This window comes from Amblyomma maculatum, chromosome 1, assembly GCF_055883805.1.
Source record: "Amblyomma maculatum isolate TAMU_Amacu chromosome 1, ASM5588380v1, whole genome shotgun sequence".
NCBI classification, from domain to species: Eukaryota; Metazoa; Arthropoda; class Arachnida; order Ixodida; family Ixodidae; genus Amblyomma; species Amblyomma maculatum.
Window position 1 is genome coordinate 429,181,960 of NC_139344.1, and position 128,254 is coordinate 429,310,213.

At 48.3% G+C, this 128,254-nt stretch overlaps 1 pseudogene; it reads left to right on the forward strand.

The window, feature by feature from the left end:
• Positions 1 to 45,260: 45,260 nt before the first annotated feature.
• On the forward strand, positions 45,261 to 107,476 carry LOC146209343 (uncharacterized; annotated as a pseudogene).
• Positions 107,477 to 128,254: the final 20,778 nt, after the last annotated feature.

Consider the following 128,254-nt stretch of genomic DNA (forward strand, 5'->3'; position numbering starts at 1 on the left):
TATGATCGAGGGTCCCCCTCGCTTCGCAGGCTTTACATTTATCGTTTTTTCTCTCCTCTATCTTGGTGTGAAACAACCAGACAGGGTTCGGGAAATTTCCGGCTTGTAATCGCCGCCAGGCTATGGCCTCTTTTTATTTAAGCTAGAATCCGGTGGCGGCATCAGACGTCTTCCTAATCTATAATTTTCGATTATTTCTTTATAGGTTTGCAAACGTTCGTCCATCGCCTGGCAGTCGGGCGGCTCCGCATTTGCCCGGAAGTAGAGATCTCGGGCTAAATCATGGGCCGCCTCGTTGCCGGGGACGGACGTGTGTGCTGGGACCTAAATTAGGGTGATTTTGCGATCGATTTTAGTTGCAGCTTTTAGAATTCGGGCGGCTTCTTGTGAGACCCTGCCTTTTCCGATATTCCAGAGAGCAGTTTTACTGTCGCTAAAGATCAATCTAGCCTTCGTTCCGACGCAAGCGAGCACTATTGCGACCTCTTAAGCCGTGTCTATGTTTCTACTTCGGATGGTGGCGGAGACGACTGGTGCGCCGCTACCATCGACTACCGCGGCGACTGCCTCCCCTGATAGGCCGCTTGCAGCGTCTACGTAGGCAACTTCTTTTACTCTGAATTCGTTTGCACTTTTAACCAGTGCTTCTGCTCTCTTCTCCCGTCTCTCCTTGTGGTATTCTGGGTACATGTTGCGAGGGAGAGTACGGACAATGATGTTCTCGCGACATTGTGGTGGTAGGGCAACCTTGTCGGCTGTGCCCCTATCTATTTTTCGACCCACCCATTCTAAGATGGTTCGACCCGTGCTCGACCTACTTAATCTTTCATGTTGGGCGATTCTCACCGCTTCAGCAAGTTCCGTCCAGCTATTATGCACTCCCATTTCTATCAGGCGTTCCGTTGAAGAGGAGATGGGTAGACCCAGCGCCCTCTTGACGCAACGCCTGATGAGTGCGTCTATCTTATCTTTTTCATTGGTCCTGATGTTGAGGAACGGTGTGGCATAGCATATTCGACTTATTATGTACGCCTGCATCAGTCTCAAGAGGCTTCTCTCTTTGAGGCCTCTGCCTTTGAATGCAATCCTCCTAAATATTCCTGTTACTTGCGTCGCGTAGGTAGTGAGTTTTTTTATCGTTCCGTCATTATACCCATCCTCTTGAATAAAAAGTCCGAGGATTCTGATTTGCTGGACTCTTGGTTCGGTTTTGCCGTCGACCCTAATTTCTACGTTAAAGTCGCCCTTGCACCTCATTGATTTTGGATTATATATGAAAAGTTCGGATTTTTGCGGAGAGCACGAAAGACCCCTTTCGGCCGCGTAGGACACAATGGTGTCCGCCGCCGCCTGTAGGCGTTCCTCTATGCTACCATCGCTGCCATTGTTCATCCAGAGATTAACGTCGTCCGCGTAAATGCTGAACTTCAGGTCTTTTATGACTTTAAGAGCGGCAGGAAGGCCTCTCATCACCACGTTAAAAAGGAAGGGGGAGAGCACCGAGCCTTGCGGAGTTCCTTTACTTCCCAGGTGGACAGTGGGGGATTCTAGGTCCTGAAACTTTAGTTTCAACGTCCTGTTTGTCAGGAAATCCATTACGTAATTATATGTCCTCTCGCCGACTCCTAATTCCTGTAGTCCCGTGAGAATTGCCTGGTGTTTTACGTTGTCAAATGCTTTTGTTAGATCTAGTGCTAGAATACCTTCGCGTCTCTGGATTTCGAGTCAATTATGTCATGTTGTAATCGGAGAATTACATCCTGTGTGCACAGGCCCGGTCGGAACCCGACCATCTTGTGCGGCCACAGGTCGTTTTTCTCCATGAAATTAGTTAGCCTTGTTTGGATTACGCGTTCAATAAGCTTTCCAATGCATGAGGTTAGAGAAATAGGTCTGAGGTTTTCCAATTTCGGGGGCTTGCCAGGTTTTGGAATTAGCACAACGTTTGCAGTTTTCCACTGCTGGGGAAGACGACCGCTACTCCATACTTCTTGCATGTAGTTGGTGAGTGCCGTTATGGAAGCGTCGTCTAGGTTTCGTAGCATTTTATTTGTTATTCCATCGGGGCCGGGAGCTGATCGCGTCTTTAAGCTAAGGATTTCGGCTCTAACTTCCGCTTCTGAGATGGGCGCGTCGAGGGCCTCGTTCGGTGGGCCCGCGTATTGCTTAAGAGGGAGGGATGTTGTATCGCCGACATATGTGTCTACGAGTTTAGTTATTAGCTCCACGTCAGTCCCCTCGAACGCGTGTCTTGCCTTTGCTATTGTTGTGTTTGACTGTGTTTTCGAACTGTCGGGATTAAGAAGATATCGTAACAGGCTCCACGTCTTTGAAAGGCTCATGTTGCCCTCCATTTCATCGCACCTGTTACACCAGTTTTGCTCGCAGAGTTTAATTGCATAATCCTCAATTTCCTTATTATGCCTGGCTATTTTTCGCCTTAGGTTTCGGTTCCATCTCTGACACCGGAGGCGTCTTTCCATACCTTTTTTTGCTTCCCACATATGTAGGAGTTTCCTGTCGGCTGTTTTCGGTGCATCGTCCCCCTCTAGGGTAATGGTACCGGATTTAACGTGGTGCATGAGGGTTTCTGCCCAATCGTCTATATTTTCAATATTTTCGTCCAGGTTTGCAGATTCCCTAATTTGTTTGAATTTCTCCCATTCGATTGCGCTGATGATCTTTTCTCGTCTTACTTTGACTCCCCGTTTAAGCGGTTTTTCGAGGACGTAATGATCGCTTCCAAAGTTGAGCTCTGTGTTCTTCCACCTAAGCTCCTCTATGTTTTTGGTAAATGTTAAGTCTGGGGTTGTGTCTTTGCTCACACTGTTTCCCACCCTCGTCGGGCAGCCAGAGTCTGTCTGCAGGGTGAGGTTTAATTCGTGAAAATTTTCCCATAACTGCCTGCCCTTCGGATCTTGCCCATTATATCCCCACTCTTGGTGGCAGGCGTTGAAGTCTCCTACAATTAGCAGGGGGTTAGCTCCGGCTGCCTTCATTGCTTTGCTAAATAATGTCTTGAACCTAACTTTGCGCTGCTGAGGAGAGCTATATATGTTTAGGACGAAAATACTGGGTTCCTTCTTCCTGCCCGTGATGATTTCAACGAAAACCGCCTCAATGTCGCGAGAACTAATTTCATGTTCGATCACCGCTACGTTCCTTTTGACGAATTTAGTGACCCGGGATTTTTCTCCCCGGCCACTAGCAAACGCTTGATATCCTGATAATTTAATTACTCCTTTGCCAGTTTCCTGTAGGGCTAAGGCTAGAGGTTTTTCAACTATTTGCTCGAGATGTTGTTGCACTAACGCTCGCTTGCGCGGGAATCCTCGGCAGTTCAACTGCCATACCGTCGAATTAATCTTTGGTTGCGTTTTGCCCATGTTGGAATTGGTCAAGTATCCCTTCTCTCACTGTTTGCCTTTCTGCCATAGCAGCAAGAGCCGCGTTTGTTTGTTTAGATTGTTCCTGAATTCGGTTTAGGGCGCCTATGATGTTGGTCATGCCTGTCTCGAGCCGGTCGAGTCTCTCCCCGTATTTGGCGTCTAGTCTACGCTCTATTGCCGCCAGCGGATCCGTTTCCCCGCCTCTTCGTTTCTGCGAGGGAGGTGGCCTGCACTGTTCAGTGATCATTGCGTCCTCCTCCGTGTCTGACGCCGCGGGCGGTGTTAGCACCTTTGGCGTCGCAGGTGGAGGTGTCGGTTTGGCTACTGGTTTTGCGGGGGGAGCCTGTGGAGGCGGGGGAGCCCCGGAATTTGGCTGTGATTTGGATTGGTATTGGTCCTGGGTGACTTTCTTAATTATCTCCCTCAGTTCCTCAACTTCCTTTCTTAACTTTTCTATTTCTTTATCTTTTTCTTTGTTTTCCTCATCTTTAGTCTGGGGAACCCCACTGCTGAAACTCACGGTTTTACTGTCCCCGCTCGGGCTTCGCTTTTGGATGGCCGACGGGTTCCTTGGGTCCCTGGAGTTAGCCGTGACTCTGGATTTGGACCCCGACCTGGACTTGGATCCGGACCGCTCCCTGCTGCTGCGGGAGCTTGAACGGTGACGTCGGTTGGCGTCCTCCAACTGCGGGAAGTCCCCGCTCTGCGCCCGGAATTCCGTCCCTGTCTTGAGAATATCCGCGTTGGTCACGGTGGTCTCTTCTGAATTTCGAGCGTCCTCTGCGGCCGCTCTCAGTGTGTGGTGTTGGGATATTGGTGCTGCTCGTTGTGCTGCTGCTGCTGTTGCTGCTCGGCAATTTTCTGCTCCCATTGACGTTCTTTGGTCTGGTAGGGAGTCCTGTTGAGTTCTCTGCACTTCTTGTCGCCAAGCGGATGGTCTTTACCGCACAGCTGACATTTTATTTCGCAGGTGTGTCCCTGATCTGGGCGCTCTTCTCCGCATCCTCTGCACTTAGCGTTATTCGGATCTGGGCAGACATCTTCGCGGTGCCCTAGGCGCCCGCATGCGTTGCAAACCTCGTATTTCTTTCTATATAATACACATCTTTGCCATGTAAGTGAGAGTTTCACCCACCTCGGAACCTCTGGTTTTTCAAACAGTATGAGCACGCTGGTTGAGCTCCTGCCCAGGCGCCTGGCTCCTAGCACGGGGGGGGGGGGGGGGTCACAGAGGTCACGCGAACGATCAATGGTGGCACCGCCACGGTACGGCAAAGGCATGAAAGTGCAAGTAGTATTGCTTTCGCAATAAAACAGACGCGCGTTACGAACGCGCACAGACATGGGCGGAGAAAAGCGCAGACCTGCCCCGCGAAAGCTGCTTACGCTTTGCGAGATTGTCGACAGGTCGCGCAGCCAATGACATGAACGCTGCGTATTAGAGCGAAAGCCTTTAATGGCTCATACTGTCGTGGACAAAGTGTGTCCCACTTTTGCGGCGCTGTCGCGTGGCGTTCCTTGGCGCACGTTCAAGGGTGGGATTGCAGATGGCAGGAACGCTAGACAATATTAAACTTCTCAGGCTTTCTCCTTTCATTACTTTAGTCGTTAAAGTCGCTCGTAACTTTTAAACTCCCGCTGTGCTGGCTAGTACTGTAGTATAGACCTGATGCAATATTAAGGTGAATAGTTCCGTATTGGCGTAACATACCAGAGCATCAGATGCGAAATTTCTGGGGGCACTATATTGTGCGGAGCAAGCTGGCGCGTTTCGGCTCCGTAGCTTCCATCACACTGCCACAGAAAGTTGTTCCAGAGTACACCTCTTTGCACAACTAGCGGAGAGAGTGATGCCCAGTTAGCGCTAGTTGTGGTTATGACGTCACTTCTCCGGCACTGGCAGAGCGCGCAGCGAAGCACGGCCGCAACGGCAGCTCCGATGCCAGCTGCTTCCTCTGGCGTCACGCGGCTCCTCGCGCATGCGCAACTTGGCCCACGCCGTGCCACGCGAAATGGCTCGATGATAGCGTATAGCAACAAAATGTTTGAGGACTACTGTGTCTGAGTGACTAGGTTCGATCCCGACCGCCAGCGGTTGTGTTCCGATGGAAGCGAAACAGAGGTGTCCATGTGCTGGGCGATGTCAGTGCCCCTTAAAAATCACCATGTCGGCGAAATTATCAGCAGCCCTCCACTAAGGCTACTCTTTCTCCCTTTCCAATTTCATTCAGTCTCACCTTTCCTTTTTCTTACGGTGCGGGACAGGTGTCCACGCCAAGTGTGACAGATACTGCACCTCCCTTCCTGTAAACCGATAAATATAAAGGCGAAAGCCTTTAGTGAGTCATACTGTGGTGGACAATGTGTGTCCCGTTTGGCTGTCGCGTGGCGTTACTTGGCGCGCGTTCAAGTGTGGGATTGCAGATGGCAGGAATGCTAGACAAGATAAGACTTCTGGAGGAAAGGCGCGGTATCTGTCACACTTTCTCCGACAAGTGTGCGTTTGGATGGTACGCCATCGCTCCTGTCGCGTGGCATTCCTTGGCCCGCGTTAAAAGATGGCCGGAATGCTAGACAATATGAGACTTCTGAGGCTTTCGCCTTTCAATACTTTAGTCGGTAAAGCCCCTCATAATTTTTATTATTTGGACAACTAAGTACGGTGGAGCGCAACTCATTCGCGGGAAGCTGAAGCGGTTTTCAAATTGCATGAAATGCCGTGGTTGGAAAGAAAAGACCTCGAAAATCATATGTGTAAATTTTTTCTTGATTCTGTCCGTTAGAACAGCCGCAATCGCCTTTTAAAAACCCGCCGCGGACACGCCCCGTCGCCTACGGAAGCGCCGGGTTGGGGGATGGCAAAATTGGAGAGCTCGCGGAAGTGACGCCATTCACGGGGAGCCGGCCAGCCGTCCTGCCCGTCCCGCATTGCTTGCTCCGCTGAGTCTCGCGCTTTGGCGTGGCGAACGACGATTCAACGTAATCCTTTGCTAGTGCCGTTTGGTTTTTCTAGTTCGAGCGTTCTGTGTGGAGTGGGTGTAGCGACAAGTGGCCATCATGCCGTCGTTCTGCACAGCATTCGGCTGCGCGAACACTGACGGCCGGGGCGATGTGGTGTTTCACACGTTTCCAAAGGACAAGAAACTTTCAGCGCGGTGGGTCTCTGCCGTGAAGAGGAAAAATTTCGTACCTACGAAATCAACTGTGTTGTGCTCGAACCATTTTCGTGACAGTGACTATTATCGGAGCTTGGGAACGATGTGGGCACTCGGAATTCCAATTAAATCAGCGCAACTGAAGCCCGGAGTCGTTCCGTCAGTGTTCCCGCGCAACAATAACGCCTCGCTACCTCCACGAGCGGCCTCCTGGCAGCACAAGCAGTCCTCTTCATTATTCATCAGCGCGCAGCACATGCAGCTGCACCTAATTGAACAAAATCCGATTATTTGAACTTATAAATATTTGAGCAATGCAAACAATTTGCATTCGTGAACGCTTGACAAGGCTGATGATCGACAATAGTATAGCGTTCGTGCAAATTTTTCCTCGAGTAAAAATGGCAAACTCGTCGAGCCGCGGTATGCATATATCTGTTGTACGTCATTCTGCTGGCTATCTCATTGCGCAACATCACCAACTACATCCTGCCGAAACACGACCAACGGAAAGCCGCAGACAAAAAGAGGGGCACAGGACGACGCGGCAAAGATCTGCCTCGTTTTCTAGCTGGCTTTACTTGTTTAAAATGTGCCAATTCACCTAGCTCTCCACTCTACTACATCTCGTAGGACGACAGAAGAAAAAAAAATACAGGGGCGCACTTAATAGCACACACGAATAGCTTCCTCTGTCATCTCGTTACACTTCAGTCCAGCAGTGAACTCACTAAACAGGTTTGGCGCTTTTTCGTAGTAATAAAAGGCCTTCGGATGTAAGTAGGCACCGTGCTCTAAATCAATGAAAAATAAATGCTTTACCTCGCGTGACTCGTGTAAGCATGCCGGCGTTTTGAATTCGATATTACAGGTGTCTGGTGTTCAGGCTGTTATGCAGCAGCCAGTAAGCAACAGCGTTTCGACGTGATTTACTTTATTACCACTTGCACATCTACATCGCAAAGATATGTAAAAACAAGCACCTACGCAAAACATACGTACCAAAGGAGATTTCAAACCCGTGAAAATGTCGCGGCGTCACTTTCTCCATCGGCGCACTCCGCGGCGTCGTTGGTTCCGCCGTTTTCTGCAGCCGCTGATGGCTCGAATAGTGTTCCTGTATATGCTCCCTAGGGAGCATATACAGGAACACTAGGCTCGAACATATATTGCGAGAGTCCAAACTGTTCACTACTGTCCGCACTATCCATAATTTTCAAGACTAGGCCTTCCAGCCAACTGAAGCAACGCGCTAGCAACGCACTACGCAGCAACGCCGTCGGTGCAGGCCGGAGACCCGCGGGACGCCCGTAGATGACGTCACGACCGTCCCGACCACTCACAGGCGACAGTGGCGTTCGCTCGGCGCCCTGAAGCGCTGGCTTGCGTTTTCTTCTAAAAAACAGCTGTTTGCTTTTATTTGAGCCCTTTTTTCATGCGATATTCTTGTTCAGTGGACCAAAAATAACTAAATGCTGCCGAAAACTCAATTTTTTCGAAAAGTGCTTCAGCTTCCCTTTAACTCTCGCCTATCTCACTTTCATCAGGGCTCGGTTATCGTTTTCGCGCAGAATTGCGACAGACACTGGGCCTTTTTATTGCGAAAGCAATACTACTTTCACATTTCAGCCCTTCGCGTAGCGAGGCGGTAGCTACCATTGACCTTTAGCGTGACCTTTGGCGCGCCGCCAAGCACAGCTACGCAAAAGCAGGGGCCCCAACTCGCGCCGTCAACTTGCGAGGCGGTAGCTGCCAAACGCGGCCTAACATCCGCTCCCTCCGTGAGGGAGCGCTACAGCCGGAGTGACGTCATCCCATCTGCCGCAAAAAACAGGGGCGCCAACTCGCGCCGTCAACTTGCGAGGCGGTAGCTACCAACCGCGGCCTAACACCCGCTCCCTCCGTGAGGGAGCGCTACAGCCGGAGTGCCGTCATCCCATCTGCCGCAAAATCAGGGCTCCCAACTCGCGCCGTCAACTAGCGAGGCGGTAGCTACCAACCGCGGCCTAATTCCCGCTCCTAGCGCAGCTACCGCCGGGGGCGCAACGTTGGATACTATAGGAGGTGGCCTAGCGGAAGGTAGAACCAACGCAGTCTGCAGGGATGCTTTCATTTCTGCTATCGTAAAGAATGCCGTTACAGCCGGTGCCGGAGCGGCAGTTGTACATTCTGCCTTAACCTCACTCACAACCAAGTATATCGTTGCAGCCACGGCACTCCTAGCCTCGCTAATAGTTATACATAGAATAACCAGTTAGCACCCCGCAGTAAACAATAGTTGAACCATATGCCGTGGCCAGAGTGAATCACTGCATAACCATAAGCATAACCACAAGCACCACAACCAGCTACTCCACCAGCTGAACCTAGGCGTAACCATAGCTATTGCTTTCGCAATCACCAGGCTTAACCAAGCTAATTCACTGCCAATTTCTTTCCTGTAAACCAATCTGAAACGCCGCTGATACCCGCTGTACTGTCTGCTTTTGAATGCTGTGGTGCGACGTTCGAGAAACGTTCGAGAAAGCTGCAAATGAAACGCGCCGCAGAGCCGCCTGTGTCGGACGCACTGTGGGGTCAGCTTCACATATGCTTGAATCGCCTGGTGACGTCATGGCCAGTCGTAACATCATGATGGATATGACGTCAGTTCCGGACTGTGACTGACATCATCAGTTGACATCATAGTCAGTTATCTCTGTCATCTTCATGTCACTATCACTAACTACTACTATCATTATCGGTCACAACTGCCACTAACTAGCGGCGGCTGTCTCCACGGCAACCTCGCTGGAATGACGCTAGACCAGAACTGTCACGTAATCTGGGGCTGGGGCAGGTAGGTCACCGCCGCTTGCGGCGGGGGCTAGCCTGTCACCGAATTGTTATCTGTTGTAGGCCGTCATTGCACCCACCACCGCTTCGGTGGTGGACGACGGCTGTTGTTGCGGCGCGCGTCTTTCTCTCCCTCTTCCTTTTCTTTATTCTCTATTCTCTCTTCTGTCTACATGAGGCAGCGAAGGTGGCTCAGCAACAGAGCCAGTAGCAGGCCCGTGCATTTTCTTTTCCTTCTTCCTACAGCCGCAACAACAACAACGGCGTAGCTGTCAAGCTGATTAGCAGTTATAGTGCGACCGAACACCGACAGTATGGGCCAGTAAAGGCTCGCCTTAAAAAGCTAGACAGTTCCTGTGCGTCGCCTCCAATTCAGGCGCTCCCGCATGTGTAAGAATGGCACGTGGCTATAAGAATCCGCTAAAGCCCCTCTGAATGCCACGCGATAGGAGCGACGCCGTACCGCCAATCCCACACTTGAATGAGAACTGCAACGAGCGCGCGCGCCAAGGAACGCCACGCTACAGAGCAACTGTGTACCCCCCAATCTGAGAGTTGCAAGAGAAACCGCGACAAGTACTGCGACTTTCCATTCCTGTAAACCAATTATAATTATATATAGCACTAGAACGAACGCGCACCATGTAAAGGAAATCCCCCCCCCCCCCTTCCTAGGGGCGAGCGATGTACTACATAAAAATTAGAGAATCTCTTAGATGTCTCTTAGGAGAAGAGTGGCGAAAGCCTACCCTTGCTCTCCTATAATTTGCCTCCCATCGTTACACTTGTCGGCGTTCGGTGCAGTGCTACATATTGGTTTACAGGAAACGAATGACGCAGTACCTATCACACTTTCTCCGGCAAAGGTGAGTTTGGAAGGTACACCATCGCTCCTGTCGCGAGGCGTTTCTTGGCGCACGTTCAAGTTTGGCATTACAGATGGCAGGGACGCATCTCGCCTCGGTCAATTACAATGCCGCAAAAGCGGGACGCACTTTCTCCACGACAGCATGAGCCATTAAAGGCTTTCCCCTTGAAAGCTCAGGCTGTGAACTGATTAATTGATTTACAGGAAGGCAAAGGCGCGATAACTGTCTCACTTGTTTACTGTGGACACCTCAACCGCGCCGTAAGGGAAGGGAGAAAGGTGGGAGTGAAAGTGGAAAGAAAGAAAGAGGAGCCGTAGTGGAGGGCTGCAGAGTAATTTCGACCACCTGGGAATCTTTAACGCGCGCTGACATCGCACAGCACACGGACGTCTCTTCGTTTCGCCTCCATCGAAACGCAGCCGCTGAGGTCGGGTTCGAACCCGGGTACTCCGGCACAGTAGTCGGGCGTCTTACCACTGCACCACCCCGGCGGGACACAGGCTGTGGACTGATTTAACTGATTTTTTTTATAGGAAGGAAAAGGCGAGGTAACTGTCTCACTTGTTTTTATGTGGACACCGCAACCGCGCCGTAAGGGAAGGGAGGAAGATGGCAATGAAAGTGGATAGAGAGAAAGGAGAGCCGTAGTGGAGGACTACGGAGTAATTTCCACCACCTGGGGATCTTTAACGTGCGCTGACATCGCACAGCACACGACGCCTCTTCGTTTCGCCTCCATCGAAACGCAGCCGCCGAGGTCGGGTTCGAACAGGCTGTGCACATCTTTTCGAACCCGACATCTTACCCGCGCCGTAAAGGAAGCGAGGAAGGCGGAAGTAAAAGTGGAAAGAGAGAATGAGGAGCCGTAGTGGATGGCGGCACAGTAATTTCGACTACCTGGGAATCCAAATTGCACTGACGTCACACAGACGCCTATTCTTATCGCCCCATCGAGACGCAGCAGCTGGCGGTCGGGATCGAACCCGCAGGAGGATAAACATTTATTTGACGAGGAAGAAGTCAGGCAGCAGGGGCTACCGCTCTAGGTGGCCAGGAGTCATTGGGCTCTGGCGACCTGGGTTGCACGCTCGATGGCCCGGAGTTGGATTTGCGGGTCTGAGCTGAGCATAGCGGCCTCCCACTGCTCGCGTGTGGAGAGCTGCAGATCCCGCGGAGGGCTATCTCGTGGACAGGCCCACAGTATGTGGCCTAGGTTGGCCCTCTGTTGGCATAATTTACCATAATGGGGTGTATAATGCAGGATATGCATGGGCGTAGGTGACAGGATTTGGGAAGGTATGTGTCTAATTTTCGCCAGGTGACCTCTTGCGCCTTCGAGAGCGATTTTTGTCCCGGAGGGTATAAGCTACGTGTTTGTCGAAAGTATTGGGTAATTTCTTGATATGAAGCCATACGGTCTCTCGCCGACCTCATGAGGGGTTGGCCCACCGCCCGGCTGACGAGTCCTCGGGCGAAATTGTGGGCAGCCTCATTTCCCGGAAGGCAGGAATGTGCTGATGTCTAGATCAGCTGAATGGGACGGTTTGTCATCTGAGAGGCAAGCAGAAATTTTAGTGATAGAGGGGATATTCTGCCTTTGCTGTAGTTCCTTATTGCGGTTTTCGAGTCGCTAATAATATGTAGGGCTGAGGTCGAGCTTACCGCAAGGGCGATTGCCGCTTCCTCCGCTTCCTCCGGGTCATTTGTAACGACCGAGCCGGCCGTGAGCAGTTGACCTTGGAAGTTTACAGCCACAATCGTGAAGGCACTGCGGTCCGCATGTTCGGCTGCATCGACATAGACAATGTCTTGTTTGGAGTGGTATTGCTTGTGTAGGTTTTCGGCTCTCTGTACTCGCCTGTCTGAATGAAAATGAGGGTGCATATTCTTCGGGAGAGGTGGAATCTTCAATTGAGCTAGCAGGTTCTTGGGCAGGGATATTTTGTCCTGCCTTGCTGCGGGGTAACCAATTGAGAGGGTGTTAAGAATAAAGCGTCCTGACGGCGTGTGGGTTAGCCGTTCGTACTGAGAAGTGAGGTAGGCCTCTACTAGCTCACTGAGATTGTTGTGTACTCCCAGCGCGTTGAAGCGCTCCGTTGGGATATCTATGGCGAGGCCGAGTCCGGACTTGTACGCCTGTCTGATTAGGAAATCGACACGTTGTGTTTCTGCTGCACTAAGTTTAAGGTAGGGTAGTATGTAAGTAATTCTACTAATGATGAATGCCTGGACCAGACGGAGGAGATCTGTTTCTTTCATGTCCGAGTATCGGTTGGCGACTCGGCGTATAAGGCGCACTGTCTGAGAGACAGTGCCCTTCCGGCGATTGAGGGACTCTGTGTTTCGGCCGTTGTTCTGGATGTTAATTCCAAGAATTCCCGTATAGAAGATACCTCTGGTATAGGTTGTCCCTTAGCGCACACCCGGATTTGGGGATAACCCCCAGCGCCTGGTTTGCCACGCTTAGGAAGAAGTTCAGATTTTGTGGGTAGCAGGAGAGGCCCGCTCTCTCTACGCATTCCGTAACAGTGTCCACAGCTAATTGTAAAGTTTCTTCAATTTCTCCGTCATTACCGGATGACACCCAGAGTGTTATATCATCGGCGTATAACGTATGGGACAGATTTGGTATACGGTTGAGTTTGTTTGGGAGTGGTAAGAGTGACAAGTTAAAGAGAAAGGAAGACAGCACGGACCCCTTTGGGGTGCCGCGGCTGCCAAGTGTTATAGTGTGAGATTTGATGGCTCCAAACTTTAGTTCGGCCGTTCGGCCCATAAGAAAATCCCGAATGTAGTTGAAGGTCCTAGGACCGGGATTTATTGAGCGGAGGTTGGTAACTATAGCCTCATGTGCTACATTGTCAAACGACTTGGCTAAGTCTAGACCTAGAATAGCCTTGGTACCTGAGCCAATTGGGGGTTGTATAACATGATGGGAAAGTTGCAGCATCACATCTTGCGCTCAGAGTCGAGAACGGAAGCCAAGCATAGTGGGTGGCATGATGTGGTTATCCTCGACATAGTCGTGGAGTCGGTTGACGACAACATGCTCCATTAATTTTCCCATGCATGATGTTAAAGAAATGGGCCTTAGGTTTTCAATGGATAGCCGTTTACCCGGTTTAGGCATGAATGTGACCTTCGCATGCTTCCATGCTTCCGGGATTCGGCCTTCCGCCCAACATTCATTCATAAAAGCTGTAAGTGCTGTGATGGATATATCGTCTAAGTTTCGGAGAGATTTGTTGGTGACACCATCTGCTCTATGGGCGGAGTCTACGCGAAGCTGTGTCATGGATAGTCGTACTTCGGCCTCCGTGATGTTGCCATCAAGTTCAGGATTCGCAGGCCCAGCATACGTCGGAAGGGCGGTCGAGGAATGGGAGCTGATATATAACGTTTGTAAATCTCGTAGGAGGTCTGCGTCGATTCCCGGGTATTTGCCAGACTATCAAATTGGGTAGCTTTGCAGTTGGCTGGGTCTAGGAGGTACCGCAGGAAATTGAGAAATTAAAGCAAATGATCGAAAACTTAACGGGGATAGTCGAATCGCAGCGGTCCGAGATTCTAAACTTAAAGAAATCACAGAGGCAGGCAACACCTCCTCCGCAACAACCCATTGGACAAACGACCTCCCCAGCGGTACGTCAACAGCCGCAGGGACAGGATAAGATGGTCACAGAGGCGTCCCTCCCACCACCGGTGAAACGCAAAATTCAAGGCACCGACCCTATTCAGGCTATGGAGAAAAGGATGGAAAATTTGGAAAGGTAAGATGCCAAGATGAGTGAATTTATGAACCATATCAACATCCAAATTTAAGCTGTCCTCGGGGCAGTTCAGAAACAGGCCGAGGAATGCCAAAGGTTAAGGAATGAGATGGCCGCCATAAACGGGTGGCAACAAAATATAGAACAGGTCGTCTCGCAACTGCAAAATGGCCAGGCGCGCAAATGAAAATCAAATCTGGCAGTGGAACTGTCGCGGCTTCCGGCGCAAGCGGCCGATTCTGCAACAGTACCTTCTGCTATTAGATGAGACTCTATTGGCAATTGCTCTCCAAGAAACCGGGGGGCCCGCAAAATTGTCGGGATATCAGGCATTTCATAGTGGCAGGGGAGAGAAATCCTCGGTCACAACACTCGTGAAAAGAAACATTGCAGCCATTGAACACGATCTAGTGTCGAGAGAGATCGAGAACGTGTTTGCAGAAGTTTTAACCGGAAAACAGAGACCCTAGTCTATTCATTCTAAATTTATACAGCTCACCCAGGCAAATGAAGGTGAGGTTCAGAGCTCTGCTTCGCAAGGCCCTCAAAATTTCAAGCAACCAGCCACTGTTGATAGTGCGGGACTTCAATGCACATCACCAGGAATGGGGGTACCCGCACCAGTGCCCAAAAGGTAGACAGCTGTGGGAGGATACGCATGACCTATGGCTCACTCTGCACACGGACCCCGAGAGCCCAACTAGGGTGGGCAATAGCGTCAGTAAGGATACATCCCCAGACCTGACATTCTCGAAAAACGTAAAAGGTCTAGAATGGCATAATTCGAATCAAAATTTTGACAGCGATCACCACATAATTGTCTCCACACTGAGGAAAGGCGTTAAAACACGCCGGGCTCGCGCGCCGGCCGTCGTTGAGTGGGATGAATTTAGAGATATCAGGAGGGCTCAGGAACTAGAGCCCATCAGAAGCATCGAGGAATGGGCGACGGCGCTCAAATCGGACGTTAGAGAGGCAACAAAATTGCTCGAAGGTGATAACGCTCCGGAGATTGCGGACAGCCGTCTTCTGCATATGTGGGAAGCTAAGCAGAGCATGGAGCGTCGTCTCAAAAAGCAGAAATGGAACCGCAACCTCAGAAGAAGGATTGCGCGACATAATGAGGAAATCGAAGACTATACTTTCAAATTATGCGAACAAAATTGGGACAACAAGTGTGACGAAATGGAGGGGAGCATGAACCTCCAAGACGTGGAGCTTCCTCCGGCACTTGTTAGACCCAGACAACTCGAAGACGCAATCTGGTATAAGATTGGCAAAAGCGAGGCACGCTTTCGAAGGGAACGATGATGATTTCATGAGCAAATTGATTGAGACGTATGGGGGGGAAACTTTACGAACCCCACTTCCTGACTATGGTTGAGCGCCTAACGAGGCGCTGGACGCCCCCATCACAGAAGCGGAAGTGAGGGCGGAGATTGTAAGACTTAAAACGAAGTCGGCTCCAGGCCCTGACGGAGTAACGAACAAAATGCTCAGGAACCTAGATGATGACTCCATTAGGTATCTAACGGAGTATATGCAGGAATGTTGCGAAAAAGGCGAGCTCCCACAACAGTGGAAGATGGCAAGCATTATTTTAATACCGAAACCAGGGAAGCCTCCTCAACTGGCAAATTTACGACAAATTTCCTTAACTTCATGCGTGGGGAAATTGATGGAGCACGTCGTCCAGACCAGAATGATGAGTTTCATGGAGCAGGGTGATCTGTGGCCACATGAGATGGTCGGGTTCCGTCCTCACTTGTGTACGCAGGACGTCATGCTCCAAATCAAACATGACATAATAGACTCAAAGTCTAGAGATGCGAAAGCAATTTTGGGGCTCGACCTCACGAAGGCTTTCGACAACGTAAAACATGAGGCGGTCCTGGAAGGGCTAACAAGATTAATGTAGGTACCAGGACATATCGGTACATCAGGGACTTTCTGACGGGTAGAACGGCCTGCATGAAGTTCCAGACGCTGGAATCCCCCGCAATAGAGCTAGGGAGTAAGGGTACGCCCCAGGGATCAGTGCTGTCCCCCCTACTCTTCAACGTGGCTATGAGGGAACTCCCCGAGCAATTGGCAAAGCTCGAAGGATTAAAATTTAGTGTATATGCGGATGATATCACCCTTTAGGTCAACCGGGGAAGTGATTCGTGCGTCGAAAACCTGCTCCAAGCCGCCACCGACATTATAGTCGATTACGCGGCAGAGAGAGGCATAGCGTGCTCGCCGCAGAAATCAGAATTGTTTATATACAATCCGAAGCACTTAAGGTACAAGGCACCGTCGGAGATCAAAATTAAAGTGGCGGGTAACGAGGTACCAATAGTCGAGCAAATCAGAATCTTGGGCTTGATTCTCCAGTCACACGGACTTAATGGAGAGACCATCAAGAGGCTGGAGAATCCCGCGATGCAGACCCTGAGCCTAATTAGGCGGGTGGCCAACAGAGGCCGAGGGTTAAAGGAAAAAAATTTGATGAAACTGATACAGGTCTACATCTTCAGCCGAGTGAGCTACGCAACGCCGTATCTAGATTTGAAAGCGGTGGAAAAAGAAAAAATTGAGTCTCTAATGAGAAAATGCGTAAAAAGAGCGCTGGGACTGCCCATATGCACATCCACAGAGATAGTGATGGATGTAGGGGTACACAACACATGGGCAGAACTGGTGGAAGCGGTGCGAAACTCTCAAATTAAGAGACTTAGCACCACGAAGACAGGAAGAGTCATTTTGACGAAAGTTGGAATAAATCCGAATAGGGGTCCCACGGTCAAGGTGGAGGTAGCTAGAGAAGTCTGACAAAATTTGGTGATTCCCCCGCTGCCAAAAAACATGCACCCGGAATATAACAAAGACAGGAGGAAAAAACGAGCCGAAGCATTAGAAATTAGATTCAGCGAAATTTCGGAACATGAAGTGGCCTATGTAGACGCGGCGGGAGGTGGTGGCAGTTTCACGGTAACAACGGTCGACAGCGGCCGGGGCAATCCCGTGACAGCTGCCACTTTGCGCGGGCGGAGCATAGAAATAGCCGAGGAAACTGCGATCGCGTTAGCTTACGTCGGAACGGAAGCGAAGTTTGTCATCAGTGACAGCAAAACTGCCATACAAAATATTAGCAAGGGCAGGATCTCGCCCTTAGCAGCCAGAATCCTAGGCCAGAAAAAGTTGGATAGGAAAATTCAAATAATTTGGACTCCTGCGCACGAAGCCGTCCCCGGCAACGAGGCGGCCCACAAGCTGGCTCGAGATCTCTACCGCCGAGCCGCTACAGGGCCACTTGATGACCGAGGAAGCGGAGAGCGCTTGCTAAAATATGGGGAGATCACGCAGCACTACAGATTGGATCGTAGACTGGTACCCCGACCAGACCTGAAATGAAACAGCAGACAATCAGTGGCGTGGAGGCGACTGCAAACTTATATATATCCGCACCCGGTTATGGCGAACCACATGTTCCCTGAGGCTAGGAGTGACAAGTGCAATCTTTGTGGGGCGAGAGGGAACCCTCGACCACATAATATGGGAATGCCCGTATTCTCCCAGGAGACGAACAATATAGGCTGTAGAGACACCTGGGAGACCCTGCTGCGCAGCTCGGACCCTGAGCTCCAGCTCCTACTCGTCCAACTGGCTGAAGAGGCTGCTGGGACCCAAGACCTCCCGGCCTGCCTCTGAGGCGGCGGCACCCGCCCCTTGACCTGCGTGTCGGGGGGTGGGTAGATCACCTTGTCTGTTGGACATTAAAGTTTAGTCCATCCATTCATCCAAGTGCGGAAAGACCTAATTGTCCTTGCATGTTATCGCACACCTGTCCCCATTGCTGGTGAGCTGGTTTTAGGGTGTAATCCTCAATGCGTTGATCAAGCTGCGCAACTTTCAGTTTCAGCGCGCGGTTATGCCTTTGTGATTTCCAACGTGTTTGGATTGACTTTCGGGCCTGCCATAGATGCAGGAGGTGTTTGTCTGGCGTTGTGTGGTTTATTTCTTCTGGGGTCTCCTCAGTGTGGTGGCCAATATCCTCACGAAGGGCGGAAACCCACTCATCGAGATTTTCGATTTTCGGTGGGGCTGTTTGGCCACGGAAAGTGCGGAATTTATCCCATTCAGTCAGAAAAGTTCGTTTACCTTTCCTTCGATACAATCAAAAGGTGAAGATAATAGATATGAGGAAATGATCACTACCCAGGTTTTCCCCTGTATTGCTCCATTCCTGTACGTCTACATGCCTGCAGAGAGTTAAGTCTGGGGTTGTATCTACTGAGACACTGTTACCTAGTCGGGTTGGTGTATTGGGGTCAGTAACGAGTGTGAGGCCTAGTTGTTGCGAATGTAGCCATAAATCTCTTCCTTTGGGGCTGTCTTTGTAATAGGCCCAGGCTATGTGGGGCGCGTTAAAATCTCCTATTATAATTAGGCCGTTGTGCTGTGCGAGGTTAAGGGTTCTTGAAAAGAAGGTGCCAAATCTGCGTTGTTCTCGTGGGAGGCTATATAAGTTTAGGATAAAACTGCTTTGGTGGTCACGTTTTTGTGGTAATAGCTGTATGAGAACATGGTCTATGCCGATGCCTTCGATTGTATGTTGGGTCACCGTAAGATTACGTTGAATTAGGAGGGTAGTGCTGAAATTTATAGCGCCCGATGGTGCATAGGCCTTGTACCCAGGACGTTTTGTTGCGCCATGCGTCTCCTGTAGGGCTATTACATCCGGATGAGCGGAGGATTTTTCAATGAACTGCTGGAGGTTCCCCCGTTTCCGGCGATATCCCCTGCAGTTCCATTGCCAGGTTTATACGTTTGGCGGGGAGCCATAGTGAAGTGTAGCGGGGTTCAACAGCTGTTTCGCTGGTGTTGAGGTCGGTGGTCGGTCGTATGGCTTCGCTCTAGTCTCCTGCACGAGAGTAAGTGTTGAACCTCTTTTCTCGAGAGTAGTGACCTTAGTTTTGGCCATCTAACCGCGAGCACAGTTGTTGTATTTGCTGTGAAATTGGCTGTACTAATTGATGCAACTGGTGTAGGAACTGCTGGGTTTGTTGCTGTGTTTCCTGCTGTATTTGCTGCATCTGAAGTTGTGTTTGCTGTGTCAGGTTCGCGAATGCGGTTTTGAGGGTTCCTACTTCGGTGGGAGTAGGCGTAGTAATAGAGGTCGGCAGCGCACCCTCCCCCTCCACAAAGGATGAAGTACCGGGTGATCCCTCACCCCCCAAACGCTGCCGAACCCGGGTATTTCGGCACAGTAGTCGGGCATCTTAACAATTGTACCACCGCGGCGGGGCGGGTGCAGCAACGTAGCTCAGGCTTTCGCATTTCCCCGGCCCCTATTATGCAACGCTCTAGGAATATTTAGCTGTGAGAACGGGCCATACAAAAGTTTGGTTTGGTTTCGTTTGCGGGGTTTACGTCCGAAAGCAACTCAGGCTATGAGAGACGCCGTAGTGGAGGCCTCCGGAAATTTCGACCACCTCTGGTTCTTTAACGTGCACTGACATCGCACAGCACACGGGCGCCTTGCTTTTCGCATCCACCGAAAAGCTGCCGCCGAGACCGGGATTCGATCCCGCGGCCTTGGGAACAGTAGTCGAGCGCCGTAACCACTGCGCCATCCCGACGGGGTCATACGAAAGTATTAAACCGACAGTATTAGAGACCCTAATTTCCCAAATAAGGTGTCTGCACTGCTGACAGAGATTAGGGCAGCTTGTGTAAGTTGTGATCCAAGCGTGCCAGAAGTCCACTCCGATCTCTCGCTCATCTAATGGCGAAGCTCGAGCTGACAGCGGCTTGCGAACTCGGCCATGTCAGGTGTTCTCTTCAGGTCACACACAACAACGAACAATGACCGCGTATACCGAACTTACCAACTTCCACGCATCAGTGTGATGCAGGTCTGGCCAGAGTGCAGCACCTCCCCCTCAGAGACGCCAGCGCCTCCACTCGGCAGCGTCGCAGCTGTAGCTGCGGTGGTGGTACAAACTTTATACAATGAAGGCCAAAAAAAATAAATAAAATTATGTTGCCGCCGTTCCGTGGGTGGCCTTCCGGCTGCTGGTCGTGGCCTCCAGGTCACGCCTGGCGGCGACTTCCGCTGCCCAGGTCGAAAGCCGCTGTTGAATATGCGGCTACGAGCTGGCCAAAGCAGCCTCCCACAGCTGCGAGCTTTTTATTTGCCAGGAGACGGGGAAAAGTGCGCCGCAGAAGAGCAAACAATGTGAGCATAGTATGCTCGGGGAGAGCTACAAAGCCTGCATTCGGGCGAGAAGGCACCGGGGTGAATAAGGGCAAGGCGTGCAGGGGAGAGGAAAGTGTTGGCCTGTAAATGGCGCCACGTATTCTGTTCGATTTTAGATAGGGACTTGTGAGGAGGAGAGAGGGATAATCGGGAGATGCGGTAGTGGAGGGTGATGTCATGGAAGGTGAGGAGGGAGTCAGGCGTGTCCATCCCGGGGTGGAGGAGGCCAGCTCGGTCGGTCATTTCGCAAGCGATAGAATTTGCCGCCTCATTTCCAAGGTGTCCCGCGTGAGCCGGAACCCAAAAGATTTGGATAGATCAGGAAGGGGGGGAGGAGTGCTTAAGGATATTGAGGTCAGAGGAAGAGATTCTACCCTTTGCAAAGTTAAGGACTGCGGTCTTAGAGTCGCTAAATATGAAAAGGGCTGGTGTGCTGGCAATGGCGAGGGCGATGGCTGCTTCCTCTGCGACAGTGGAAGTGAGAGCATGGATAGTGGCGACGGAGAGGGGGGTTCGTGTATTAGAAACAGTGGCCAAGGCACAGGCGGGATGCGAGAGGTAGGGTGCCGCATCAACATGCACGGCGTCAGACCGTGTACCGTACTGGCACCAGATGGTGGAGGCGCGGGCAGATTGGCGAGCGGCATGATGCTCAGGGTGCATGTTCTTGGGAAGGGGCTTGACAGTGAGCATGGAGAAGAGGGAGCTGGGCAAGGGATGGGTGACACAGATAGGGGAGACAGGGATCAAGCGAAGGGAAGTAAGAAGGGCTCTGCCAAGGGTGGTGCGAGATAAACGATCGAGCTGTGCCACGCGATGGGCCTCCACAAGTTCTGAAAGAGTATTGTGGACGCCCATCGCCAGTAGACGAGAAGTGGGGGTGGAAGTGGGAAGCCAAAGAGCCGACTTATAGGTTTGGCGGATGAGTCAGTTGACCTTGTCTTCCTCGGTACGAGACAGAAAGCGGTAGGGGAGGGAGTAAACAAGGCGGCTTAGCACAAAGGCCTGAACAAGACGACGGAGGTCGTGCTCGCGCATGCCGTAGTGTCGGTTAGCGACCCGTTGGATCAGCCGTACCGTCTGCTGGACGGTGGTAGTAAGGCGGGAAAGGACAGTAGTGTGTTTGCCATTGGATTGGGGATTGGAGAAAGAGACCGAGAATGCGGATTCAAGAGACAGAAGGGATGGGATGCGGCGTGACTACCGACCGGATTTCCCTCCCCTGATGGGGCTGGGGCAGGTAGGTACCGCCGTTTGCGGCGGGGCCCAGCCTGCCACCGAATTGTTATCTGTTGTAGGCCGTCATTGCATCCGCGACCGCTTCGGTAGTGGACGACGGCTATTGTTGCTGCGCGCGTCTTTCTTTCCCCTCTTTATTTTCTTCTATATTTTCTCTTCTGTCTGCACGAGGCAGCGGAGGTGCCTCAGCTACAGAGCCCAGTATCAGGCCCGGGCATTCTTTTTTTTCCTTCTTCCTACAGCCACAACAACAACCAGGTTTACCTGACGGCTTGATGAGGTTCCCTGAGGTGGCTCTTGCTGCTATGGGTACCAGCTTGTGGGCTAACATTACCTGCATCACACAGAGGCGTGGAAGTTGGTAAGTGCGGTATACGTGAAGTCATTGTCCGTCGTGCTGTGACCTGAAGAGAACACCTGACATGGCCGAGTTCGCAAGCAGCTACCAGTTCGAGCTTCGCCTTTAGATGGGCGAGAGATTGGAGTGAAGACTTCCGGCACGCTTGAATCACAACTTACACAACCTGCCCTAATCCCAGGCAGGAAGATTTGTACTGCTTTGTTAAAGCAGAACGTTATATAGAGGTCGGGTGGTGTTTTAACAAGATAGCGTTAAATGCCGCGTGCATCGAACATCCGTCATCGGCAACCGTCCGCCGGCGATGTTGGCCGGCCTCCAAAAGTTTTCTTGGATCTTATATAGTGTGGGACAATAAGTTCCAAGAAAGTTTTTAGAGGCGCTTACAAGCAAGGACGTTTCCCAACCCAGCTACCCCAAATCAGCTGTAATCGGGACAACTTCAGGTAGACGCAAACCTTTTTTGGATAAGGAGGATCTGGTACATATGATATGGACGTGTCCAGAAATAAAAAATATAAATGAAGAGTCAAAAACGGAAGAATTTCGGGAGAGAATACTGTTGAGCTCACACCCTGAGACTCAGCTAGTTGTAATCCGAGTGGCCGAACAGGCCGTCATATAGGCGGATAGGTTGACACCTATCCTGTATCTGTTGGAGATTAAAGTTTTACCACCACCACTGCCAGCGAAAAAGCGAAAAAGAACGAGCTTTGGCACTGGCAGGCGATAGGTGGCAACTCTGGCAGTGCCGAGGCCGAGCAGTAACTGTACAGAGTTCCCTGACGTCATGACCAGTCGTGACATCATGACGGATGTGACGTCATTATGATGATAGTTCCAGACTACATCATCAGTTGATGATTTCAGAGTCATTTTCATATCTGTCATTATCACTGTCACCCCTCCTTTCATGTGGGAGGGCGATATCAGACCCAGCTAGCCTGTACTGTTGCTTTCACGTTACCACTAGGCCAAGCAGACACGTTCATACAGCGGGGCTTTATAAATGGCATGGTAGTCTGCGTATCACGTCATAGCCCTGGTGGTGGCGCTTAAGTACCTCCATAATTTAGTATTATAGCTCCATGGACTAATCAGTGTGTATAGGATAATAGTTGCAAAAGAATGCACGGGAACCAGGATCTGCAAAATGATATGACAGTCAGGAGTCAAGAAAGCCTTCTCCTAGCATACCTACAGGTGAAGGCTAAGTGTATTTACAGTTTAATAATAATTTATAATTGGTTCACAGGAAGGGAAAGGCGCAGTATCTGTCATACTTTTTTCTGTGGACACCTGGGCCCGTATTCCAAGTTTGCGTCGTTATCGAAAGTGTCGCTATCTTCCCGACCTCGAGGAATCTGATTGGTGGAAACCCCGGATTATGATATAGCCACCTCTTCCGGTTCCGTACTGGCAACACCCAGTTCCGGCGTTTCGACCAATCAGATGACTCGAGGTCACGTGTGATAGCGACACTTCGATAACGACGCAAACTCAGAATACGGGCCCTGAAACGCGCCGTACGGGAAGGGAGGAAGGTGGGAGTGAAAGCGGAAAGATAGAAAGGGGAGCCGTAGTGGAGGGCTTCGGAATAATTTCGACCACCTGGGGATCTTTAACGTGCGCTGACGTTGTTGTTGTCGCTGTAGGAAGAAGGAAAAGAAAATGCACGGGTCTGCTACTGGCTCTGTAGCTGAGCCACCTCCACTGACTCGTGCAGACAGAAGAGAAAATAAAGAAGAAAGAAAAGAATAGAGAAGAAAGAAAAGTGTGCCCGCCCACCACCGAAGCGGTGGCGGGCGCAATGACGGCCCACAACAGATAAGAATTTGGTGGCAGGCCAGCCGAATCCCTTAAGGCTCCGCGTCAAACCTCTAAATATACAATAAACGTTTTCACCGCCCCCACCACCACCCGCCGCAAGCGGCGGTTACCTACCTGCCCTAGCCCCATCAGGGGAGTACCAGGACGTCGCACAGCACACGGACGCCTCTTCGTTTCATCTCCATCGAAAAGCAGCCACTGAGGTCGGGTTCGAACCCGGGCACTCCGGCACAGTAGTCGGGCGTAGTCGGGTGCAGTGGTCACTGCACCACCCCGGCGGGGCTCTTTCAAGTTTCGTAAATTCATTTCGCTCCTAACTTCTCCCATCCCTTACTGCGCAGTTCACCTAGAACAAGCGTGACAGATATGCGCCTCTCCTATCCTATGCACCAATACTTATCAGAGACCTCAATGGTTTCATGCATAACAAAAGACGTATCCGCCGGGTTTTTAAGCAAATGAAATATTAGAAGATCGCATATGTGCAGCAAATGACAAGCACTGTGCGGAGTACACTTACCTTTCTTCCTGTGGTGCGATGCGCCTACAATAAATAATCTGGCCACTTGCAGTGAGGCACCGGAAAAATTGTTTTCAGGCAAACAGCGAAGACTCCCTTCCTTCGCTTCTTCTTCCTTGGCTCATAGCACATTGCTGTTGTTCTATTCTAAATTGATGGCACATACCCACACATGGGGATCGGTCCAGAATTGGGGTGCAGATATATTTGTTTCTGAGATGTATAATTTCATCGTTATATAGAATAATTGCCAGTGAAGAGAGAAGGAAAAATATGAAAAACCGAAATATAGAGGAAAATTCAAAACGCACACAGGAGGTGAACTGAGATTTGTATTTACATATTTAAAAATTCAAATGATATTAGCAAGGCAGACGTTTCGGTTCTATTAACTAGTTTTGAATGGCGCTAAAAACAAATCTGTGGCTGTACCCAAGCATGGTGCCACCGAATGATAAAACAGTTAGCTGGGGTTTAGATTTAGTTAAACCCGGTAGGTTGCGTAAGCAATACTGCATTAAATCCAGAGTCGAACAATGAGGTAGTTGGTCACACATCTCTTGGAAGAAGGCAGCAGAGCAGGTAACACCAGCACAAGAGGCACACACACGCACACAAGGACAACGCTGCACTGACAACTATATTAACTGGAAAGTGAAGGAAGAAGATTTGCGGTTTCCAGTTAATATAGTTGTCAGTGCAACGTTGTCCTTGTGTACGTGTGTGTGGCTCTTGTGTTGGTGTTACCTGCTCTGTTGACTTCTTCCAAGAGATAAATCCATTATTAATTGGCGTTCTTCATCCGTCTCTTGAGCCAGGTGTTGCTTCCTGGCTGCAGCAAGCCGACGTAACTTCTCTGTTTATCAGACAGCATGTCGAATGGCCGGGCAAAGCGTTGTTGTTGCGACTGTAGGAAGAAGGAAAAGCAAATGCGCGGCCTGCTACTGACTCTGTAGCTGAGCCGCCTCCGCTGCCTCGTGCGGACAGAAGAAAAATAGTCAAGAAAGAAAAGGAAGAGGAATATAGGAAGATGCGCGTCGAACAGCCGCCGTCCACCACCGAAGCGGTGGCGAGTGCAATGACGGCCTACAACAGATAAATATTCGGTGGCAGGCTAGCTGCCGCCGCAAGCGGCGTTCACCTCTTGTTGTGCTAGGAAGAAGGCAAAGAAAATGCACGGGCCTGCTACTGGCTCTGTAGCTGAGTCACCCCCGCTGCCTCGTGCGGACAGATGGGAAAACAGAGAAGAAAGGAAGAAGAAGAGGGAGAGAAAGACGCGCGCCGCAACAACAGCCGTCGTCCACCACCGAAGCAGTGGCGGGTGCAATGACGGTCTCCAACAGATAAAAAATTAGCTGTGGCTTAGCTCTGGCTAAGCCTGAGTGATTGCGAAAGCAATACCTCCCTGGCTGCGCTTGGCTCTGCTGGTGGTTTGGCATATGGCTTCGCCTTTTGTGCAACTAAAGGATTTACTCTGGACACAACATGGTTTCTACTGTTCGTTTGTTCCAATAAACATGCTTTGGTGGTCCGTAAAGTAGTGACTCTTGGTCTGAACACTGGCTCGCTCACTGAACTTGTAGAACGCCGCCGGCCTCGCCATTCTGCAGCATAAGCGCGTTGCTTAGCCAACTGCTGTTGCCTTTCTTCATCTACTTCTCGGCCTAGCGCCGGCGTTTACGCGCAGCACGTCACTCCAGCGACGCCTTGTACAACTCCTCAGACATGACCATGGTGTAAGATAGGGACATGACTAAGCGGAGCGCGCCTGCGGCGCCCCGTTTATCCTCTAAAACCCCTTGATACTTTGAAAGTTACGCCAACGATTGAACTTTGCCGCCGCCGCGCTACCTCCTCGCCTCCTCCTCGCCCCCTCCTCGCCCCTTGCGCGCCCCTTTGCTGATGGCCGGCTCTCCGCCCGATTTCCTGAGCGACGATTGGTCTCCCTGCCGTTGCCCTTGGAAACCAACGCGCGTCCGGCGTTTTCCTTGTGTTTTCTTTTTCCTTCGCGCCATTTTTCTCCTAGTCTCGGCGAGCGAATATTCCGCGCTGTGCTTTTATTGCAGCGTGCAAGCTCTATGCCGTGCTGTTGCGCGTACAACTGCAGCAAGCGGCCTGAAGATGGTTATGCGGTATTCATGATACCTCAAGGCAAGCGTGACGGCTTGCGCAAGAGTCATGGATTCACAAGATTATTCGAAAGAAGTTTATTCCTAGAATAATAGGGTTATTTGCGACGTAATGCGCCTTTCTCACTCCCCGTAATAACGCGTCACCTGACACTGCGTTTTCAATTCCTGCTTGCTCCTCAATATTTTTGCGGCGGCAACATGTTCATTGTATAAAAATAAGGTTGTCCTCTGCAGCATGCTGAACATTCTGCGAGGCTCCAAGGCTCCGTCATTTCACACGCTGTCGACTTCTGTAGTCAGAAATACGGCACTTTAATCTGCTTTTTGCTGTCAGTGATAACTGGAAAAGTGCAGTCTCTCGATTGCATTTGTCGCGATTATGCTAGGATCCCTGGCCTCATTCACTAAAAATCAAAATTGGGGCTTGTAGAGGAGCTATTCCTTCCAGCTTGCACTTGTAGTCTGCGTCGGTTACTCAGGAGCAATGAATGCTGGCCCTGAAAAACTCTTAGGCAAGTAAACCCGAGGTATTGCGGGTAATCTGCACTAATTAGGTCGTATGGGATTTTTTTTTTTCAATTCTTGAATGTGTCTTGCCATGCTTCGACGCACGCGTGGGTTAAACAGTATGCGTTCGTTTTATCAGGGATACGGCCAATGTGCAGGAGGTGTTCACATGATTACACACGCTTCACTTTGACCTGACTACTAGGCGTTGGCAGGATACCTTCGCTTTGAAAGCTGGAGCTCTAAAACCGCGATTCCGCGTATTCATTTACTGCGAGAAACATTTTCCCATCGATGTCAAATCAGCCGGAATTATTGCATCAATTTTCTGTATTTACGAAACTTAAAGAATCAATAATGATTATAGTTATGATGTAAAAATAGGGGAACATTTTGCGAGCAACAATTCTTAGCACTTCCTCGAGCCAACCTTTTCGTTTTCCTCTTCTTCTTTCTCCAAACGTGGTTTTCTTTCTTCGTCTTTGATCAAATTGTCACATGTTCTTCACAAATATGCCCCCCCCCCCCCTTTGAGAAGTTTTTTTTTCGGGAAAAAAAACTTGGGGCCATGACACTGATGCACTCTTTCGGAGGACGACCGCACACCATAACACTGCTGCACCCATCATTGCACACCCCACAGAGTGGCCACACCATTGCTATTGTCTGCTGAGAGTCTGAGTCACTCGCGCACACAAAGTAAAAAAGCATTCGTACTAATACAAGTAACATTAACACTCAACACTTGTCAGAAGAAATAAACTCTTAGAAACATACTATGAACAACACGACGACACCTCCAGAAGCTTTGTAAGAAATGTGCTCTAAGACGATATATCTCCAACGGCGTTGGAAGACAGCACAGAGATTAACATTGTCTCCCGTATCATTCTCGATTCAACAGTTCACTATCCTGTATAGAGTCTCGGTTCCCCAGTCCACTCTGGGACCAAGGTTCTACACTGAACGTTGACAACGGAGTTTTCGACTCGACGTTATCAAGAACTACGAAGGATGAAGTTTGTAGGGCGTTCACTGGCTAGCGCTCTTCGTAGCTTTTTGTGTTAACGGACATGCGTCCTAATGGAGCGTTTCTCAGGTTTCCTTTCGGGACAGTCCTCTGACATGCATCGCACGACCTCACACATCGCTTAATGTCAGCTTGCACCCCTGGCCAGTAAAAGTCATCAAGCACTCTTGCGGTAGTTATTCTGACACCCTGGTGGCCGACAAGTGCACTCCCATGTGCCTGCACGAGGACCTGACGGCGCAAAACCTTCGGAACGACCGCTCTTTAATTGTTTTTCCTGGACAAAATTGATAGGTCCGGTACAAAAAGCCGTCACTTAGATGGAAGGTGTAGGCCGTCTGCCCTTTCCGTGATAGGTTTTCTTAAGCTTGCGACGACACACGTCTAAGCTGGCGTCCTCTTCTTGTTTCTTGCGAAAAACAGACCGAGATAAGTGGAGTACGGTTTGAGTGGCATGCAAACCAATCCCTGAAACTCTCGCCGCCAGAACCTGGAAAGAAGCACTGGACCCATCATCACTGGCAGGTATGCTTCTCTGGCCCGTCAAGACTGTTGGAGCGTCGGCGAATGGGACACTTGCACCCGGAACGTTGCCGATAATTACGTCATATGATGGCGTCGGCAGGCACCTAGCAATAGCTTTGCCTGTGAAGTATGGCGACTTGATAATAACCTCCGCCTCAGGCGCTTCGATGTCAGAGCCATCCGCTAAACGTAAAGATGCTCGCTCACCGGTATATGCAGCCTCGGGCACCAAAGCCTGACGCACCACGATGCTATTAGAACCAGTGTCGCGCAACACCGACACTGCTTGTCCGAACACTTCTCCATGCTCCACTGGCATGTTGTTAATAATCTGACATCGACTAAGAGCCGAATGGTCCCTTCGAACATCTAGGCATGTTCTTCCCAGCTGACGACCAGGGCGGGAATCTCGAGGGGACGTGCAGCAAGCAGACGTCTCCCGGTCATTTGAATTTTCTTATCGACACAACTGGGTTTTATGCCCATATTTGTGACGTAATGTGCAATATGGGGCTGCGTCCTGCGGTTTCGCAGAATTCTGCTCAGCTCTATATTTAAAAATCGCGAGGTTATTCTGTCGCTGAGCCTCAAGGAACTGATCGGCGGCCTCAGCATTCTCGTCCACCGTTTTACAATCACGTTCTCGCAAGAAGAGAACTAAACGATTGTGACAGCTGTTTAAAAACTGCTCAGCCACTATCATGTCCCGAACCACTTCAAACATGCGACCTTGTCCTCGCATCTCAACCCAGCGGTGAAAAAAACTTAACAGCCTTGTGGTGTACTGGGAAGCTGTCTCACCATCTTGCGGCTTGCTTCCACGAAACTTCTCTCTGTAGCCCTCGGCCGTGAACCGAAACCTCCGAAGTAAGGCAAGTTTCGCTACATCGTAATTGACCGAGTCCTCAGGAAAGAGTCGTCCAAAGACTCTGAGAGCTTCTCCGCCGAGGCACAGACTCAAAGCCGTGGCCCACTTCTCTTTCGGCCAGCCTTGGCCAATGGCGACGTGTTCAAAACGCTTCAAATACGCGTCCAAATAGTCCCTTTCCTCATTAAACAGTGGAATCAATCCTTGAGGACTAATGGGGAAAGACGGAGCTGGTACGGTACCGTGCTCAGCGCTTCCAGAACTAGGGGCGTTTTCTCCCAATTCCGCAAGTCGTACTCGTAGCTGCAAATTCTGGTTTTCTTGCTCCAAGCGCTGCTTCGCCGCTTCACGTTCTGCAGCTCTCTCTTCGCGTTCTGCAGCTTTGTCTTCCCTTGCCTTTTGCAATTCTTTCTCTACCCACTCGCGCAACTCGACTCTCTGCAAACCTATACGTTCCCCTACCGCTAGCAACTCTGGTGCACTCATTTTTCTCCAATCTCTAGCCGCGGGAAAATGCTGCTTGGCCGGCCTGGTCCTGCCGTGGACGCCAAAATTGTGAGGTTCATTCCTTTAAATCTTCTGGCCACCTTATTCTGTGGCTTATTCAGAGACAGCTATCTAAATAGACGACCAGACTGACCAAGCTAACAACGAATAATTTATGTGCACATATGGACGGGACGAGAGTAGGACAAGCAAGTAGGTCAAAGACTAAACACTAAGTTATCTACAGTCACCAGTTCGTTGGGTGGAGAAGCCGGTGCAGACGCTCCGGGTGGTCAGAGTTTTGCAGGGTCGGTGCAGTAAGGCCTCAGTAAGCCTAGCGGAAGGCTAGGCCACCGGACGGGGGCCAGTAGAGGCAAGAGGCCTCGGGTTGCCTTTCCCCGGCCGATGCGTCAGGCCTCCCCGACGTGCCTGGGCTCAGCACGGCGCCGAACGCTCGTGCCAGTGAAGAGCTGGCGCTGTGGCACTCCCGGGCCCGACCACCGTTCCGAGTTTCGTGGACGACAGGAGAACAGGACAGGATACGGCCGGCAGGCCCCAAGTCTGGATCCCCGGGTCAGGCCTGGCAGAAGACGCACCGCTCCGAGCTCCTTGGACAGCCGATCGGCTCCGCTGCTCGCCTGTTCTCTCCTTGTTGTTGTTCTCCTCTAATGTGATGGCACATACCCACACAGGGGGATCGGCCAAGAATTGGGGTGCAGAGATATTAGATTTTGAGATGTATAACTACATCGGAAAAAAAAAATAAATGCTAGGGAATATAAAAGGAAATGTAAATATGATAAACCAAAATAAAAAAGAGTAAATACTAACGCACGCAGTTAGAGAATAGTAAGATTTATATGTACAGATTAAAACTTCAAAGCATATTAGCCAGGTAGACGTTTTGTTTCTATTAAGAAGTTTTGAATGGCGTTGAAAACATACCTGTGGCTGTACCCAAGCATGGTGGCACCGAACAATAATAAAATTTGGCTTCTCAAATTAAGACCCAGCTGTTGTAACGGCTTCTTAAGTACCGCTTTCTCATCATGGTAAACGGCGGCAAAATATCAAGAAATGGTCTATTGTTTCCGGTTCCCCGCAAAATGTGCAGGCAGGAGAAAGCGCCAAACCAGACCTGTGCATATAGAAATTTAGGGGCGGAATACGACAGCGTAGCCTGGTTAGAGAGACCTCAGTCTGCCTTGATTGACATGATTTCCTATTCCAGGAATATTTGAGGTGCATGTAGTCATCCGAGGATAAAATAGATCCAGACTGCGTGCTTAATAAGGCACGCCGCCGAAATCGTGCTGCTGTTATGTACGCTGTTGCCGGGAGGAAGGGCAATACAGGGCCGTTCAGAGAATCTTTGGCTAGTCTGTCTGCAATCTCATTGGCTGTCACATTGCTGTGTCCTGGTACCCACACTATATGTATGAGCCTCAAATGTGAGGGGAGCAATGAAAGAAAGGTGTTTAAAATTTGCGAGTCCATATTCGAAGAAAGCGACAAGCACAAAGAATAAGAGTCTGTAATTACAGCCACTGTTGAGTATGTTGGGTCTAGTTTGCGCAGAGCAAGCACCACCGCCAGCAACTCCGCCTGGAAAATTGGAGTAAAATCCGGAAGACGGACTGAAAAAGCCCAGTCTAAAAGCGGACATTATATTCCAACGCCGGCTTTTTCATTAAATTGAGAAGCATCCGTTGCTATCGTTATGCTAACGGGAAGACTTTGTAAATGATCTTCTAATAATCCATTTAAAATGTGAGGTGCTAAGTGTTTCGCATTATTTGGGAAAATGTCATCATAGATAATTTGAACCGACGGTGCACTTACTTTTGCTGGAAGGATGTTAGAAAGGACTACGTGCAAAGGTTGTAACAGATTTTGCACTAGAATTACCTGCGGGGTATGAAACCGAGGCCATACGACTCCAAAAAAGCAGTCTGGCTCGCAACAAAAAATTGATATGGAGCGGTGGAATTGTGATTCATATATTTTCAGATACGTCTGGACAGTCAAGAATTGTAATCTAGTTAATAACGGTGGTATTCGGGCTTCAAGGTATAATACATTATTAGCCACGAATTTGGGGAGCCCAAGGCATAATCTAAGCGCTTCCCGCTCTAAAAGAACATGTGGACGAATTTTGTAAGCAGGTGAACCAGAAAATAACACAGATCCAAATTCTATAATTGGGCGGACATACATAACATAAATCATTAAAAGTGCGTCTCGCCGCATCCCAGACCTTGGACTGCTTAACCTGCGCAACATACCCACAGCACGTGCCCCCTTCGCTGCAACATGTTCAATGTGATCCCTCCATGCCAGATGGTCATCGTAAATCACTCCTAGATATTTCAAAGACTTAACTTGAGGAATAATTTCCTGCTTAAATGTTAGAGCAAGAGTTACCGGATCCTGAATTTGGAAAACAAGGAACGCGCACTTTTTAACATTTAATTTAAATTTAAGTCATCTAACCAATTTTGAAGGGAGCTTAGGTACGATTGAAGGCACCTGTTGAGGGATTGAATGTCAGGTGCAGCCGTAAAGAATGCGATGTCACCCGCATAGACATACGTGCGGATCTCCTGATGAGTGGGAATTGAACTCATTAAAATGTTAAAGAGCACGGGCGAGAGAACTGCCCCTTGAGGGACACCTCTGGTTTGTTGATATTTGCTAGAATGTACTCCATTCAATGAACAGTAAAATTGTCTGTTTTGTAGGAATGTAGATATCCAATCAATTAAGTATTGTGGAAAACATAGCGATTCTAATCTGTGCAATAAAATTCGGGGCTCTACACTATCATAAGCCTTCTCTATATCTAGAGTCACCAATGCAGCATGCATTTTTTTGCGCCGCGCAAGAAGAATTCGACTCTCAAGGTCGGTATGTGCCTGGCTCGTGCCTCGCGTTCCTCGAGCCAACCTTTTCGTTTTCCTCTTCTCCTTTCTCCAAACGTGGTTTTCTTTCTTCGTCTTTGATCAAATTATCACATGTTCTTCACAAACATATTACTCATTTCAATTGTATGCAAGAAGATTTTTTTTTTCACCTAGCCTGAGTGAATAACTTATCGCTCAATGTTCTAGCTACGTTTCACTGAAGACCGGTTTGAGCCGCCAATATTACACGAACTCGAAAAAAAAAAAACTGAGGCCCAATGCAGTTCCATCAATTTTCTCTCTGTCCTGAAGCAAAGGAAGCCTCCTCGACAGAGACATGAACCTCGCGCTGATAGTAGTCAGTTATTTCGGTGGCTTGCTCTTTTCCCACCTCCATTTATGAGAAAATAAGAAAGTATAAGAATTAAAAGTCAATGTATAGTCTCATCAGATATTATGAGGTAATAGAGATATGACTGACAACGTAAGTCAATGAAAATTGGAGTATATCAATGGGTCATGGGACGGCATCAGATTAAATAGTGATGGTTATGAATAGTGATAGCTAATGATGGTGACTGTTACGAATATTAATAGTAAATTATAGTAATAGGCCCAGATAGTGAGGTGATAGTGGTCGTTTCGAATAGTGACAGTTATGATAGGTCACTTGACGGCATTAATAGATATAGTGATAGATAGGATAGCGATAGTTAATTAATTGGTAGTTACATGCTTTCTCATTTCCGCACGTTGAAGACCTATGTGCCCCCTGTTTTTTATTTGATTGTTGCGTTCAATGAAATTACGCTCTTTTACATAGCGCATGAGGCCACAGCATGCTTGCCCCAGAACTTCAGTGTGTCGGCAATAGGGCCCACCACTTCTCCCAGTGTACCCTGCTGTCTTTTAACCACACGCGAAGTCAGTGAGTGGCCGCGTACTCATAAAATTATTTAATTCCTCCATCATATCAAGACAGCCGTGGCAAACCTGTTCCTTGGCTCAAAGTTTTGTTTTATACAAAATTAACTACTTAACGCAGATTATTGCGGATCGCTAACTACCACAGTGCCATTACACTTGGCCTAAGCTTTTCAATAGTATACGGTTCGATGTTGCAGCTAAAATTAGGATTTTAATTGCAATTTAATAAATATCAATTATTTGGCCCAGTAATTGATCAAAATACATGTAGAATTAACCAATAATCCAATCTCATGGTTGATCACGTGACATATACTATGCTTAGACAGATAGCTTGACAGTAGCGAAATAGACTAAATCCTGCTTTGACCTTCTCTGATTTTGAAGTTCAAAGCACCAGCCTGGATCGTTTTCCGAAGTTTTACCGCAGTGACAGATTTCACACTCTAAAAAAACCAACACAAAGTCAGAGGCAGTACTAGATTAGGTGCACAAAGTAAAACACTTTATCATGTTACTTAAATAGTGTCTGCAGTACAGAGCTCGCCTGAAAGCTTTATCAGTATTCCCCATACAAATAGTTCTAAGAAGAAACCAATCAATTCATGAACGTTACTTTTGGCATTCTCAATGCTTTTCTCGCAATTTTTCAAAAACTTTGTGCACTCTTGGAGCGCAGACCTGGCCCAAAAGCTCGCGCTTCACTCACTACTGCGGCCTGCCAGCGGGCGCCAAGGAGAAAAAGTGTGTCGTGTGCAGCGCTTGCCGCCGCCGCGCGAGGAGAATAGAGGAGGAAAGCGCGGCGCGGAGGAGAGTGTCGCTACTTTCAAATTATCAAGGGATTTTAGCGGCGGACACCGTGGTGTCCTACACGGCCGAAAGGAGCCTCTCGTGCTCTCCACGAAAACCGGAACTGTTTATCTACAACCCGAAGGCGCTCAGGTGCAAACACCAGATACACATCAGCGTAACACTAGACGGCCAAACAGTGCCAAAAGTCGAACAAATTAGGATCCTGGGGCTGTTTCTACCAGCAGATGAGTACAACGATACAACGGTAAAGAAACTGAACACGTACGCCACGCAATTCATGGGTCTGTTCATGAAAATCGCACTCAAGGGTCGAGGCCTTAAGAAACGCAGCCTCCTAAAACTAATGCATGCTTACATCACTGGCCGCATATGTTACGCCACACCATTCTTAAACATCAGATCAGACGAAAAGCAGAGAATAGACGCACTCATCAGACGCTGCGCGAAGAGGGCTCTGGGACTACCCATCTCGACCTCGACTGAACGCCTCATCGAAATGGGGGTGCACGAGGGTTTACAAAAGTACGTCTGGCAACCGTGAGCGGCACGCTGATCCCGCGCTGGCCGCCATATTTTGTTCGCTCCATCCGTTCGCTTCGTGTCCGTCTGTCAGCTATAGCCGTTCTGTTCGCGCTTTTCACGTTTTAACCTAGTGTGTTGTGCTTGGATCTCTGTTCGGTCCCTGGCGGTTTCTGTTAGCGACGCCTAGAAGCGTATTTTGATAGCCGAGACGTGGCGGGGCCCACCGGCCGCGCTGCCGAGCGCAGTTACAAATTGCTCTACGAGTCGTGCATGGGCCCACCCTCGGCAATCCGCAGCGTCATCCCTATCCAGGTACAGTATCCAGAGTTCTGTAATGTGGATTTTTTTTTGTCTGTGCGCCCTTGCTGTTTACTTAAATGCCTATGAGAGATCATCGCGAGTTTGTTTGCTTGGTTTTCGCAATCACCGTCGCTCATCCTACTGGAAGATACTTGGTTGGTGAAATGAAAGAGAATGCATTTTATTTTATGATAAAAGGATCGTGCGTAATTTGACGTAAATTGGACTGGCGCTTAGCACTTTCCTTCCCATGCCGTCGACGCAGTAGTTGGCATTAGTCTCGGAAATAATCGGGGGCTGCGTAAAAAAAAGTGCCATGGTAATTTTTTCTTCCAGTGATTGAACATTGATTGGTGTGCGATAGGCGATGACGAGTTAATAAAATCTTTGTAATTAATCGATAAATTGATGAAATAAAGAAACGAAATAAAGGAAAAATTGGAAAGTAAAGGTTTAAAGGTGTCAGAATGAAAAACCAGTGCTTGGTGATGCTAAGGAACAAAATTTAGAATGTGTAATTGATTAATTGAAATAATTGAAGAATGTGTTCAAAAGTGTCAAATTGCTCAGAATGGAAAGCCGATTGTTGCTGACGCATGCGTATTGGTGTATAAAAATATAAAATGTCAAATAAAATAAAAATAAATAAATAAATGATAGAGATATAACATAACATATATAACATAGAAATATAACATACATAACAACATATTGCCACGTGCCTAGCGCCGCGCGACAGCCGTGTTTGGTGCCGACGACAACGAAGCGGTGGTTGGCACGAGCGGCGCGCTGGGGCTGGACGCTGTGACTCTGTGTTCGAAACGACAAGCCGACCTCATTCTCGGGTCCTTGGCTACGTGGTACTTTCACGGATCCCTCTGACTTCAGTCGTGACACTGGTGGAGGTGCGATCGATGATCCCTTCTCCTGCGGACGACCCTACGCGGCCGCCTCTCGTGACCACTCCGGTTCATCGTACCAGCCGACGGCTCCGAGGCTTGTCCCCCGAGGCCTTCCCTCTTGACGAAGAGACTCTCGCTGTGGCAACGACACCGCCCGCCCGTACCATGACTGTCCCTTCCACCCCTTCGTCCTGTCTCATCCTTCAGACCCCACGTACCCCTAAACCATTTCACGGTGAGCAGTTTGAAGACGCCGAGGACTGGCTAGCTCACTATGAAATGGTCGCGACGTTTAACGGCTGGGACGACGCTGCGAAAATGCGGAACGTCTACTTCAGCCTTGAAGACGCTGCTCGGACATGGTTCGAGAACCGCGAGGCCACATTCTCTACGTGGCCGGCCTTCCGAAGTCAGCTCCTTGGTACGTACGCCAACAGTGACCGCCGAGAGAATGCCGAGCGTGCCCTGACCTCTCGAGTTCAGCGTCAAAACGAGGGGGTCGCAATGTACGTTGAAGACGTCATGCGCGTTTGCCATCGCGCCGACCCGTCCATGAGTGAGGAGAAGAAGGTTCGGCACCTGATGCACGGCGTCAAAGAACAGCTTTTTTCCGGCCTCGTGCGGAACCCACCCACCACCGTCGCGGCGTTTCTGGCTGAAGCTGTGACCATGGAGAAACTGTTACAGCAGCGATGCAGCCAGTACGGTCGGCCGCTGAATTCCATATCCACACTGCCGCCGTCTGACCGAACCGACTACAATCCCGGGGCAGATATGAGCTCCCTTCGCGACCTCATTCGCACCGTGGTTCGCGAGGAGCTCCAGAAAGTTTATGGAGCTCCTGGCGCAGCTTCCCTGGCCAGCATCATCCGTGAAGAGGTCCAGAATGCACTCACGCCACCAACAAGTACAGTCGTTCCACCACCACCCCCGGGCCCCACCGAGCGGATGACTTATGCTGATGTCACACGCCGCCCAGCCCTGCTACCCACCCCTTCGCCTTACACGCAACCTCAGGTCGCTGTGCACGCTGCGGCACCGCTGCCCCTTTGGGAAGATCGGCGCCAGGCGCCCCGGAAAACTGATCTCTGGCGCGCTCCAGATAACCGCCCTCTCTGCTACCACTGTGGCGAGGCAGGTCACCTGTACCGGCAGTGCCCTTATCGTATAATGGGCCTTAGGGGATTTTCCCCCGACAGCCCTCGTCCACGGCCTGGTCAGCGGCCTCAGGACATCGCCGAGTACGTAACCCGCCAGCGTACGTCACCCGCCAGTCTGCCACATTCTCCTCGTCGCGAGTCGCGCTCGCCTTCGCCTCGTCGCTCTTCACCCTCTGGGTCACGGTATACCGCTGGACGCCATGGTTCCTCGAGTCCTCATCGGGAAAACTAGCTCCGGCGACCTTTGGGGGCGAGGCCGCCGCACACCGATTCGCCGTAAAGCTTCCACCGCCGCACCGCTCGATTCGCCCTGACGTTGAACGCCGAATTCCTGTCCAGTTTTCGCCGCACAGACCAGATCGCCCCGACGTCGTCCGCATCGCCGACCAGTTATCACCGCCGTGTCGCTTAAATTGCCCCGACGCAGACCACACAACTGCCGCCCAGCTTCCGTCGCCGCACCGCTTGCTTCACTCCGACCTGCCGTCGACATTGAATTGTCCCGACGCCGACCACCCAACCGCCGTCCAGCTTCCGCCACCACACCGCTCACTTCACTCCGAACCGTCGTCAACAGGCCCTGGTCTTGGCCGGGTCTCCCTGGACATCCCTATTATCGTCGACACGAAGGAGGTCAGCGCTTTAGTTGATACGGGAGCCGATTATTCCATCCTTAGCGGGCGGCTTACAAGGACACTGAAAAAGGTGATGACGCCATGGAACGGACCAGACATACGTACGGCAGGCGGACATGTGGTTGCACCACTGCGTATGTGTACAGCCCGGGTTACGGTGCGAGGCTGCACATTTGTTGCGACTTTTCTCGTTCTACGCGAATGCTCTCGTGATGTTATTCTTGGCATCGACTTCCTTCGTGAGCACGGTGCCACTATAGATCTACCGAACCGCTTGGTGACGTTTTCCGCCAAACTGGCCACTGAAAAGCATGAGTACCGCGGGTCCCACTCCACGCTGCGAGTCGCCGATGATAGCCTCACAGTGCCACCACGCGCCAGCATCCTCGCCAGAGTTACTTGTGACGAGCCACCGGCCTCCGGGTTGTTGAGCCTAATGTCTCCCTCTCACTCGCCTTGGGAGTTTCTGTGGCAAGAGGTCTTTGTTTCCTTCGTGGAAGAGAGACGGAGGTACTTGTCACCAATTTCTCCAATGAACATCGACATCTGTTCCGTGGCACTGTCATTGCTTACGTCGACCATCTGCACGAAGTCGCCGAATGTTTTGCTTCAGAGGAAGCTACGCCTAGCACTGAACCGGATGATGCCGTACACGCTGTCGACATCAATTCTAGCCTTTCCTCCGTTGAAAAGAGGCAACTTCAAGATCTATTGCTGGAGTTTCGTGTGTGCTTCACGTCTTCATCTAAGGTGCAGCAAACGTCGGTCATTAAACACCGGATTATCACGCATGAAGGCACTCGACCCATCCATCAGCAGCCCTATCGTGTGTCTCCTCGGGAGAGAGACGCTATCCAACAGCAAGTCAAGGAGATGCTCGCCGATGGCGTCATTCAACCTTCAAGCAGCCCATGGTCCTCGCCTGTAGTCCTCGTTAAAAAGAAAGACGGAACACTTCGTTTCTGCGTTGACTATCGGAAACTGAACAGTATGACAAAGAAGGACGTCTATCCGCTGCCACGGATTGATGACTCTCTCGACCGACTTCGCCGAGCCAAGTACTTCTCCTCCATTGACCTCAGGAGTGGTTATTGGCAAATTGAAGTTGATGAGAGGGACCGTGAAAAAACTGCCTTCGTAACACCAGATGGGCTCTATGAATTCCGCCTCCTCCCATTCGGGCTCTGCTGTGCTCCTGCCACCTTCCAGCGGATGATGGACACTGTGCTCACAGGTCTTAAGTGGCAGACATGCCTTGTTTATCTCGACGACGTAATAATTTTTTCACCGACGTTCACAGAACACCTACGCCGCCTGAGAACTGTTCTCGAAGCTGTCCGGTCTGCCAACCTTTCTCTCAAGCCTCAAAAGTGCCACTTCGGGTTCACCGAATTGAAGTTTCTTGGGCACATCGTGAGTGCTGATGGCATCCGAGCTGACCCTGAGAAACTTGCTGCCGTTGCTGCCTTTCCCGTCCCCGCCCACAAAAAAGCAGTCCGACGGTTTTTGGGGCTGTGCTCCTATTATCGTCGCTTTATCAAAAACTTTGCACAGATGGCCAGCCCTCTGACTCTCCTGACTCGAGATGACGCATCATTTTCCTGGGGCGCCGAGCAGCAGATGGCTTTCGACGAGTTACGACGCCGGCTCCAGTCACCCCCGATCCTGGCACATTTCGACGATGATGCCGACACAGAATTACACACGGATGCGAGCAACGTCGGCCTTGGTGCCGTTCTAGTTCAGCACCAAGACGGGGTCGAGAAAGTAATTGCCTACGCCAGCCGTGCACTTTCCCGTGCTGAGTGTAACGATTCCACCACTGAAAAAGAATGTTTGGCGGTAGTATGGGCCGCTGCCAAGTTCCGCCCGTACCTTTATGGCCGACCGTTTCGCGTCATCACTGACCATCACTCGTTGTGTTGGCTGAAAAACTTAAAGGATCCTTGTGGCCGCTTAGCACGTTGGGCATTGCGCCTACAGGAGTTCGATTTCGATGTTATTTATAAGTCTGGCCGGAAGCACACCGATGCCGATAGCCTGTCCCGCGCGCCCGTCGGCCCTCCTTCGTCAGATGCCACCGACGACGATAGCTTCCTCGGAGCAGTCACTACGTCCGATCTCGCCTCCAAACAGCGTGCCGACGACGAGCTGAGACTGATTATTGACCATCTTGAAGGTGGGCATCCTACAATACCCCGGTACCTTGCTCGGGGGTTGTCGTCGTATTGCCTCCGCAATGGGGTGCTTTATAAGAAGAATTCTACGTCGAGTGCGAAAACATACCTGCTAGTTATACCGGCTGATCTAAGGCACGAAATCCTCCTGGCCTGCCACAACGAACCAACTTCAGGGCATCTTGGCTTTACACGCACCCTAAACCGAGTCCGGCAGAACTACTACTGGCCACATCTTTCTCCGAGCGTTAGACGTTACGTACAGACTTGTCGACAATGCCAGCGGCGAAAAAAACCCACGCTCAAGCCATCCGGTATGTTACAATCTATTGAACCACCCCTCACACCCTTCGAGCAAGTGGGCATGGACCTTTTAGGCCCATTTCCTTTATCCTCGAACGGACACAAGTGGATCGTAGTCGCCACAGACTACTTAACACGCTACGCTGAAACGAAGGCCCTTGCCCGAGGTACTGCCGGCGAAGTTGCTCGATTCTTTATGAACGACATTGTGCTCAGACACGGTGCACCGTCTACCATCATTACTGACCGAGGAAAGGCGTTTACAGCTCGGCTACTGCGGGACACCTTAACTCTCAGCCATACCGAGCATCGCACAACAGCGTATCACCCCCAGACAAATGGATTAACGGAACGACTAAACAAAACTTTGGCCGACATGATCTCAATGTACATCGACGTTGAGCATAAAATGTGGGACGAGATCCTGCCGTATGTCACCTTCGCCTACAATACGGCGCCGCAGGAAACCACGAAGTTTACGCCGTTCCGTCTCGTATATGGCAGAGAGGCCCGCACGATGTTGGACGCGATGCTCTCGTGCGGGGAAGAAGCGGTCGAACCCGACGCCGCCCATTTCGCAGAACAGGCCGAGCAAGCCCGTCAGCTGGCCCGCTTGCAAATCAAGGAGCAGCATGCCACCGACGCTCGACACTATAACCTTCGGCACAGGGAGGCCCACTACGAACCAGGGGACCAAGTGTGGGTGTGGACCCCCGTGCGTCACAAAGGCTTGAGCGAGAAACTACTCCACCGCTATTTCGGACCCTATAAAGTCCTGCGCCGCTTAAACAACGTTAATTACGAAGTCATTCCAGATGGAACTGTGACCGTCAGTGTTCGACGCCAGCGGCCTGAAATTGTGCATGTGGTGCGCTTAAAGCCGTACTTTTCGCGTGACTGAGCGTTCCCTGCAAGTGAAACCTTGCGTCATTGTACAGTCCACCTCACGCCTAATCTTTTTTTTTTCTTTCTTTTCTCCTCTCACCTTGTCATCGGGACGATGTTTTCTTTCACGGGGGGGGGGGGGGGGGGGGGGGGAATATTGCCACGTGCCTAGCGCCGCGCGACAGCCGTGTTTGGTGCCGACGACAACGAAGCGGTGGTTGGCACGAGCGGCGCGCTGGGGCTGGACGCTGTGACTCTGTGTTCGAAACGACAAGCCGACCTCATTCTCGGGTCCTTGGCTACGTGGTACTTTCACGGCTCCCTCTGACTTCAGTCGTGACAATATAACATACTACACTTGTGTGTAGTATGTTACTTTTGATGAATTCATATTTCACTGCACTTTATTCTTTTCGCCCGTCCTGCTAGGGCCCAGTTAGGGCTTGCAGTATTTGGTAAATAAAATAAATAATTAAATAAATAAAAGAGCTAAAATATATAACACGCGAAGAAAGAAAACATCGTGCGTGTGTGTGTATGAGAGAGAGACATTATCGCGTTATACCTTTAACGGCGGAGCTTAAGTGACCCCCTAATTTTTCTATAACGATATGATATAATATTGTCACATTAGGCGGTGCATACGCATAAGGAAAGAAGAAGAAAACTCTCGTGAGTTGGAGAGAAGACGACGTTCAACAGCGTCGGCTGGTGCCTACCGAGAACGTCTGTTTGAAAGCCTTGTCTTCGGTGTACACCCTCTGCTACAAGCTGAACTACCACGTAACACCTTGGTGGAGGTGCGGCCCCACCACCCCCTGCACCACAGCCAATCCCAGTGGTTGCTGCTGCTGCCACAACCCCGCCCTACACACCGCGCTACCCTACCCGCAATCCTGCGGAGTGGCGCACATCTGACGATAGGCCTATTTGCTTCGTCTGCTGTCGAGCTGGCCATACGTCCCGCTATTGCCGCAGCCGTCCGGCTCCCCCCTCTCAACCCTATTACAGCCCTGTCCGCCATAACTATTATGCACCACGACGCGTTTCTGTCACCCCAGCACATCTTCGTACTGAGAACACGGAGCAAGACCGGCGTCCTAGCCGTTCTCCATCGCCTCAAGCCCACCATTCCCGATCACCTACTCGTCGCCGCAGCTTGTCCCCAACGTACCAAGGCACCTACTCGGGAAACTAGGCAACGCAGTGCCCGGACGTGACGCTGCGTTACCAACCCGGACAGCCAACTGTGTTTCGACCCGCCAAGCCAACCTGAATGTGACAATGACGCTTGCGTGCTCTCTATTTCTGATTTCTCCAACATTTTACGACAAGTGACACCAGTGACATACGAAATTGCGCCCTTGCATCCCGTCCGCCATGCATCTACACCACGCACCGAGACGGTCCATGTTGCACGCCTAAAACCGTACTACATGGACCCTGGTTTGGACGCTAGTACGCACCGGGACGGTGCTTTTCAGCCGGCGGGGTAGTGTCACATTAGACGGTGCATACGCATAAGGAAAGAAGAAGAAGACTCTCGTGAGTTGGAGAGAAGACGACGTTCAACAGCGTCGGCTGGTGCCTACAGAGAACGTCTGTTTGAAGGACTTGTCTTCGGTGTCCGCCCTCTGCACAAGCTGAACTATCCCGTAACAATATAAATCTGATTTTATGAACACAGCCAGTTGCTCAAAGCACAATCACTTCGCAGTAATGTGAGTTGACTTTTCACATTTCTTTTCGTTTCAGCCGAGTTCCTCCTTCTCCGAGTTCCTCGAAGCTTCCAATGTCAGTCTCATATGAGATTACGGCTTCAAATGTTTACTTTCTGACAAAGGGAATAAATAAGAAATCGACATATTTAAAAATTCCAGTGAATTTCAGGTAGCTGTGAATTAGCGAACCATCGGGTGACTCGAAAAAACACACAAAAGTGAAGCGCACGCTTCGTTATTTTATCGGCCGCGCTGGCAGGTATAAAACCTGAGCTGCGCGCTCTGGACGGGGACCAGTCGAAACGGGCTGTACGTGAGCATGTTACAACACACTAGTGGGATGTCATCTTTTCCTGCTTTTCTTTTCTAGACGCCGCGGGTTTGGCAGCCGCTTGCTTTTGCAGCGTGAAACAGGCACCTCGGGCGCACTAGACAACAGTATTGCTCTCTGCACCAAGCACTACCATTTTTTACGACTGTAAAACGTAGTTTCGGCAATCATGCCCGTGTCTTAAATCAAATACACAATGGTAAATGGAACCTATATACAAAATGTTTCAAAGAACGTATTTGCACAATAGCGTTCGTTATACATACATTGCTCCTTCTCCCGTGTCTTCCATCGCAGCATAAGTTTATCCTCCAAGTTCACAAGGCTCCATAGCGCGCAAAACAACCTTGCTGTTTTAGGTGATAGCACATTCTGTGAGCTAGCTCCCAGTCAGAGGAACGTGCAGTAATGCTTTAAATGATGCAAGTGACCCTTGTAAAGCGATTAGGAATTCAAACGAACGGTCCCATGCACGCCGCGTATACCTTGATTCCGAGCGCGTCTATGACGGTGTGCTGGCTGCAGAAGGGCACGCAACAACATGCTGGCATTATTCCGAATAGAGCTTGAAGCTAACAGCGACTGCTGTGATGTTACAAAATGAAACAATCACTTGTGAGCATTCCAATGCACCTTTCGGTACATGCACGGGTTCTCCGAAGGCGCACGTTGACAGCGTACTCGATGGGAGGCGCGGGCGGACTGAACAAAACATGGCCGCCGCGCACAGTTTCTGTTTCTTTCACTAGATGGCGGTAACTTTTGCAAAGCCTCTATTCGGAGGCTGTGCGCATGGCGCAACTAGAAAGATTGAACAGAACCACCACGGGCAGAACCATCCTCGGCTCTGTGGGACTGCAGTCAGATAGAGGAAGAAGCCACAAAGTGGACATTCCACGAAAGTGTCGCAAATATATAATAGTGCCTCCCTACCTAAAAACATGCACCGTACGTACAACAAGGAGAGGAGACAAAAGAGGGCCGAGACGCTCGCAAAGAAAGCGGGGAAAATTAAGCCGGGGGAGGTCACCTACGTGGACGCGGCTAGCGGGAAGTCGGGGGCGGCGGTGGCTGCGGTCGTCACCGGCGGCGGCGTACCCGCCGCGTCCTTTAGAAGCCGAAATGTAGACACGGCTGAAGAAGTTGCAATTGCGCTCGCTTGCGTTGGAACGGAAGCCAGCATAGTTATTAGTGACAGCAAAACAGCTGTCTGGAACTTTGGAAAAGGGAGGGTCTCGAAGGAGGCAGCCAAAATTTTAGAGAAAAGAAAACTTGAAAGAAGGATTCGAATTATTTGGACCCCCGCGCACGAGTCCGTCTAAGCAACGAGGCGGCGCACGAGCTAGTCCGAGCTTTCTACTTCCGGGCAGCCGCTTTCTTTCCCGCCTGATTGCGATGGGATGGACGAGAGGCTGCAAACTTATAAGGAAATTTTAGAACACTACACACTTAGCAGAAGGTCCCTGCCACCATCGGACCGAACGCTAACAAGGAGGCCGTCGCTTGGTGGCGCCTGCAAGCTGAGAATTTCCCAAGTCCCGTCTGGCTTTTCCACACGCAAGTGGAGGAAAAGGCGGACGATAAATGCGAAACCTGCGGAGAAAGGGGTACTCTGGATCATATAATCTGACAATGCCTTGATTCCCCTGGTGCCTACATAAATAGTAGAGAAGCCTGGGAACTGCTACTGCGAAGCGAGTCCCCCGCCAACCAGCAGCAAGCTATCCGCCTGGCGGCTGAAGCCGCGAAGAAACACTTGCTTCGCCTGTCTAGTCGCGGAGGCCCCGGCCTCCGTCCCATAGGCCTGCGTGTTGGGGGCGGGGAGTAGGGGGCCTCCTACATCGGTGGAAAAATAAAGTTCATAACAACAACAAATCGGGCCCTAGCCCACGCCGTTAGCCATACGAAGCGGTGTGCATCAACGATGCCGCCTACCGCTAAGGCAGCTCGCCGAAATGAACGGATGAAGCAACGGCGAGCTACGGAGACGGAAGAAGAACGTGAAGAAAGACTTTCTAAGCGGCGTGCCCAGTATGCAGTTCGGCGACCAACGTACAACCTCATCTGCGGAAACAACGGAAGAATGGAATATGGTTTTTATGAGTTCGCTCAACACCATGGATAGCGATACCGAAGACAGTAGCGTATATCTCTCCAGTGTAGAACGTTGGAACAGGACCAAACGGCAGCGACGTGGCCAAGAAACCCCGGAACCGCGACAGCAGTGGCTCGAGAAGGAACGTGCGTTTCGGGTCAAGGAAAAGGAAAGCGGAAGGAAACGACGTGCCGAAGAAACAGCCGAACAGCGAGAAGAGCGTTTGAAAAAGAGACGGGAGAAGTGTCTCGCCAAGGCTGGCCTGACTCAACCCGAGGGAGACGTTGCCGAACAGCGTCGCGAAGACTACGAGAGAAGAGTCGGGGAGTTTGAGTCGGCCACGCGTGAATTTCACAGACGTTTTACCAACAACCCGTTCGGCTATGCGTGTTCGGCACCATCACCAGCCACACCACCAGCTGAACCAGGGCGTAGTTACAGGGTATTGCTTTCGCAACTACCAGGCTTAACCAAGCTAAGCCCCAGTTATTTTTTTTTTCTTTAAACGACTTGTAATACCTTTCATTTCACCTCCTTTTGCCGCAGCTATACTGCCCGACACTGCACACAAACCAAACATGCATTTTAAGCATCGTGATTTTACATGCTCTAAAGAAGCGGCTACACAGCTAGGCTGTAAGCGCCACTTTCAAAATCATAGACGTACTCGCTTAGATCCTTTGGCTCTTCGCTGCTCTGTGCAACAACTTATGACTGCATAGCGGCGTAACTAAGTTGCAAGGCGCTAAATAGACCTTCGACCACCTTGACCAAGAAAACCTCGACACCACATTTGAGATCGACGGCTTGTTTTGCGCTCAGTACACTTCATCATCATTATCATCAGCCTGACTATACCTACTGCAGGGCGAAGGCCTCTCCCATATTTCTCCACTTAACCCGGTTCTGTGCTAGCTGCATCCACTTGACCCCGGCGAACTACTTAACCTCATCCGCCCACCTAATTTTCTGCCGCCCCCCGGCTATGCTTTCCTTCCATTGGAATCCAGTTTGTTATCGGTTATCCTCTCTTCGCACTGCATGTCCTGCCTATGCCCATTTCTTCTTAATTTCCACTAGAATGTCGGTAACTTGACTTATTTCTCTGACCCACTCTGCACGCTTCCTATCTCTTAATGTTACCCCTACCATTTTTCGTTCCATAGCCCTCTGAGTTGTCCTCAACTTAAGCAGAACTCTCTTGGTTAGCCTCCACGTTTCAGCCCCATAGGTGAGTACAGGTAAGATGCAACTGGTGTATACTCTCCTCTTGAGCGATACCGGTAAGCTGCTAGTCATAATCTGCGAGTGCTTGCCAAATGCGCTCCATCCCGATCTTATTCTTTTTATTATTTCCTGTTCATGGTCTGGATCTGCGGTTACTACCTGTCCTAAGTATACATATTCGCCTACTACCTCCACTACTTCGCTACCTAATGTAAACTGCTGTTCCTTCCCGAGGCTGTTGAACATTACCTTAGTCTTCTACATACTGATTTTCAAGCCTACCTTTCTACTTTTCCTGTCTAGGTCATCAATCATTATTTGCAGTTCATCCCCCGAGTTGCTTAGCAAGGCAATGTCATCAGCAAATCGCAGATTACTGAGGTATTCTCCGTCTGCCCTTATCCCTCACAGCTCCCATTCCAAATCTCTGAATACTTCCTCTAAGCAAGCTGTGAACAGTACTGGGGAGATTGCGCCTCCTTGCCTAACACCTTTCTTTATGGAAATTTTGTTACTTTCTTTATGCAGAACTATGGTTGCTGTGCAGCCACTATATATCTTCCAGCACTTTCACGTACGGCTCGTCTACCCCCTGATTTCGCAATGCCTGCATCACCGCCGAGGTTTCAACTGAGTCAAATGCTTTTTTCGTAATCAATGAATGCAATGTATAAGGGCTGGTTATATTTCGAGCATTTTTCCATCACCTGATTGATAGTATGGATATGATCAATAGTAGAGTACCGTTTCCGAAAACCTGCTTGATCCTTTGCTTGATTGCAGTCTAAGGTTGTCCTGATTCTATTAGCGATTACCTTAGTAAATACCTTATACGTAACAGACAGTAAGCTGATTGGTCTGTAATTTTTAAGGCCCTTAGAGTCCCCTTTCTTATGAATGAAGATAATGTTTGCATTCTTCCATGGTTCCGGTACCGTCGATGACGCCAGGCACTGCGTATACAGGGTGGCCAGTTTTTCCCTTCAGGGCAAGGTATATTCAGGGCATCAGGGCAAGGTGTTCAGGGTGCCTCGATGCTACAAAGTATATGTATTATGGTAGCGAAGGCTCCATAGACACCCATACGTACAAAACATGGTGGCTCATGGGCTCCAGCGACCAATGAAAGCTGGGGGGCCATGTCGTCGAATGACGTCACGCATACGCTCTATTTGGCGCGAATTATAAAGAAGTTTAAAAAAAAACCGCCGCGTTGCATTGACGAGCCTGCATCTTTTGAAGGTTGTTGCCTGAGCGCGCGCCAACCTTTGCCATCTAAAAGAACTCGAGTTTCTGTTGTTTACGCCCTTGTTTATAAGCAATTGCTTCAGCAAAATGAAAGTGGTTGGCAAAGGTGGCGGCATAGAAAGGCAGCAACACTTCCAAACATAGACCAAGCATGCAAATTCATAATGCAAATACTGCTGAATATGCTTAAAACCATCCCTAAACAATTCTGGTGCTCAGTTAATCCCAAACCCAACCAGACTGCGCCTATCCTAACGGACGAGAATGGTTGAGCCATTTCCTCTCCATTTATCGTTGAAACGTTTAGTGAACTCTTTCGTCAAGTGTTCACAGACGAGATGCCACTTACCAGTTCCCATGTACTCACTCCTTCGTGTACACAGTTTAAGTTCCCCCCAATTGTAATATCTGAAAACGGTGTAGCGAAGGCGATTGACAAACTTCCGCTTTCCACCCGTCCTGGCCCCGATGGCATCACCTCCAAACTTCTCAAACTAACGTGCCATAAATCAGCATTTCTTTTGTCGCTGCTATTTCAGCAGTCACTTGACTCAGGATGCGTCCCGGATGACTGGAAAATCGCTCACATCATTCCTGTACATAAGGCGGGAGCTTTTTCTGATCCTACTAACTACAGACCCATTTCCCTGACATCGATATGCTCCAAACTATTAGAACACATCTTGTTTTCTCACATTATGAACCATTTAAACTTAAATAATCTGCTTCTAGAAAACCAGCATGGTTTCCGGTACAAAAGATCATGTCAAACGCAGTTATTTGAATTAGTTACTGACCTACATCATGCGCTCCATATGTCCCTTGACACAGACACAATTTTTGTCGATTTTTCAAAAGCCTTTGATCGTGTTCCTCACAAACGTTTACTGTTAAAAACTAAAAATCTGCAGCTTGATGATAACACGGCCAGATGGATCGCTGAATTCTTGACTAATCGTTTCCAATCAGTTAAGATAAATGATTGCATCCCTAAACCCTGCACGTGTAAAATCAGGTGTCCCACAAGGGACAGTTCTCGCGCCTTTGCTCTTTTTAATTTACATAAATGACATAGCAAGTAACATCAACTCATCAATTCGCCTTTTTGCAGACGACTGTGTAATCTATAAAACAATATCTAGCGCGGAAGATGCACATACGCTCCAGTCCGATCTAAACAGGCTAACTGAATGGTGCCGTACTTGGCAAATGGAAATTAATGAAGAAAAAACAAAACATATAAGATTTTCGTCTGTTCCAGGACCGTTACTTAGCGTGTACACAATCAACGGTAAAGCTGTTGAATCTGTTTCTTCTATAAAATATCTGGGTGTTCATTTGCATTTTAATCTCTCTTGGAATGCTAATATAGACCTAATCACCGGCAAAGCTTTCAGAAAACTTGGCATGCTAAGGCGCCGTTTAAACCTCGCAAATTCTAATACAAGACATCAAGCTTACACTACACTGATAAGGCCAACCTTAGAATATGCTTCCATCATATGGCATCCTCACCAGGACTCCCTTTCGAATCTTTCTTGAATCCGTTCAAAATAAAGAAGCAAGATTCATTACATCATCCTACTCAAGATTTCAGAGCGTATCATCAATTAAAGAAGTTTTAAACCTACCATCGCTCGCTTTCAGAAGGAAGTTTGCGAGATTATCATTTCTTCACACATTATACTACAGCAATTCTAAATTTGCTCGCTCCCATCTTCTTCCTGCTCCTCACGTCTCATCCCGGCTTGACCATGCGAACAAAATCCTCCCACTGTTCGCACGAACAAAAAAATACCAATATTCACCACTCTCTTTAGCAATAAATGAATGGAATGAGTTGGCGTCAGATATCGCTGTTTTGACTGATTTATCAGAGTTTCAAGCAGCATTGCTAGCTTCTTCAGACGCATCGTAGTCAATTTGCGCGGTTTTGTCGTTCCCTGTGTAGAGCTTCCTTTCCTTGATTCTTTCGGTGCAATCTGTGTTTCTGAGTCAGTGAGATCTCAAATGTTTCATTTATTATCTTTTTTTTTGTTTTAGTTTCAGCTTTGTAGTGTCTGTCATGGGCGATCTGCATGTTTTTCCCTTTTGCTGTAATCGCTGCACATTTTTATCTTTGTACAGTTCTCTTATTATGTTGAAATATTGCTTGCCCGACTATTTTTTTCTAGTTTTGTATAAAGATTACTATGACTAGTTATATACTTCCCTCACATACCACCATAACATCATCTGTTAATCTGTTTTTGTTCTACCCTGATTTGCTTCCACATCCCCCCCTATGTAATGCCCTATTGGGCCTTTAGGGTATTTCAAATAAATAAATAAACACCTCGAACGCCTTCGCGCAGTATTAGATGCCCTCCGGTCAGCTGATTTGACGCTCAAGCCCGAGAAGTGCCACTTTGGCTACAAAGAGTTGAAGTTTCTCGGTAATCTTGTGAGTGCCGCAGGCGTTAGGCCAGACCCCGACAAATCTGCCGCTGTCGCTAAATTTCCCGTTCCTGCCACGAAGAGGAGTTTAAAACGTTTCCTGGGTTTGTGTGCTTACTACCGCCGCTTCATCGCCGACTTTTCCAAGATAGCCGCACCCCTCACCCGCCTCACGCGGGATGATACACAGTTCGTGTGGGCCGCCGAGCAACAGGAAGTTTTTGCGGAGCTGTGCAGACGACTGCAAACTACCCCCGTTTTTCGCATTTTGATGAAGACGCTGCCACCGAAGTCCACACCGACGCCAGCAACATCGGCCCTGGCGCTGTACTCGTTCAACACCAAGCTGGCGTGGAAAGGGTCATTGCGTATGGCAGCCGCACGCTCTCCCGCGCTGAAACAAATTATTCCACTGCGGAAAAGGAATGCCTCTCGGTTGTGTGGGCAACTATGAAATTTAGGCCTTACCTCTATGGCCGCGCGTTTAAAGTCGTTACTGACCACCATTCTTTGTGCTGGCTGGCCAATCTCCGTGATCCATCCGTGGCCTAGCACGATGGAGCCTTCGCCTTCAAGAATTTGATTTCTCCATTGTGTACAAATCTGGTCAGAAGCACGAAGATGCTGACGCGCTCTCGCGGGCACCCGTCGGATTTGTCGATAACGTCACGGATGACAGAGGTTTTCTTGGACTAGTGAATGCCTCAGACATAATGACCCGAAAGCAAGCTGATCCAGACCTTCGACCTGTCATTGACCACTTGGAGGGTCGCGCTGCTGATGTCCCCCGCCAGTTTGGAAGACACCTGTCTGCATTCTGTCTTCGAAATGGCGTTTTAATCAAGAGAAACTCCAGCACTGTTGATTGAGCGTACCTCCTTGTCGTGCCGGCCGACCTTCGCGATGATATCCTTTTTGCTTGCCACGATGAGCCCACCTCCGGCCACTTGGGCTTTGCACGCACACTCGCTCGAGTTCGTCAAGCCTATTATTGGCCTAAACTTTCTGACGCCATCCATCGCTACGTCAGAGGCTGCCGCGAGTGTCAACGTCGAAAAGTGCCTCCTCTCAACCACGGGTTTGCTCCAACCTATTATTCCGCCTCGGACACCGTTTGACCAAGTCGGCATCGACCTACTGGGCCCATTTCCGCTGCCATCGATGGGTAACAAATGGATCATAGTTGCGACCGACTATCTCACACGTTATGGGGAAACCAAGGCAGTGTAGCGGGGCAAATCAATTGGGATCGCTCAATTCTTTATGCAGCAAATCGTGTTGCGTCATGGCGCACCGTCCCTAGTCGTAACCGATCGAGGCACCGCGTTTACGGCACAACTCATGCACGACGTGCTCGAGCTTAGTCATACCAGCCACTGAAAAACTATTGCACATCACCCACAGACGAACGGCCTCACGGAGAGACTCAACAAAACCATCGCCGACATGATCGCAATGTACATAGACTCTCAGCACAAAAACTGGGATGGAATTCTCCCCTACATCACATATGCCTACAACACAGCCACCCAAGAGACCATTTCGCCTAGTCTACGGACGTGACGTTCAGACGATGTTGGATGCTATGCTTCCGAGCTGCACAGATGATCATCCACTCACTCCAGACGCCGAGCAGTTTGCTCAGCGCGCTGAGGAAGCACGTCAGCTTGCCCGCATTCACATTCAGCAACAGCAGGGCACGGATGCATGCCGCTACAACCTCCGTCATCGACACGTCGCATACCATCCTGGAGAGAAAGTTTGGGTGTGGACCCCGGTGCGTCGGCCCGGCTTGTATGATAAACTGATTTCCCGTTACTTCGGACCTTACGAAGTTCTGCGCCGAGTCACGGAAGTGACATACGAAGTTCTTCCAGTGGGTACTGTGCAGCCCTCGCGTCGGCAACCACGCTCCGAGGTCGTGCACGTTGTCCGCATGAAGCCCTATTTCACCCGGTAGTGCGCTATGCGCTCGTTTCGTTATCGCGTAGGACACCTTACCCCGCCTCCGTTATCTGTGCTGTCCATGTGCCGATGTTTGTTTTCGCTTACATTGGCCATCGCTCGCTCTCCGTCCCTTATTTCTTTTTTTAAGAGGGGGAGTAATGCCACCTGGTGTCGCCATGTTCTTGCTGCGCCTGGAAGAAGAGGACACTGAAGTTGACTCACGTGCTGTGCGCCGAACTTTGCCTGCTGGTACAGCTTCGTCCCGTCGTTTTAGTCACGTCTAGCCCTGTTGTCCGTGACAATATATATATATATATACCTTTTTTATTTTTCATTTCACTCGACGTTTCGATGGTTTGGTTTTTGAAAGATCTTGAGAAAGATCGGTCTCCGATCGAAACGTTGAGTGAAATGAAAAATAAAAAATGTTTCCTTTAATCAAGCGTATACTTCGCTATATACTCTTTTAGCAGTCTAGTACGTTATGTTCTCGCAACCTATATATATATATATATATATATATATATATATATATCCATTTTACTCTCGATCTTAATTTATTTCATTTTATACATATGTATGTACTGTCCTACTTATATTACCTCTTGTCCGTTCTTATGCTGTGCTCATCGTATTTTTTTCTAGCTGCAGCTCAGGTGTTTCATGCAGTCTTCAATACCATATCCTGGGGCGAGAAAAATGTTTTGCTTCCACTTAATTAACAATGATAATTAAACCGTTAAGAAAAAGAAATAAAGAACATAAGCTAATTATAACAGTAATGTTTACCATGTCTCTCACAGCAGCATTCATCAAAGCTGCATTTTTATTATGCCTGCCCTCATTCGATCATACCGTTCTAATTTAAACAATTAATTTTTTTTAACTGGACAAAAATCAACAGCTAGTTAAGCTCGTGGGGCTATTCTGGACGTAACTGGCTCTAGCTGGAACCAACTGACGATTTTTCCATAAACTATACCCTAAATGGTGAAGATTTCTGCTTGATATAGTTAAAAAAAAAAATCTCAGAACTGAAAGCATAGCCCCATGCTCTTCATAAATTTAGCAGAACATACAGTACCTGTAGCTTTCACACCATGCATCAACTTTTCTATGCAAGTAAAAGCAATCGATAGATTCATTTTCTCGAAGAAGGCATGATATGCAGGGAAGACTTCGAATGTCATTGAAAATTCAATTAAGTTTATTTATTATGTACATTATTTACATTGGAATGAACGCAAGTTCATTACAAAGAAGAACAAAAAAAAATGAAGCCATGTGCAGGAATTAAAAGACAAACAGAGATTAACTATGCATGCAATAAAAAATAGATGAGAAACATACTCTAATTTCCAGATATATAGTCTGCACTGTCTGTAAAAATCAGCTAAAGGAAGGATAATCCGCACATGGCATACAGTGCGTGTTACTCAGGTGTATGCATAGCAATAATGGCATAACATGGTAAACACTTTTTTTTTTGAAGTATTATGAGTGCTTTTCAATGCACACCATTACCATCAGTTGTGCAGGGCAAAACTATATAACCGTTTCTTGTGCCAGCTGCACCCGCCTAGTCCTCACAAACTTCCTGATCTCATCCGCCCACCTTTCTGCCTCCCTCTGTGACGTTTGCCTTCTCATGAAATGCAGTGCAGTTACCTTATAGCAACCATCGGCTAGCTTGCCTGAATATGGAATGTCCTGCCATGTCCATTTCTCCTTGGTTTCAACTAGAATGTTAATAACTCACGTTTATTCCTGACCACTCTCTCTGCTCACTTACTGTCTCTTAGTGTTAAATCTATCGTTTTCTATATAAAAACTGTCTGTATTGTCTAAAAGTTATGTTGAAACCTTTTTATTAGCCTTCTCATTGCTGCCCAATAGGCAGTACTGAAAAGATACAGCTGTCACATATACTATTTACTTTTTGAGGTATACTACTGGGCAGCTACCATTCATGATCTGAGAGCTAGTACCTGCCAAATGTACTTCAAGTCAATTTTATTCTTCTAGTTATTTGACTGCCATCTAAGAGACAGGCGGTTGCTATACCTGTATTTATAAGACATATTTCCTAACCACTCCGAGGTCCTTGCTACCTATTGTAAACTCCTATTTGCTATCCTAGCCTGTTAAATGTTACTTTCATTTTCTTCATATAAAATTTTAGTCCTATTGTTCTACCTTGCCTGTCTAAATTCTTCCCCTGAGTTATTTTGCACCATTATCAATGAATCACAGGTTACTGAGGCATCGTCCTATATCATTCAGTTAAAAAAAAAAACTGCTGAATTATTTGGCGAAATGAGAGATAGGGCAAAACTGTGCCTATCTAAGCCAATGATTGTAATGGTGTCATTTGTCGTGCAGGTGCCTTCGTTTAGGGAGAGGCTTCAGAGATGAACATTCCTTTACTGGTGAACTTCGTACATGCAAGCCAGAACTCTCTGGCACAGAACTGGCTAGCCTTCTGAAAGCATAGTAAAAAAAATAATTCATTTCGGAGAGAACTTCCTCGTCATGACAATGATAAAAAATTGAACTGCACTTTTCCCAGCCTTGCACAATTTTTCTTTGCATTTCTGAAGGCCCTGTAGGAACTGCTGCTCAGACACTGCAGCCTCAGAGGTTTCTGTTGAGTCATTCTCAACTGTTTATGGTCATGGAATGTTGACGCCATCAATGCCCTCGCATCAAGCTCTGTTCGTTGTATTAACGGGGGCGAAACTTTTCAATGCGCGTCATGGAATCGAAGACGAAAGCATATAACTGGTTCAAACTCATAAAAGTTGAACCCGCATATATGTCACAGCATATATGCGGCACTTTACAGAAAACAAAATATTTTCTCGTGTCCTGCAAATTTTTGCCGCCGATGAATATATGCATAATACCGACGTCGGAGCGCTGAACAACAAGACGATAGGGTCTGGAGCTCAGCTGGTCAACGGCAGCGCATCCGGCACGAGAGTCTTTTTCCAACGTCTTCCTTCTTCACTTGTGATCTAAACTTCATCTTCTTCTGTACTGTTACATTTTCCCTCTGGGCAGACGAAGCCCCCCGGGCGGCGTATTAGCAAACCATATCCCGTAGGAGCACTCGAGCAGACGACGCTCTGGCGCGTGATTCCTCTGAGCAGCGACACCAGGCGACAAATAGTGGATATATTGTCTAAATGAATAAGAACACATTTAAAGGCAACCGCTCCCGTTGTTTCGGTGGCGCAATGGATTAACACCACGCATCTCTTCACTAATGCTACTTAAACATGCGTTCGACTATTGTGTTGTTGCCTTCACTGTAATTATATCCTGCCTTCAGTGAGTGTATGTTACCTTTAGGTTGCGTTTACAGACACCTTTAAGTAACAATCGCTATGACAACAGTTACACTAAGCAATTACCTTCTCCATAATCATTTCCTGCCTCGGTGAGTGTATGTTACCTTTAGGTTGCGTTCAGAGACATCTTTCAGCAACAATCTCCGTTTACAGTGAGTGTATGTTACCTGTAGGTTGCGTTCAGAGAGATCTTTCAGCAACAATCGCCGTTTTACTCGCTGAAGGCGTCGTCTGCTCCAGTGCGCCTACGGGATATGGTTTGGCAATACGCCCCCGGGCGAGGTAGTTATTCGTTTCCACGAGAGTGACACGGCTTCATCCGGGCGACATGGGCAACTTCAGTTCTGACTGAACGACGACCACTTGCTGTCATACGTGCTATTTGGTAGTTCACATCAATGACGCGTTCAAGCACAACGTAAGGGCCAGCGTAATGCGCCAACATTTTCTGGGCTAAACCACGCTTTCGGAGAGGTCGCCAAAGCCACACTAAATCTCCAGGGGCGTAAGACACATGGTTATGCCTGCTGTCGTACCGAGCTTTTGAACGCTCTTGCGAAGCGAGAATTCGCAAGCGGGCGAGACGGCGAACTTCTTCGGCTCGACAAAGAGTTTCCGCGATGCACGGTTCATCATGGACAGAGTAAGGAAGAATGGTGTCTAGACAATACCGAGGAGGACGGGCATATAGCAGGAAGAACGGGCTGCAGCCAGTAGTCTCATGGGTTGCAGTGTTGAATGCAAACGTTATAAATGGCAGTATAGTATCCCAATTCTTGTGGTCAGATGCGATGTACATAGATAGCATGTTTGTGAGTGTGCGGTTTGTGTGCTCCGTCAAGCCGTTGGTTTGAGGGTGATATGGTGTGGAATGCCTAAAATGCGACGCACACAAACGAAGAAGCTCTTCCACAACATCTGCCATAAACTGGCGACCTCGGTCACTGATGATCACTCGCGGAGGTCCATGGCGGAGGATCACAGAACGGAGCAAGAACAGGGACACGTGGTGAGCGGTGGCTGAAGGAAGAGCTGCCGTTTCGCAGTACCGGGTGAGGTAGTCGGCACAAACCACGACCCAACGATTTCCGTCGGATGACTTCGGGAAGGAACCCATAAGGCCGATTCCGATTTTCTCAAATGCGCCACGTGGTGGAGTCACAGGATGCAGCAGGCCCTGTGGCGTGTACGTTTGTGTCATTGGCACTCAGTGCAGCTCGCCACATATCGCTCAGTCGTCTGGCGCATCTTTAGCCAATAAAACCGGTCGCGGGCACGATGGAGCGTTCTTGCAGAGCCCAGGTGACTGGAAGTGGGGTCGTCGTGCATGGCGCGTAAGATGCACGAGCGGTAGCTCTCGGGAACCACAAGCAGAAAATTCGTACCGGTGCTTGAGTAAGCCTTTTTGTACAAAAGGGCATCACGGAGACAAAATGGGCTGGAAGCAGTGGAATCCCGGGCCTCCGCAAGCAGGGGCTCGAGGGTCGTATCAGTTTCTTGCGCAGTCCGCAGAGCCGAGGCGTCGGGAAACTCGGGCACGACGGAGGCGATGTAATGATCGAAATCACCAGAGTCACATACGGTCGTAGGAAGAGGAAGACGTGAAAGACAGTCTGCATCGGCGTGTTTGCGGCCACTCTTGTACGAAACAGTGAAGTCGTACTCTTGCAGACGAAGGGCCCAGCGTGCCAGACGACCAGATGGATCACGAAGGTTGACAAGCCAACACAGGGCATGATGGTCCGTCACAACCGTGAAATGGCGTCCATATAGGTAGCACCGAAACCGCTGAACAGCGAAAACTACAGCGAGACATTCCTGCTCCGTAACAGTGTAGTTACGCTCAGGTTTGCTGAGGGAACGGCTTGCATACGCAATTACATGCTCGCCTGTTGTCGAACGTTGCACAAGCACAGCGCCAACACCAATCCCACTTGCATCAGTGTGGACTTCAGTCGGAGCGGAGGGGTTGAAGTGCCGTAGTATGGGATGTGACGTAAGCAGAACCTTTAGTTGGCGGAAAGACGCGTCGCAATCTGAGGTCCAGTCGAAAGGGACGTCCTTTTGTAGAAAGGATGTCAGAGGGTAGACGACGTCGGCAAACCTTGGGATGAATCGTCGAAAGTAGGAACACAGGCCCAGAAAACTGTGGAGCTCCTTTTGAGTCTGTGGTCGTTGGAATGCTGCAACTGCCGCAGTCTTCTGTGAATCTGGCCGAACTCCATTGCGGTCGACGAGATGCCCGAGTACCAGCGCTTGACGTTCACCAAAACGGCACTTTTTGGAATTCAGGGCAAGGCCAGCCTTCTGTAGGCAATCTAAAACAACAGCGAGTCGCGTGTTATGTTCAGTAAAAGTCCGGCCAAAAATAACAACATCATCTAAATAGCACATGCAGATTTTCCACTTTAGGCCACGGAGTATTGTGTCCATAAATCTTTCAAACGTGGCCGGCGTATTACATAGGCCGAAGGGCATCACGTTAAATTCAAATAGGCCGTCCGGCGTAACAAATGCAGTTTTTTCCTTGTCAGCAGGGTCCATCGGAATCTGCCAATAACCCGATCGCAAATCAACTGAAGAGAAATAAGACGCGGAGAAAAGGCAATCTATGGCATCGTCGATGCGTGGGAGAGGATACACATCCTTTTTAGTGATGGAGTTGAGGCGACGATAGTCAATGCAGAACCTCCATGTTCCGTCTTTTTTCTTCACCAATATCACGGGAGCAGCCCAAGGACTTGAGGATTCCTGTATTACGCCCCTGTTCAACATGTCTTGGACTTGCTCGGTGATGATCTTACGCTCTGATGGTAACACACGGTACGGCTTTTGACGGATCGGATGGGCAGATCCCGTGTCAATCCTGTGGCGTGCGCGCGACAGCGGAAAACGTTGCGAGCCGTCGGACTGAGTGAAATTAAAGACGGATAGGTGCTGGGACAAGAAGTTCTTCAATATCTGTCGTTGTGAGGTGTTCAACGATGCGCTGATCATCGGAAGAAGATTTTCGTCAGCAGGTGAGTTAGTATCGGTGTTGTCTAGAGAAGGAGTAACGACAGCTACACAATTCGGGAGAGTTGCGCGGAGCCCGCTGGAAAAACAACTGGTTCCGATGAGCAATTTATAGTCCACAGTTCGGTACGGCCCTCTTTCACGCGAACCAAGCAATGAGGCACTAACGCATTTTTCTTTACGCACTGTAAATTAAGAGGCGCCACAGTTGCCTCAAAAGAGTCGTTAATAGCACGGGAGCAGGACGCCTGGACACACACTGCTGAATGTGGCGGTATGACGACTTCATCACACACACACACACACACACACACACACACACACACACACACACACACACACACACACACACACACACACACACACACACACACACACACACACACACACACACACACACACACACACACACACACACAAAACGTCTTCATTGTTACGTAGGGGGTAAGACGTCGGAGCGCTGAACAACAAGACGATAGGGTCGGGAGCTCAGCTGGTCAACGGCAGCGCGTCCGGCACGAGAGTCTTTTTCCAATGTCTTCCTCCTTCACTTGTGTTCTAAACTTCATCTTCTTCTGTGCTGTTACATTGATATTTTAACAGTAAATTCAATTAACATCACTAAGCTGCCGTCAACACGATTTTTAATATTCTCTCCGCGCGTGCTTCAACAAAGAAATACCGAGTACTTCCGAAATACCGCGAAATACCGAGTGTATATGCATATGCACACACACACACACACACACACACACACACACACACACACACACACACACACACACACACACACACACACACACACACACACACACACACACACACACACACACACACACACACACACACACACACACACACACACACACACACACACACACACACACACACACACACACACACACACACAAATAGGGCCCCTGATATCATTCTTGAATCTATATATGCATGTGCATGCAGATTTGTATATGCAGTTACAGGCGGTTACAGGTGAAATACTGAATTCCTAACGCTAGTTGAATGAAAAAAAAAAGAAAGAAAAGCAGCTAGGTATAACCATCATCAATTTAAGTGTTGCACATACCGTGTTGGCACTCTTCCAGTATTCTTTGCCGAAGATGCAGATTTTTACTTCTTTCTCTACCCGGAAAGGCACGTCCATAAGGATTTTTCGGTCATATGATGAATCATGGAGAACATGTAAAGAGGCACTCATTTATCAGGTTCGTATAATTGACTCCCGCGCGCACATACACACGCACGCACGCGTACGCACGCACGCGCACGCACGCACACATATGCACGCCCGCACATACTCTCTCTCTCTCTCTTGCGCGCACGCAAATAAATTTTGCGCTATCCTTGCTACAAACGAAAACCGAAATTATTGCTCTTAGTTAATGTATAACGTTCACATTACAGCATTGCACAGTTCGCCTTAATGCTGCCGTGCTGCAGCTAAATGGCACAACAAAAATCGATCGTGATACCTGCATGCGTATACACATACATATTGCCGCGAAACCTTCAAACAGTATTTGTTGTTTTTCAACAGCTGCCGGCATACAGGCTTATCACTCTGGACCGCGTATCGGTTCCGTAATCTTTGTTTGTTAATGCTCGATGTCGCAAGTCACACTTTTATCAGTTTTGTTTGTAGCGAAAGATGCACCGAGATCTGTCTCGAAGGTTCCGGCCACTCGGGTGTCTTTCCACAATGTTCCAGCCCGTGCTGGTAGCTGTTTGCGACGTTATCTAGATTGTTCTGTGCAGCCTTTAAATTGAGCGTTGCCGAGTGTGACGGGCATTCTTTGTTCGACGATCGACGAGCACGTTTGTTTCTATCGCCGCCGCCGAGTTGCTTAGTTCTTTTGCGGGCGCAAGTCAGCCCAAATAAACAGTTCATTTAGTGCAATCATCGACCCTTCAATTGTGTCGTCGACCTCGTCACCACTACGTGACATCTGGTGGAGGTGCCTCCTTTGATCCTACAAGCGAAGACCCAAGCCGTGTTCCTGTCGCCCTGGAAGACCAGCCTACAGGTCACCGAGCCAGCCGCCAACTTCAAGGCCTACAACCCGAACACGGTCCGCTGCTTGACACCATTCGATCTCGGAAGGCATCGACGCTGACAATGGCCCACCCTACAGCACCGGTTATTTTCGTCCAACCCCGGGAGCCCCCCCGCTTCCATGGACTACCGGATGAAGATGCGGGAGATTGGATGGACCTTTTCGACCGTGTGGCAGATTTCAACGGCTCGAATGACGCCGCGAAACTTAGGCAAGTCTACTTTGTTCTTCAAGGACATGCCCGAGTTTGGTTCGAAAATCATGAGGCAACTGTGAAGGATTGGGAGACTTTCAAGGAAGCGTTTCTGACTGCCTTTTCAAGCATCGTCCGAAAGGAAAAAGCCCAGGCCCTTCTTCAGTCAAGACTGCAACTTCCTAACGAGTCTGTCCTGGCGTACGTTGAGGAGATGAAGCGCCTCTTTCGCCGCGCCGACCGTAACATGACTGAAGGTGAGAGAGTCAAACTTTTAATGCGAGGCGTCAAAGAATCGCTTTTTGGAAATCTTGTCCGAAATCCGCCAAAAACAGTGGCGGAATTCGAAACGGAAGCGTCTGCCATCGAGAAGACGTTGTACACCCGGATGCGCCACTACGAGCGGCCACATCAGCCAGACTACTCAACCCACTACCCCAGCGCATCTGCAAGTGGAGAGTACCTTCGTGACCTCATCCGGGAGATCGTGCGAGAGGATCTCCGCCGAATGCAGCCATCATCGCAACAACCCCAGGTGGCGACGATCGCGGACGTCGTCCGTGAAGAAGTCCAGCAGGCGCTGGGCGTTCCTGAAGCGACGGCTGCGACTGTTCCAGCACAAGAGGCAACAGCGATGAACTACGCTGGTGCATTACGTCGCCCTCAGCCCCGACGTGATACCTTTCCGAGCCCTCGCCGCTACCGGCCTGTTCCTGAAAACCGCCCCTTGGCTCCCGCCCGCCAAGCCTACCAACGACCAACAAGCCCCAGGAAGTGCGACGCATGGAGGACAGCGAACAACCGGCCATTATGCTTTCACTGTGGTGAGGCTGGCCACATTCTGCGGCACGGCCCGTACCGACGAATCGGTCTCCGCGGATTTGCAGTCGACGCTCCACGACCACGCCCAGGTGAACGACCGCAAGAAATCGACAACTATCTGCGTAGCGGTGAGATCGCGCCACCAAGCCGTCAATTCAGGTCTCCATCGCCGTACAGGGCCCGCTTTGCGTCGCCAGGACGTAACTATGATGATAGTGTGCGCGGAAGGTCCCCAAGCCCCCGTAGGGGAAACTAAAGGCAGCAACCTTTGGAGGTGAGGTTGCTCAACGGCGAAAAGACGAAGATCCTCCGCCGCCGACGACCACTAACGACGACGCAGCCGTTTCACCGCCGCTCCACACGACGTCATCGACGACAACACGACCAAAGTGCAAGCAGACACCGCCGCCCAGCGAAGTAACAACGGTATGCCCCGGCCATGACCTGAAGAAACGACGCAGCCGGGATCGGACACTAAGGCCCACGTGCAATGCAAGGTACTTCTCATCGATGGACCTGAAGAGCAGATATTGGCAAATTGAGGTCGACGAAAGAGATCGCGAGAAGACCGCATTCATCACATCGGACGGCCTTTATGAGTTCAAGGTGATGCCATTTGGCCTCTGCTCCGCACCAGCCACGTTTCAACGAGTAATGGACACAGTCCTGGCAGGGTTGAAGTGGCAAATTTGTTTGGTATATTTGGACGACGTTGTTGTCTTCTCGTCAAACTTTGAAGACCACCTAAAACGACTACAGACAGTGTTGGAAGCCATCAAGTCATCGGGACTAACGCTAAAAGCAGAGAAGTGTCACTTCGCCTACGAAGAACTCCGGTTCCTAGGTCACATCGTTAGCAAGGACGGTATTCGCCCAGACCCGGAGAAAACAGCTGCAATCGCACAATTCCCACCACCTGCCGACAAGAAAGCTGTGCGCCGATTCCTTGGGCTGTGCGCTTATTATCGACGATTTGTCAGAAACTTTTCGCGGATCTCCGAACCGTTGACGCAGCTTATAAAGGCTGACGTACCTTTTAAATGGGAAGGGCCGCAAGGAGAAGCCTTCGACGAACTCAAGCGCCGCCTGCAATGCCCTCCTGTACTTGGCCACTTTGATGAAAACGCCGAGACCGAAATTCACACCGACGCGAGCAGTGTGGGCCTAGGAGCCGTTCTCGTCCAGAAGAGTGCCGGACAGGAGAAAGTAATCGCCTACGCTAGCAGGTCACTCACAAAAGCCGAAGTCAATTACTCGACGACCGAGAATGAGTGCCTTGCAATCATCTGGGCCACTTCTAAGTTTCGTCCATACCTATACGGCCGACCATTCAAGGTGGTAAGCGACCATCACGCGCTCTGCTGGCTGGCTAATTTGAAAGATCCTTCCGGCCGCCTTGCCAGATGGAGCCTACGACTTCAAGAATTTGACATGACTGTAGTCTATAAGTCGGGCCGAAAGCATTCCGACGCAGACTGCTTATCCCGCGCTCCCGTCGATGCTCCCCCGAAGGACGATGACGACGACGCCTTTTTGGGACCGGTAAGCGCCAGCAGTTTCGCAGAACAACAGCGATCAGACCCTGAGCTGAAAGCGCTAGCCGATTACTTGGAAGGAAAGACCGCTTCCCCTCCTGGTGTGTTCAGGCGACATTTATCATCCTTCACGTTAAGCAATGGCCTCCTCATGAAGAAGAACTTCGCACCCAACAAGACCACGCAGCTTCTCGTAGTGCCTAAAACCCTTCGGCAAGAAATTCTGCAGGCGTTGCACGATGAGCCCACAGCAGGCCACCTCGGATTTGAGCGCACGTTGCGTCGAATCCAAGAGAAGTATTACTGGCCGCGACTGCCTGCCGAAGTTGCCCACTACGTGAAGACGTGTCGTGAGTGCCAACGACGCAAGACGCCACCGATCAGACCAGCAGGACTACTAAATCCAATTCCGCCCCCAATCCTGCCCTTTCAGCAAATTGGGATGGATCTCCTCGGCCCCTTTCCATCTTCGTCTGTGGGTAACAAGTGGATCATCGTAGCCACTGACTACCTTACCCGTTACGCCGAAGCAAGAGCACTACCAAATGGTACCGCGGCAGAAGTCGCCAAATTTTTTGTCGAACAAATTATCTTGCGACACGGCGCCCCAGAAGTGCTCATCACGGACAGGGAAACCGCGTTTACGGCAGAGTTGACGCAAGCCATCCTGGAATACAGTCACACAAGCCATCGACGAACAACTGCGTACCATCCCCAGACCAATGGCCTCACGGAGCGCCTGAACAAAACGATCGCGGACATGATCGCTATGTACGTCGACGCTGAACACAAGACCTGGGACACCATCTTGCCGTACGTGATCTTCGCGTATAACACGGCAGTCCAGGAGACGACCAGAGCGACCCCGTTTAAGCTTGTGTACGGCAGGGAGCCCACGACGACGCTCGACGCAATGCTGCCGCACGTAACCAGCGAAGACAACCTTGACATCGCCGCCTACCTGCAGCGTGCAGAGGAAGCCCGACGACTTGCACGGCTGCGTATTAAAGACCAACAGCGCACCGACAGTCGACGATACAATTTACGACGACGCCATGCAGAGTACAATCCAGGAGACCAAGTGTGGGTTTGGACACCAATTCGCCGTCGCGGATTAAGTGAAAAGTTGTTGCATCGATACTTTGGGCCATACAAAATCCTTCGCCGCGTCGGACCACTGGACTATGAAGTCATTCCCGACGGAACGTCAGCATCACAACGGCGACGCGCACGCCCAGAAATTGTACATGTTGTACGACTGAAGCCATATTACGCGCGTTAAAGAATCTGTGGTGTTTAAACTTTGCAGTGTTTATGTTTAAGTTTCTTTGTTTTGGAACATCGAGGCGATGTTTTTTAAAGGGGGGAGTAATGCCGCGAAACCTTCAAACAGTATTTGTTGTTTTTCAACAGCTGCCGGCATACAGGCTTATCACTCTGGACCGCGTATCGGTTCCGTAATCTTTGTTTGTTAATGCTCGATGTCGCAAGTCACACTTTTATCAGTTTTGTTTGTAGCGAAAGATGCACCGAGATCTGTCTCGAAGGTTCCGGCCACTCGGGTGTCTTTCCACAATGTTCCAGCCCGTGCTGGTAGCTGTTTGCGACGTTATCTAGATTGTTCTGTGCAGCCTTTAAATTGAGCGTTGCCGAGTGTGACGGGCATTCTTTGTTCGACGATCGACGAGCACGTTTGTTTCTATCGCCGCCGCCGAGTTGCTTAGTTCTTTTGCGGGCGCAAGTCAGCCCAAATAAACAGTTCATTTAGTGCAATCATCGACCCTTCAATTGTGTCGTCGACCTCGTCACCACTACGTGACAATATATTACTGGCTAGAAGCGCCGACACTGTGAAAGGAACTTGCCTTTGGGTGACGCATCAAACTGTCGTGAAATCCGCGCAGCTACTTTACGTTGTCAGCCGAGATCTCTCCAACTTTTTACAATCTTCGCATTTCAAGTATCAATGTCAGTAGCACGGCCGCTCTATAGAAGCGCACTGGGTGCAGCCTGCTGCGTCGCGCCGCCGTCAATGGGCAAGCGCGTCTTTGGGAAGTTTACAGTTGCGCCCGCTATTTCTGCGGAGGGCGCCACTGTTCGGGGACACGTCGCTGCACCCGCTATTTCTGCTGAGGGCGCCACTGTTCGGGGACACGTCGCCGCCGGGGTCGCCGGCACTGAGCGCGCGGTTTGCTTCCTTTCTGGACGCGTTCGCCTCGTGTCTGCGTGGTAAATGCAAATTTTTTTTCTGTGCGCGTGTGCAAGCAGGTTAACGTTGAGGCGGGATGCGTTTGTTTTTTAAGGCGAAAGCCGTTCTAAGCTCATGGAGCGAAAGTCTGTGCGCAGAAGCTGTGCCTGTAATCTGTGCGTCGCATCTGTGTACAGGTTTGTCAGTCGCAAAAGCGGACGTGCAAGGAGGGAGATGAAGAATAAAAATGATTGATGGTGATAGGTAGTCAATAAAAGTTATAAATAGACATTGATAGAGGTAATGACTAATGCTAATGGCTAATAATGGTTAATAATGACTAAACTGGTTTGTAATGACCAGTATATCAAACTACGGCATGTAATGACCGCAATTGATTAGAAATGAGTAAAAGTGCTTAGCGATGTGTGGTAATAACTGCTGCTAATTACTACGAAATGACCAATATGGGAAACGACGACATGTGATGCCCACTGCTGATTCTAAAGAAGTAACCTGCTTAGTTATGAGTGGTAAGGGCTACAATGACTACGCAGGCAGACTCATCATGACTGGGAAACGACCCATATATCAAACGACGACTTGAAATGATGAACTGTGGCAAACGATGAGAGGCAAATGATAGGAGAAGGGTAGGCTTTCGCCGTCCTCCGCTTAAGAGACATCTAAGAGTAAAACAGTAAAACACGTTGTTGGGCTAGTTGGTGCATTGCATGAAGTAAGTTGGTAGTCCAGCCTCTTTCTTTCTGTGTCGATTTTTCCTGTGTGCGTCTTCTTGGCCGGTTAGTCTTACTTCATACATCTAAGAGACCCTCTAATTTTATCTGCTGAGCTCGCTTCAGGCAAAGACAGCAGCGAGGAGTGGAAATGCACTCGCTTCCTCTGAAGTGGAAGCGGCGTTGCGGTTAAAAAGTCCAGATGCTGAAGCATTATGCCCTATCAGCTGCCATTGAATTTGCTACAAGGGACAGCAGATTGGACTTGTTGGTGATTAATTATAGGTTAACCGTGCAAACAACGCGACGGGAACACAGGAGAAGAGGACGGCCGAACCGCGCTAGTTGTGTCGTCCTCTTTTCCTGTGTTCCCGTCACGTTGTTTAACCTATTTAGTTACCAGGGAGCTGGCCAGTGAACTAGGTTTTTTAACGATGTGTTGTGAGACAGATAAACACGATGAGGTAGCACCAGAAGCTTTTCTCGCAGGTTATGTTGCGAGGACATATCAGAAAAAGGTACGAAAGGTTTTTTTTATATAAGCATACAATTGGTTCTAAATTTTGCCGCGCTAGTCTGAGTGGCTTTGCAAGCAAAGGAGCCTGTGCATACAACATTTGTTTATACTCTTGAGACTGTCTGAGCCGATGCGATAAACTGAAAAGCCACGCTCCACAGAAAATCCGGCGCCCGCTCTGTCGGCGGAAAGTCGGAAAAATACCTCTTTGGTAAGAGGCCCTTTAGTTGGTGATATGGCCAGACACCTTTGGCGCAATGAGAACACGTGACATATTAAATGTGGCAGGAGCTGCCAAACCAGATAGAGTCAATAAGATGTAAGGATGAAATGGGAATTATTGAAAGTGGGACCCTTGGATCCCAAGTCAGGCACACTATACTCCTATAGGGCATGTTCGTACGGCTTCGGTAAAAAGGGGCTTTATATAGCTATGTGTAGGGTGCTGTTTCATATAATGCGGTGGCTTAAGGCTGCATCTTAATTATATGCGACAGAGGCAGCAATTACGGGATACGGTGAATAAGCAGGTAGCAAAGTGCGGTTACTCCAACGAGGCTCTGCAAGGAGATTTAAGAACCACAAGTTTTGTTTATCACTACCAGGTTGTTGCTTAATTTATGCGATATTTGTAATGATTTTGAGGCGACATGTCCGTCGTGCAAGAGCCTACTGCAGGAAATATGAGTCAACTGGACCAGTTACAGGCTAATGAAAACCAAGGACAATTGAGGCTTGATGTACCTCGCAAAGGAAGTAGTCAAGCTTTGTCAGCTTACGAGCACTTTCATTAACAGGATGATGAAGCCTGAAAAGGTCCGGCGCAGTAGCAAGCTGTGTAAACTTTTGATTTCATCATTTTTCTCACTGTACACAGTACCTGCACCTCATCTATGAAAACAATGATCGTGCCCATGCTGAGGCGCTATGCAAGATATCGTTAAGTTGCTGCACCCACTGATAGCGAGCTGGACTGGAAATGTGAACTCAACAGTAGAGCGACGTTTACGGCTATGGCATAAACCTCTCTCAAGAAAGGTTTTCCATCTGCGATTGCTAATTTTCTTCCTTTTTTGTGTGGCCATTTAATAAGCGTACTCTGGTGCTCGCTGAATCTCGGCTGCAGTTGCGAACTAAAGCGTGAACATTCTTGTGATCGCAGCTAAGAGTTTCACAACAGGAACACTCGATGCGCGTTCTTCCATTGAAAATTAAAAACCAGAAAAATTGTATGGGTTTACGAGCAGCCAATAAAAATAGTAATAAAAACGTTCGGCGCATATACGTAGCACCTTGAGGCTGACCGGCTCTATGAAGCGCGCTTAGTTCAGTCATGCAAAATGCGGGAAGCCACGACGGATAGCGTTCTGGCGTACAAAGTTTAAGGTCTCCAACTGAGTCGAAGACCCCAGGTTATCATCTAGATTTAACCTAATAAACATCTTCATATTTCCACAGTAACATTTGTCAGAATGAGATAGAAAAGTTGGTTACATGTCGCATTTTGACAGACGTTGCTCATAGTAGCACATTTTTTTATTGGATAGCGCTGTCAACTTAGAACAGGTTGACATCAATTTGTGTATAAAAGCTGTATGCAGGAATGAGTAAATGGTATAAAAATGACACACGGGATTCACGACATAGTTAATTAAGTGGTTATGCATTAGGCTACCATGGCAGCTGAACAGCTTCGAATTGTTCACAGCCGGGAGACTTTTTGATGTGACAAACAATTTGATCCGAATGCAGCATCATGGTAATGCGAGCTCTCCAATCCAGTGGCCTTAAACTACCGTCACATTTTTTTCGGGGTACACTCCAGTATAGATCCTTGCCGAGCAAGCGCTAAGTGTTGACATGGTCACACTAGACGTGACAGTATATACTAATTCGTGTTGCCAAATTGTGTGAAGCAGAGCTCTTATAACCTTAAAATAAAAGGCTTCTACCTCGCCGACACCTTCCTGAAAGCGCAGCCAGGCGCAGCTCTCCGCGCGCGGCTGTCCCCGAACGGTGGCGCCACGGCGGGAGCGACGGGAAGTAGGCGCCTCCCGCCGGTTTCGGGCGACGTAGCAGGCCTTCTTTTTTTATAGTGCGCTTCTATCGAGCGGCCGTGTCAGTAGCCTCCTTCCTCATGTATGTTGCTGAGGTAGCGTCGCAAAATGAGTTCCTGACGTTCAGAAGCGCCACTCATGGTCGCTAGAAAACAGTGGAATGGATAGAGAAGATCTAGAAGCGCGCGCGCGGACCGACAGCCGAAAAGAACACGCGGAGCGCGCTTTTTTATTGTATGTATTTTTTGCCGATGCCATAACGTCATTGATCACGTGAAAAGCGGAGGCCCCGTTCCTAGACCGATTTGGTGTGAATACTTCCGCTAGTACTTCCGCCAAGGATGCTATTCCGCTACTAGTGTAGGCTTCCTACTTCAAGATAGGGAGCCTACAGGTACCGCTACTTCAAGATGGATTGCACTGCTATCTAGAGCATTGAGAAAATTACTCGTTTTCTTTTTATTTTTTACCTCTTACCTAACTATACACTTATTACGTCTAAAAAATGTTTGCCACTGCATCATTTGAAAGGGTTTTCTGCTTCTCCTAATATACCATGCATTGGCCGTTGTTCGCTCTCTTGGCCTTCGTGCTTCGATTGCTTCGGTGCTCTGCCTTGGCTCTGCCGCCCTGCCTGCTACAGCTACAGTCTGTCATGACAGAGCCCTTGACAGAGCAAGCGACGTTTTTGCAGTACCCACATTTTGGCCACGCCAGCCGGCGACGTGTTTTCCCTTGTGTTTTCCACGGGTCGTAAACGTCATGCGGTCAGCCGGTTGCGCGAGTCTCACACTTCAGAGGCAAGGCATGGACAAGGTGAGAAATTTCGTCTCATCAAACTGCGCTGTCGTTTCTTTATGGCCTTCACCAATACACAGAAGTTCTTCCGGTTGGTATTCGTTGCTCGGGTACTATGTCAACTGGAAAAAAGGGACAAACGTGTCGAAGACGAGCGTTCTCGCGAACGGGACAGTATATGAAACCGATGGAGAAAAAAAGTGACGCGCGAAATGTTGAAAAACTAGGAGCTTGTGCGCCGAAGATTGTCGTCTGCGCTGGTGAAAACGTGCATTTAGCACGCTTATGATAACAAAAGAGAAATGTGCTTTTGTAAATAGCCGGAGAAAAATGCAAAGAATATGCTTGTACACAGCTTGAAAACCACGAACGGTGCGCCGTTAAATACGTCTTGTAGTGCGCTTCCGAAAACATCATTGTACCAACGCATTTGTTCGTGGCGTTCCTATCACTATGAAGATTATATTTATAAGGCAAGGTGTATTCTGTTAATACAGCTTTTAGCAGGCACATGATAATACTGTTAGGTGATGCTTCACCATTTTATATAGTCTCTGTGCAGTATGTAGGGTAACATTGTTCAACAGGCGGGGTTCGGAAAAGCACATCGACCCTGTTTGTAACCAACAAAGCTTTGTCTTCATGTTTGGGATGATTAGCGCCGTTGATCTGAGCGGCATTATGCATGCACAGGCGATGTAGGATTCATTCATTCATGAATATGCGATGCATATATATGTAGAAAAGCCGACCGCATTCGCGGCTAGCTGTGAATTATATTGGCACTCATATCAACCGGCGCCGACATGCCGAATAAGATCAATTTTCAAAAAGCAAATTGCAATAAAGCGTTGACACGAACCAGCTTCGATGTATGTGTATGCACACCATGCGGCAGCTGGCCCGAAGCGCAAACGTCGATCACGATTGAAATCAGCATGAACCATAACGCATGCACATGCTTACTTGTTAGACATGGTTTGAAGTACGCGTCATCGTTTCTTTGGCGAACACAGGCACCATTCTTGTTGACGAGTGGAATAACTAGGGTCGCTTCACTGTTTATCACAACACGCAATGCCGTTGTCGAGCAAGCTTGTCGTTTGCTTTCATGCGCCGGCTGCAGCTGCACCATTTCGGCACTGACCGCTGAGGAGGTGCACAGTTTTGCTTAACTTTTTGTGAACTCGACCTGCACGACGCCTGCACTTTTTGAAACGAACGGCGTGGTGCAGAGGGTGCCATCTTGCATCGCTGAAACAAATGGCGAAGTGCAGCATCATGTTAACCAGTCCACGTAGTACAGGTGAATCGAACGGACCTTATGTTAATTTGTCAGGTGCTGTCAGGCTGCGGCGCCTGCTGCTGTGTGGTGTGGTGCCGCAACAGGAGCACAGTGTGCAAAAGTCCTCAAGCAAAATTCTTCCGCATCCCACGAGACAGCAGGTTTGATGTGCTTTGTTTTCAGCTAGTCTATTCTCCTGCTTTACATAACATACAGATAATCCTGCATTTTGCAGTGATCTAACTTCATCAACCTGAGCAGTTTGTTCATTTGGGCATGAAAGAAATGTTCTTATTGTTTGAGGGATAGGAATACGAGTGAATATTCTCACATCACAGCAAATTGACCATGTGATAACATATACCTTACTAAGGTTGACAAGTTTTATAGGGGTTAGCAGCCTGCTGTGCTCCAGGCTAGGAAGAGATGTGCATAGTTTTTTTTTTTTATTTGACCTACTGTGCATTATGGGGACGAACACCTTGACAAGTCCTGGTTACATTTTTGCCGGATAATAAGTAGTACCAGGCAGACTGCAATACATATGGAGCATGTTGCAAACCTTGTAGAAGCAATTTTTCAAGATTAAGTTAATGTACCATTTCCTTAAATGTCATAGGCTGTTACTGTGGAACTGCTGTGGGGACCTTTGTTTCAATGAGGAAATATGTAATGCTTATACATTAAACAATACAGTGACCTTAAACACCTATGCAGGTCAGCAGCGTGGGTCTCATTTAGTGGACGACATGACCTTTCGGCGAAGTCAGCCAGTGACCTGTACCGCTCCTACAGGATCTGTAGCGAGCACTTCACTGCAAAAGACTTTATGGATCCTGGGCACACGCGGCTTACTAAAATGGCCGTACCTACTGTGTCCCCGAATATGTAAGGTAAACTGATCAGAGCTTATAGATTTGTCTGTGTTGTAGAAAGTTATGAAGATTATGTGCCTTACAGTGGACCATGGGTGCATGCCTAGTTCGCATCTTTCCTTATACCGAAATCCACTTTAGCTGGCTTCTGATTTTGGTTTTACTTCAAGGTCAATCATTTGCCCCCTTCTGCTGAGCCTTTGTATAATGTTGCTCAAAGTGGACGTTGCTGCTGGCTACAGTAGGGGTGGGGGTTAGGCTTGTGGGACCTGCCAGCAATTGGTCCATTGTAACTCCACTTAAATATTAGTGTCCGCAAGTCAGGCACATTCATGCGTAATAGTTAATGAGCATGGCTGCTGTCACCATCTGGAGTAGAGGTCCGGTCCCTATAGAAAAACTAAAAGACAGCATGAAACCTCTCTTCAACAAAACCAGTTTCTGCACGGATAGACAATGTCCATAAATGAACTATGGGGGACATCTGTTCTCTTGAGGGAAGCAAACAACACACTCCTCTTCGCACTGCTCCCTGGACAGCACATAATGCGATGTTCTTTAATTCCCATGCACAGCACGTGCGGAACACAGTAGAGGTCTTGTACATCCACACAGGGGTACGAGCAGACCTTGTATCTGATATAGTAAAGTGGCTTGGGACCTTTTAGCCCTTTGGTCACGCATGGTATCTAGGGTGAACCCCGAAAGGAATTGAAATGCCTGAGGACTGCTTCTCTGAAGAGCATTTTGGTGTCTCAGGCAACTCTTGATTAATTTCCTGAGAGGGCTTTACGGGCTGAAATGTCTGCCACCTCATTGCCTACGGCACCTATGTGTGAGGGCACTCATCGGAAACATATTGAAAAGCCTCTACTCTGCAAAGTATACACCAAGCGTGCAGAGCCAACGAACAGGTCATCAATAGGGAACCCGCACTCCGACCTTTGAAGGGCAGTATTTTTGCATGCAGAGGTGTTTGCACTCAAATGCACACAGTCTTTATTCTTGATATTTCATCTATATTCTCTGTTCTTATCCTCAGCTCCACATCGGTCCAAGGACCATGGCCGCACCACAACAGACTTGTGTGATGGGTCTCTACTGTCCCAACGTAGCTGCATTGCTGACCCAGCTGAAAGGGCTGTGAGCCCTGAAGAAGGAGACTGTGCTGGTTAGTGTTTGGTTTGTCTAATGCTGTTGAGTACACTTGCAAGTAAAAAGTTTTTAGAATAGAGGCTTTTATCATTTCAGTCATTGTTAGAGTAGAAATTAAATTAAAAAAAAAACATTTTGGTAAGCCTTCACTATCCGTGACATTTACCTAAACACTTGATTGTCTCTCAGTTCTTGTGCTAACCCCGTGCTTAGCACTTTGTTAAACCTTCTTGTGGTCTGGTGGAACGCGTGGTCGTCATATGGCTGCCTTGTAATTTGAAACGCCTCGGGTACGCTGTTTTTAACCAAGACGGGAAAGCCCACAAACATGCAGTGGGTAGCGCTCAGTGAGTATGCAGCTCGCAAATGTGCTGTGTGAAAACACATGAATCAATGCCCAACTATATAACTAACAAAGATTGTCAGCATTTGTTCCATGCTGCATGGCTCGACGCAGTGTTTTCACTCTGTGAAAACCACAAAGGGTGCATGTTTCGATAGCTGCATGGAACCTTTCTCGCTTTTTTTTTTGCATGTCATAGATACTGCAGCACTTTTGATGAGCAGCAGTTTAACTGAGCCAGTTTTCTCTTTTTCACTTTTGCGTGCCTGCAGGGTTATGAATTAAAGTTAGCCTGGTTACTAAAAGACACCCTTGGTATTTCATCCGCCAACAAAATGTTACTAGATTATAATTTAACAACATGGTTTTCACCCTGATTCTTTCCTCAGGGCAGGTTGAGTCATAAACCTGCTACCACTGTCTTGGTAGTACTGTAGTGAAGTGCTTTCAGGTGTTAGCACTACTTGTTAAATAGACACCTAATTTTTGTTTGCATGTTTTGTTATAATCACCACATGCTGTTCACCTACCATCACGAAGTAATTTATAATCAAATTTTTTTTGTCACCTATTCCGGCTTCAACAGCTGACTGTGATCTTAAAGTTTGATCTAGGTCACAGAAGGGATGAAAAAACTGCAATGTAATTGGTCATACACTGTTTTAATTCTCTTCAGCGCTAAAGCCAGCCTTCCTCAAGAAAAAGGATGACAATTGGTGACGAAGCAGCGATTATATTGCAGCTTTTCATCCTTCAGGTTATCTAGACTTAACTTTGAGATTATAGCCATCACTCTTACCTGCTGAATTTGGAACTGCAACAGGTAAGAAAAAAAATTGCACTTATAATTTTTTTACCATTTGTAGGCAGAAACCACATGGTGGTTCATGTACAGTTATGTCTAACGTATCATTAATAAGAAGAAAAATGCAACCAAAGTTTGGTGTCTATCTAGTCCAAGTCACTTGCCACTCGCTGTTTGCTTGTCACCACTTTTGTCACTTAGTTATGCTCTGTTTTACTGCTCTTCCTGGTGTCCGCCTAATTGTCCGATCTAACCAGGTACCCTGCCGTCAGCCTCCAGAACGAAATGGCCAAGCAGCTTCCTCTGCGATGTACGTCGCGGGCTCCCTGCCTGCACCCCTGTACCATCACAGAGGAGGGCGTGGTAAGCTTCACATGACAGCCATATGCATGCTCTTTACATTTTCATTGTCAATATTTTTAAAGAGAATCAATGGCAGGAGCGAATGGACTGCAGCGAGCAAATTGCACTGCACAAAAACCTTTTCTGTGGTTCTCACAGAAACGTTTCATGTCATTCACGTTTTTTTTTTTTTTTTTTCACTACAGACCTATTTCCTTGTGTTTGGCTGAAAATGTTGCTCGGAATGCTGCTTTCCTCGGTGGTGACAGGGAACCTGCGCAGCCCAGAGGGCGCACCTAAATTGGACATTTAGGTGCGTCCTCAGTGCTGGCCTGCGGTTACTACCTGTCCTAGTAGACGTATATTCGCCTACCACTGCCAGAATTGTGTTAATGCCAATATGGTACTGTATAGAAGGATAAGTGGGAACCTGATCTTGGGGAAACAAAACTTATTTGAAAAGTTGGTCGCATTCACTTGCCTTTACTGGTTTTGCAGCAGACCAGAATCCACCAGAAGTACCATATTTGTTGCAATAAACCAGTTCCCGACTTGTACTGTTGAGATTGTACTTTTTCTTCAATAGCGCCTCGTTCAGTTTCATGCCATCGTTATAGCCACTTTCAAATGCAGACTTTTGCAGCTAGCAAAAGTGCTGAGATTGTGAGAGGAGCAGCGGTGGTGATGGCTTGCTCAATGCACTGCTGCTCACCTGAGTGCACCAGTGTATAGTTGCAGGGTGTCTAGCAACTGGGAAAACCGGGAATTGTCAGGAAAATTATGCACTGGGAAAAATCAGGGAAACGATCAAAAATTTCACCAAGTTAGGGAAAATGACACGATATGTTCAGCAGTGCATTTTCATTTTAAGCTGGCGCACTATGCAGATTTTTTTTCTTTCTTTTTTTCTTTTTTCTGAGCACGCGGCCCTCACCGTGGCCGCGTTTCAAGGCAAGGTGCAATATATTACTTTGACGCCAGCGCATGGCTGAGCTGCTACAATAGAAGAACCAATACGCACGCAAGCTGGGTACTCGCTAAAATATGTGGAAGCGCTGTGTGAGAGCAGCATGCGACAAAAAGCAGGAATAATCGCTCCGGCAGCAGCCAGCTTGAAAGCAATCGGCGAGCCTAGCTACAGCTGAGGTCCATTGTGACGCTCCAGCGGTTGAGCGCTCACGTCTTCGCGACCTTGTCGCAGAGTTCCACACTTCGTGCGCGCGATAAAATTGCTTAAAACTTTCATGTCCACAATCACGAACTCGCATTCCGCGCTAATGCCGACGTGAAACTCGTGTTGGGTGGACTTTCGGGACAGAACAGCAGTGCACTGGCTCCGCCGTAGTAGTACGCGGCGGCAGCGTCAACTCAAACATGATCCGGGATGAAATTCGCACTGAAATTTGAACCCAATGTATCGTCATTGGGCAGCGTGGCTGCGGTTTATATTCCCTACACGTCTAAAAAGTCTGGCACCGGCTGTAACTCAGGTCGCAGCGACACGCTTATGGCCGGCGCCTTCTGGTTTTTGTTCCACGGCGGTTTCTTACGGCTTCCAAAGGCTCGTTGCGTGCACAGTTGCAATCTACTGTTTTCCGGCATCTCGATCGCGAGGAAAAACTAAGCGGTGCATCGAGAACCACGAGCGCAAAACGGAGACAAGCATGAAGCGGTGACCACGGCTGCGAGCGCAAGACAGCAAGAAATAAAAATTGTACGCCGATCATGCCAACCAATGGGAGTCACGGAACAGCGTGCTTGGAAAGCGCGTCGCATGAGAGCTAATCAGAGACCATAAATGGCCTTTGGATAACCGGCGCGCAGCCAGTCCGCTTGAGCGAAGCCATTTTTAGATAGCGCAAAATTAGACAGCAGAGATAGCACAAAGAAAACAGCTTTAAACCAAGCCCAAGATGGCGGCGATTGGCCAGCTGCACAACGCCCGTGGTACGTGCGGGAATTTCGAGCAAAACTCTTCTTGGAATTTCATAGTGTGGTTCAGGCCTTAATTTCACTTTGGAAGTTCCACATGAAAACCAGTTACATTTCCTGGACCTCAAGTTGTGCTTCAATCCTACACATGTTTGCTGGCAGTATTGGCCTAGGTCGAAAAAGCCACTTCTCAACTATAGCTCGGAACACTCGAAGCTAGTGAAAAACAATATTGCTGCTTCCCGTCTCAGCTCCAGCTTAGCTAAATCTTGCCTACATGTTCGAGACAGCTTCAATGCCCAAATTGAGAGATTGGTAAACGCAGGCTATCCTAATAGTGTCATTGCCCAGTCCTGCTTGAAATTAATAAAATGGGTTAAAGGTTTCCCATCTGCTGCAAAAGCGATAAAAAAAAACATGCCGTCATCCTTTATATACACCGCTTATCACATGGGCATATACACGTTGCCAAACAATGTGACATTAGAGTGGCTCTTTCCGCTGCATTGAAATTAAGCAAACTTTGTCCAATTGTGAAAAGAAAGACGAAAAATGTTGGCACGATTTCTTCTTCTTGTAAAGTGAAGCATAGAAAGAAGTTTGTATGCTGTGTAACTGGTGTGGTTTATAAAATTCCTTTTCTTTGTGGGCTGGCATACATAGGACAAACCGGGTGTTGTTTGAACATTCGCCTAAAAGAGCACAATAACGACAAATCCTCGGGTGTGAATGAACACCTCCAGGAATGCAATAATTGCCGACCTATCTTTGATGTGACACAAGTGTTGTATCGACATCCACAACAAAGATTTAGAGAGGTGATGGAAGCATTCTATATTGCCTCATATTTAAATTGTGTCAATAAGCCTTCATTCTCGTTATCGAAGACGGAAATCGGCTATCTTCGCAAGTTTTGATCTCTGTCGTTTTCTTTTTCTTTCTTGCTTCAGGTTTTCGTTCTTAATAAGCTTCATTTTCTTCCCAATAAATCAGTTGTGAAAAAAAGCGCTTTGTTTGATGATGTTTGGCAACTGTGGCAAGACATGATTTGAGGTCATTCAAGAAAATCTCGTCTTGCAGTGAGCTCAACTTGGCTGATGACCGTCATGATGAAGTTCCTGCGCTCGCTTCCATCAAAAAGGTGGCATCTTCTGGGCATGACCGTCCAGGTGCAAAGGGTCCTTCACATCTATCCTCACCCACCACCAATGTAAGAGCTACACCGCCACCTTCCATAAATATGGCCCCATGTGATGTCGTGTCGGCTAATTTCAGTTTCTTTGCACTCAGCTCCATTAAAGACAATCTTAGAGGCTGATAGTCTTGAAACTCTGATATACATTTTTTTTTCTCTTTTTTTTTCCATCAATCTCATGCTATTCATTGCCTGACATTTATTCTTGCTTGGGATTTTTCAGTGTTGTAACAACCATGTAAACGTCATCGCCTGCGCTGTATATCTAAGTGTCGCACAAGTTGGATTCTTGTGCAGAATCTGTAGAGGTGGATTTTTGGCATATCGTGGTCTTCTTAAAAAGTGAGCATGTCATGTTCTGTAAGAGTCAGTATGGAGTCTTGGACCTGGAAAACGGGAACGAGATTGTTAATTGGCATGATGTTGCGACACGTTTTAATGGGTTCGCATTGAACTCCCGTGATTACAGAAAATGTTTGGCAGTGAGGAGGCAAGGTGGAGAGAGTGAAATCTACCTCTCTACTTTTGTAGAGAGATTAGAGGGAATGTGGTGACAGGTGGCACTAGGTAAACCACGGTTGCCACTTCGAAGGGAAGATTTGGTTTAGTTTTTGGTGTTTAACGTCCCAAAGCGACTGAGGCTATGAGAAACGCCATAGTGGAGGGCACCAGCAATTTCGACCACTTGGGGTTCTTTAACGTGCGCTGACATCGCACAGCACACGGGCGCCTAGCTTTTCGCCTCCATCGAAAAGAGGCCGCCAAGGCCGGGATTCGATCCCGCGTCCTTGGGCACAGTAGTTGGGCGCCCTAACCACTGCGCCACCTTGGCGGGGCTCAAAGGGAAGGAGGAATGGAGGGAACGTAATGGCATGGTACACATTGAAGTGGATCACTGCACCGGCTTGCATGGTCTCAACTCATTAGTGGCACTAGCGCCTGCTCTGCCTGCAGGGAACCATGCTGTGCCACATGAATTGCATTGTTCTTCTGTCATTTATTTGCTTTTTCTGTGTGTGGGTGTGTGTGTTTAGGGCTGAGGATTATGACATGGCCAGATATTGGCACTGCCGTGCGGAGAAGAGGCTAGATGTGGAAAGACACGTGGTACACTTACTCGAGGGCACAAGATAATTGAGATAAAGATGAGGTCGTGTGATTTTAGAAATTGCAAGGCATATGTAGCCATATTAACCTATTCAGAGTGCTTAGACGTGGCAGCAAAGCATGAAAAAAGAATTCAGGCGTCAGTGATTGTTAACAAGAGACAGAAAATAGTGATGAAAGAAAAGAACAGACATTCCAATGTCATTTTATAGGGAAATTGTGCAAGCCTGTTATATGTCCAGCTCTCTCAATGTGCAGTGCAATAAACATTTTTTTTTTGTGGTTATCTTCTGCCTGCCCGGCCACCTTGTTTATTTATTTATTTATATTTATACACAGTACCTACAGCGCCCTCACAGGGGCATTATTGTAGGGGGAAACATCATAAATAACAACAAACATCTAGTACACAATAAATTAGGCAAATGATGCGGTCTACACAGAAAATACAGAAAACCCATGCACTGTGGAAGCAGACACAAACAAACAAAAAATAAAAACCATTGTAGAAAGGCAAACATACCCTAAACACACACACACACACACACACACACACACACACACACACACACACACACAAAAGATATATTTTAAAATACAGCACTGATTAAAGAATAAAGCTTTAGGCATAATAACTTTGAAAAAAAATTAAAAAAAAAAGCAACATAATACACTCGGACAACAATTATTGCACTTATATTGACAGGTGGCTTTGCAAATCGGTCAGAAACGATGTAGGAGGAGCGGTAGCGACCCGCGAAGGGAGACAGTTCCAGTCATGCACTGTTCGTGGGAAAAAACTATATTTGAATACGTTTATACGGCAATTGTACTCGCGTACCTTAAGTGGGTGGTCAGTGCGGGCGGAAATGTAGCTAGGTTCATTAATGTATTTCTCTTTTGGAATTCCAGTTTTATTATTAAGCACATTATAAAAGAAAGAGAGTCTCAAATATCTGCGCCTGTTTTCAAGTAACGGCCATCCCAACTTCTCGCGCAAACCAGAAGAACTTTTTTGGAAATTATAATCGGCAGACACAAACCTAGCAGCCCGTTTCTGAACGCGCTCCAGCTCCTCAATATTCAGTTTTGTATGCGGGTCCCAAACCGCGCAAGCATACTCAAGTATTCGACGTACAGTAGACATGTATAATGTCTCCTTCAGCGTAAGGGGAGCGTCCTTAAAGTTACGTCTGAAAAAATTTAATGTGCGGCTGGCTTTAGCAGATATGTAATTTACGTGTGTATTCCATGATAGGTCAGTAGAAAAAAAGACTCCCAAGTACTTATAAGTTGAAACTGTGGATAATTCAGTGCTACCAAGGAAATAGTCTGTTTGGAGGAATTGTTTCTTTTTTGTAAACCGGACCAGATTACATTTGGAGATATTCAGCGCCATATTCCAGTTGTTGCACCAAGAGAATACAGAGTTGAGGTCATGCTGTAGTGAAATTGCATCTGCTTCGGAAGAAATGTTGCGGTAGACACAACAGTCATCAGCATAAAGTCTGATTTTACCTGAAATGTTACTACTGAGGTCATTTATAAAAATTAGAAAAAGAAGAGGGCCCAAAACCGAACCCTGCGGAACACCTGAAGTCACACCCACACTTTCCGAGCTGACACCGTCGATAACCACGCACTGTTTCCTTTCCGCAAGATACGCTTCAATCCAGGATAAGAGTGAGGTAGGATTATTTAATTCTGAAAGCTTCTGTAGCAACAGACTGTGAGCAACTAAATCGAACGCTTTTCGAAAATCTAAATATATACAATCTACCTGACCGGCAGGGTTTAAGGAAACAGAAATGTCATGTGTGAATTCCACGAGCTGTGTTTCACATGAGAAGCTGGACCTAAATCCATGTTGTGTCGAACAGAAAAAGCTATTGTGTTGTAGATGATTAATTAACTGAGTATAAATGACATGTTCCAGCGTTTTGCACGACACGCTCGTCAGCGATATGGGCCTATAGTTGCATGTTTTAGTTTGATCACCACTCTTATGAATCGGAACGACATTGGCACTTCTCCAGTCAAGGGGTAAAGAAGAATTCTCTAATGATTTCTGAAATAAGGCAACTAGATACGGGGCAACTGAAGCCGCACAATTTTTCAAAACGTAATTGGAAATGTTGTCAGGCCCTGGCGCTGATGTAACTTTAATTTTCTGTAATAAAAGCATGATCCCCCGTTCAGAAATTTCTACGTCACTCATTCTGGTCAGGATGCTGGAAGATTGAAAATCAGTACGTGTATTAATGGGATCGGAAAACACCGATTGGAAATAAAGATTGAAACTTCTCGCTTTACCTTTTGAATCCCTTCCAAAATCAGTTTGATCTAGTATATCAGGCGCAGAGACCCTGCTGTTTCTCTTATTTTTGACATATTTCCAGACTGCTTTTGGGTTTGTCTTTAGTTGTTGGCCTAGTGTGCTGAAGTATGCCCTTTTTGCTTTACGGATTTCTTTCGATAAGTTCTTAGTTTGCTTTTTTTATCTCGGAGTACAAAGTTAGTGCGAGCGTATCACAATATCTGCGAAACAGCCGTTTCCGCCGGTTGATCATTGCCCGCAACTGTCTATTCATCCAATGCATATCGTCACGACGCTTGGCTGAAATTAAGCGGGATGGGATTAAAGTCTGCGTCAGTGACAAAATTTTAGTTTTAAACAAGTCCCAGAAGGAATCAATATTCAGAGATGGCCGATGTGAAAGAAACTCAGGAAAAAATGCGTCGAGTTCCCGTGATAGCGAAGCATAATCCCCTTTTTCATAAAAATACACTTTGCGTGGTTGCGTGTGGTGGGTCTTCATAGCATTACAGGATACTTTTGCTAAAACTACATCATGGTCGCTTATGCCTGGCAGCGTTATGACAGACGAGACTAGGCTAGGGTCATTGCAGAAAAACAAGTCTAGTACATTAGCACTGGTAAGGCCGAGTCTGGTAGGGGTTTGAACAAACTGGAATAATGAGTGAGCACTAATTACTTCACGGAAAGCGGTATACAAGAGGGATGCAGTGCGAATTACTGGTTTAAAAGAAGACCATTCTACGCTGGGCATATTAAAATCACCGGCAAGGTTAATATGTGTTGTGTCTAAGGCTAATAATGTGTTGCTAAGTTCAAAGAATGGCTGTGCGCAGGTTGAGCCGGGCGTCCTATAAAAAGAGCCAATTGCGAAAGTACCATCGCCCAGCCGTACCTTGCACCAGACAGCTTCACAGGAATCGTTTTCTAAGTTAACAGACACGCTTCTCAAACTGCTATGAACGAGGATGAACACACCACCACCGCGTACATTGCGATCCTTCCTATACGTGGTATAGGATGGAGGAAATATTTCACCATCGCTTATGTTGCTGTTTAGCCATGACTCGGTTCCGATTACCACATCTGCGTTCGTCATTTGTAAGAGTGAGAAGAATTGGTCAGTTTTGTTTTTTAGACTGCGACAATTAACAACAATACAGACAAGTTCATTTTTAATAGCAGTTTGTGGGCTAGCTAAAAGCCTCGATGATGGCTATTGGTTTACACAAGTAATATCGTCGGTTTCAATGTTGTACATATAGGTTTTGTTGTCCAGGTTTAGCTTATTAAACCGCAGTTTCAACTTTCCGCCGCGTGCCTTAGCATGTTTTTGGGCTTTATTTGGGCACACATAGCATGTTCTTTATAACAGTCTTTTTTTGGGGCTTTTTTGATAAAACAAGCAAACTTGCATTGTTCCTCCAAGTTTGTCCGGAGGCAGTCTAGTGTAATGGCACCTCATCCAGGCATGCTGACACAAAGCAAATTGAAAGTCTAATTTTCTAGCTAGTGTTATTTGCAACCCAATTGTTGGTATGTTTTGAGAAAAGGAAAGGTGCTATGTTACCACACTCAGTAGGTAGATGCTACCAACAGGCTTTGAGGAAAAAAAAAAAGAAAACATGCTTGCTGGCTCCTGTTTACTGCTAAGGTTTGTCTTGAACCTTTTACTAGTTGGCGTTCCAGTTCCAGTGCAGGTCAGGAACACAAGCAAGGGATATGACAGCAATGCCAGTTGGATGTTTGTTTCTTCTCCTCATTGTGGCCTTGAGGGGTCCACCAACAAAAGTGAAATATGATGTGCCTTTCCTTTCATCGTAGCTTGAGGGGGCTTAGACCACAAATAACTCTCTCTGGACTAGGAACTAATCTAACTATCTTCGTATTAGTTGGCGTTGGTGTCCTTTCAGTAATCTAAGGCAGAAAAAAAACAGCTATGTCTGCAATACTTTTCTTTGTGACAAAGTCTGTTGCTTTGGTTGGCTGAAGCAGTTATCGGACACATTTGACCCTTAATAAATTAAAGAAAGAGGAACAAGAAATGGTGTTTGTGTTATGTAGAATTCAAAATAGGTGAGGCCTTTGTTTTTATGATTTGGGTGGTGAGGATTTTAATGTTGGGAATGTTTCTATGTACGCTTGTGTTGTGCAGGTGGCTTCTCAGATTAATCTCCCGGATGTGGACGACTCTTTTGAGCCATCCTCGCAGTCTACCATGGTTTCACCTACATCGCCACTTTCTGAAGTAGTTATGGATACACATGTTGCAGTGGGTATACCTGCCTACTTTAATTTTTACGCGCTCATTTCTGTCGAAGATGAATTGTACCAGTGGACATCATTGCTGCAGCGGAAGCAAGAACCTTTGCTTTCCCCACGCTCCTGATGCTGATCACATGATGTTCATTCTTGCTTCTTCGGTACTTGCTAAGTCAAACCTCGATATATCAGACACGCATGTAGCGAATTATTGAAAATATCAAACTCTTCTGAAATTTTTGTCAAACACGTGTATTTTTAACTTCCCACAGCGAATGCGGTTTGGCATAAAACGGATATAACAAACTTCGCGACGTCAAGCACTACCTCAATTTAATAGCTGGAAGCAGGCTTCATTGCACTGCAAGTGTGTTGTGCGACGCAGCAGACGTTCAGGACTACTTTGCAGATGCTGACAGCGCCACAGATGCCACGTTGACATTGAGAGCTTACAGCCAAAGAAATCGTTCGCATCTCACAATCGCTAACATTGCCGCCTCAGCAGCGGCGGCAGTGGTGTGATAGAATGTTGTTTTTGCCCTTTTGTGTTTTAGTGTTAGCAGCGGCATGGCCGTCGTAACGTTCTGTGAAGGCTGCGTCAGTGGTCGTGTCGAATGTGGTTCGTGGGTGTGTGTAGTGCTGTGATGGCGGTGAACGTGACAAAAAAGCAGCACTAACGTTAAAGACCAAGCTCGAGATAATTCAACGTTTGGAGAACGGCGAAAGGAAATGTGTTCTTGCAGACTTAATTGGCATACCAAGGAGCACTTTGAGTACCATTCAGAAGAACAAAGCTGTCATCAAAGCACAAGAAGCCACGCGGACAAGTGCACAGCGTCTTCGGCCCCCTGTGTTCAGTGACGTGGAGAAGGCGCTCTACAAATGGTTTTTGGATGTCAGAGCTCGAATCATACCAGTGGCGGGACCGATGCTTCAACAAAAAGCAAAAGACTTTGCCTGTATCCTCGACACTGAAAACTTCGTTGCCAACTCTGGATGGCTGCAACGGTTCAAGGCACGCTATGACATTGTAGACGAAACGATCTCTGGCGAAAGTGAGACGGTTAACTGCGAGAGGATCAGAAAGTGATTGGAGGAGGAGTGGCCGAAAATCCTTTCAAAATATCATCCCAGGGACATCTTTAATGGGGACGAAATGGGCCTATTTTGGCAGATGCTACCCAGGCATACCCTTGACACGCGTGGAAAGCCGTGCCATGGCGGGAAGCAAAGAAAGGCCTGGATCACTGTTTTGCTTGCTGTCAACATGGACTGCACTATGAAGCTGTGGCCCTTCATTATCGGGAGATTTAAGACCCTGTCGTGACGCTGGGGCTACGTCGACCCGGCCTTCACTTGGTAGCGTGCAGAGACTCGGGGTTGAAGAAGGACTGAATCTTCTAAGTTGGTGAAATATGTACAAGCAGGTTTACTGGCACTTTGAGAAAACGTATTTACAAGAATATTTACACGAAAAAGAAGGGTACATCAGCAAAATGGCAAGCGTTAAGAGTTCATAGCGAGAAGCGACTGGATGAGCCGTTTACCCAGGGCCCAGAGCGACATTTCGTGCTCTGCAGCGTCCTTAAAAACCCCCTATGTCCAGCCCCTCTCTGAAGATGCTGACCAACCAAATCCAGGGCACGCCCCTCAGGTATCGGCATCCAATCGAACACATCACTGCACTGATGGTCTGAAGCACTGACTGGTCCGGCATTCATTCGTTGGGCGTGATCACTTGTTGGCGGGAAAAGCTTGGGAACGGCGAGGAGAGGAGGTACATTTCTATTCTTCAGCAAAGAAACCACAGGCTGGTTCTGACAAGGGGTTTTACTTCTCAGAAACCCGAGTGCACGTGGCGCCGCATAGGGCTCCCAACATGGTCCCTTTTCGACAATTGCAAATCTTTCCTGCATTCCCGGGAAATCACTTAATGGCCGTATGAGTCATGCTCCTTTCTTGTCCTGCACGTCAGCGGACATGTCACTCTGTCGTCTCCTTTGGATAGGAGGCATTCATCACTGGAGGATAGCACTTCTCGACTGGAAGGGTGAACAAAAGAAAGAAAGCACTTCCTGCTATTTCCCGCAGGGGGACGTTTCTTTGTGTTTTTCCAGACGTTCTCTTGACAGGGTCAATTTGGCATCTGCAGGTTGTCCACAAAGCAAAACATGCTTACAAAACAGGATTCCTGGAAACAGGCTCACTTAGAGCCATTGGACCATCACCACATATTCACAAAACTTATCCATGCCCACAGGCGAACAATAGAGCGCGCAAATGCGGATGCTTGGTCGTAACAGCCTCCTCCCCCGCCAGAAGAGACTCGGAGGGCAGCAGTCCCAGCTGCTGCATGAAGAGACGACTTAATGGCCTGCACGTGAACGCTTGAAGCTCGCTGTTGCTTGTCGCGTTGTCTTGATTGTTGTAGGCCAAATTGCTCGAGCTGTCTGAAACTCAACCACATGTCGAAGCAAGCACTCGGCTCCCGTCTGAAGAGACCAGGTCAAAAGAAAACTGCCATTGTTGTTCGAGAAAAGCCCACACTCAAGACGTTAGGACCCACGTATTCCTAGAAAACCAAACGTGCTGCTTTACATAGTCACACATATACAAGCGCACGAAAAAAAAAAAAACCTGATTATCAATTTGGATACATGGTGAGGAACATCTCGGACCGCTTAGAAAGAGCGGCTAAGCGCGTCCGCATTCCCATTTAGCTTCCTTTTTTTGTATCTTATTTCAAAATTGTACTGCTGTAAAATCAAGCTCCACCTAAGAAGGCGACTGTTCTTCGATGTCGCAGTTTGCAGCCAAGCTAGGGGACAATGGTCCGTCTCTACGGTGAATTTGGCCCCTCCAAGATAGCACTGCAATTTTTGAATGGCCCATACAATGCAAGCGCATTCTTTCTCTGACGCGCAATAAGCCCTCTCTCTAGAACTCAGTTTTCTGCTCAAGTAGAGCACGGGGTGCTCATTACCGTCGTCATCTCTCTGGCAGAGAACAGCACCTAACCCTCGATCACTGGCATCACACTGGACCGTGAATTCTCGGTCATAGTCTGGAGCTCGCAATACCGGACGGCTAATCAGCACAGCCTTCAGGTTTACGAAGGAGGCTTCCTTTTGTTCGTCCCAGACTACATTTGTCGGTTCTGTCTTGCGGAGAGCGTCGGTCAGAGGGCTAGCCAAAGATGAATAGTTAGGGATGTAGTGATTGTAGTATCCCGTCAGACCTAGGAATGCTCGAATTTCCGTCTTCGTGCTCGGCCGCGGGTAGTCTGCTACCGCAGAAATCTGAATCTCGCTGGGTTTCCTGAAACCTTGACCTACATTGTGACCCAAGTAGTCCACGGTCGCCCTTGCCAGGCAACATTTCTCGGCCTTTACGGTTAGTCCAGCTTGACGCAAAAGGCTCAGTACAGCTCTTAGATGTACCATATGGTCCGCCCATGAGTCGGAAAAAACCGCAATGTCATCTAAATAAGGCACTGCGAATGTTTCACACCCCTTTAAAACCCTATCCATGAGTCGGGAAAAACAAAATGGAGCATTTTTGAGCCCGAAACTCATCATTGTTGGCTGGTAGCTGCCCGTCGGAGTGACGAAAGCCGCGTATCTGCTGGCGCGTTCAGTGAGCGGTACTTGCCAGTATCCTCGAGTAAGGTCCAGCGTAGTCACATATGCCGCTCTACTGACCTGTTCTAGTCTCTCCTCAATATTCGGAATAGGATACACTTGATCCCTGGTGAGAGAATTTAGCTTTCGGTAGTCTACCACAGGCCTAGGGTCTTTACCTGGAGCTTCTACTAAGATTATAGGCGAAGCATAATCGCTTTCCGAGGGTTGTATTACTCCCAATTTCAGCATGCGAGTTACTTCCCTATCCAGAATTTCTCTTTGCCTTGGAGAGAATCGGTAGCACCTTGATCGCACTGGCACGTCTGAAGTCAGCTCAATATCGTGCTCAGTCAAATCAGTTCTGCCTGGCCTGTCCACGAAGCAGGCCTCAAACTCTGTTATTATCTCGCCCAGATCGGACAGCTGGGATTTCTTTAGTTCTCCTCTCTGCTCCGTCTTTTTGAGAAGCTCCTGAGCGTTGCTTCCTTTTTCGCTGAGGCAAATCAAGTTGTCCCCCATCTCCTCGGGAAGGTTTAACGTTAGATTTACCACGGCTTGCTCCATAGCTAAGTCCTCTCGGGTTCCACTTAAAAGTCTCGTGAGATTACTAGACACTGGCGGCAACAGGTTATTCTCAAGAACGTCCTCATTCCGCGTCTCATCAAGCGCACTTTCAAGTTGACTTATTTGAGATGCCTCGCTCTCAAAGTTTTCTGACCCGCTATCTTCCGCATCGACCACTGTTTTAACTGCCGTTTCCTCCGCTGTGGATTTTTCTGGTATGAGCAGTGTAGCTAGTTCTCGCGCCTTTGAACGTGTTAATGCTTGCACAACACTGTCTCCGAAAAGGATGCCCCTCTTTCGCAGTAGCATGTCCGATTTGTTGGAGAACAAATACGGATAGCACTTAGGAAGCTTTCCTGAAACGGCAGCCTCGGTTGTTAATTCGCCGAAAGGGCCCTCGATGACCACGTTCGCGATCGGCAAGCACACACTCTGTTCCTCAACTACCTGTCGGATCCATGCACACTGTCCTGTATAGTCGGAAGGCGACACATACGCCGGATGGACAACATCCATCGTTGCGGCCGAATCGCGCAGTACCTTGCAAGGCTTCCCGTTGACTACTAGGTCATGCAGGTAGGGTTCTAAAAGCTGCATATTTTCATCGCAGTCCCTGACATACGAGAAAGCAATCTTTTCTTTCCGGCAGTTGACGGCAATGTGACCCTGCTCATTACACCTAAAGCATGTGAGCGGCTTTCTAGCCTCAAGCTTATTCTTTGTGTTCTGCACGTTGGTCACTTCCCCACTTTTCTCACTGCCGTCCTTTCTAGGGAATTTGCCTGAAGAAACCTTCATTTCTTCGTTTCCAACTCGAGCAAAGTGCCTTTCCTGACGGTTTTTCACACTGAACTTGGGATTGCGGGGCCTATCCACTGCTGGGTTGCTGAATTGTCGGCGCGAAGCATACTCCTCAATGAGTTCGGCAGCTTCAGTTGCCGACTTAATTTCGCCTCGGTCCTGTAACCAATTTCTTTCTTTTTCTGGGAGGCAGTTATAGAACTGCTCCAAAAGAATTCGCTCGACTACAGCGTCCCTATCACTGTAGGAATCAGTGCTCTTTAGCCACTCGCCCAAATTTACTCTTAAATTGTACAGGAATTCAGGGTAACTCTCGTCCCTGGACTTAGTAGCGTTCCGAAAACGTTGTCTGAACGCCTCGGCGCTAAGCCTATACTTTCTCAGAAGGCAAGCTTTGACCTTCTCGTAGTTGTCCGCGTCCTCCTTGCTTAGCCGCGCGACAACCTCCGCTGCCTCGCTGGGCAGAACCGTCAATAATCTCTGAGACCAAGTGTCTCGCTGGAAGGACAGTTTTTCGCAGGTTCGCTCAAAGTTAGCCAGATACAGACCGATATCCCCTGATATCACATATGGCTGCATGTACTTTGACATCTTGAAATCTGCCTCCTTGTTGAGACGAGGTACCGCTAGCTGGGGACAATCGCCCGACCTCTTGCTCAACTCTAGTTCTAATTTCCGGAGCTCAATTTCTTGGTCCAGCTTTTTTGCTTCTCTTTCAAGCTTCTCACGTTCGTGCTCCCTTTCCTCTTTTTCCCTCTCAAGTTCACGCTCTCTTTCCTCTTTTTCCCTCTGACGTTCGCGCTCCCTTTCCTCTTTTTCCCTCTGACGTTCGCGCTCCCTTTCCTCTTTCTGCTGTCTGAGCTGTTCCTTTTTTTGCCCGATGAGGTTCCATGCTTCACTGAGCTCCTCATCATCGGTTCCCAGATCAGTGATTGCCTTTATAATCAAGGGTTTTCGTGCCAAACCACTTGTATTAATTCCCAATTCCTCACACAATAGCAACAGTTCCGGTTTCTGCAGCTTTTGTAGGTCCATGATCGCTCCGAGTGTCGGCTACTTCCAAAACAACAGTGCAAACTACCAAACCTAAAGGCGTTTCAACACTTTTTACCAGTTCTTAAAATCTAACCCTGTTCTAGAACCTGGTCCACATCAGAAGAAAAGCCAAGCACTCACCCACACATGCGATCGATGTTCCGAGCTGCCCTCTTGTTGGCCGATTGTTGCGCCTGCTTGTTGCTTGAGATGCCACCTCCGATCACCAGATGTTGTGGCTTGTAGCTTCAGATCCACCTCCAATCACCAGATGTTGTGGCTTGTAGATTCAGATCCCAACGCTGGTCACCAGTTGTCGTGACGCTGGGGCTACGTCGACCCGGCCTTCACTTGGTAGCGTGCAGAGACTCGGGGTTGAAGAAGGACTGAATCTTCTAAGTTGGTGAAATATGTACAAGCAGGTTTACTGGCACTTTGAGAAAACGTATTTACAAGAATATTTACACGAAAAAGAAGGGTACATCAGCAAAATGGCAAGCGTTAAGAGTTCATAGCGAGAAGCGACTGGATGAGCCGTTTACCCAGGGCCCAGAGCGACATTTCGTGCTCTGCAGCGTCCTTAAAAACCCCCTATGTCCAGCCCCTCTCTGAAGATGCTGACCAACCAAATCCAGGGCACGCCCCTCAGGTATCGGCATCCAATCGAACACATCACTGCACTGATGGTCTGAAGCACTGACTGGTCCGGCATTCATTCGTTGGGCGTGATCACTTGTTGGCGGGAAAAGCTTGGGAACGGCGAGGAGAGGAGGTACATTTCTATTCTTCAGCAAAGAAACCACAGGCTGGTTCTGACAAGGGGTTTTACTTCTCAGAAACCCGAGTGCACGTGGCGCCGCATAGGGCTCCCAACATGGTCCCTTTTCGACAATTGCAAATCTTTCCTGCATTCCCGGGAAATCACTTAATGGCCGTATGAGTCATGCTCCTTTCTTGTCCTGCACGTCAGCGGACATGTCACTCTGTCGTCTCCTTTGGATAGGAGGCATTCATCACTGGAGGATAGCACTTCTCGACTGGAAGGGTGAACAAAAGAAAGAAAGCACTTCCTGCTATTTCCCGCAGGGGGACGTTTCTTTGTGTTTTTCCAGACGTTCTCTTGACAGGGTCAATTTGGCATCTGCAGGTTGTCCACAAAGCAAAACATGCTTACAAAACAGGATTCCTGGAAACAGGCTCACTTAGAGCCATTGGACCATCACCACATATTCACAAAACTTATCCATGCCCACAGGCGAACAATAGAGCGCGCAAATGCGGATGCTTGGTCGTAACAACCCCTAGATGCTTGAAAGGGGGCCATGTACTCCCCGTAGAGTATGCTTCCAACAAGAAATGTTGGATGGCGCGTGAACTTTTTGCGAAGTGGCTGCATGCTTGGCACTGTGAGCTTGTGCACGAGAGTCTCAAAGTGTGTGTCCTCGTTGATAAACTGTACCGCACACAGCACAGATGTCGCACTCAATAATATTGAAGTTCGCTTTCTTAAGCCTAACTCTACATCCAAGCTGCAGCCTTTAGATCAGGGCCTTCAAGACAATTTACAAGAGGAGACTGAATGACACTCTTCTCGTGAAGCTTCGTATAAAGCAGGACTTAAAGATCGACTTGCTGGAAGCAATCCAAATGCTTAAGTCGGCATGGGACAATGTGATAGGCGAAATGATTGCCAACGGCTTTCTGCACGTAGGTTTTGTTCCAGCAGAGGCCCGTGCATCAAGTGATGATGGTGAATGATGGTGACAATTCCTACAAAGAGCAGCAGAGCTCTGCGAGCTCGATGAGGCCTGAAACTATTTTTCGCGTCTTGTTGGTGACATGCCCGCAACGATGACTGTTGAAGACTTTGTAGGTGGCGACGACATCGCAGCTACCACGGCTGTACTGGCGGACACCGAAACCGCTGCGGAAGTCTCTGAACAGACAGAGCTCAGGCTGACCCTGCAGACGATGAAAAAATTCCGACTTCACAAGAAGTGCTTGCTGCATTGGATTTACTGTGCCGCCACTGCAGTGCTATTGAAGGCAGTGGGTTTGCCCTTGTTAAGTGTTTGCGAACTGTGGAACAGGGCGTGATGTGAAATGCAATCAGCACAAAAAAGCAGGCTGCGATAACGCAGTTCTTTGCGCATAAATAAATTGATGTGACCCAAGTAAGCACCCTCTGAATTGCTGTGCCTTCTCTGATTGAATTTTGCTGCTCTTGCATGTATTTTCTACGAAATTTTGTATTATGAATTATGGATGTAGTGAACTATTTTCTCTTTTTTGCAACTGTTTGTTATAACGAGGCTTCAGTGTACTTACATGTCATGCTGACAAGCATACGAACACTGTCACCTTTGCATGGTCTGCTGATTGAGTGTAGGGCAATTTATTTTTACATACTTAGAAAAAGTCTTTGCTCAGCACGAGGCTGAGTGTGTAGGCTTGGTGCTGGTAAGGGCAAAAAGCAGATGCGTCGGCCAGTATCAAACTTTTTAAAAGAACATGAATAGGTGACTAGAGCAGTGTACACTAAATTCCCAGTAAGCTGAACTCAGTTAAGACAAGTTCTTAGATAGGATGCACCACCTAGGCCATTTCTTGGTTTCCTACAAAGTACTTGAAGTGCTCTTCAGCTGAAGTGAACTTTCGAAGCCTCCGTGAACCTCATATCTGCGAGATTGAATATGCCAGTTTGGTAAGACACTAAACGTTCAAAATGGAAAGAGTCCGCTGTACCACGAAAGTCTGGTTGCGTGCCAACAGTCTCCCCTTGCCACTTTGGTTGCAGGATTCACATGCTGGAAAGCATTTTGGGAGCCGAGCATCCTCCTTTACCGCCATTTTTGATGCCGCCGCCTCTGCTGCTGCCGACGACAGTGCTACTGTTGAAATGCCGACCACTGTGGAGGAAAAAGCATTGTGTGTGGAGCCGAATGAAAAACCAGGACCTCTCATAAAAGTTCACAACATGCCTATTGTCTTTGAACTCAGTGAAGATGGTGGTTCTAATAGCGACATGTCGAGTAGATGTGAAAGTCCTCCACTTGCAGAGTCAAGGACGCATCGAAATTCCTGCTCCTTTCAGCTCTGTCTTGGGCAGAAACAAAGTAGTCCAAAGTTTAGCGTGAGCATCGTAAAGCACGTTTAATCGATTTTGTGTAGCATGGACATCTTGCGAGACAGTTCTTATTCCTAGCTCAATGAGCGTACAAATGTTCCTGATTGCTTTAAAGACACCGTTCTACATAAATGTAGTTTATATTTTCTTTAATCCTCAGTCTTTTTCCTTGTTTCATGTTACCTACCTGAGGCTTTATCGCCTATTTTTAATTGCACATGATGTTGTACATAGGATGACAAGTTCAGGACAACTCAGAGGGCTACGGAACGAAAAATGGTAGGAGTAACATTAAGAGATAGGAAGCGTGCAGAGTGGGCCAGAGAAATAACTCAAGTTACTGACATTCTAGTGGAAATTAAGAAAAAGAAATGGGCATGGGCAGGACATGTAGTGCGAAGAGAAGATGGTCGCTAAGAGAACCGATGGTCGCTTAGGGTAACAAACTGGATTCCAAGGGAAGGAAAGCGTAGCAGGGGGCGGCAGAAAGTTAGTGGGCGGATGAGTTAAGAAGTTCGCAGGGGTCAAGTGGATGCAGCTAGCACAGAACCAGGTTAAGTGGAGAAATATGGGAGAGGCCTTCGCCCTGCAGTGGGTATAGTCAGGCTGGTGATGATGATGATTATGATGATGATGTTGTACAGTGTGTGAAAAAGTGTGTGCACAAGCATTGATTTCTGTGCAACCCGTTAACAAATGTGAGCTGGCACTAATTATTTAATGCAGAAAATCAGTGACGTCAGACAAACTAGATGCATAGCAATGCCCTTAATGGTTAGTAGAGATGGTGTGGTGTGGGAAGTAGCAATGGTAGTACAGTCGAACCCGGATATATCGAACTCGAAGGGGATCGCGAAATAGTTCGATATATCGATAATTCGATATAGAGAAATTGGCTTGCGACGGCACTTACGATGCGAAAAAACGATACCGTATTTGTCGCGTAATCAACCCACTCGCATAATGAACCCACCCTCCCCTTTTGCACCCGAGAATTTAAAAAAATGCGTTAAGGCTAGCTCGCTCACATGCAAGCGACGAGCGGCAGCGACAGAGCGAAAATTTTCAAACTTGTTGGAACTGCGTCCCTCTCGCCGCTCGAGCCACCGCGGCAGCTCAAAACAAGGTTTCTGTGTCGCCGCGGCGGCAGGAAATCGCGAGCATTTTCGCTTGCATGTCGATGGCGCGCGTCAGTCTGTTTCGATCGTCTCATCCACAGCTCATTGGCAGCGTGCCAAGATGCTGCGCAGCGATAACGTCAGGGCGCGTTTATCTTTTTATAGCTCCTCCGGTGGCGGGGAGCGAACTTGGCAGAGTTATAGTGCTCTAGATAGCAGAGTGCCCGTGATGGCTTGATTGCACAAGCCACGCCGCGCCTGGGGCGGGCGTCATGATCGCAGCAGCTGACCGCGTGATTTCGCTGATTCATCATGCAAGGATAAACGATAAAAAAATATAAAATAAACACCCCCGCAAAAAAAAAAAAAAAAAAAAAAACCCTGCCGCTTCTTAACGTCCGCAGCCGCCATATCTTACGCTCCGCCGCCCGTACAGCCCAACGATAGAAAAGAATGACTCTCGCAAAAAAAAAAAAAAAAAAGCAGTGGTGGCGCTTCTTAACATCCGCAGGCGCCATAGCCACGTCCGCCGCCGCGCTGCCGCACGTAGAGGGTTCGCAACACACGCTGGAGAAAGCGTCCGACGTCTGTCTGAAAACGGGCTGAGCTGGCTTGGCGCATGCGTTGCGCGTGCTGAAGGAGAGAGATAGCTCAGCAAAAGAATGGGCACACCCACGCACATGGCTTGCAAGCGTGCGTGTTGGCGCGCGGAAAACGACAACTGCAGATGCGCGCGCCTTTGGGGAATGGGTGCGGCGCTGCCCAGGCCTGCTGTCGCCGAACTGTCCCCTCTCATTCCTTCCGCGCGTGGCTTGAAAACGTCACGCGGCAAACGGCCAAGGGTGATGCGATCGTCTTTGGGGAAGGCACACTTTCCATTGCGTGGTGCGGAGTTCGATATATCGAACGACCGGTGAAATTGAGTTCGATATATGACGCGGCTTTCCTATACTTTTACATGGGGTTTTCAAGGGGATATTTCGTGAGTTCGATATAACCAAAATTCGATATATCCGGGTTCGATATAACCGGGTTCGACTTATATCTATCTGTCTCAGTTTTTGACAGAAGGTCTGAGTCATGACACAGTAAAATTGGGTGGATTTGAGTGCACAGAGCAGGCTCACTCGTGCTGCGCACTGCATCTTAGTGCTGTCTCTGGAAAGGCGGATATAATACACCCAGTGTATCCATCCTGCCAGCACTCGTAGGGCAGAACCATGGTGGCTCATAAAAATGCTTGCAATTAAATGGGGCATCACAGCAGAAAGCTGCAGGAACAAAGGTAGAGTTAATGAGATCCTTGTTAGGGAGAGGGGAATAGTATAGTCACATTCAAAAGAGCTTTGTTGGGGGAGGCGCAATTAGGAGTTTTGTTTGTGATAGAAGTAGATAGTAGTACAGCATAGGGTGCACTAGATGCTATTGTGAGATGCCTTAGTTTTTCAGCAGTATAGCCTGGCGTTTGACACATTTAAACTGAAGATCTGTGAAAGCGTTTGTTGTCGTGCCAAGGGTTGTAGACAAAGTTTCAATTGGAGATGTAGTTCTGCAACAGCATTCTTACCAGAGGCCGTGTCAAGGCAATTATTGTATACTTGGAAGAACCAAAAGTCCGACGACTTCATTTTTGTTTTTTAACATAGATGTGGCTTACTGTTTTTCTTTTATGCAGTCTCTGGCTTCGAAGGATGCGTGCAGTGGAAGAGGATTCCAGCATGGCGAGGTGCGTTGTCATGCCAGCTAAAAAAAGATGGCTATTCAGTGCTTGCTTAGCAGTCTAGATGTCCTAAATAGATATTTAAAGGAGAAAGTGATAATGTTTAAAATATGGTCAGGGAACTCTTTGAGGTCACAGAAATTCCAGAAGTAGGACAGATTTCCTGGCATCAGGGAAGAGTTTTCAATGCCTGAACTTGTTTGACAGAGAGCCACATCATGTCCGAGTGTGTCCACATAAGCTAATACTAGCAGTTGCTTTGGTACATTACTTTTTCTCTCCCTAAGACAAGCCACTACACTGAGGTCGCATTTCACAGCTCTTTACTGCACCCTGTGCTGCTCGGGAAATATTGTTTAAAGGGGGGCTATAAGAGCTAGTCTGTCCATTTTTTGTTCTTTGTAAAAGTATATTCTTTGGCTCCCTCTGGCTGCTTTTGTGCTGCCACAAGAGAGTCTTTTATTGTTCAAAATGTTGGATTTAAAAATGTCCTCAGCACTTGATTGAGACATCCGATGACAGGGCCAAGGACTTCGTGGTTACCATTTTTAAAGTGAGTGTATCCTAGCCTCGTAGATGTGTGCCTCAGTTTCTCCTGTTCTAACATCACTGCAGTCTACTTGCAAAAATAGTTACTGGCATACCTATACTTTAGAAAATTCAGGAAAAAAAAATCTAGATAATTCCACTGATGCCACCTAATGACTTTCTTCTGTGGAAGGAAAGCGTTGTTTCATGGAAGGACTTTGGCGCTGCTGAGGTCAGTTAGAAGAAGCGGTATAGTTCGCACGTACGCAAGTTGCTGAGAGTGTTGTGGTGGTGATGGTCAGCGTAGTCACTGCAGTGCGAGTTCCGCCCGAACGAAATGTAGAGGTGCTGTAATAGCTGTTGTGATCACCATTTGCGGAGGCACAATGGGATGCTTCTTTGTTTCGCCGCTCTCCATTATTTGCTTTCTTCTTTTTTTTTTCTGTGTGCATGTTGTGGACTGTGCCGTCTTCCTTTTTAACAGTTTTATCTTGACAGCGTCAAAGGCCCTATTGTCTAGAAAATCCGGCATCAGCGCTGTCGGCTTTGTGAGTGAAAATTCGGGGTGGTTGGCTCTGGCTGGCAGGTGGTAGCCAGCTGGGGCATGGTTGTGCTGACTGCTGGTCAAGTTGTGTGATGTCACAAAACGTCATGGCATGGCCAACTTTGCAGGCACTGCCTGCTTGGGTTTCGCATTTGAGATGGAAGGGCGTTATCGGAATCAAGCCATCCATGTCTTTTGTATCCAGAGTTTGCGCTGCCCTAGGCTATACTCGCATGTTCGTACGGTTTGGCTGAAGCAGGAATTTATGTCTATGCTGGCTGGATTTTCACGTAATGTGGTATCTTATGACTATGCTGATGAGTATCCGTCGGATAATATATGCCCAAACTAAGATTAAATCATTGAAGCAAGATAAAAAGCATATGTACGCCAACAAGCACCTGCAAGGGTAGTCGGCAAATGGTAGCCATTAAAGGAACCATTACAAGTTATTTTTTCAATTATGCATAAAACACCTGCGCAATCGTCGACTGAAAGCGCGCAATACAAATTTCCCGTGCCCCGCACGACTGCTACGCAGGAGGAAAGCGGAGGGAGAAACATCGCTTCTCCGTCCGTTGTGACGTCACCGTGAGGAGCCGGAAGCATTCAAAGCGAACAAAGGGGGTTTTCGGCGTGCACTGTTCCTCGTTTTGCGTGCGTTGCAGGCGTACAAAACACGTCCACTTAGTGTTATGCACCTGACATGCATGTGACATGCATGTGGCTCTGCATGTGTTCGGATGCACGAACAGCTGTGGACGCGACGATGTAATCTTCCATTGTATTAAAAGCTCGCGGCGCAATGCGGCGTTGCTGAGAACAGAGATAAATTCAAGCCGATCAAACGAAACATTCTACTCGAAGCATTTTCATAACTGTGACTACATGAAATTTGTTCCTCGTGCGATTTCTATAGGGCTTTGACAAAAACGCATGGCTGAGCCATGACGCGGTTCCTTCTGTTTCCTTGTACAAAACAGTCGGTACAGTCATCAGCGAATCCCTTCATGGACTGCAATTTCATGAAGGGACGGTCAGACAGCATCGGCGCATGGTTGTATTCGCGTGTCTCCTTTTTCTTTTCTTTTTTTTTTCGCGCAAGCTTCGCGCAACGACTTCTGTGCTAAACATGGGCAACTCATCAGTAGTTTTCGCTGATTTTTTTTGCGAACTAGCAGATGATTAAAAGAGCACACTGCTGTGTCGAAGATAGGTTGTGAAAGCTGCAATATCTCTTCCAGCATGGCGCGTGCCTGATATGTTCGTGGAACCTTTACGGGAACATTATTAGAAGATAAGGAGTGTACCGCTCAGCTGGGTATAGGCGCATTTAGGTAAGGAGCGCAAGAGCGAGGTTTCCTTCGGTGCGTCCAAGCAATCAGTCATCGAAGTTGTTCATACATGGCCTTGTGATTTTGCACCCGTTGCTGCCTCATAACTTTACATAGTCCTGTCTTGTTTGGGTATGCACATTTAGTTGGAAATAAAAACGACGAAGCTCTTGTAAGAAAACACATTTCGGAACACGGTTTTTTCATGAAGGTATAGGTGCGGAGGTGTGCTTCATCTTGGCTTTCAACATGCGTCAGCCATCAATTCATTAAACGTGTATTGTGACAGTGCGATAAAAAGGAAAGGCTTTCAACGTCTTCTAAATGTCGTATGACTCAAGCAGCATTCTACTCGCGCATTTGACTTGGTCTCCAGCAAAATGGCCCCGTCAATGCCTCGTATGCATTGCAGAGCTCCGCAACCGCGCTTCGCTTATTGTTCATTTGTCTAGTGGCAGCTGAGAGGGAGGCCTGAGAGGGAGGTAGTCGGCTAGGGCATTGTTCGCTGCCCTTCCTTCCCAGGAATATGCGGGCCGAGGTGTTTCGCAGAGGGCCATGTAATTTCTGCTAATAATGGCACACACTACTTTTCAAAATGCCTCACTGTAACCAAAGCAAGTTTTCATGCGAAATCTACGTTCCCCACGACGGAAGTGCTACATCGTCTGTGGACGTATTTTGTACGGATACATGCAGTAAAAATCCCAATATTCATTCGTGTGGAAATGGCATGCCATAATGACATTCACAAAGCCACAGAGAGTTGCGTTCAGCGCAGCGAAGGAGCCGCATTGGCAGCTTCGCCGGTCCTCAGAATGTCGTCACGCGACGTCTTGGCCAATCACGGGTGGCGGCGCGACCCGCGGTGAGCCCCGTCGCGCGGGCTGCGTATTTCTGCTGAAAAAAGGCTATTTCTCCTTTCTTCTGCCTAATTTTAAACTGATATTCGAGTTCGCAGCATGAAAAACTATGGCTTTCTGCTGAAAGCCCTACTTTGCAAAAAGTGCTGCAGTGTCCCTTTAAAGCCAGCGTGTGGTGCTCTTAAAGGCGAAGCTTAATTGTCCTCCCAATAGAGGCTTTATAAAAGTTAGCGCCATCTAGTGAAAGAAACAGAAACTGTGCGCGGCGGCCATGTTTTGCTCAGTCCGCCCGCGCCTCCCATCGAGTACGCTGTCAACGTGCGCCTTCGTAGAACCCGTGCATGCACAGAAGGGTGCATTGGAATGCTCACAAGCGATTGTTTCATCTTTTAACATCACAGCAGTCGCTGTTAGCTCCAAGCTCTATTCGGAATGATGTCAGCATATTGTTGCGTGCCTTTCTGCAGCCAGCGTACCATCGACGCGCACGGAATCAAGGTATACGCGTGTATGCGACCGTTCGTTTGCAATCCTAATCGGCTTTACAAGGGTCACTTGCATCATGTAAAGCATTACTGCACGTCCCTCTGACTGGGAGCTAGCTCACAGAATGTGCTATCGCCTAAAACAGCAAGGTTAATTGTTTTGCTCGCTATGGAGCCTTGTGAACTTGAAGGATGAACTTATGCTGCGATGGAGGACACGGGAGAAGGAGCAATGCATGTGTAACGAATGTTATTGTGCAAATTCGTTCTTTGAAACGTTTTGTACGTAGGGTGCATTTACCATTGTGTATTTGATTTAAGACACGGGCATGATTACCGAAACTACTTTTTACAGTCGTATGAAATGGTAGTGCTTGGTGCAGAGAGCAATACGGTTGTCTAGTGCGCCCGAGGTGTGTGCTTCACGCTGCAAAAGCAAGCGGCTGCCAAACCCGCGGCGTCTAGAAAAGCAGGAAAAGATGACATCCCACTAGTGTGTTGTAACATGCTCACGTGCAGCCCGTTTCGACCAGTCCACGTCCAGAGCGCGCAGCTCAGGTTTTATACCTGCCAGCGCGGCTAATAAAATAACGAAGCATGCGCTTCACTTTTCACATCACATCACATCGCTTTAATACCTTAAAGACCCTCATTAGAGGGTATTACATAAGGGGTGGGGCGCACAGAAATGAAAAACAGAATAGGTAACATATATGTGTAAGTAAGTTATACAAATACAAGATTTTCACTGCGCAAGTACACGTGTGATTCATTCAAGAAATAAAGATGGACATGTGATAGCAGCAAGTTCTCGGGGAAGGCCGTTCCAGTCGTTGGCAGTCCGGGGGAAGAATGATGAAGAAAATGTAGTGGTGCGGGCGCGATGTCGGGACACTTGCTGCTGATGACCGGTGCGGAGGGAGATACGTGGGGGGGGGTGCACAGATGTAAGGTTCCTGTCGTAGCTCGGAATAAAAAAACTTGTGAAACAAACATAAACTAGCAATGTAGCGACGATGAGCAAGGGTAGATAGGTTGGACTGTGATTTTAAGGATGATATGCTGATATCAAAAGAATACGTTGAATGAATGAATCTAGTTGCTCGGTTTTGAACTGCTTCAATTGAATTACGCAGATATGCTTGTTTCGGAGACCAGATGGGAGATGCATATTCTAATTTTGATCTAACTAGGGATTTGTATGCGAGGAGCTTGACATGCTGAGGTGCAGAGCGTAGGTGACGCTTTAAAAATCCTAGTGATCTGTTAGTGGATGATATGATGTTTGAGATATGCGTATTTCACGTAAGATCCTGACAAAGATGAACACCAAGGTATTTGTATGATTGGACAAGGTCGAGAGGAACGTTAGATATGCTGTAGCTGAACAGGAGGGGGTAATGGCGACGATGAAACGACATATATTTACATTTACTTGTGTTAAGTGTCATTAGCCATTCATTACACCAGTCTTTCACACGAGTTAAATTATTTTGAAGGGATTGTTGTTCGAAAGTGTTAGTGACTGTTCTGTAAATAACACAATCGTCAGCAAACATCCGAATATGGCAATCTAAGTTCTCAGGAAGGTCGTTAATATAAATTAGAAACAAAATTGGCCCATGGACGGATCCTTGGGGCACGCCCGAGGAGACTGGTAGGAGGTTAGACATTTGATTATTGACGATGACTGATTGTAAGCGGTGAGTTAAGAATTCTTTTATCCATGCTAGTATATCGGGATGCAAGTTTAGGCGAGAAAGTTTCAAAAATAAGTGGTTATGAGGTACCTTATCAAATGCCTTGGCGAAGTCGAGCAAAATAGCATCAGTTTGGAGGTTAGCATCAAGGTTAGCATGTAAGTCATGAATGAAAAGTGCTAGTTGACTTTCACAGGAGTATCCTTTGCGAAATCCGTGCTGCGAAGAATTAAAAATATTATTTGAATCCAGAAAGTTCATCGTTAAAGAGTAAATAACGTGTTCCATATAAGTTTACATGGTATGCTGGTGAGTGATATGGGCCGATAATTAAGTGGTGAATCTTTGTTACCCGACTTGTGGACCGGAACGACCTTCCCCACTTTCCAGTCATGGGGTATGGCACCTGTAGAGAGAGACTGCGAGAAAAGCAAGCATAAAATCTTAGCAGAAGTATGATTAACATTTTTTAGAACCTTTGTGTTAATTTCGTCAAAGCCGGCGGATGATGACAATTTTAGTTTATCAATAAGACATGATATGCTGGCTTCCGAGAAAGTAACGGCAGGCATTGAAGTTCTTTGGTCATTTGCTGTCGTGAGGGGAGGCGGTTCTTGTTCTTTAGTGAATACAGATGCGAAAGCAGAATTAAGGATGTTAGCACACTCATCATCGGAAACAGCGCGTCCGGAATCATCAGTGAGGGTAACAGTGCGTATAGATTGCGGGTTTAAAAGCTGCCAGAATTTAGTTGGATTATCTTTTAGTATGTTGGGCAGGTCAATATGATAAAATGAGCGTTTGGCGTTTTTTACTGCAACCAGGTATGTCCTTTCAGCGGTGTAATATTTTTCCCATGCGCAGTCCTGTCCAGTCTGGTTGGCCCTGCGGAACAAACGTTTCTTTTTGTTTTCTAGTCTCCCCAGAGCCTTGGTGAACCATGGTTTCTGTTTATTCGCGCGGAAGCTGCATTTGGGAACATATTTGTTAGTAAGTTCGTTCATTTTATCGGTAAACATCAACCAATTTTCGTGGATTGTTTGTTCTTGGAAAGAGCGCTGAAAAGTTGGGAAAAAAGCTTCCAGTTCCCTATTTATGGCTTCGTAGTTTCCTTTGTTATAAAGGGTGATTGTTTTTTTTGGAAGTTTCTTTTGTTGTTAGAGTGAAGGAGAAGGACGCATGGATAACTTTGTGATCGCTAATTTCCCGAAGATAAGTAATGGAATTGAGGCTGTCAGGGTGGCTAGAAAGTATAAGGTCAAGAATGTTAGCGGTATCTCCTGCGATGCGTGTAGGCTGGGTTACTAATTGAGTTAGATTAAAATTTAAGCACACATCCATGAATTCCCGTGATTCATCCTGTCTAAAAATAGGCTGATGAGGGTTATTCCAATCAATACCAGGATAGTTGAAATCTCCAAAAAGTAAAACGTGTGCATTAGGGTGTTTTGTTGTAAGTTTGTTCAGGATGTTGTGCAGCTTTCGAGGGAATTCGGGGTTACTGTGGGGGGGTCTATAGCAAACACCAATTAGTATAGATACTGGTGTGGCGCGACAAAGCAGCCATAATATTTCGAGGTCGGATTTTATGTGAATGTGGGAACACTGTAGTTGATTGCTAGTAGCGATAAGAACGCCTCCTCCTCGGGGGCCTTTGCGATCAGCTCGGAAAAGGTTGAAATTTGGTAAGTTGTACAGAACTTCAGTGTCGCTCACGTTATCGGTCAGCCAAGTCTCTGTCAGTACAAGCAGGTTACTGCCCGTTGAGGAAACAAGGCTGGATACATTATCGCACTTAGAGAGCAGACTGCGTATGTTAGTATAGATAACCGAAAACGAAATATTCTGTCGAGGGGAGTTATGGCGAGGATTAGATAAGTGTTGACGGTGCTGCAAGCGCTATGCTATTTCTTTAACAGTTTCAGTAGCATCATCAAAAGTGTAGCGTTTCTTGCCGAGAAATAGGGTCTTGTACCGCAAAGAAAACGGTCCGATTTCTGCTCTTGCAAATGTGACAAGATGTTTGAGGGCTTTTTGAACACAGCGGGTAAAATCTTCTCCAATACTATAGTCCGTGTCTTTCAGCATACGGCCTTTGGAAAGAATGGTTTCTTTTGTTTTAAAAGAGGCTGATTTTGCTATAATAGGACGTTGACGGTCCTTGTTATGGCGTCCCAAGCGATGAGCACGCTCTATCTGACTGGGCTCCAAGGTAAATTCTAAGACATCTTGACAATGCTTAATTAGTATTTCTTCAGATTCTGTGAATGACTCGCGGGGATTGGTGTCTGGAAGGCCATAGAATATCAAGTTGTTGCGGCGTGACCTGTTCTCTGTATCGTCTATTCGAGCCTCAAGGTTGGTAACAAGAGCAACAGTCTCGGCGGCAACGGCTTGGGCGGATTCTATGCCAAGTTTTAGAGTAGGAATGTCCTGAAAGAGGCATTCCAGGTCTGCTAGGCGCTTACTCAGATCGGAAATGGTTTGGTCGACAGAACGCATCTGATCTTTGAGTTCCTATACATCAGCGAGTATTTGGCCTTGACCGGCTGACAATTTCTTAAGTTCAGCAAGAACACTATCAAGTTTGTCCGGACCAGGGTTCGTTTCAATATCGCCGGACAAAAGAAGAAGAGATTTTACAACACAAAAGCATTCACCAGCCATAGAAATGCAGCACTGCAGGCTCGGCAGCTGTACCAGGCAACGGTCACTACATTTTTTAGAAAAAAGGCAGTATGAAGAACTAACCTGCGTAGCGAAAATCAGTGGATGAGGAGGTTGCATCATGGCACAGCTACCGAGCCCACAGAGCGCGGGCGGAAGGCGGTGCTCTTTATACGTTGACAGGGTCGATGATGTCGCTGTCGCTTGCGCTTGCCATCCGGCGTCGATGGTCCAGGAAGGGAGCGCTGTTTTCACCGACGCATCAGCGCTGCTCAAAACGAAGGGTCCGTTGATCGCGACGTAGAACGGCTGTCCCGGGTCTCGTAGAACGAGCCACGAAGTGTCGAAGATGGCTGGTAAGATACAGGCAAAGGCAGGCGCGAGCACCTGCGTAGCGAAAATCAGTGGATGAGGAGGCTGCATCATGGCACAGCTACCGAGCGAGTGTGTTTTTTCGAGTCACCCGATGGTTCGCTAATTCAGAGCTGCCTGAAATTCACTGGAATTTTTAAATATGTCGATTTCTTATTTATTCCCTTTGTCAGAAAGTAAACATTTGAAGCGTAATCTCATATGAAAGCGCTGACATTGGAAGCTTCGAGGAACTCGGAGGAGGAGGAACTCGGCTGAAACGAAAAGAAATTTGAAAAATCAACTCACATCACAGCGAATTGTTTGCGCTTTGTGCAACTGGCTGTGTTCATAAAATCAGATTTATATTATGTCATATCGTTATAGAAAAATTAGGGGGTCAATTAAGCTCTGCCGTTAAACGTATAACGCGATAGTGTCTCTCTCTCATACACACACACGCACGATGTTTACTTTCTTCACGTGTTATATTTTAGCTCTTTTATTTATTGATTTATTTATTTTATTTAACCAATTACTGCAAGCCCTAACTGGCCCTAGCAGGAGGGGCGAAAATAATACAATGCAGTGAAATATGAATTCATCAAAAGTAACATACTACACACAAGTGCAGTATGTTATATGTTGTTATGTATGTTATATTTCTGTTACGTATGTTGTTATATTTCTATCATTTCTTTATTTATTTTTTTGACGTTCTATATTTTTATACACTAATACGCATGCGTCAGCAAAAATCGGCTTTTGAACACATTCTCCAATTATTTCAATTAATCAACTACACATTCTAAATTTTCTTCCTTAGCATCACCAAGCACTCGTTTTTTATTCTGACACCTTTAAACCCTTACTTTCCAATTTTTTTCTTTTTTTCGTGTCTTTATTTCATCATTTGATCAATTAATTACAAAGATTTAGCTCGTCATCGCCTATCGCACACCAATCAATATTCAATCACTGGAAGCACAAATTACCATGGCACTTTTTTTTTTACACAGCCCCCGATTATTTCCGAGACTAATGCCAACTACTGCGTCGACGGCATGGGAAGGAAAGTGCTAAGCGCCAGTCCAACTTACGTCAAATTACGCATGATTCTTTTATCGTAAAATAAAATGCATCCTCGCTCATTTCACCAACCAAGTATCTTCCAGTGAAACCAAGCAAACAAACTCGCGATGATCTCTCATAGGCGTTTAAGTAAACAGCAAAGGCGCACAGATAAAAAAAATCCATATTACAGAACTCTAGGATAGGGATGACGCTGCGGATTGCTGAGGGGCCCATGCACGACTCGTAGAGCAATTTGTAACTGCGCTCGGCTGAGCGGCTGGTGGGCACTGCCAGGTCTCGGCTGTCAAAATACGCTTCTAGGCGTCGCTAACAGAAACCGCCAGGGACCGAAGAGAGGTCCAAGCACAGCACACTAGGTTAAAACGAGAAAAGCGCGAACAGAACGGCGAGCGCTGACGGACGGACACGAAGCGAACGGATGGAGCGAGCAAAATATGGCGGCCAGCGCGGGATCAGCGTGCCGCTCATGGCTGCCAGACGTACTTTTGTAAACCCTCTATTGTTCCCCCATACCCCAAATGTTCAGTTGGATGTATCCGCTGGTTATTTTTATGTAAATTGATTGTATGAACGAATCTACAGTTAGCAGGTTTAAATAAGGTTTTGTCGATAGGTGCCTCCAATAATTTGAATATCCAGTTGCTTCGAACATTTCCTCAATTTTCTTTAACAGTGCATAACTGGATTTCATCTTTTGACCATTTATAGGCTTAAGAAAACTCTGTCTTCAGTGGGTGTAGTGTATTTGGCATTAGGAACTGGTACTCTATTGGTGCAGGTCACTTTCGATTTGTCCCCAGGTTCAGGGGTGAACTTGATGGCCGATTTAACTGGTCATCACATTAACACGAGTGCGAGACAGACAATAGCCTCCTGTTTCTCAATGTGCTAGCGGAATGACAGCGATTCTATTATACTCCATCTACCAGAAAATCACACTCTCTAGATGCTGGCTATATTTCAGTTCAGATTACTATACCGCCCAAAGAGCAACTGTAGTCTTAACACTTATGTTGAGGGCCAAGACAGTCTGCTCCTCGGACATATAGTGCAAGCTAGACAAGGAAAGAGTCTTTATTGAACTTCACTGCAATGACTATGAAGAAAATTACCCAGTTGGTCATCCGATGGTTTCATAAAAAACTGAATGGGGATACTTCCCAGGCCACCAATAACAACCTGTGTTACTATTCCATATGTGAAATGCGTAAGTGGAACACTGGACCACGTGTTTCATAAGCAGAAAATACGGGTTTGCCACGAGGCATTGTCAGCCCTTGGGTGCTTCCTGCTTTGACCTAAAAACCACATGTCAAAGAAACCAGGCATCCAGTATTGTCTACAAGCCCAGCTGTGCTGACTGTTCCACCAGTTACATCTGCGAGACGAACTTTTCACAAAGGTTTCATCAGTATGAAAACAATGTCCAGGATTTCTACCAAGAGTGCAGTGCTGTTGCAGAGCATTGTAGGGATGTGCATCTTTTCATATGTGCATTGTCTCAAACACACCCCTTGGCACCCAGTGATGACCCATTGTTTGCCCACCAACTCTTATGAGTCGCACCTTGGCAACAGTCCAGGAAGGGGGGAAGTGAAGTTTAAAAAAAAACACGTCTCACGCTTCCAGCCAGTCAACATTGAAGAAAGTGCAGAGTTGGCATTGAAACAACGAGACTTCAGTGGGAGGGTTACAACCTTTTCTCTCTAATTTTCTTGTCATGCGAACACCCTGCAGTCATATTAGGCTCCACCAGAACTCCTTTGGCTCCCGCAGCTCATGCTCAAATGATTCGTACTGTCACAGTGCCACAGCCTCTCTTTCCTGCTTTAGGCGTTGTGTTACAACTGCAGATTTTAGTAAGCCTTGCATGGCTGATGCGAAAGCTTCTGAACAACTGTTATGGCTGCCCGCATACATGTCCATGATCGATAGTGGAAGCGTAAGCTACTCAAGGCTAGCTGGACATGAAGCCAAGTGCGGACACGAGAAACTTTCTCTGTGCATTTTCATTTATCAGGTACCCACTGGATGCTTCGTGTCAAGTCACAAGCTTAAGTGTAAAAATTTTCTTTACTTAAATCAGCTTTGCAACTTGGTTCTCTCAGTGCACATACAGTAGCAAGAACTGTGTTGAGAGAAAGTATACCACACAAGGATTTGTTTGGCACTTCATTGTTTACGGGAGTGCTTGGACCAACATGGAGGTGGGCTTAACAGAAACGATATTGCAGGAAAATATGATGAGCTTGTTTTCATTCTATTGTATGTTCCAGTAAACCTGTTTTTGAAGTGCCCCTAATTGCTTCTGTCCCTGCATGACTCACAGCCATCTCCCAAAATTCCGTCATGCATTCGCAGGTGGATGCTTTGCTTGAAGTCATGGCCTCTTTGGGCAGAATCGCAGACGAGGCATCTCCCGCTCGTGTGGACGCTGTGATGACGAAGAAGGCATCAAAAGACCAGGGTGCCCTTTAAAAGTGAGGAAGATACTGTCAGATGTGCTTGAGCTGCGAGCCATGCAGTGGCAACTTTTGTTTGCGTAACAGCTTGCCACAAGCTAAGACAGATCATTGGTAACCTTCCCCATGTGATGCTGGCCTCCACCTGGCTACAGATGTGTCATCCACTGCAGCAGGGCTTTACAGAAGACAAGTGAACTGTCCAGTCGTTAGAACACAAAAGTGAGCTTAATGGCTGTAAGTGATGATGTATATTTTTTTTTGGTATGAAGCAAATTACCACGACTGTGATATAAAGAACATTTCATATTTGAGTGTCCACTGTGTTATATTTGATGCATATATGCCTCGAGAAGATATCAAATGCACCAGCTCTCTCTACCCACTCACAAGGAAAATGTCTAACATTGCTGTTACCTATAACGCACTTAACCTTAGCAGTTTGTTTCCCAGAAAGGGTCTGTGCCATAAAACAATTTTTTTTTGTTTTGAGTGGGGACTCTCCTGGGTAGAAAACGTTTCTGCTACGGTACCTGCCTTTGGAACAATTTGAATTTTCAAATATTATAGCCAATATTAAGTCAAAAAGAAATTATCAGGGCACTTAAATCAAGGGCTATAATCGATGGTCCCTCAGGGTTATGAAATATGACCTGTGCGGGGTAAGCATGACGAGATGGCAGACAGTCAAGTGGCCAGGTCAGATCAGCAAGATGGCGGTTGCATCATATGCCTTTGTCCTGCAGTAGCCAGGCAATTTAGGTGATAGGATAGTTAGGATACTGGTAAGTTGTGAGGCGAAAGAGTTTATTAAGAAACGCCAAAGTATGAAAGCTACCAATCCAACAGACCAGATAGAATAGACTGATCCCACCGACCGATCTGCACATGCACTGGTTTTCCGGAAGTTGCACCCAGGGTGTCAAACCAGAACCGAACTGGAACCGAACCCGAATTTTCGCCCGGAACTGAACCCGGATTTTTGTCACCATTTTGGAACTTAACCTGAACCGGAACAAATCGGAGGAACCGTTCCGAAATGGTTCGTGGTACAGTTCCGACCCACTTTTGCTGGCAATTTACCTTCATTACTTTTTCTTTTATCGCTCCTTGTAAAGTGCTCTCACTTATTTCCAACGCGCCACTGCACATCACAAACACCACAACTATACTGAAAAATTGTCCCTTGCTAAAACATGACAAGAGCAAATGAAAATATATTGCCACATGCATAGCATTAGTCTCTGGTGTCGGGATATTGTTTCATCCCGAACACGCGTGGCCGCTGCACTGCTCAATGGCGCCGGTCGTGGAGAATGTTGTCCCATTCGACAGCCTTCCCAGGCAGTGAAATAATTGCAGATAATTCGTAAATTGAGTATTATATTTAGATAAATAAATATATAACCATGTACAACTCAAAACGAAATGATAAATTTGTCACAAATATCACGCAAATAATTTTTTTTTTCTATTGTTCGACAACGTCGTGATGAGTCACATGGCACGTGCACAGCAGCCGCATCCGATGCGACACCAGCAGACGCAAATTGGTTGACCGAGACTTTAGAATGATAAGCCGATGCTGATGTTGGAAAGGCCGTCTTGGGCAGCAAATTAGCGCTCTCTTCTTGAGTTGTATCTGAACTTAGCACAAAGATGAATTCATGAGTCGATTTCCCATTTTGTCTTATCTTCCTTTTGTCCCTACCGATGACTGTTTATTTCCCTTGGCATGTTAGACTATGGCAGGAATGAAGCTCTGATGTTCAAATGTGAAGACAGGGTGGAGCAAGGGAAATTACCGGCTGGAGTATTAATTCGCAAGCTCTATTTGGTGTGCTGTCGTTTCGGCCTGTAAAACTATGGTGTCAGAAAAAAAATGTGTTTCATCGCATTATCCCTCATCACCGATGCGAATACCTAAGACTGGCTAGAAAGTGGCACTGTAAGCTGGAAGTGCACTGCTGACAGAAAACATAGCTATAATGACTAAACTGCGTGGTCTGCAGGTTGCGCGGTGACGAGGGAGTTCGGGACAAAAACCTTGAAAAGCGGGGAGAGGGACGAGGTCAAGTGAACCGAAGGAGCCCTCGACTAGACCCTAAAGAATAAAAGAAATAGAGGGAATGGCAGTAATTGTGCAACCGCTGGACTGCAGTGTGAGGCCATCAACATCACATTACGTTGACCAACGAGGAAACTTGCCGAGAAAAACAGCATTTCCACGCGGAAGCGGCTTTGTAGGATCGCCGGCGGCGATTAAGTACTTCTACAAACTGCAGCAGAATCTGCCCCTAAGAGATTACAAACTCAGCGTGAAGCGTTTCTTATGAAAAGAGAAGAAGACTGCCTGCAAGGTATTGGAGACAGCTGCAGATCTCTCAAAATTGAAGAACTACAGAGCCTGCTCTACGCAATTGAAGAGGTGCCCATAATAAGCAAAGACTTGAGTGTTTTGAAATTTTGAGAAGAGAAGTGGCGGCGCCCAGAACTGTATCCACTGGCTACAGTAGCGCTTGCTGTGCCATATACACAAGCCAGAGCCAAGAGAGCATTTTTGAATTAAAGTACATCCTCTCTTGTCATCGAACCCGTGTGACGTCAACAAACAATGAGCTCTTCCTTCGGTCTTTTATGCCGGCAAATAAAAAAGATGGCAGCATTCATTGAGCACATAATATAATATTTGCAAGCAGCCATGATGGGCTCATGTTATGCTTATTGTAAATTACGCGATAAACATACCAATCTAAGAGCCTTAATGTTCTAGAAGACTATATCACCTGCCTATGCAGGCAACCATGACGCGCAACAAGGCGGTGATCGCATCACGTCGCGGCCACAGGAGTGAGAAACTTAATCTGGTTCTACGGCAAATAGATAATGACTCCAACTCTAATACGTGGTGGAGGGGACTTTGTCAGCGTCTTTCGGGTCACAACACACGAGTGCCTTTGCCTTTCACTTATATGGAAACGTGAAATGCAAAGGGGCCCGCATGCTAGGCGATATATATATATATATATATATATATATATATATATATATATATATATATATATACAGTCGAACCCGGATATATCAAACTCGAAGGGGATCGCGAAATAGTTCGATATATCGATAATTCGATATACAGAAATCTGCTTGTGACGGCACTTCCCTACTCAAAAACCAAAAGTTCTACGGGGCAATAACCTCATAAAATCTCATTTAATCGCATAGAGTCTCATAAGGTGCACATCATTATCATAAAATATCGTACATAATTTATGATAATGTACAAGAAACTATGAGAACTTATGCAATTGTATGCGACTTGTACGTGATTTCTTATGTGAATTGAGTGAGATTGTGTGAGAAAATGTGAGGTTATTGCCCCTTACAGATTTTTCAGTAGGGTTACGATGCGAAAAAACGATACCGTATTTGTCGTGTAATCAACCCACTCGCATAATGAACCCACCCTCCTCTTTTGCACCCGAGAATTTGAAAAAAAAAAATGCGTTAAGGCCAGCTCGCTCACATGCAAGCGACGAGCGGCAGCAACAGAGCGAAAATTTTCAAACTTGTTGGAACTGCGTCCCTCTCGCTGCTCGAGCCACCACGACAGCTCAAAACAAGGTTTCTGTGTCGCCGCGCCGGCGGCAGAAATCGCAAGCATTTTCACTTGCATGTCGATGGCGCGCCTCAGTTCGTTTCTGTCGTCTCATCCACAGCCCTTTGGCAGTGTGCCAAGATGCTGCGCCTCGATAACGTCAGGGCGCGTTTATCTTTTGATAGCTCCTGCGGTGGCGGGGAGCGAACTTGGCAGAGTGCCCGTGATGGCTTGATTGCACAAGCCTGGTTCGATTTATCATGCCGCGCTTGGGGCGCGCGTCATGATCGCAGCAGTTGACCGCGTGTTTTCGCTGATTCATACATGCAAGGATAAACGATAAAAAAAAATAAATAAAATAAACATCCCCGCAAAAAAAAAAAAAAAAATACCCTGCCGCTTCTAACGTCCGCAGCCGCCATATCTTAAGCTACGCCGCGCGTACAGCACAACGATAAGAAAGGATGACTCTCGCCAAAAAAAAAAGAGAGAAAAAAAAAACGAAAAAAAAAAAACAGAGCTGCCGCTTCTTAACATCCGCAGGCGCGCCGCCCCACGCAGAGGGTTCGCAACACACGCTAGAGAAAGCGTCCGACGTCTGTCTGAAAATGGGCTGAGCTGGCTTGGCGTATGCGTTGCGCGTGCTGAAGGAGAGAGATAGCTCGGCAAAAGAATGGGCACACCCACACACATGGCTTGCAAACGTCATGTGTTGGCGCGCGGGAAACGACAACTGCAGATGCGCGCACCTTTGGGGAATGGGCGCGCCACTGCCCAGACCAGCCGTCGCGGAACTGTCCCCTCTCATTCCTTCCGCGCGTAGCTTGAAAACGTCACGCGGCAAACGGCCAAGGGTGATGCGATCATCTTTGGGGAAGTAACACTTTCCAGTGTGCGGTGCGGAGTTCGATATATCGAACGACCGGTGAAATTGAGTTCGATATATGACGCGGCTTTCCTATACTTTTACATGGGATTTTCAAGGGGATATTTCGTGAGTTCGATATAACCAAAATTCGATATATCCGGGTTCGATATAACCGGGTTCAACTGTGTATATATATATATATATATATATATATATATATATATATATATATATATATATTGTAGGTAACGCGAGAGTCGTACTTGGCGGATCAGGTTTCATTGGACCTGAAGCCCAGGTCGCACACTGTAGCGAACCACACTCCGCGATGATGGGTATCTACAAGAGAGGGCAGTCGTGGCCGCGTTGTTTGGGCGCCCGTCTCGGCTGCAGGAGGTGGTCATTTCGAAACCCGCCGCCGGACACCCACCGGTAAAATTGGGTACAAGCGTCCCCCGGCTCGGCGCCCGGCTCTTTCAGGGGTGTACATTTGGAAGAGGCTCTGCTAACCCTGCTGTGCTCCTTCGAGGGCTTAAAGTTTCGAACAACTAATGGCCTGCAAAGGCCGGGCTGACAGAAACCCATTGTTCTGCGGGTGATAGCTGGAGATCAATTTTGATGTGTGGTTGAGGCCTCAAGAACTTTGGCTACAATCATCGACAGAAATGTCCGACCACTATTGTTGAGAAGCACTGGAGGGGCCCCCTGGCGCAATACGAGCGATTCCAAAAAGAAGGTCGCAACCTCAGGTGCAGAGCCATTAGGCAGGGCAGCGGTCTCAGCGTAGCGTGTTAGGTGGTCGACGGCGGTGATGATCCTCGTACGGACAATGGAAGTGGCCCATATAAGTATATGCCAACAACGGCGAAAGGGGTAGCAGGGCAAGGTATCGGCTGTAGTAGGCCATCAGGAGGAGAAGTCGGCCGCTTGTGGCGCTGACATGGCAGACAAGAGGCGACATATTTTGCCACGCTTGAGGCGAGGCCTGGCAAGAAGAAACGGGTTTTTCACGCGGTGGTAAATTTTATGAAAGCCTAAGTGACCGGCTGTAGCATCATCGTGGAGAGCCGCCTGGTTACAAGTGCAAAGTGCTCTTGGGATAACGGGGACCCAACGGGTGCCTTCAGAGCAATAAATATAACGGGAGAGCACGCCGTTGTCAAGTTCGAACTTTTGGAGTTGCCTGAGCATCCTAGCGGTAGGAGGGTGAGAAGCACCGGTGAGAAGGTCGATTAGGGAACGGCAGTAGGGATCTGCTCGCTAGTGTGAAATAATGGTGTAGCTATCTGGAGCAGCGGCAGAAGTAGCACAGGTGATGTTTGGAGCTCTGGACGACATTGGGACGTCGAGGGTGCACGCAGGAGGGCGCGAAGAAGCACTAGATGGTGATTCTGGGAGCGGGCAACGGAAAAGAGCGTCGGCATCTCGGTTTGCGACCCGATTTGTATGTGACATCGAAGGTGTATTCCTGCAAACGCAGAATCCAACAGCCCAGGCGCCCAGTCAAATTTTTGAGGGTTGATAACCAACACAGAGCGTGGTGATCGGTAACGATCACGAAATGGCGGCCGTAGAGGTAGCGGCGGAATTTTTGAACTGCCTAAACGATGGCAAGGCACTCTTGCTCAGTGATGGTGTAGTTGCGTTCCGCTAGTGTTAGAGTTCGACTGGCAAACGCAATTACCTTTTCCCGAGAAGGGGTATCACTGCAGAAGTATGGCACCGTGTGGAGAATGGAGGCAGCAGTGTCGTCGAAGTGAGCGAGAACAGGGTCCGTAGTGAGGGCATTCTTCAGGGTTTGAAAAGCTTTTTCGCATTCTTCGGACCAATTGAAAGTAGTATGGTCGGTAAGAAGGTGGTGAAGCGGTGCAGCAATTTCCGGTCTCGCGCGCGCACCTTTCGCAGGGACCACGGCGCGATCGCGCGCGGCAACCTCGTTTCAGTTTCCTGCAGGGAACTTTTCGCCTGTGTATGTTCTCGTTTCTTACGTCTCCCATGCGAAATGGGCTTCGAAGTCAGCTTGCCGGTCTTCAGCATTAGGTCGATGCCCTAAATGCTGTGCCCCAGTGCACTGCGCCGTACGTAGTGCAGCAAAATTTTGGAGGCAACCGCTCCGTTCCCATGTCCACTAAACTAAAATATGCACCTCTGATCAAGTCAGGGCGACAACATACTGCTGCATTCGCGACCCGGACTCCGCAATCTATACCTTATCGAAGTCTTTGTGGACGGTGTTCCTGTCTCTGCCCTTATTGACACTGGTGCCCAACTCTCTGTCCTCAGTTCTTTGTTTTGTCGTCGCCTGAACAAAGTCCTGACCACGACAGTTTCGCCCACCGTTCGTGTCTCCAATGGCAGCCCTGCTGCTGTGCTTGGTATGTGTACCGCCCATGTAACCCTTGCTGGTCGTCACACACCAGACTTATTCACCGTGCTCCAGGAATGCCCCCATGACTTCTTGACCGCTCAGACTGCTCAACTGGCATTCTACGCCTGGACCTTCCCCTCTGCTCTGAAGACCTCTCCACGCCACCTCGCCTCCGCTCAGCAAATTATTTCCGCCTCCCTCCGGAAGCTGTTGTTTATATTCCTATGTGCCCTTTCCCACCCCTGCCCAATGGAGACTACCTGGCGTGCCCAATTACAGACGTCCTGCAGCGTCACGTCATCCTCCCACACCTCATCATACACGTATCTTAGAATTGCACCACTCTCCCAGTCCTAAACTTCAGTTTGTCGACCCAAGTCCTCCCCGTTGGAATTTCATTAGCTGAACTTTCCACACTGACCGACTGTGAAGTTTCAGCTCTAACTACCGACCCTCTTTCTGCACCTTGCACAGACCTTATCGCTCCTATGTCGTCTCCTTTACACCGTGATGCTGTTTCCAGCATAATTGCGGCCGACCTGCAACCAAATTCTGTCGACACGCTCTGCCAGTTGTTACTTTTATATAGCGACATTTTTTATTTTGGGGCCCAACCTCTTGGCCAAACATCTGTTGTAGCGCACCGCATCGACACTGGCGATGCTGCTCCTGTTCACAAGCGACCGTAACGTGCCTCTCTTTCCTAGCGCCAGGTGATTCAACGTCAAGTCAACAAGATGCTAGCCGACGACATCATTGAGTCTTCAAACAGACCTTGGGCGTCACCTGTTGTGCTAGTCCAGAAGCAAGATGGGAACTGGAGAATCTGCGTCGACTATCGCCACCTCAACAAGTTAACCAGAAAAGACGTCTACCCTCTTCCGTGCATCGACGATGCATTTGATTGCTTACATGGAGCCAGCTACTTTTCCTCCATCGACCTTCGCTCTGGCTACTGGCAAATCTCCGTCGATGAACGAGACCACAAAAAACGGCATTTATCGCTCCTGACGGTCTCTACAAATTTAAAGTCATGCCTTTTAGCCTATGTAACGCCCCTGCAACTTTTGAATGAATGATGGACTTGTTGCTGCGTGGCTTCAAGTGGATGACTTGTCTTTGTTACTTAGACGACGTCATTGTTTTCTCGTCCACTTTTGACAGCCACCTCTCCTGCCTTTCTACCATTCTCGAGCTATTCCGCCACGCCGGCCTTCAACTAAACTCCAAGAAATGCAGTTTCAGCCATCGGGAAATCAAAGTTCTTGGCCACTTAGTGAATGCTGCTGGTGTTCAGCCTGACCCCGATAAGATAAGAGCCGTTTGTACTTTTTCCACACCACATCATCTAGTGAGGTTTAAAGTTTTCTTCTTGGCTTGTGTTCATATTTTCGTCGTTTCGTCAAGAATGCAACACTTGCTCGCCCTCTCACTGCCCTACTGAAAAACGATGCACCTTTCTCTTGGGGCCCTGACCAAGCTGCAGCTTTCTCTGAATTTATCGCTGCTGTCACCAATCCACCCATCTTGGCCCGTTTCAACCCTTCGGCCCCTACCGAACTCCGCACTGACGCCAGTGGTCACGGCATTGGAGCTATCCTCGCTCAGCGACACCACGACCGCACCAGAGTGATTGCATATGCCAGCCGATTACCATTTTGGGCAGAACAAAATGACTCTTATCACAGCAGCTAGCTCTTGTTTGGGCTATTGCGAAATTCCACCCTTATTTGTTTGGACGACCCTTTACTTTTATCATGGACCATCATGCCTTGTGCTGGCTATGTTCACTCAAAGACCCTACTTGACGTTTGGGACGCTGTGCGTTAAGGTTGCAAGAATACACCATTTCCGTCGTTTATAAGTCTGGTCGGCTTCACCAAGATGCAGACTGCTTGTCCCATCACCCTCTCGATCCTCTCAGCTCTACGGCCTGTGACATTGACGCATGTGTCCTGTCTTTATCGGCCTTTCCCCACATAGCTGACGAACAACGCTTGGACTCCGCACTCCGGCCTGTCATCGACCGTCTGACTACCGGCCAGTCTCATCCCGCCCTCGCCATGCTCGTACTCCAAGAAGACGCACTATACCGCCACAATATGCGACCTGATGGCGCTGAGATCTTGCTCGTCGTTCCGAAACACCTGCGCTCCAGCATCTAGGAACAATTTCATGATGCTCCCACCGATGGCCATCTTGGCGTGTCACGCACATATGACAGCGTGCGCCGTTTTTACTGGCCGGGTCTCTATCGCTCAGTTCAGGCCGCATGTCGCATAAGGCCGCATGTGAGCTGTTCCAGCGTCGGAAAAAAACCATCTGTATTGCCATCAGGACACCTGCAGCCAATATCCATCCCGACTGACTTGTTTTTCCGTGTTGGTGTTGATTTGTTTGGACCCTTCCCAGTCTCTGCGTAGCGACCGCCTATGCTACGCGTTACGCCATTACCCGCGCGATCCCGACTAGCTGCGCTACAGATGTAGCTGATTTCCTTCTCCACGACGTGATACTACAACACGGTGCCTTGTGAACTACCCACGGATCGTGGTCGCTGCTTTCTCTCCAGAGTGGTTGACGAGCTACTTCGTGTGTGCACCGTCCGCCACAAATTTACCACGCCTATCATCCTCAGACCAACGGCCTCACAGAACGCCTCAACCGTACACTCACAGATATGTTATCAATGTATGTCTCCGGCGACTATTGGGATTGGGACATTAATCTACCCTTTGTAACATTTGCCTATAACTCTTCTCGTCGTGATATTGCTGGCTACTCTCCCTATTACCTGCTCTTTGGCCGACACCCATTACTCTCCTTTGATACATCGCTACCCACTACTGACGCCGACACTAGTACTTACGCTGGTAAGTAATGTGTTTACTAGCCTGAACATAGTGCGCAGATAAACGACGGTTTCACGGGTGCAATGAGTTAGTTGTGATGAATCATTACTGTGGCGGCTTTTAAAATCTATACCGTCTCAACTGTTGACTTGATTGTGTCAAACTACTAACGGAGGTTGCATTTTGTCTCTTAGTAAGTTTGTACCGTATCAACTTGTTGTGTTCCAAGTGCTGTGCTCGTCCGTTCCGTTGTGAATGGAGCAGTGCGCGCTAATGAACAGGCCCGCACCCCTCTTTGCGCTTCGCCGGGAGGACTCGCCGCCTGCCTGCGCTCAGCGGGACGCCCCCCACGGTGGGCTCCCTCGCCCTCCTCGGGTTCTGGGAAGCAAGCCCCATCCCCGGCCTCCGTTCCCTCCGTTCTTCGCCCGGCAGTTCGGCCTACGCCTCGGCCGACGCTGGTCGCACCCTCTTATCTAGTAATAAACGAAGTTAACACTTTAACAGTTGCGCGTATGTCTTTTCTCCATCGACGACGCGCAAACACGACAGTGGCGACGAGGAAGTGGATTTGACCCGCGCTACGCAACGCTATTGACAAGCCATGGCTACGCGAGGGTTAATACCAGAATTCAACGGCTCATCTTGGTCATCGTGGGTTGGACGCCTCCAGTTCTACTTCGAGGCTAACAACATCACAGACCCAGCCTTGAAGAGGGCCAACCTGCTAACGCTGTGCGGGGAGCAGACTTACGACACTGTCTGCGCCCTTATTCAGCCAAGCACACCAGCGGAAGTGCCTTACGAAGAAATCGTCGCAGCACTTCAAAAGCACTACGACCCGAGGCCATCTGAAGTTTACAGCCGAGCCCGCTTCCAGCGACGAGATCAGCTGGAAGGCGAAACTGTGAGCGCCTACGTAGCAGCGCTCAAGAAGCTTGCAGCTGACTGCAATTTTGGGACGCTGACCACAGCCAGGACAGCTACCGGGCAGCATGAAGACACAGCATCTGCTAACACCACCATGCTTCCATTGGACGTCATGTTACGTGACAGATTTGTGTGTGGACTGAGTGACGAGTCACTACAGCAGCGCCTATTCGCTGAGAGAGACCTCACGTATAACAAAGCTTACGACATCGCCGTGCGAGCGGAGAGCGCCGGTCACCAGCAGAGAGCGATGCGCCGGAACACCGAGCCGGTACATCAGACAAGCAACCAGGTACGCAGACCTTCTGTTGTTGCAAAATCGGTCAAGAATGTACAACGCTGCTGGCGGTGTGACGGCCAACACAACGCCCAGGGATGCCGATTCCAGTCAGCCACGTGTAATTTTTGCCACAAGCAAGGGCATATTGAGAAAGCATGCATTACGAAGCGGAAGCTTGCCAAGATAAAGTCGCCTTCTCAGCCTAACCACAGCGTAGACGCCTCAGAGAATAGGCCGCCATCTGATGCCCACGGAGCAACATCAGCAGTATCATCAGTGTTGTACGACCTGAACACCGTGAATCTAGGCACGCGTCCGAAGATTTTTACCGAAGTTACAGTACACCACAAACTGATTAAGTTCGAGGTGGACTCAGGCGCAGCCTGTACTCTGATCAGTGAGGCCACATTCCGAACCTCGTGGTCATCAGACGCACCACCCTTGCAACAAGACGACACGCACCTGCGAACGTGGTCAGGACAGAACTTGCCACTATTGGGATCTGCCAACGTGCGGGTTTGTTACAACGGCCAGACCCATACGCTACCTCTCCTTGTTGTGAAGGGCTCAGGATCAAGCCTTCTAGGGAGAAACTGGTTTTCTCCATTAGGGGTGACGATATGCGGCATACACCAAACGCCGAGCCACAACGTCATTGAGCAATTGCAGGAGAAATACGAAAAAGTATTCTCTGAAGAGATTCCAGGTAATGAAGGGCCACCAGTCACACTGGAGTTGTTAAGCGGCGTGCAACCGAAGTTTTTGAAGGCCAGGCCGGTACCTTTTGCTCTCAGAGCTTCCGTTGAAAGGGAGTTAGACAAACTGGAGCAGCAAGGTGTCATCGAGCCGGCACAACATTCGCAATGGGCCACACCACTGGTTGTAGTTCGCAAGAAGAACGGAACCATACGCCTCTGCGGAGACTACCGGAGCACCGTAAATCTTGCGACTAAAGCGTCGTCTTACCCTCTGCCGACACCTGGAGAAGTGTTCAGTGTACTACGCGGCGCAAGAGTCTTCAGCACTCTAGACCTCACCCAGGCCTATCAACAACTGAAGGTGAGCGAACCAACGTCAGAATTACTGACAATCAACACACTGAAAGGCCTGTACAAGGTCAAGAGATTGCCCTTTGGCGTAGCTGCAGCCCCGGCCATATTTCAGAAGTTCATGGAGACAGTACTTCAAGGAATTCCAGGAGTTTGTGTCTACCTGGACGATGTAATAATCAGTGGCGCTTCCACGGAAGAGCATGCAGCGCGCCTAGAGCACGTTCTTGAAAGGCTAGCGAACGCAAATTTGCGTTTAAGCAAAGAAAAATGCTGTTTTGCGGTGTCAGAGGTGCAATTTCTAGGACACCGAATTGATGCAGAAGGCATCCACCCGACCGAAGACAAAGTGCGAGCGATCACCGAAGCACGGGCACCAACAAACAAGCAGGAGCTACAGGCGTTTCTCGGACTCTTAACGTTCTACGACCGTTTCTTAGAACAAAGAGCTACTGTGGCCGACGACTTATATCAGCTGCTCCGGAAAGATGTGAAATGGACATGGTCGCCCCGCCATCAGCAGGTATTCGACGCCCTGAAACACCTGCTTCGAAGGTGTACAGTCCTCAGCCACTACGACGAAAGGAAGCCACTGCTTTTGTCTTGCGACGCATCTCCGTACGGAGTCGGCGCGGTACTTTCGCAGACTGATGACCACGGAAGGGAGGCCCCGATTGCCTTCGCCTCACGTACGTTGTCACAAGCGGAGCGCAACTACGCGCAACTGGACAAAGAGGGGCTGGCCATCGTCTACGCGGCAACACATTTTCACCAGTATATTGCCGGCCGAAAGGTGATATTTATAACGGACCACCGACCGCTACTGGGCATTCTGGGGCCACAAAAGCCTATGCCACCGACATTGTCTCCGCGAATGACACGTTGGTGCATCAAGCTCTCAGCGTACGACTACGATCTGGTCTACCGCAATGGGACTAAACATCAGAATGCCGACGCGCTCAGCCGCCTGCCACTGAACGAAACAGTTGACGAACCGCCTCCGCCCGGAGACGTTCTTATGTTCGAAGCACTGCCAGAACCTCCGCTTACAGCAGGCACAGTTGCAGCATCTACGCAGAAATGCGCAACTCTACGCCAAGTTTACACAGCTGTTCAACAAGGCAACGTGCACAAACTCAAAGGGGACAACTTCGACGCTTACCGCAGGCGAGCTACAGAGTTGAGTACCCACCGCGACTGCATTCTATTAGGATCCCGAGTTGTGATTCCGAGAGAGCTACGCGCGCAAGCTATCTCTCTCATCCACGCCGGACACAGGGGCATCGTTGCCATGAAAGCGTGTGCCAGAAGCTATATGTGGTGGCCTAACATTGACCACGACATTGAAACAACAGTCCGAAACTGCAAGCCTTGCCAAAGCAGCCGGAGCAATCCGCCGAAAGCTCCTCTCCCAGAATGGGAAAAGCCACACACACCTTGGCACACCTTGCACATTGATTTTGCAGGCCCAATTGAAGGCTGCACTTTCCTTGTGCTCGTAGATGCTTACACCAAATGGCTTGAAATAAGGGAAATGCGACAGACGACTTCGGCAGCAGTCATTGACAACCTCCGATCACTGTTCGCAACGTTCGGAATTCCCCGCAAGGTAGTGTCGGACAACGGAACACCGTTTGTGTCTGCGGAGATTCTCAAGTTTTATCGCGACAACGGGATCTCATCAGTCACATCGGCCCCCTACCACCCAGCGACAAACGGACAAGTCGAGCGCTACGTGGCCGAGCTAAAACGTGCCCTTGAGAGAGACCAGACAGGGTCGCTGCAGCGCCGCCTTGCACGTTTTCTTTTCAAGCAGCACACAACTGTACAAAACACGACAGGCCAGACCCCAGCGAAAATGATGTTCGAGCGCGAAATGCGGACGCAGCTCACAGCTATTCTCCCCGAGCCAGAAACAGAGACGACCCGGGAAGAAAAACCGATTCCGCGTTGCGGGACACTTGTTGAGGGGCAGCGCGTCCTCGCCCGCCAGTTTCTCAGAAAACCACGCTGGGAGGAAGCTACTGTTGTGCGACGCATAGGCCTGCGCTCTTGGCTTGTCAGCATACATGGAACGGTGGCACGCCGACACCTCAACCAGCTGCGTGGATTTACGACGCCTTCCGAGAGCGGTCCGGCAGCAGCGAGGACATCTGAACCGTCCTCCCACATAGCCTGGCACCTCTCCACAGAAGAAAAGACTGCACCCAGGGCAGACCTACAAGGCACAGCGGGCAACATTCAGCCTACAAGTGGTCCTTCCCTGTGCGCACAGAGCCAGCGTGTCTCCACGCGTCCTCGCCGACCCCCTGAACGCTATCAGGCAACTTTTTAAGGGGGAAGGAAGTGTTGTGTTCCAAGTGCTGTGCTCGTCCGTTCCGTTGTGAATGGAGCAGTGCGCGCTAATGAACAGGCCCGCACCCCTCTTTGCGCTTCGCCGGGAGGACTCGCCGCCTGCCTGCGCTCAGCGGGACGCCCCCCACGGTGGGCTCCCTCGCCCTCCTCGGGTTCTGGGAAGCAAGCCCCATCCCCGGCCTCCGTTCCCTCCGTTCTTCGCCCGGCAGTTCGGCCTACGCCTCGGCCGACGCTGGTCGCACCCTCTTATCTAGTAATAAACGAAGTTAACACTTTAACAGTTGCGCGTATGTCTTTTCTCCATCGACGACGCGCAAACACGACACAACTTTTGTCTTATAATAAATTAGCTAAGACAACTGTACCTACCTGGCTCGGCCGTGCGCGAACCCGGGAGCATCGTGTGCCGGCGTTGGCGGCTTTCGGCCCGATACCGGCATAGACTGCAGGTTCGCGTTGTATGCAGCAGCAACGAATTAAGCACCCTTACCTAACTTACTACAAGCAAATAAAAGTTACCGCAATATTAAAGCTCCATGCGCAGTTTCACCACAAACGACTGAGCCGTTGAGCCGAAGAGGTACAAGCCGCCGCGGTAAACATGTTTTAGGATACGCATGCTGTACCTGCCCCTTGCAAGGTTTCACATGACGTTCAGTGATGAGGAGGCACCGAAGAAACAAAGAAAAGAACTTTATTTCGAGATAGGTCCTAGAGCATTTCTCTAGATAAGTACTAGAGCATATTCCATTGGTTGCTTCTATTTACTTAATTCACTTCTTGTTTACCCATTTCAGTCTTCGGGACACTTGCACACAAGCGACGCAAACTCATTGACCTTTTGTATTTTGTAAATAATCAACAAAGCTCCCCCTGTCCTTCCTTCCTATTGCTCCCCTCGCTATCCTCTCCCTATCCCCTTTTCTTTCCCACCGGCCACCGCTCAGGTGCTTCAGATTTTTTAGATAGCACTTGCCGCCACTGGCAACTCTTTTCCTTCTTTTTGATACTTAATAATAAACCACTACCACCACCACTTCAAAATTGCGCGCCAATCCCTTTTATGCCCTTTTTCGGATCTACTTCTGATTGCGTGAAGTCACATCCTATAAGTCACATTATTTCACTTCTTGTTTACCCATTTTAGTCTTTGGTACTTTCAAATTGCGCGCCAATTCCTTCCTATGCCCTTTTTCGGCTCTACTTCCGGTTGCGTGACGCCACATCCTTAAAATCACATTAATTCACTTTTTGTTTATCCATTTTATTCTTTGGCACTTTCATATTGCGCGTCAATTCCTTTCTACGCCCTTTTTTCGGCTCTACTTCCAGTTGCCTGACGTCACATCCTTGACGTCACGCAGTCAACAGACAGGGACGCAGCTGCCGTGCGGCGCTCAGACTTTGCAAGGCGATTGTCTGGGCTACGGAGCTTCTGTGGAATACCGGTTTTTCAACGGTAGGCCCAATTTTTGGATTTTATCGCCACCCTTGAGTCGCCTCGTGAGAGCCGAGCGCTAAGCCTAGCGCTAGGCCTAACGTCGCAACGTGGTCGGGGCTACCCGACGCGCGTTAGACGCCGAGACCGGCCAAGATGGTCACAGAAGAAAAGGAACAAGAACTGGAATGCGTCGATATGACGGCGCCAGAAGATGGGGCTGATAAGCCGGCCTTTCAAACCGGCTGGTTTCGACGTGAAGGCAAAAGATACGTGTCGGAGGAAGATGGAACGCAAGGGCTAACCAGTCAAGGCAAGTTCAAGCCCAAACTGGGAAAAAGGCTGGCGAAGAGAGCGGTGGAGAGGAAAATGATTAACCTACCAAGTGGCGCTATAAAGCTGCTCCTCAGACCGAGGGGCGGCATTACGGCGAATTGGGGAAACAGAAGAAGCAGAAGTTGCTGGCGCGTTAGCGCAAGAAGCTGGAGTCGACCTCAAGGTACTCATGAGAGAGGACGTGGTCTCAATTAATATGACACAACAAACCATCCTCGTAGCGCCAGCAAACGAGGAAAGGGCAGTGAAGTACCAAGGAGCCAAGAAACTGGTGATCAGAGGGAAGACCGTGGAGGTGAACAACCATGCACTGATGCCGGAAGACGCGGGAAAAGGAGTCATCCACAGAATTCCCATGACCATGAGCATGGAACTGATCAGAGAGACGCTGGATTGCGACGCTAACCCACCGATATTAGGCGCACGGAGACTCGGGGACTCCGGCTCGCTGCTGATTCTATTCGAGGGGAGCGAGGTGCCTGACCTGGTAAAGTGCTTGGGATCATTTAAAAGATGCTGGAGATACAAGAAGAAGCTGGAGGTGTGTGTGACGTGTGGCCGACTCGGACACCGAGCCGACGTATGCCCGGACCCGACGAAAATAAAGTGTCGCGGATGCGGGAAAGAAGACCCGGACCAAGGACACACGTGTACCCCCGTATGCCAACTATGCTGGGGAGACCACATGCTGGGCGACAGCAAGTGCAGAAAAATATACAGGAAGCCATTCGTGCCGACGAACAGACTGGAAGATGAAAAAGGCGAGGCTACGCTACCCAAGAGTGGGCTCAAAGGAGGGCCTGCATCTGGAAGGAGACCCAACTCCGGGAAACCCAACCCCCGGCCGAGTGTGGTACTTGCGGACGACAAGGAGTTCCCGTGCCTACCCTCCAGGGAGGACTTGCGACTACTCAAGACGGGGCACCAAACGGCAGCGGTAAGCTACGCGAGCAAGGCCTCCCAGGCTAGCCCAGAAACTATAGCGCTAAAAAAAAAAGAAAACGCAGAGCTAAAAACAAAAATAGGAAAACAGGAAGCCGATATAAAAAGGCAAGGATCAGAAATTGCAGAGCTAAGAAAAATGATAGCAGAACTTACCAATAACAGATCTAGACCGGAAACGCCTCCTGTTCACGTTGCGGTAATACAAAAACCACCAGAGGCGAAACAAGTAACAGAAAATGGGGAAGAAAAAATGGACGCGGAGGTAACTAAACCCTCACCAGTAAAACGGAAGGCGGGCGAGTCAGACCCTCTCTTGGTACTCGAAAGGAAACTAACAAGCAGATTCGGCAGCAAAATTGAAGAGCTAGAAACGCGAGTAGAAGAACTAAGCACGCGGTTTACACAACTAGAGGGACGAATAGATGCACAAATGCAAGAAATTAATAACAGGTTTAACGCCTTGGGCGACATAAAGGGGTCAATAGACCAAATCCATGTGGCGCTAAGCGGCATCGCTGATAGGATGACGAAACTAGAACAAATAGTATACTCCAACAATGGACAAGAACCGAAATAAGAAAGAGAACGCTACCATATATGGCAGTGGAATTGCCGGGGGTACCGACGCAAAAGGGCACTACTGCAGCAGCACCTAGAAAATCTAGACGACAAACCGATTGCTATAGCACTGCAGGAGACCGGAGGTTATCAAGTCAAATTGACCGGATACCAAAGTTTTTGCAGCAATCTGGGAGAAAAATGCAGGGTGGCCACGCTGGTCAAGAGAAACATAGCAACCTTAGAGCACGATGTTAGCACTGGAAGCATAGAAGCAGTCTTGGTAGAAATGATAACAGGGCGGAAGAAAGCAAAAAGTATATTTTTGCTTAACATTTATAGCAGCCCAAGACAAAAGAAAACCAAATTCGAAACGATATTCAAGAAAGCCATCAAATTGGCCGGGTTGAACCCGCTGGTGATAGTGGGAGACTTTAATGCGGCGCATCAGGAGTGGGGGTATGTAAGGCAGGACCTAAAAGGTAGACTTCTCCTGGAAGAGTCCCAAACTCTTGGCTTAACCTTACACACAGACCCGTGTGCGCCCACTAGAGTCGGCGGCAGTGTAACCAGAGACACGGCGCCAGACCTCACTTTCAGTAAAAATGCTAGTAAAGTCGAGTGGAGCAACACCATGGAGAACCTGGGCAGTGATCACTACATAATAGCCACCAAAGTGGGAGAAGGGGTGAAACTGAGGAAGATCAAAGAGACCAAAATAACGGAGTGGCATAAATTCCGAGCAATTCGGGGAGACCATGAATTGAAGAAATTGAGGATATAAATACCTGGGCTAAACAGCTTAGAGAGGATGCTAAGAGCGCGGAAATGGCTGCCGAAGGGGAAGACACGCCGGAAATAATGGACAGCAAACTAATGAGTATGTGGAAGGAGAAGGAGAGACTTGGAAAAAAACTGAAATCCCAAAAATGGAACAGAAACCTAAGAAGAACGCTAACCAGGCATATGAAAGACATGGAAACCTACGCGATAAAACTTAACGAGCAAAACTGGTGCAGCACGTGTGACGAAATGGATAGGAATATGAGCTTAGCCAAAACGTGGAACCTACTGAGGCACCTCCTAGACCCGAACAAATCAAAACAGACAGCTAGCATCAACCAAGTGAAGGCGAGACACGCTTTCCATGGGACGGATAAGCAACTAATGGAGAGACTCAAAGAAATATACATAGGAGAAACAACCGAAATTAAACAAGCGGAATATGGGGGTCCAGAGAATGGCAAACTAGATGCAGATATCACGGTAGCAGAAGTCAGAGCAGCTATTGCGGGGCTAAGAACTCGCTCGGCCTCTGGACCAGATAAGATATCAAATGTCATGCTTAGAAATCTAGATGAAGGCTCGGTGGAAGCAATCACACGATACATAAACAAAGTATGGAAAGAAAGTAAATTACCGGACGAATGGAAAAAGGCAGAAGTGATTCTCATTCCTAAGCCGGGGAAAGAACCAAAGTTAGAAAACCTAAGACCAATCTCTCTGACATCATGTGTGGGGAAGCTCATGGAACACGTAGTGCAAGCGAGATTAACAAAATACATGGAGGATGAAAACCTATGGCCGCATGAGATGGTAGGCTTCAGACCTAAGCTCAGCACGCAGGACATAATGCTCAGACTAAGACATGATATCATAGACAAGAAAGGGCTAGACACTAAGGTGATCCTAGGCCTAGACCTCACGAAGGCCTTCGATAATATCAGACATGACGCGGTACTAAAAGGTCTTGAGGAAGTAAACGTAGGCAAAAGAACGTACAATTACATTAAGAACTTTCTTCAGGGCAGAAGGGCGGTGATTAAATTTCAGGACGCAGAGTCTCCCAGCATAAGGCTAGGAAGCAAAGGAACCCCTCAAGGTGCCGTGTTATCTCCATTTCTATTCAACATAGCAATGAGAGGCCTCCCAGCTAAGCTGAATGAGACCTCTGGAATAAAGTTCAGCATGTATGCTGACGATATTAACATCTGGATGAACAATGGAAGTGATGCAGAAATTGAGTGGAGCCTGCAGAGAGCTGCAGACGCCGTGGTGAAGTATGCAGCCGACAGAGGACTAGCATGCTCACCGCAGAAGTCGGAGCTCTTTAGGTACAACACCAACAGCAGAGACAAAAAGCCAATAAACATCAAAGTGGCAGGAGAGGGCCTAGAGGTGCCGCAGGTCGAGGAGACGAGGGTCCTGGGTATGGTTATCAATCATAAAGGCAACAATACCAATACCATTAAGAAATTAGCAACATATGCGGATCAAGTGCAGGGCATATTCAGAAGGATAGCAGTAAAAGGGAGAGGCCTAAAAGAGAGAAGCCTCATAAGAATATCACAGGCGTACATAACAAGCAGAATCTGCTATGCAACGCCGTACTTAAATATGAACAAAGAGAACATAGATAAACTAGACAGGATACTGAGGAAATGTCCCAAAAGGGCCCTGGGACTTCCCATATCCACATCAACGGAACGTCTTGAGAAAATGGGTATCCACAACAGATGGGCCGAGCTAGCTGAGGGAGTTAGAATAGCTCAGCTGGAGCGACTTAGCCAATCTGAAACAGGAAGAAAAATACTAGAATGGATAGACATCCAACCGGGATACACTGCTCATAAGACAGTGGATATCCCGGAAGAGATAAGAGCCAGGATACGCGTACGCGTCCCACCTATGCCAAAAAATATGCACCCCGAATATAACAAAGAGAGGCGCGGGCATAGAGCCAGAGCCTACGAGAAAAGAATGGGAGAACAACCAGCAGAACAAGTGGCCTACGTAGATGCTGCATGTGGACGGCAAGGAGCAGCCGTATCCGCAGTAGTCGACGGAACAGGAGCACCTGTAGTATCGGCTTCAAGCCGCACGAGAGACGCCAACGCGGCGGAGGAATTGGCAGTAGCGCTCAGTGTTGCCATTTTAGCGGATTTCCCGCTAAATTTAGCGGTTTTTTTGAAGCCTTGGCGGGAAAATTTTGAATTTAGCGGCTAGCGGTTTTTTTAGCGGATTATGAATCTTTATTTGGCGGGTCTCGTTGTTTTGGTGGATTTCAAGCTTTTTCAGCAGATTTTTAGTGGATCTGAACGAAATGTTAAGTTCTGTTATTCTTCTCGGTTTAAAAGATGCCTGCAGGTTATGGGCGAGAAGTTACGGGGGTGATCTGAAACAGCGGCAGCCGCGCCTGGTCTTTCGCGCGATGCAGTTTGGTTGGCGTGGGCAGTTATATGATACGCCTGGGGTAGTGCCCCCTGCGTATATATTCGCTTCTGCTGCCTCTCTGCGCGCGACTGCTCTAAGGTGTCAAACGATCCCATGCATTGCCCCGAGCGCGCCGAGTGCGTCGACCCTGCGAGGCGCGCGGATATAAACACGTCGACGCCGATCGGTCCGCAGTTACTTGACACGCGTACCAGCTTCGCCTGCTTCGTAAAAGCGCAGGTTATTCTGCCGTAATGGT